The sequence below is a fragment of the Podarcis melisellensis genome (genome assembly GCF_964234715.1).
Source record: "Podarcis melisellensis genome assembly, chromosome: 1".
Lineage (NCBI taxonomy): Eukaryota > Metazoa > Chordata > Lepidosauria > Squamata > Lacertidae > Podarcis > Podarcis melisellensis.
In genome coordinates, this window is record NC_138528.1 from 125,892,618 (window position 1) to 126,036,796 (window position 144,179).

Sequence of the window (144,179 nt, forward strand, 5' to 3'; positions counted from 1 at the left end):
GAGACTTCGTCTGAAATATCAACCTCCAAACATTCATGGTTTCAGTTTGGGCAGAAAACCTAGGCTTGAAACGAACAAGAATTGCTGTCCATTGCTTCTCCTGTTTCAGTTTTTTTTAATTCCACTATTTACAAGCCTGCTAAATGACAGGAAATGCCTTAATCCTAGCTTCCAGTTCAGCAGCCAAAAAACAAAACAAAGCAAAAACCCACTGAGAGCCCGGCTTGCAATGACACTTCCCACATGATAGATGACAATTATCCCTATTTACAGATGGGGAACCAAAACCCAGAGAGCTCCCTTGACTATTGCTGGGTGCACAGGACAGCGGCGTAGCGTGGGTTGCCAGCACCCGGGGCAAGGCAAGTAATTTGCGCCCCCTAACCCGGGGCAAGGTAAGTAATTTGCGCCCCCTAACCCCTAACCTGCTCCCGCTGCCAGCTTCTTCTTGCTGCTGCCTGGGCTGGGGTATTTATGGTAAGGTAGCCACGACGGCGGCGGCGGGTCCGTGTCAGGTGATCTGAGGCGAGTTGCCGCTGGCGCTGCCGCCCAAATGACGCCGCTTGCCTGGAGGAGGAGGAGGGCAGAGAGGCGAGGAAAATGCAACATGGCCCAGCAGCAGCGGAGGTGGCGGGGCTGTGAGGAGGGGCTGCCTGGCACGCCCTCCGCGGCCCTGACGCGCGGGGACCGCGGCGAGCGCTGAGAGCCACTGCCTGCCGGACGCCTTCAGCCCGGACGTGCGCACAGCTCGTCGGTTCCACGAGACATGGGGCTCTGCTACAGCCTGCGCCCGAGGCTCTTCGGCGACTCCGGAGGCGGCGAGCGCCCCCCCAGATGTTGCGCCCGGTGCGGCCGGCCGCCCTGCACCCCCCACGCTACGCCACTGGCACAGGAAGCTTGTGGCAAGGACTGGAAATCGTACCCAGACCTCTTGAATCTCAGCTCAGCTCTGAGCTGAAACTGCAACCTTGTACTTCCCTGAAATATTTCGGATCACAGCATCGCTTTGAAACATCCCTTATTTATAAGGAAAGCAAGTGCTGGAAATGTAAAATAACAGGAGGGACATTTTTTCACATATGGTGGGATTGTAAAATTATAAAGAAATATTGGGAAATGATTCATAGTGAAATGAAGAAGATGTTTAAAATAACCTTTGTTAAAAAACCCCAGAAGCTTTCCTACTGGGTATTACAGGAGTTACCAAAATCACAAAATAATTTGTTTATGTATGTGACTTCGGCCGCATGGACATTATTAGCTCAACATTGGAAAGAAGGTGTCCCAGCTAAAGAAAACTGGCAAGTTAAATTAACGGAATACGCTGAAATTGCAAAATTGACAATGAAACTAATGAAGGACGTGAACGTAAGCAGGTACTCGCTTGGTGTTAAATAAGGATCAGGCAGACTCAGCAATGGAGAATAAGAAGGTGAAGTTTATTGCCAGGCAATAAGGACCCAGTTTGGAATCTCTTCCAAAAGGAACTGGGACCCCGAATGACAGAAATCCAGAGGTCTTTATACCTGAGCAGAATACAGCAAATCATAGATCATGAGACAACCATGAGGCAGTCACGACATTGTCAGCGAAAATTAGCCAATTAGCAAGCTTCTTGCCATGCTACCAGCTCCTGGTCAAGCACCGGTCAAGCACAGAGTTCTAGTTCTGCTTTCCGATGCTTGCAGTGACGCTCTGTCTAATCTCTCCCCTAGTTATGACAGGACAGGGAGTTTGGAGATTTTGTGGTTTTGCTCTTCCTGTTCTGTGGATTAATTTAGCCTGTATCTGAGGGGATTTTGTACCAGAATCTCTGATTCACGTCTTCCCCATGTCCAGGGTACACGGATGTTTGTAGGGGAAAGGTCGGCTCCTAATTTTGCTGTTTCAAGCAGTATTCAGTTAGCTAAGGCACAGCTTCCCTTTGATTCAGAATGGATTATAAAATACTATAGGCCCTGATTATGTGTGAGCATATATGAATATACTGATTACTGATAACTGATTATATGGATAGCATAGGGGTAGCCCTTCTTCCTTGCCTCACTAAGAGGAAGAGACGACAATGAATTTAAGAAAGAATGGAAGATGTTTATTGCATATGTACAGAAGCAATGTACACAGGTGAATACATTAGCAGGGTTTTAAAACTACTTGTAATTTTGTCATGAATGGATAATAGGTAATTTAAATGGGTTTCAAATTTAACAATGGCCATGCAGTACGCTGATAAACAATTGAACCAAGCAAGGGACTAGAGGGAAGTCAATTTGTTTTGCTTTGCTTTTGTATTCTTGTTGTTTTTATTTTTGTTATTTTTGGAAAATTAATAAAAAGTTGTGAAAAAGAAAAAAGGAAAGAAACATCTCTTATTTATACAGTGGTACCTCGGGTTACAGACGCTTCAGGTTGCAGACTCCGCTAACTCAGAAATAGTATCTTGGGTTAAGAACTTTGCTTCAGGATGAGAACAGAAATCGGGGTCCGGTGGCGCGGCGGCAGTGGGAGGCCCCATTAGCTAAAGTGGTGCTTCAGGTTAAGAACAGTTTCAGGTTAAGAATGGACCTCTGGAACGAATTAAGTACTTAACCCGAGGTACCACTGTAGAGGGGATGAGATACATATACCTTGGCAATCTTTACAGCTTACGGCTATTCGCGTCCGTACCTATATCTAGATACGCTGCACAACCCTTTGGCAGCGGCTCATAGTCACAACATATAATGGACTTGTGGATGGAAGAGGGGGGAAAGCATTTATGAGGATGAAAAAGCAGTTTTCTTTTGTAGCTGTGTGGTATCCTATAACCGTTAGCATAAAAATGGCCAGGAAAGCATGACTTGTACTGCCCTTTTCGTCTGTCAAAAAACATCTTGACTTATTGCCCTAGTTTTACTGAATGACATGCCAATCAGAGAGGCAGGGAGAGAGAGAGGAAAAAAAAAAAACAAGGAGAAAAAGGAAACACTCCATCAATTTTCAATTTAAGTACACGTGATCACCCTGGAGGGTAATTTTAAACCCTGTAAGTATTTTAAGTGGTGCTCAGTCAAAGATGGCTATCGGGTTGCCATATTTCTGATGGACGAATCCCAGATACGTCCAGGAAATCCTGAACGTATGGCAGCTGTAGCTATCATATCTTCTCCCAGTCTTCTCTTTCCCAGGCTGAACATACCCAGCTCCTTCAACCATTCCTCATAAGGCTTGGTTTCCAGACCTTTGATCATCTTGGTCACCCTCCTTTGCATGCATTCCAGCTTGTCAATATCCTTCTTGAATTGTGGCGCCCGGGACTGGACACAGTATTCTATTGCTATATTCCTGATATGCGGATAGTGAATGTTGCTGGACATACTTCAGCGACGGTTCATGATACCGTCCGTACAATCAGATCCACAGTGAGATCAAAACAATTCTTTTCTTTAACATGAAACTGTTTTGGATCACTTCTGCACGGGTACTATTTTGCGAAAAGGCTTGAATTGCATAGCGGCAAATATAAGGTAAAGGTAAAGGGACTCCTGACCATTAGGTCCAGTCATGACCGACTCTAGGGTTGCGGCGCTCATCTCACTTTATTGGCCGAGGGATCAGGCGTACAGCTTCCAGGTCATGTGGCCAGCATGACTAAGCCGCTTCTGGCGAACCAGAACAGCGCACGGAAACACCGTTACCTTCCTGCCGGAGCGGTACCTATTTATCTACTTGCACTTTGATGTGCTTTCGAACTGCTAGGTTGGCAGGAGCAGGGACCGAGCAACGGGAGCTCACCCCGTCGCAGGGATTCAAACCGCCAACCTTCTGATCGGCAAGTCCTACGCTTTGTGGTTTAACCCAAAGCGCCACCGGCGTCCCCAGCAGCAAATTTAGTAATGCGCAATTAAAGCGGACAGCAGTACTCTGGCAGAGCAATTCCTTTTTCGCCACTGACTTTGGGTGGCAATTAAAGGGACAGGAAAATGTGCAGGACGACAATAGACTGACTGGACTTACACAAACAAATTGACATGCTCAGCCAACGTCAGGCACCATCCAGCCTATGCAGAAACCCAATCACAAACGTATCATCAACAAACAGCATGTTTCTGGAAGTGACTTTGGTCAGCGTGTTATAGGAATAATAATAATAATAATAATAATAATAATAATAATAATAATAATTTTTTATTTATACCCCACCCTCCCCAGCCAAGACTGGGCTCAGGGCGGCTAACAACCAATAATAAAAACAAGTTGATTAAAATGCAATTTAAAAGAATTAAGATACAACATTAAAACAATTAGGGAGCAATCTCTTCATAGGAGGAGAAAGGAAAAGAAAGAGGGGGAGGGAATCAAACTGATTCTGAGCCAAAGGCCAGGTGGAACAACTCTGTCTTACAGGCCCTGCGGAAAGAAATCAGATCCCGCAGGGCCCTGGTCTCAAAAGACAGAGCATTCCACCAGGCCGGAGCCAGTGTTGAGAAGGCCCTGGCTCTAGTTGAGGCTAATCTAACTTCCTTAGGGCCCGGGACCTCTAGGGTGTTGCTATTTATGGACCTTGAGGCTCTCCGTGGAGCATACCAGGAGAGGCAGTCCTGTAGGTAGGAGGGTCCTGGGCCGTGAAGGGCTTTAAAGGTCAAAACCAGCACCTTAAATCTGACCCTGTACTCCACCGGGAGCCAGTGCAGCTGGAAAAGCACTGGGTGAATATGCTCCCATGGCAGAGACCCCGTGAGGAGCCTCGCTGCAGCATTCTGCACCCGCTGGAGTTTCTGGGACAGCTTCAAGGGCAGCCCCACGTAGAGCGAATTACAGTAGTCAAGCCTGGAGGTGACCATTGCATGGATCACTGTGGCCAGGTCGGGGCGGGAAAGGTAAGGGACCAAAATGCAAGACGGGCTTTCGTCGAGTGCATGAATGCAACACATAGCAGGCAGAGAAAAAGTGGGAAGCAGGAGATCTCTTTGGCAGCGCCATAACAGGTGTTACCATCAAATGCCTTCAACTGTGAAATGTTGGAACGGGTGGATTTCTATACACAGGAAACTGTCTGTGACTGTCTGATTCCAAGGTGCTTCTGTCCTGGGATGGATGATAGATAGAAAACACATGTTTCTGGTGAGCTGCCAAGGTCTACGCTGGCTACTATCAACGGTTTGGGTTTAAGCATCGTTCATTTCTCCCTTTTATTTTTTTAGCTTTGACATAGCTTGGAATGAGTTTCTGTCCCTGTGAGGGACTGGGCAGAGGAGGAGGAGGAATGGCGGAGACTGCCTCCCAGGGGGGAGGAAGAGGAGGACAGTATAGATTTACAACAGGGGTCTGAGGGAGGTCGCAGCTCAGAGGCAGATGAGGGGAGAAGCTGGAAAATCATGGAAGAGCCGGAACAACCCCCGGCTGACATGGTGTCATTAGAAAGCATTCCAGACCCACCATCTCCCAACAGAGAATGAAGACCTTTGTTGTTTAGTTGTTTAGTCGTGTCCGACTCTTCGTGACCCCATGGACCAGAGCACGCCAGGCACTCCTGTCTTCCACTGCCTCCCGCAGTTTGGTCAAACTCAGTGCTGGTAGCTTTGAGAACACTGTCCAACCATCTCGTCCTCTATTGTCCCCTTCTCCTTGTGCCCTCCATCTTTCCCAACATCAGGGTCTTTTCGAGGGAGTCTTCTCTTCTCATGAGGTGGCCAAAGTATTGGAGCCTCAGCTTCACGATCTGACCTTCCAGTGAGCGCTCAGGGCTGAGTTCCTTAAGAATGGATAGGTTTGTTCTTCTTGCACTCCATGGGACTCTCAAGAGTCTCCTCCAGCATCAGAATTCAAAATAATAATTCAACCTTCTTTATGGCCCAGCTCTCACTTCCATAAATCACTACTGGGAAAGCCATAGCTTTTACTATACAGACCTTTGTTGGCAAGGTGATGTCTCTACTGAAGACCTAGCATGCCCCAATAACTCAGCCTTAGCTACTACTTGTGATACAAGCATATCCTCTAGAGCAGGGGTAGGCAACCTAAGGCCCGGGGGCCGGATGCGGCCCAATCGCCTTCTCAACCCACTCGCGGACGGTCCGGGAATCAGAGTGTTTTTACATGAGTAGAATTTGTCCTTTTATTTAAACTGCATCTCTGGGTTATTTGTGGGGCCTGCCTGGTGTTTTTACATGAGTAGGATGTGTGCTTTTCTTTAAAATGCATCTCTGGGTTATTTGTGGGGCATAGGAATTCGTTCATTTCCCCCCCAAAAAAATATAGTCCGGCCCACCACATGCTCTGAGGGACGCTGGACCGGCCCACGGCTGAAAAAGGTTGCTGACCCCTGATCTAGAGTGAACAAACAAGGGAAACAACAACAACAAGAACAGCAGCAGCAGCAGCAACCAACAACAACAACAAAAACCATACTGGTTGACAGATTACCAACCATCCTGAAAACAATGTGGTTATTTGCTTAGAGGTGGGACAAGATGTAATGACTATCTAATCAACCCTGCCAACCACTAGATGGCGCTGTTCCATGTGCTTAGCTACAGTTCCGTCCCTTTCAATCGCGACTGCAGAAGTTATAAAAGACGGGAGAATCTAATGTGATGCAGCATCTAGGATGGTGATTTGGTGGCATTGAAAAGACTATCTTGTACAGGTGTGCCAAATTTCACAGCCACTTTTAAACCAACAGGTCTGGCAGGTTTTTGTAGAGTTCAATAAACCTGCAGCACCTGTTTGAACGGAAAGAGCAGTGGGAGAAAAGAAAATTGTGTGCGTCTGTGTGCTGCGCACACAAACAGCAACGATGCAAGCTCTGCAAAGAGCAGATCTACACGCACAGTTTTTAACGTTAAGGAAGGGTTAAGGGACGGTTTTGATAACGCAGATAACACACAACGTCCTCCTGTTTATGTTTCTAACGTAATTGCTTTTTTATTGCTTAATTTTTGATTGTTTTATGCTGCTATATTGGTGAAACGCTGCTCATGTGTCCCTAATGTAGTGTTTCACCTCCCCCTCCACATTCAAACTCCGACCCCTCTCCAATGGTATTTATGGGATGGGGTTCATGGAAGGAGGGAGCGAGTGAGGAAGGAAGGAAGAATTAAATTTTGACCCCAGGGTGTGGAGTCCAGAGCAACCAATGACCAGCAGGAAAAGGAAACAGCGCTTTGGGAAATGGTTCAGCCGGGTATCGCATACCTTTGGTCAGAAAAACCAAGGTAAAAAACATTTTAATTAACAAGTGTTCCCTGTGATGTTTTAGAATGACATATCTAATATTCTTCCAATAACATCAAACAGGACAGTGTAGATCCAGCCCAAGTTCCTTGTTCCATTATGTCCCTTGTTATTATTTTTATTATTAGTGCTCTATCAGCCACCCTGGGCTCCTGCTCTGCCACAAAGCTGAGCCTGTCGCTGGCATGGGAAACCTGTGGCCCTCTAAATCTTGCCAAACGGCAACTCTCCTCACCCTGGGCCATTGGCTATCTTTGCTAGGGCTGATGGGAGTTGAATTTTTGCTGCATATGGAGGTCAGAGGTTCCTCGCCCTTGGGTCTATTGTGCACACTGACTTTTCTCTCCATAAGACGCATGGCAGATTTGCAAACATAGAGTAAAAGTAAAGGTAAAGGGACCCCTAACCATTAGGTCCAGTCATGACTGACTCTGAGGTTGTGACGCTCATCTCGCTTTATGGCCGAGAGAGCCGGCGTACAGCTTCGGGGTCATGTGGCCAGCATGACTAAGCCGTTTCTGGAGAACCAGAGCAGCGCACGGAGACGCCGTTTACCTTCCCGCCAGAGCGGTACCTATTTATCTACTTGCACTTTGATGTGCTTTTGAACTGCTAGGTTGGCAGGAGCAGGGACCGAACAACGGGAGCTCACCCCGTCACGGGGATTCGAACCGCTGACCTTCCGATCGGCAAGTCCTAGGCTCCGTGGTTTAACCCACAGCGCCACCCGCATCCCAAACATAGAGTAGTGCTCTTGTAAAACACCTATGAATATCGATGGGTTTGCCCAATAGAACTTCCCATTAGATTAAGCCAATAGGCTTATAACTTTTTTGGGTGGGAGGGAGGGGTTAAGAATGAAAGCCAACTATGGCAAGAGTATTGTTAGCCCAAAAATGGCAATGGCAAGAAGAAATTCCGATGAAAGAAGAATGGCAGACAAAATTAATGGACTACGCAACATTAGATAAAATGACAGGAAGGATTCGAAACCTTCGGGACCAGAGATTCACAGAAGATTGGAAGAAATATACAAACTATTTGAAGAGCAACTCTAATCAACAGATTACGCTAGTAGGACTACAAGAAGTTTTGTAAGGAGAAATATATGAAACATTGCAAAATAGGAAAAGAAGAGAGATATTAGTTAGGAGACTTAAATGTAATGGTGAAAGTGAGAAATGTATACTAAGTGATTAGATTGGAAAATTTTCAGATGTGATTGATGGAAGTCAAAAAAACTGCATAAGATGTAAAATTATGTTTAATTATTGTTGAAAATGATATGTTAAAGCTAATAATTTTTTTTATATATTTAAAAAAAGAATGAAAGCCAACTCGTTCTCTTTTTAATTTAAATAATTGCAAGAAACAATAGCACTTAACATCTTGGTTTTTTTTTAGAGGGGTAAACGTGTTTTCCTTTATTTAAGTAAACACCCAAGTTAAATAAACTAATATAGCTCAGTCGGTAGAGCATGAGACTCTTAATCTCACGGTTGTGGGTTTGAGCCCCATGTTGGGGGGGGGGAAGTTCACAGCATTGCAGGGGGTTGGACTAGATGACTCTTGTGGTTCCCTTCTATATCTATGATTCCACGATTATAATACCTAAATGATCACCAGTTTCTTTTTTCATCTAGAAGCAGCAGCAACCTTGCACTTCTCACCATCGGAGTTTGCAACTGAAATCACCGGTTCCTCTGCGGAAATATTTAAAACTGTTCCTGGTATATTTACAATGTTTTTATATCCCAGCCCAGAAAAAAAAAAGGTTCCAGTTTGCTATGAGTCAGTACTTTCCTCTTACCAAAATACAATGAAACATCTGTTCCCCATCATATTTGGCAATAATCGCTCTGTTGGGTTTGGAAATTCGAGAAAATTCAAGTAGAGGATTGTTGAATTTGGAGCTCAGCTGATTTTGGCTTGTACTCTGGAAGCTGAATGGTCATATGTTATATGAATAGTTTGAAAGTTGTACATTCTTTCTTTTCGTATTCCAGTGTTTATTAATAACTACAGAAACACACCCCGTCCAGCCCAAATGAGGTAGTTCTAAAGAATATTCATCCCTGTGTTTCATCAGCAGTTGAAAACCTTGTTCTCCAAGGCTTGTGAAAATTTGGTTTCTAGCCTTTGCTTCAAATTCACATATTATAATGGAGCAGCTGCAACACTCCTGTACGGCAATTGCTTGAATTTTCTCAATAATAGATAAACTCTTGAGGGCGCCCAACATCAAATTTTGAGATTATGTCAAGATGTGTATCACTAGGTTACATCTATGTCCATGTGTAACATCTTTGAACGGTGACGATCACCTTGCAAGTGACCTTGCTATTTCCAGGAGAAATGTAGAATGAGGCATCAACCCTACACGACTTAACACGGGTCATTTTGGACTAATTTATGCTGTTTTTTGTTCTGATGAATTTTTTTTTTTGAGGGGGCAAAATAACAATACATTCAGAAAGTAAAATATTAAGTTTGGGGAACCATAGCATAAATGAAGAATGGACAATTAATTTTGTTTGGATGCCACATTTAGAAAGATCCTTTCTTTTTGGGGTTTTGGGAGATAGGAAAAAAACTTACCTGGTTAACTTTTCTTTTTTAAACATAGAAACACATGTACCCGCAATCTTATACCTCTTAGTAGAGGTTGCTAAAGTTCATGTTATTTGAAGGCAGTGTCCTTTTAAAATTTCAATTGCCTAATCAAAAGTGCACATAAATATTACTGTACTAGAACCTATAAAAGGACCCCTGGCAGTTAAGTCCTGTCACGAACGACTCTGGGGTTGCGGCGCTCATCTCACTTTACTGCCCGAGGGAGCTGACGTGTGTCCGCAGACAGTTTTTCCGGGTCATGTGGCCAGCATGACTAAGCCGCTTCTGGCGAACCAGAGCAGCACACGGAAATGCCATTTACCTTCCCGCTGGAGTGGTACCTATTTATCTACTTGCACTTTGACGTGCTTTCGAACTGCTAGGTAGGCAGGAGCAGGGACCGAGCAATGGGAGCTCACCCCATCGCGGGGATTTGAACTGCCGACCTTCCAATCAGCAATCCCTAGGGCTCTGTGGTTTAACCCATAGCACCACCCGCGTCCCCAATACAGTCTCCAGTTAAATAACAGAGGAATCCATAGAGATAAATATTGCTATTTGATAGTTTTTTCAAGAGCGTTGTTGTCCAGACATGAGTTCCAGATCTTCAACATCAAGCTAATGTTCCTGATCTTCTAGCCCTAAAACTGGGTGTAGAGAGGGAGTTGGGAAGTAGTAGCTTTCCAGATATAGTTGATCTCCCATCAGTCCTAACTAGGATGACCAATGGTCAGTGCATATACATGGTTTCCCCGCAATACAAGGTAAAACTAGTAGTACCGAGATAATCTCCTTACAACAAAAAGACTAACAAAAACACAGCTACAGCCTTTCTATGCATGAACATTGCATATGGCTAAACATTCAAAGATGAAAACTCACATGTCATTGTTTTTTTTAGTACAGTACACATCACGTAGGTACTGAAAGTATTATAGTAGATGTCTTGACAGCAAATCTATCCATAACATTTTGTAAGGGTCTGGCGGTTTTTCTGCTCCTCGCTGACTGAGCACATCATGCAAGAACGGATCCCAAATGATAGCAAAATTGTGTTTCTTGGCTTCTCCCCTGAGCAAACACCTATTTTGGGTAGTCTCCTTAAGATCCATTGCTAAGAAGTTTGTAGGACGAGGCAGGTATCATTAGGCACTGGAGTCCTGCTGTACAGTGGTACCTCGGGTTAAGTACTTAATTTGTTCCGGAGGTCCGTACTTAACCTGAAGCTGTTCTTAACCTGAAGCACCACTTTAGCTAATGGGGCCTCCTGCTGCTGCCGCGCCACCGCACAATTTCTGTTCTCATCCTGAAGCAAAGTTCTTAACCTGAAGCACTATTTCTGGGTTAGCGGAGTTTGTAACCTGAAGTGTATGTAACCCGAGGTACCACTGTACTTTAGATTTCCCATCCCTGCTTTGGACTATTCTCTCAGCTCGCAGTTGCCACCTTCCTTTCACGGATAATAATTTTTATTAATTTTCAGTTACAACCCACATTATAACAATACCAAATTATAATACAATTATCAATACCAATCACACAAATACCAAATTAAACCATTTATGTGTACCCCCCATGTGATAGAATTGATGATTTTCTTTATATCTGCATTCCAAAACCTTATGTTACATTCCAGTCAAGGTAATAATCCCATATACAACAGCAGTTGTCTTCTGGCGAACCAGAGCAGCGCACGGAAACGCCGTTTACCTTCCTGCCAGAGAGGTACCTATTTATCTACTTGCACGTTGAGGTGCTTTTGAACAGCTAGGTTGGCAGGAGCAGGGACCGAGCAACGGGAGCTCACCCCGTTGTGGGGATTCGAACTGCCGACCTTCTGATTAGCAAGTCCTAGGCTCTGTGGTTTACTCCCCGGATTCATTGAAAAAAATCTGGTAACCATATGCTATGATGGCAGCAGGTTTTCTTTCCTAGGGATACAGATACTACCACTGCCTAGGGAGACAGCCAAGTGGAAAAAACCAGATGAGACCCAGCTTGCTTCAGGACTATGGTCCATGGATGGGCTGCAGTGGTCTTTCAAGAGAAACGAAATTAATATTTGCCTCGGATTCCACTGTCTAGTCTAACTGGGCTCCAAACTATCATGCTCATGTATGTTTCGGGAGCTGGCATTTCCTCCCTGTCGTTTACCTATGACTGAGCAACTTGATCTGAAAAAGAGGTGTAGAAAAGAAAGAGGATGAATAAACAGAGACAAAATGGTAAAGTCATCAAAGAGCTCTGCTTCCTGTTTGTAACTCTGTTTCCTGTATGCCGCTCAGAGGCATGAGATGGAAATCTGTGAGGTGCCTGCCTTTTGACCTGAAAAGTCAATTTGCTTTTTTTCCTCCTCGGTCCTCTCTGTCTCTACGGGGCCAGGATTTTCAGCCAACCCTTTCGCACCATGATCTTGTGGATCCTTACTGCACTCAGTCTAATTCAGCCTGACAGCCTAACAGGTAAGTCCTTTCTCTCTGTCTCTCCCATATAGAGGTGGAAGGGACCCCAAGGGTCATCTAGTCCAGCCCCCTGCAATGCAGGAATCTCGGCTAAAGCATCCATGACAGATGGCCTTCCAACCTCTGCTTAAAAATCTCCAAGGAAGGAGAGTCCACCGCCTCCCGGGGGAGACTGTTCCACTGTTATTGGCTGGATTCTATGCCAGTTTACTTGGGTGTAAACCACATTAATTCAGAACAAGCTGGATTAGGACTTGGCTGCCTTGCACAAAAAATGATAAGGGATTGAAATAAAGGGTGCCATTTCTGGACATTGGCAAAAAAATAGTAACTGAGCTAGCTTTAGTCTGTATTTCTGGAGAAGGGTCTGTGGCAAATGATGCTTTTTAAAAAGTTGCTGGTGATCTTTGTTCTGTACGCTGCCCAGATAAGAAATAAGCTGCTTTGGGCTTCTTGGAGGAAGAATAGGATACATGTGCAACAAATATCACAAATGAATAGCATGAAGACCTCAAATTGGGTGCATTTGAAGATTTGCTTAGATACGTGTCATACAATATACGTTCTGGTTACTTATTTTCTATAGTGTGCCCATCATTAAGGTTGTATAAAACAGTATTTGGTTAATTGATATCTTTGTTTCCATTGGAAGTTTGCTGTCTGTGGTGTTTTGAAAATTAACAGATATATAGTTTGGTCACAGTCCTTGTGAGCGATTAGCAGCAAGGTTTTTTCATGTTTAGTGAGCATTTGTTGTGAATTTTTTTGCATGAAGTGGGATTATTATACAGCACCCATTAATTGTTGATAAGTCATTCTAATTTGTTTGTGGGCAACAAACCACTTCATAAAGCAATTGTTATCCCATACTTTCCAGCAGTTCCCCCCGTCACTTTCCTTACTGCAAACAGTTCAATTTTTATTTCTGAGTTGGTTTGTTGCACAAGATCACCAAATCCATTTTGAACAACGTGAATTTGCTGTTCTACGGTGGAAATTACACCCTTCCACCCGTAAAGTCGCAATCTAACTTTGGCTTCCCTAAAAAAAACCTCAACAACTCTAGTCAATTCAATGGGTAGATGATTGCTAGTATTTTTATAGTGGTTGTAGATCGCAGTCTCTTGGAAGTTGGACAGCCCTGATATATAGCATAAACTAGCATCATATTTGCACACATTCCAGGCATCAGAAACAGGATTTTGAAAAAAGATTTCAGCACATCTTTCAGATTTTGAATTGTTCCTACATAGTTAGCTCCCCCCCCCCGTGTTATCACCCCTTAAATGCTGCTTTTGTGATGCTCTAAATGCTACACTCTTCTTGAGACTCGTTAAAGACCTGTTTTCATTAGCTTATCAAAGCTCGAATTTCTGAAGTCCCTGGTGTGACTGCTACTTCTAAGCTTTGTTCGAAAGGGCAGAAGAATGTCGATACTTACAGGCAGAAATCACAAAAATGAAAGTGAATGCACCCTCTTTCAGTATGGTTATTGAGCAAAGGATTGTTGACATTTAGGACAACTTTTTGACACTGTAGAACCTTGTTGAGTTCCTTGCATATTTCCCACTCCCAGTGGCGTAGCATGGGGGGTGTAGGGGGGCCCGGCCGCACCGGGCGCAAAATCTGGGGGTGAGGGTTAGGGGGCGCAAATCCACGGGTTAGGGGGTGCAAATTACTTGCCTTGCCCCGGGTGCTGACAACCCACGCTACGCCACTGCCCACTCCTGCATATTTCTTGGGAGCGCACGTCTTTAGCTCCTTATCCCTCGTTCAGATTTATAATTCACAGCTTTCTCTGTCAAACTAAGCAGAAGAGAACTGAGATATTATAAATGAACAGATCGCACCTCCAGAGAGCAAATTAGCAGCAGCTGCCTTTAAATGGTCTCATAAAGTAATGATGATGAAAGATAATGAAGTAAGTATTTAATAACCACAGTGGGCCACACCAAAGTCATTGCGATGCAGCGAATTCACTGGCTTGTGTTGAGTCCCCACATCAAGTCCCAATGCATTAGTGTACTTATTGCATGATATCCTTCTGCAAACCACAGAGCCTTATTTCTAAAATAGCTGTTATAGTAACAACAACAACAACAATAATCATAATTTATTTATACCCCTCCCATCTGGCTGGGTTTCCCCAGCCACTCTGGGCGGCTTCCACAAAGACCAAAAATACACTAATATGTCATACATTAAAAACTTCCCTGAACAGGGCTGCCTTAAGATGTCTTCTGAATGTCAGGTAGTTGTTTATCGCTTTGACATCTGATGGGAGGGCATTCCACAGGGCAGGCGCCACCACCGAGAAGGCCCTCTGCCTGGTTCCCTGTAGCTTTGCTTCTCGCAGTGAGGGAACCACCAGAAGGCCCTTGGCGCTGGACCTCAGCGTCCAGGCAGAACGATGGGGGTGGAGATGCAGGTAGAATCAGTGATGATGCTTTACAATGGTGCAAGGTAAGGTGATTTCAAAATGGCTGGTTTGGATCTTAAATGTAGAAACTAGTCAATATAAAAATGGTGGACTGATTGCGGTAGGGGGAGAAAGATAATTCTGGTTGTATGCAATCTCCAGAATAAATAAGCTATTTCACCTCAGGTTTCCAGGAAGGAAAGCTGAGCTTTCCTCATTCTGTGAAGCGCCCCGAAATCTTCTGATGAAGGGTGGTACACAAATTTAAGAAATAAAGTCAAATAACTCAGTTCGCACAAACCTCTGGCTCTCACCATTAAACTGCACACATGAGAACACTTACATTTTGTTAAGAATATAAGAGTTGGCATTCCTGGTCAGGCCACATAGGTCAGAGGCGGGGAGACTTCAGCCTTGCAAGATCTATTTTTTTATTAGAACCTCAGGATTCACCCATCAGAGCCTGTGGCAAAAGAGAATTATAGAGTTCTGAGGATTTTTGTTTAAGCCCCAGATTTTCTTTGGAGTATCAGAACTGGAGTGCACAATCCTTGTACGCAAAAACAACCACAATCCTGGTTATTCTCAGCTTCCTTCATTTCCCATTTGTGGAATGCTCTCCCCAGGGAGGTTTGACTGGGGCCTTCACTTTACACCTTTATGCGCCAAGCGAAAACATTCCTCTTTAACCAGGCCTTTGGCTGACTGACACCCGATTCCCTTTTAAATATCTCTTATGGAAGCGGGGATCATTGCTTTGTCTTTGTTTTCATTTATGCATTTTCTGTTTTTTGTTTTTTAATATTGTGATTTCATGTTGTCAACCGCCCTGAGATCTATGGGTATAGGACAGGATACGAATTTAATAAATATATAAAATAAATAAACAGTCTATTTTATGATGTCTGAAAGGGAGGGTCATTTTGTTGTTGATATTGTCAAACAACTGTGAGTTGGAAATCCTTGCCGATCGACTGTAAATCACCCAGAGATCTACCAATAGACCCTGATCTCCCTTCCTTCCTTCTGCTCTATTTCAACAACCAGATTCATCCGGAAGCTTCTCGAAGATTCTGAATCCCCTGTGGTTTGTCTCTAACACCTGCTACTCAGAGACACCTTGCCTCTCAACAAGATGGTTCTATTAGCAGTTCTGTCCAATAACCATTGATCATCCCATCCCTAGACATATTTCTAATGCCATCTAAGTAGCAACTACTGCACCTTGTGAAGAATGATTCCATTAGTTAATTAAGCATTTTCAATCCTGAAGAATCTACAATCAGCTTCGCAACTGACCCTGAGATATAAAATTTCTTCCACATTGACTCTTGCTTCCCTTAAATAATAGTACAATGTGTTTGTTTGTTTTTAAATCAAGTTCTCTTCATAATCAGAGCCATGTTACAGTGGAAGCATGGCACTGTCTCTCCAACCTAAATTCCACCCTCCCTGAAACTATTATTTGCCTTTTGCGCAGAAAACATTCAGACACCTACGTAACACCGATGTGCTTTCCCCAAGTTGGGCAAAAAGCAGCTTGCGGGGAGCAAATTTAATAAGGAAGATGACCCAGGGCACCTGCTTGAGATGAATTTCAAGCAAAGGCTGAGCTAGGGTTGCATGTAGCTTGTTGTGTGCGGCCCATGACCTCTCGAATTACATGTACCTTATATGCGTCGATAACATGTGAGGCAGTGCAAATCAGATAGTCTGACTGGGGGTGGCTGCCAAGACCATATAACACTGGTCTTGAAAGACCTACAATGGCTCCCAGTACATTTCTGAGCACAATTCAAAGTGTTGTTGCTGACCTTTAAAGCCCTAAATGACCTCGGCCCAGTAGACCTGAAGGAGCATCTCCACCCCCATCGTTTTGCTTGGACACTGAGGTCCAGCTCCGAGGGCCTTCTGGTGGTTCCCTCACTGCAGGCCACCTGCAGTGAGGTTGCAGGGAACCAGGCAGAGGGCCTTCTCAGTAGGGGGCCCGCCCTGTGGAATGCCCTCCCATCAGATGTCAAGGAAATAAACAACTATCTGACTTTTAGAAGACATCTGAAGGCAGCCCTGTTTAGGGAAGTTTTTAGTGTTTGATGTTTTATCGTGTTTTTAATATTCTGTTGGGAACCTCCCAGAGTGGCTGGGGAAACCCAGCCAGATGGGCGGGGTATAAATTAATAGTAGTAGTAACAACAACAGCAACAACAACCTGTGTGCAGGATTGCAACCAACATGTAGATCAGCAGAGAGGTATCGTCTCCATCTTATGTCTTCCATGCAAAGCTTAAGTTTGGGGTTGTTTTTTTTGTCAACAAGATCTCACATTTTATTTTCAAATGCTTTTTATTGAGATTTAAGAACACCAACACCAACCAACAAAAACATCAGGTCTTATTACATATATCCTACTTTGTGCTCCATAGAGCCGTTGACTTCCGTCCTTCCCTTCCGCAAGTTTTCTTATTCCAGTCTATAATTCAGTTTCATTGATTAAAAATTACACCGTGATGTAAGAGTTAATTTAATCCTGCCAACGTTTTCAAATTTCTACAGTTCTCACTTATATAAACCATAAATTTACTCCATTCTTTTTGGTACTTCATCTCCTCCTGTTTGTGAATTCTGTGTGTCAATTTGGCCATTTCAGCATATTCGACCAGCTTTATCTGCCATTCCCTTACAGTCGGAATCTCTGTAACTTCCACTTTTGGGCTATCAAAACTCTAGCTGCTGTTGTTGCATACAGATATAATCTGTATTATATTTATATGTTTGATTTTTTTTTTAAGTCTCAGAGAAGGCAGAGGCTCAAAGTCAAAGGGCAGCTAGTTGACTAAAGCAGTAAAAATCAGCAGGCCATCTTAGACAAAGAACAAACCATTAAAAATGGGCGAAAGGGCTTTTGCTTTCACTGAAAAGTAATTTTAAATACCAAGTCGGACGTGGCTCCTTACTGTTTTGCTTATGGCAAAACAGCGAACGATGCATTTTGGTGCTCGGTCACGTTGTTAAACATTAGGTCTCATACTTGAGCAAGGCTGTATAGGAGGAGCTGCTCCTTCCGTTATTTGAGGCCCAAGTACTCTGAGTCGCGGTTGGAAGTGTATCAGCAACCAGTGGAGATCTTTGAGACTTGGTCAGTGGCGCCTGCTAACATTCTAGCTACTAATTCTGTATCAGTTTTAACCTCTAAACCATTTCCAAGGGCAGCCCCACGTAAAGCGCACTGCAGCAGTCTAGTCCCAAGGTTACCAGTGCATGGAGCACTGCAGCCAAGGATCTCTGTCCAGGAAGGGCAGTAGTTGGTGAACCAGCCTGAAATAGCAACTGAAGCCACCTGGACCTTTGACCAGTGGTAGGTCAAAGAGCACGCTACAGCACCTTGCCTAAGAAGGGAATATTAACAGTTTAGCAATACAGTGGTACCTTGAGTTAAGAACTTAATTAATTCTGGAGGTCCGTTCTTAACCTGAAACTGTTCTTAACCTGAAGTAGCAGGTTAACCTGAGAGCCAGTATGGTGTAGTGGTTAAGAGCGGTAGTCTCGTAATCTGGTGAATCGGGTTCGCTTCCCCGCTCCTCCACGTGCAGCTGCTGGGTGACCTTGGGCTAGTCACACATCTCTGAAGTCTCTCAGCCTCACTCACCTCACAGAGTGTTTGCTGTGGGGGAGGAAGGGAAAAGTAGGTTGTTAGCCGCTTTGAGACTCCTTAGGGTAGTGATAAAGCGGGATATCAAATCCAAACTCTTCTTAGCTAATGGGGCTTCCCGCTGCCACTGCACCACCACCACACAATTTCTGTTCTCATCCTGAAGCAAAGTTCTTAACCCGAGGTACTATTTCTGGATTAGTGGAGTCTGTAACCTGAAGCATCTGTAACCTGAGGTACCACTGTAGTCCTCTCCTCCTGTTACAGAGAGGGTGCGAAACCACCTTCGCGCTTCTTGCAATGAGGCAATCCCTGCTTCCTCGACCCAACCTTCTTCAGCTCCCTCTTACAGAGCAAGGAAAGCTATTAATTAAATCTGGATGGATGCCAGAGTCTCTGAGCCTTGCAGGAGTGCTTCCTGGGACCTTCATGCTGGCCATTATTGAAAACAGGATGCTGGCCTAGAGACACCTGACATGATGATAATGTGCAAGTCATTTGAAAGCCGCTGTTGCAGCATGTGTGTGTGTGTGCAGCAGTTTGTGGGAGGAGGTTAATGCCCCCCCCAGAGCAGCAAACTTTTATCATTTGTTTGTGAGGCTCTCTTCTCTGCACACACACACACACACACTCCTCACAAGCACCCCATTTACAGATAGGTAGCCGTGTTGGTCTGCCATAGTCAAAACAAAAACAATTCCTTCCCGTAGCACCTTAAAGACCAACTAAGTTAGTTCTTGGTATGAGCTTTCGTGTGCATGCATCTGAAGTGTGTATCTGAAGAAGTGTGTATGCACACGAAAGCTCATACCAAGAACTAACTTAGTTGGTCTTTAAAGCACCCCATTGTCATTTTGAGTAGCATGTTAATACAGTGGTACCTCGGGTTAAGTACTTAATTCATTCCGGAGGTCCGTTCTTAACTTGAAACTGTTCTTAACCTGAAGCACCACTTTAGCTAATGGGGCCTCCTGCTGCCACCGCACTTGTTGCTGTTTAGTCGTTTAGTCGTGTCCGACTCTTCTTGACCTCATGGACCAGAGCATGCCAGGCACTTCTGTCTTCCACTGCCTCCTGCAGTTTGGTCAAACTCATGCTGGTAGCTTCGAGAACACTGTCCAACCATCTCGTCTTCTGTTGTCCCCTTCTTGTTCCCTCCATCTTTCCCAACATCAGGGTCTTTCCCAGGGAGTCTTCTCTTCTCATGAGGTGGCCAAAGTATTGGAGCCTCGGGATCTGTCCTTCCAGTGAGCACTCAGGGCTGATTTCCTTCAGAATGGAGAGGTTTGATCTTCTTGCAGTCCATGGGACTCTCAAGAGTCTCCTCCAGGACCATAATTCAAAAGCATCAATTCTTCGGTGATCAGCCTTCTTTATGGTCCAGCCTTCTTTATGGTCCAGCCGCCGCGCTGCTGGAGCACAATTTCTGTTCTCATCCTGAAGCAAAGTTCTTAACCTGAGGTACTATTTCTGGCTTAGCGGAGCCTGTAACCTGAAGTGTATGTAACCTGAAGCGTATGTAACCCGAGGTACCACTGTAGTGTGTGTGTGTGTGTGTGTGGGTGTGTGGGTGCTTGTTGGTGCACCTGCATAAACAACTTGTGATCCAGCATTTCTTTCCCTTCAGAAAAGGGAACGACTGTTGACCCCGGTCCTCGGAATAGATCTCCAAGGGCTGCATGGATTTGATTTCTGCCTATAAACATGCAGCTTATGAAAGGACCCTGTCTTTGCAGAGAGCTGTTGTCTTGTAGTCAAGAGTATCGGAATGAAGCTGGGTCCTGTCCTTCATCTGTTCTAGCTCAGGGACATAAGATGGTCCAAGAATGCTTTGAAGGGGTTCACAGATGAGCCTCGACTTCCAGGTCCTGCAACAGCCTGCTCTGATGCAAGTTACGGATGAACTTGAAGGTCCAGCTCCGAGGGCCTTTTTGCGGTTCCCTCACTGCGAGAAGTGAGGTTACAGGGAACCAGGCAGAGGGCTTTCTTGGTAGTGGTGCACACCCTGTGGAACACCCTCCCATCAGATGTCAAGGAAATAAACAACTATCTGACTTTTAGAAGACATCTGAAGGCAGCTCTGTTTAGGGAAGTTTTTAATGTTTGTAGTTTTATTGTGTTTTTAATAATCTGCTGGGAGGCACCCAGAGTGGCTGGGGAGATCTGGCCAGATGGGCAGGGTATAAGTAAGTAAGTAATAAATATATTATTATTATTATTATTATTATTATTATTATTATTATTATTATTATTATTATTTTCACTCAGCCTCTCGGCTGTGGTAGATACATTACAGTTTTTGACAATGAGAGACAATACACAGAGATTTGGGAGATTTCAACCTCTGACAGTTGTACTCTAAATATAGCTGCAGACGGATGAGAAGACAAGCAATGGTGCCAAAATGGTACTTTATATTTCGTTTAGATCACAGTCCTATATGTTATAAGATCTAGAAGAAATAAATTAAATCTAAAGACTTAGTGTAACATGGAGTTGTAGCCAACTAAGTTCTACTCAGAATATATCGGCTGAAATTAATGAACTTATGTTGGTATGTCCGTAAATTTCATTGGGTCTACTCTGATTATAACTAGCCTTGGATACATCCCATAATGTTGGATCTTGAGGTTGCTTCCCCATTCACTAGCATTTTAGCTCAGGAGCCATTATTTGCTCACCCGGTTTTTAAGATGATGCCTGATAATTGCCATCTGGCATTTTCTGCATTGTCGTCCCAAGTTTGTGCAGACCTCATTTGTGGTAAAATAAATTTACAACATAAATAAGAATAGTGGCCATCTCTCCAGTGTGTGTGGATTGGCAAAGTGCTATTAAGGCTTTTCAGGGCTTCTGTATTTTTCATTAGCAGCTTCCTTCTTACAGCTTTTTGCCTTCTTATTGTTTCCTGCGCAGTGCTGCAACAGCATGACAGTGGTGCCCCGCAAGACGAATGCCTCGCAAAACGAAAAACGCGCAAGACAAAAGGGTTTTTCGGTTTTTGCGTCGCTTCGCAAGACGAATTTTCCTATGGGCTTGCTTTGCAAGATGAAAACGTCTTGCGAGTTTGTTCGCTTTTCCCCTAAAGCCGCTTGAAGAGGCGCAGTTGCGACGGACCGTGCTTTGCAAGACGAAAAACATCGCAAGACGAAAAGACTCACGGAACGAATTAATTTCGTCTTGCGAGGCACCACTGTACAGTGGTACTTCAGGTTACAGATGCTTCAGGTTACAGGCTCCGCAAACCCAGAAATAGTACCTCGGGTTAAGAACTTTGCTTCAGGATGAGAACAGAAATCGCGCAGCAGCGGCGCAGAAGCAGCTGGAGGCCCCATTAGCTAAAGTGGTGCTTCAGGTTAAGAACAGTTTCAGGTTAAGAACGGACCTCCAGAACGAATTAAGTTCTTAACCCGAGGTACCACTGTACTGAAGAACCAGGATATCAAAAAGATAGAAATGGAAATAGACATAAGTTTTGCGCGTTCATCCGAGGTCAGAGATGGAAATGACAGAAGCGAATATTTGCAATATTCGCTATTGTTGTTTCTTTAGCCCACAAACATTATGTAAATAATTGCATTATTTTCTGCATTGTTGCATATATCCTTTCCATTGAAACACATTGAATTTCATTACATAATTAGAATTATGCTAGTTTTGGCTCCAGCGGACAGTGAGACAAGTGATACAGGTTTTAGCAGAAGCCAAATGGCAGTGGAACAGAAACAGCATTGATTGCAATGAACAAAGGTTCAGGATGAACATCTCTGATTCCTTACATCCCTACTGAAAATAGCCTTTTAAAATCAGTAACGAATCTCCCACTGATCCTACAGGGAATAAAGGTAAAGGTAAAGGGACCCCTGACCATTAGGTCCAGTCGTGGCCGACTCTGGGGTTGTGGCGCTCATCTCGCTTTATTGGCTGAGGGAGCTGGCGTACAGCTTCCTGGTCAGGTGGCCAGCATGACTAAGCTGCTTCTGGCGAACCAGAGCAGCGCACAGAAACGCCGTTTACCTTCCCGCTGGAGTGGTACCTATTTATCTACTTGCACTTTGACGTGCTTTTGAACTGCTAGGTTGGCAGGAGCAGGGACTGAGCAACGGGAGCTCACCCTGTCATGGGGATTCGAACCGCCGACCTTCTGATCGTCAAGTCCTAGGCTCTGTGGTTTAACCCACAGCGTCACCCGCGTCCCTCCTACAGGGAATAGGAATGGACTAATTAAGGGGGAATCAATCATTAAACTTTCAGCAGCACTGAACAGGAAGCAATAACCGAAGCAAAACCGGCAAGGAGTTGCCTGCAGATTAACATCGAATGACCTCATCTGAGTAGACCTTATAGACGAATCTTGGCCACGACACTGGGCTTCGTCAGATAACATAGCTATACATTCAAACTGTGTAAAGCCACAATTTGAATTACACTTCCAGCTGCGTGTGGAAAAAGCAATGCTGCCACAGCAGTAAAGAGCTCTGCTGTGAAAGCAACCTGATTCTCATGCATTTGACAGCGGGGAATTTTTTTTTGCTGAGATCAAGGAGGAGTTCCTTTGTTTCCCAGGACCTGAGCTACATTCCCAGGCCATGAGCTTCATCCAGAAGATCTTCGATGACATTTGGAGCCACTAACTTTTGAATAAAGTGTTTTTCTGTCCTGTTTTGCTTAAGCATGCCTGGCCCTAAAACTTAGGGCAGTCTTATGCAAACTGCTTAAGGAGAAGTTAGGACAAGTTATCCCCCTAGCCAAGCTTATAAAACTTCCTGAATCTTGAGGTTTTTTTGTTTTTGTTTTTCGTACCTACGGGACCGCCTCTCCTGGTATGTCCCACGGAGGACCTTACGGTCTTCAAACAAAAACATCCTGGAGGTCCCAGGCCACAGGGAGGTTAGGCTGGCCTCAACCAGAGCCAGGGCTTTTTCGGCTGTGGCTCCAATCTGTCACAAGAGACTAGGGCCCTGCGGGACTTGACATCTTTCTGCAAGACAGAGCTGTTCCACCAGGCCTTTGGTCAGGGCACAGTCTGACTCCCTCCTTTGGCAATCTTCACAAAACTTTAGCCTAATGGTTGCCATCAATTTGATTTGAATTAATTTTAGAATGAAATGATTTTAGAATGCTGTACTATTTTATTGTTGTTAGCCACCCTGAGCCCGGCTTCGGCTGGGGAGGGCGGGATATAAATAAAATTATTTATTATTATTATTATTATTATTATTATTATTATTATTATTATTATTAACAAAGGTTTTCAATATCCCTTCCCCATTCAAGAAGAGTTGCACTTTTAGCAGCAACTCATGCTAAAAATCTCTCTCTTTTTTCTTCTCATGCAATCTTATATTAATGTCCTAATTAAGGCTGGTAGCTACATAAGTTACTTCCAAGTAAATATATTTAGGAATGAAGCACTGTTATGAAATGCAGCAATTTGGAAAGGTTTAATAATGCGAAACAAAGCCTGCTCCGCTCTTCCCCCACCTTAATATTTTCCTTCCTTCTGGTGCCACCACCGCCTTACATTTGTTTCTCTTTTCCCCCCACCCTCAGAAGCGAATATTTTAGTGCAACAGAGACCTCTGCGCCTGATGAGTGAAAGTGCCAAGATATTCTGCAACTACACATCTAACGGAAAGAAGATAGAGGCCTTCAGAGCCTTGCTCCGTAAAGGAATAGAAAGGGTGGAAGTCTGCTCCATTTACAAGAACAGCACCCATAATATTACCAAATACAGTCCGGAAATCAGATGCCAAGTTGCCTTCAAGACAGAAAAGGAAGTCACCTTTAACCTGCAGAGCCTACATGCCAATCAAACAGACATTTACAGCTGCAAAATTGAGGTCTTTGAGCCACCGCCGTATGAAGTCAACGAAAGCCTTGGCACTTTAGTTCACGTGAAAGGTACAAATGTGAAAGTCCTTGCATATGCCCCAAATCACTCATGCTAGGGCTACTAGTATTTAAACTGGGCATCTAGAAATGTCTACTCCCCTTTGCCAAATGCAAACCAACACTTTCTCAACAAACAGCGAGTTTCCTTAACAGCAGGGGCTACTTTTATTTTGGAAGAAAAGGCAGCTGTGGAGCCCCAGTCTTCTGGTCCAGACTGCAGCCCCATTCTGTTTTCCTTCCTCCTCCCCCCCCAAAAACCATACCTCCCTTCTGCTGTCCCTCTGCCACCCACTCAGGGGCTGCTGCTGCAATAAAGTAAAGGTAAAGGTAAAGGGACCCCTGACCATTAGGTCCAGTCGTGACCGACTCTGGGGTTGCGGCGCTCATCTCGCCTTATTGGCCAAGGGAGCCGGCGTACAGCTTCCGGGTCATGTGGCCGGCATGACTAAGCTGCTTCTGGCGAACCAGAGCAGTGCACGAAAAACAATGTTTACCTTCCCGCCAAAGTGGTATCTATTTATCTACTTGCACTTTGACGTGCTTTCGAACTGCTAGGTTGGTAGGAGCAGGGACCGAGCAACAGGAGCTCACCCCGTCACGGGGATTCGAACCACCGACCTTCTGATGGCAAGTCCTAGGCTCTGTGGTTTAACCCACAGCGCCACCCGCGTCCCAATGCTGCAATAAAAAGTACCTTACAGTCAGGTCACAGTTTGGGGAGTGCCCGCTCCTAACTTTGGGGCAGACCCCACCTCAAAAACTGCTAGCACATTTGCAAACCTAAGCAGCGTCCAGAATGGTTTCAAATTGGATGGGAAGACCACGGGTTGAGATTCCTGCATTCTAGGGATTGGAAAGTCCCCAGAGTCGCTTCCAATTCTATGAGAGCCAATTCTAGGCTGGGGTTCTTCATCTGCTTCTCCTTCAAAATAAATGTGGACAACTTAAGTATGTTTTTTTAAAAAAATGTCACCAACGCAACTTTCAGTTTAGCTCATGGTCACTACATTATTCATTCAATTTATCTTGGAGCAGCCATATGGGGTATAGGTAAAGGTAAAGGGACCCCTGACCATTAGGTCCAGTCACAAACGACTCTGGGGTTGCAGCACTCATCTCGCTTTATTGGCTGAGGGAGACGGCATACAGCTTCCAGGTCATGTGGCCAGTATGACTAAGCCGCTTCTGGAGAACCAGAGCAGCGCACGGAGACGCCGTTTACCTTCCCGCCGGAGTGGAACCTATTTATCTACTTGCACTTTGATGTGCTTTCAAACTGCTAGGTTGGCAGGAGCAGGGACCGAGCAATGGAAGCTCACCCTGTCGTGGGGATTCGAACCACCGACCTTCTGATCGACAGGTCCTAGGCTCTGTGGTTTAACCCACAACGCCACCCACTTCCCATATAAGGGTTATATCAGAGCATAATAAGAGCCAGGTGCCTGTGCCAAACCTGCAAGCAGGACCTGAGTAATAATAATAATAATAATAATAATAATAATAATAATAATAATAATAATAATAATACTCTGCCCATCTGGGGAAGGACAGGGAAACATCAACCATTAAGGCCTCCCAAAACAGGGATACCTTCAGATGTCTATGAGAAGTTATATAGTTGTTTAACTCTATGACATCTGATGGGAGGGGGTTCCACAGGGTGGACGCTACTACCAAGAAGGTCCTCTTCCTTCTTCTCTGTAACTTCACTTCTCACAGTGAGGGAACCACTAGAAGGCCCTCAGTGCTGGATCTCAGTGTCCAGGTTGAACAATGGGTGTGGAGACACTCCTTCAGGTATACTGAGCCGAGGCCATTTAGGGCTTTAAAGGTCAGCACCAACCATTTGAATTGTGCTCAGGAACGAACAGGTAGACTGGTATTATATGGTCCAAGCGGCTGCTTCCAGTCTAGCAGCTGCATTCTAGATTAATGGCCATTTCCGAGTCGGCTGCAAAGGTAGCCCCATGTAGAGTGCATTGCAATAGTCCAAGCAGGAGATAACCAGAGCATGCACCACTCTGGGAAGGCAGTGTGCAGGCAGGTAGGGTTTAGCAGGCATGGAGTTGGTTGACAGCCACCCTGGACCCAGAGTTGACCTGTGCCTCCACAGACAGCTCTGAGTCCAAGAGCCCTCTGCCATCCTGTGCTTTCCAGCAATTGGTATGCAGTAGCTGTGGTCTAAACCACTAAGTCTCTTGGACTTGTTGATCAGAAGGTTGGAGGTTCAAATCCCTGTGACGGGTGAGCTCCCATTGCTCTGTCCCAGCTCCTGCCAGCCTAGCAGTTTGAAAGTACACCAGTGCGAGTAGATAAATAGGTACCACTGCAGCAGGAAGGTAAACAGCATTTCTGTGTGCTCTGTCTTCCATCATGGTGCCCCATTGCACCAGAAGTGGTTTAGTCCTGCTGGCCACATGACCCGGAAAGCTGTCTGTGGACAAACGCTGGCTCCCTTGGCCTGAAAGCAAGATGAGTGCTGCAGCCCCATAGTTGCCTTTGACTGCATGTAACCATCCAGGGGTCCTTTACCTTTGTTACCTTTACGGCATTAATTTGTCTAACCCTCTTTTAAACCATCTAGATTGGCAGCTGTCACTGACTCCTGCAGGAGTGAGTTCCATAGTTTAACCATTCAGCCTTTGTGTTATTCAAATTCTTTTTCGGCTTTCCTCACTTGCACTGTTTTTTGGGTGCCAAAGTTTGTGGTTTTTTTTTCTTCATTTGGACAAGATTTCATTTTTTTAGTGAAGTCTTGCCTCTGATAACTGCTTGGGCTCTGCTTGTCAACCACACTGGTATCATCTTGTTCCTTATTGTATGTTTCTAGATCTGTAGCGTACATTCCATTTCAGTACAGTCATACCTTGGCTCCCAAACGCCTTGGGAGTCGAACATTTCAGCTCCCAAACGATCGAAAACCGTAAGTAAGTGTTCCAGTTTTTGAACGTTCTTTTGGAAGCCGAACATTTGACCGGGCTTCCGTTGCTTCTGATTGGCTGCAGGAGCTTCCTGCAGCCAATCAGAAGCCGTGATTGGGTTTTCAAACATTTTGAAAGTCGAACAGACTTCCGGAACCGATTCTGTTCAACTTACGAGGTACGACTGTATCTAATAATGTGTTTTTAAACAACTCCCAAGCATTTTGGTGTGAGCTGACCCTCTTGACTTTTTCAACTTCCTTTTAACCAATCTCCTCATTGTGGGGAAGTTTCCTTTTTTGAAATCAAATGTGATCTAGGAATAACGGTAATATAGCTTTTCATTTATAGTTTGTGCAGATGTGTTTTAAAGCTTTTCTCCCCTCTGTCACGCCCCAGAAATCCCAGAATCACAATGTCAACAAGGACCAGAATTCATGAGTATGGCAGCAGCTATCGGAGTCCTTATTTTCTACAGTATCCTAACAACAACAGCTTTTTTCTATTGTTGGGTAAGGAATGGTTGTTTCTCACTTATTTCATATACTTACCATATTTTTCGCTCTGTAAGATGCACCAGACCACAAGATGCACCTAGTTTTTGGAGGAGAAAAACAAGAAAAAAAATATTCTGAATCTCAGAAGCCAGAACAGCAAGAGGGATCGTGCTGTTCTGGCTTCTGGGATAGCTGCACAGCCTGCATTCGCTCCATAAGACGCACACACATTTCCTCTTACTTTTTAGGAGGCAAAAAATATGGTAAATGCAGAAGAGCAACAATAATCTAATTTTGGAGATGGGAAAAGCTAGCCCACTTCTATACAGTTATGTGGCATCCTACTCTGCCTTGCCAAACAAAGAGGAAAGCTCTCTAGATCATGAACCCCCCCCCATGGCCCAGATGTTTTGGACTACAACTCCCATGATCCCTTGCCATAGGGGCTGGGACAGAAGGATGATGGACTCCAAACTATCTGGAGGGCAACAGGTTGGGGAAATCTGGACCATCTTTTAATTCTCTTTGTATGGTTTGATAGCCGAAGGTCCTAGCTCAATGATCTTCGATGGCTGCTGGTTATCCTAAGGCAGTTGGATTTGTCTCTCAACCCCCACCTTGGGGAAGGGGGCTGAAGTCTTGAAATTTGAACCTGTCTGCAGAGTGGGAAGGAAAATTGAGCCATGAGGTGTACGCTGCTGCTTTAGGCTGTGGAGACAGGTGTGTCCCAAGACTAGTGCTGCCGGGGTTGGCTGCTTGACATGCGTCAACTTGGACATATGCAAATAAAAAATATTACAGAAATGCCTTACGCCCCACCAGTTTTCGTTCCCTGCTAGGAAATAGGCCCTTATCAAAACTCAGTGGCTGGAGTGTGGTTGAATTACTGGAGTGCTCAGCAAAAGATATTTAATGTTGCACACCACCCTGGGATGTTTTGATAAAGGGCGGTACATAAACTGAATAATAATAATAATAATAATAATAATAATAATAATAATAATAATAATTTTTTAAAAAAGAAGTAAAAATGCTACAGTGATGCTACTCAGCCTCAGCTCCAACTTCCTTACCATTTTAGGAGCCTAGCCTGCATCTTGGTGAATGTTGTTGTTGTTGTTGTTTAGTCGTGTCCGACTCTTCGTGACCCCATGGACCAGAGCATGCCAGGCACTCCTGTCTTCCACTGCCTCCCGCAGTTTGGTCAAAATCATGCTGGTAGCTTCGAGAACACTATCCAACCATCTCGTCCTCTGTCACCCCCTTCTCCTTGTGCCCTCCATATTTCCCAACATCAGGGTATTTTCCAGGGAGTCTTCTCTTCTCATGAGGTGGCCAAAGTATTGGAGCCTCAGCTTCAGGATCTGTCTTTCCAGTGAGCACTCAGGGCTGATTTCCTTCAGAATGGATAGGTTTGATCTTCTTGCAGTCCATGGGACTCTCAAGAGTCTCCTCCAGCACCATAATTCAAAAGCATCCCTTCTTCGGCTATCAGCCTTCTTTATGGTCCACTTGCTGAATGTGCACCATGGGCTGGATTCAACTAACCCGTTCTGCTAGTGGGGTCCCCCTCTTTCTCCCAAAGCCATCTGAGGGGTGTTGGAAGAACCCCAGAAGAGTGGTTTTTTTGGGGGGGGGGGAGAGGAGAGATCAGGCAAGCACAAATGCTTGTGTTGGCAGAACAGTCTCCTTAGCTCTACACTGAATTCCGTCCCATGGGCTAAAGTATGGATTCAAGGCAATTTTTCACTAACTTTGTTAAAAGTTGGGTGGCTGTGCTCTCTAGGCTCCTTCATTACAAGGGGACACTTTCATCGCTGTGTACTGTGCTAAGAACCATCCAGGTTTTCTAGTTAAGTAATTGTGGCAGCACACTCCGCAGAAGCCAAATTGTTCTTGAAACAGCTAATAATAGTGTAGGGGCCGCATGTCTGAATCAGGCCAAGGGTACGGAATATTTTGCTAGCTCAGCTCTAGAGACCAGTGCATTTTTTGCAGCTGTTCCATACACTTGCAAGGAAGTGATGATAAGAAGATGAGCAAATGACCCACACATCTGCTTTCCATGCTTTTGGGTATTAAAGTGAAGGGGAATCTCATGTACCTCTCTTGCTGTCAGGACTGAGTACAGTGGTACCTCGGGTTACATACGCTTCAGGTTACATACACTTCAGGTTACAGACTCCGCTAACCCAGAAATAGTGCTTCAGGTTAAGAACTTTGTGTCAGGATAAGAACAGAAATCGGGCTCCGGCGGCGCAGCGGCAATGGGAGGCCCCATTAGCTAAAGTGGTGCTTCAGGTTAAGAACAGTTTCAGGTTAAGAACAGACCTCCGGAACAAATTAAGTACTTAACCCGAGGTACCACTGTATCTCTCCAGTAAGGAGATGCACAAGGACTGCGTTTAGTTCTCCTCTGCAGAATACCCAGAAATGCCGAAAAATTATTAACACACAATTGTTTCATCACTCCTCGCAAAGTGGATTTTGTTCATTGGGTTTTGTTCATTACAACGATTAAATTCTCTCTCCTCCATCATTTTCTTTGTAGCTCAAAACCAAGAAGAATAAGATTGTTCGGAATGACTATTTCAACATGACTGCCTGGCAATCAAACGCTCCGAAGAAGAGACCTCAGCCGCCAGGTGTCCCAACAAGAAACTACACTGCGTATCGATCATGGGAGCCATGACAATTGGTAACATAAATGGTCCGTTCTCTACAATGGGAAATATGAATGGACATTTCACCCCTTAGCTCAGCACGCCTGTTGTCGACGGTCACGGATATCCCCACGAAAAGTTGTTCTCAGCACTGTGAAGGATGAAAACTGTTACGTTATGCTTCAAACTGATGGTGGAAAAGAAGAAAAACTGGCAATGGGTTGTAAATACAGTCTCATAAACCTCTCTTGAGAGCCAGTTTGGTGTAGTGGTTAAGAGCGGTAGTCTTGTAATCTGGGAAACCAGGTTCGCGTCTCCGCTCCTCCACCTGCAGCTGCTGGGTGACCTTGGGCCAGTCACACTTCTTGAAGTCTCTCAGCCCCACTCACCTCACAGAGTGTTTGTTGTGGGGGAGGAAGGGAAAGGAGATTGTTAGCCGCTTTGAGACTCCTTAAAGGGAGTGAAAGGCGGGATATCAAATCCAAACTCTTCTTCTTCTTCTTACGCAAATGCTGGTTCCATCAGCATTGATGCAATTTCTCGATTGCTTCAGTTTTAGGATTATGTGTATAAATTGTACCAAAACTCTGGCAATTCACCAAGCAAAGAGCAGAGGTGAAAATATGTTGTCTTTCATGGCAAAAGGGGAAATACCGAATGGGAGAGTCTAAAACATATGTTTAACAGATCAGGAGCATTCAGCTAAGTTGGCCCAGTATTATAAAGAACATCATACTATTGTAAGTGAAGTGAGTGATTAGTTGGATAGCTTTGCCATGTAATTCTGCATAGTCCCTTCCCCTGCTGATGAACAAATTCCTCATACTGCTAAAACAATCAATCTGCAAGTCATTTCTGAGAGAGCCTTTAAGGAAGAGTGGAATGTGCAGCCATATGAGACCACTCTTGAGATTTGCAGACTTTCACTAAGGCTTGGACAATGTCCTACATAAAGGAGCAGGCAAAACGTCGTCACTGAGAAGACAGAATTAATCAACTGATGACCCACATGCCGTTGGCTCCCAGTGAGATCCAAGAGAGATAACGACAGGGATTATATTTTCCTTTCTTGCTGTCTGGACACAATATATGTATGGTTCAATGATTATAGCCAAGCGAAGCCTGGAATTAAAAAGGCAACTGGTTTTTCCTCCCTCAATGCTGTCTAGTTGTAGCAAATGTAGGACGTACAATGGCATTTTGCCAGTAAAAAAACCGACATTGCAAAAAAAACTAAGTTGATTTTAATTTTCTTGACGAGTTAACAACTTTCAAAGTGTGACATATGGGTTACTGAACAGGAACCAACGGGAGCCTTACAGAACAGGAAACAACTAAGGCTGTCATATCCTTAGCACCACCTCAGCAGGCACACCAATCACTACCGAATTTTCCCGAGTGCAATGTAGGTAGTAGGTACCGGGGTGTCTGTGTGTCTTGTACACTGACCCTGGTCTGGCAAGGCTTGCAAACTTTCCTGCTCACCTGTGGCGAGTCTTGCCCATTTGACTTACTTTCCTTTGTATAAAACAAGCCCGAAGGAGCCCCCAACCTGCTCACAGGTTCTTGTATAATCAGTGGAAACAGTTGGTCCTGGCAATTATTGTTGTTGTTGTTTAGTCGTTTAGTCATGTCCGACTCTTCGTGACCCCATGGACCAGAGCACGCCAGGCACTCCTGTCTTCCACTGCCTCCCGCAATTTAGTCAAACTCATGCTGGTAGCGTTGAGAACACTGTCCCACCATCTCGTCCTCTGTCGTCCCCTTCTCCTTGCACCCTCCATATTTCCCAACATCAGGGTCTTTTCCAGGGAGTCTTCTCTTCTCATGAGGTGGCCAAAGTATTGGAGTCTCAGCTTCAGGATCTGTCCTTCCAGTGAGCACTCAGGGCTGATTTCCTTCAGAATGGATCAGTTTGATCTTCTTGCAGTCCATGGGACTCTCAAGAGTCTCCTCCAGCATCATAATGCAAAAAGCATCAATTCTTTATGGCAATTATTAACCACTCTCAATTCTACCTTGATCATTGCCACCTGCCCAGATTTTAACTTATCTGAGATAATTTTAAGATGTATTTTAATTAACTGGTGTCTGTTTTTATGCTTATTGTGTTGTTTTTATGATGTTAGCTGCTCTGAGCCCGGCCTTGACCGGGGAGGGCTGGATACAAATAAAAAATTATTATTATTATTATTATTATTATTATTATTATTGAGTCAAACAAAGCACAGAAAGAATGTAGTAAGAGCAAGGCCAACGCACGACTTGAAATGACTAGGAAGCAATGAACTTATTTTGCATTGAGATGTGCGTAATTTTTTTTGTCATTTTTGTCATTTTTTGCATACTCTCATTCCCCCTAGGTAGCACCTTTGTTATAGGTGCATCCAGGGCCGGATTTAGGTTTGATGAGGCCCTAAGCTACTGAAGGTAATGGGGCCCTTTGTCAACAACAAATGGTCGCTGTTAGAAATGAGCAAACCAGTGATATTTTAGGGAGCAGGCTAGCAGGCGGGGCCCATTACTTACCTCATAGGAGCCTACACAACACAAAACACTGTTGCTGTATGTAGGTTTTATTTGTTTTTTATCTTCTATTTTGGAAATGTACATCCAGGTTTTTTCCTTTAATTTTTTTGGGGGCCCCCAAGAGAGTGGGGCCCTAAGCTATAGCTTGTTTAAAGGTAAAGGGACCCCTGACCATTAGGTCCAGTCGTAGACAACTCTGGGTTTGCGGTGCTCATCTCGCTTTATTGGCCGAGGGAGCTGGCGTACAGCTTCCAGGTCATGAGGCCAGCATGACTAATCCACTTCTGGCGAACCAGAGCAGCGTACAGAAATGCCATTTACCTTCCCGCCGGAGTGGTACCTATTTATCTACTTGCACTTGGATGTGCTTTCAAACTGCTAGGTTGGCAGGCAGGAGAAGGGACCGAGCAACGGGAGCTCGCCCTGTCGTGGGGATTCAAACTGCCAACCTTCTGATTGGCAAGTCCTAGGCTCTGTGGTTTAACCCTCAGCGCCACATAAATCCGGCACTGGGCACATCACTTTTGTTTTTTTTGAACACAATTGTCTCTCAAGACTGAAAGATGTCAACACTGACACTGCTATGAAAAGGGCAAGTGCACTCTCAGAATAAAGTGGGCTCATACCATCCTCTTGGATCCACTTTCAGCAAGAGCATGTTTAATACATGTACTGCCCGGCGATTCCTTCTGCTCAGTAGAGGAAAGGGAAAAGGATGCGCTGTTTAGGCTACAACAGAAACAGGTGGTATCTTTTTTTTTGGCACACCCACCCACTTTTAACAGCTATAGCTCCCTGGCAGCGTAATTCATTATTTAGATGGCATATGCACACCCTAACCTTTGGCTCAGCGTGATCTGTTTCCTCCCATCCCTTATCACCCAATATGATGTCCCTGAACGGCCTGGCTTGTTTAAATCACTTTCATTTGCTCGCCCTTCCTTGTCAGGGGGAGGGGAGGGCATGTTTGATACATGGTGTACTCCAGAACTACTGATCTCATCAAGACCTCACCCGCCTCCGCCTCCTGCATTGTGTTGTGTATGAGCCCTCTCCACTCTTCCAGTGTGTGCTGTCAGCCTCCCTGTTATCAGCGGCGATGCTTCTTCAAGGCATTGACAGAAGCCATGTGGTTGCTTTAGGGGCCATGTGGTTTGTTTCATTCGGAGATTAGTGTTTATGAGAAAGTTGAAATCCTTCTTGAATGCTAGTGAGCACGACACTCACCAAATATTGCAGCGGACATGGGACGTTTCGTTAGTTGTTTTTATCTACATGTGTGCATGAGTTTTGTTTTGCTTAATAAAAGAAGGGGTGGATGTTTTATTTTGGGAATGTGAGAAGAACTGACCCTTTAATAGTGGGTTAAACCACAGAGCCTAGGACTTGCCGATCAGAAGGTCGGCGGTTCGAATCCCCGCGACAGGGTGAGCTCCCGTTGCTCGGTCCCTGCTCCTGCCCACCTAGCAGTTCGAAAGCACGTCAAAGTGCAAGTAGATAAATAGGTACCGCTCCGGCGGGAAGGTAAACAGCGTCTCCGTGCGCTGCTCTGGTTTTCCAGAAACGGCTTAGTCATGCTGGCCAGATGACCCGGAAGCTGTACTCTGGCTCCCTCGGCCAATAAAGCGAGAGGAGCGCTGCAACCTCAGAGTCGGTCATGACTGGACCTAATGGTCAGGGGTCCCTTTACCTTTACTGTTACAGTGTGTCCTTGGTGCAATTGGTTTGATCAATTGTAGGAAGGGAAAACCACTGCTGTTAGAGCTGCTTATTGAGACTGTTTACACATTTCCAGCTTAAAACACAGCTAAGTTCTTCTTCTTCTTCTTCTTCTCTATTTGAATTCATGAGAAAGGATGTGTAGAAAAATGGGTTGTGGCTAACACCTGTTACTCAAATCAGTGATGGAACCATACTAGAATGCAGAGTAAACAAGAATATGTTTACATATTCAGCCTAAGGTTGAAAAACCAGATATACAATTGAACCCATATTGCGTCCAGCAGCAGCTTGTGGGTAAAGGGTTTGTGGTTGGAAAGGCCACAGCTCCTTTTAGCCAAAAAAGCAAAAGCAAAACCCCAAACCTGAAATTCATTCATGAAATGTTGTCCCGTTTGGCCTTTAGGTGGTGAGTAAATTCCTGCAATTTCCAAGATGGCAGTTCTAAAGCGTATATGACCAACACCACCATCTTGGAAATTTGAGCTGGCTTTGCATTATCAAGTTGCCATTTCTGTTGAACAGCTTCATCGCAACTCTGCTATCTAACTACCATATTTTCCGCTCTATAAGACGCACCAGACCACAAGACGCAACTAGTTTTTGGAGGAGGAAAACAAGAAAAAACATATTCTGAATCTCAGAAGCCAGAACAGCAAGAGGGATCGCTGTGCAGTGAAAGCAGCAATCCCTCTTGCTGTTCTGGCTTCTGGGATAGCTGCACAGCCTGCATTCGCTCCATAAGACGCACACACATTTCCCCTTACTTTTTAGGAGGGGAAAAGTGAGTCTTATAGATAAAAAAATACGGTAAATGTTATCTTAAAGACATGAGGCATAGTTTTATAACAAGCATCAGAGAGTCATGAAATCTGTCCATAATAATAATAATAAAAGAGTCAGATGCGAGAAGTGGGTAATAAAGGTTTAAATGATATTGTTACCATTTAACTGGCCACTTTCCATCCCTAAATGATGCAGCTAATATGACCGGAGGCTCAGAGACTGACATCACTGCAATTCTCCTCCACCACAAAGGAGCGAGGTTACTTGCAAACCTTGCTCAAGCTACTGAGAACCCGCCTGAATGAGAAGAAATGAAATTCACATGTGGTTTCTGGGGTGAGCCGTGAGATAAGTTGCTTGCATAATCACTTTAAGCCATTTAAAAATAAATAAATCTGAAAAACAAGCACACATTGGTGAGGTTGAAGCCATTCTGGTCAGAGGCTTTAATGTGGGAAGCAAGAAGCCCACCAAAGAGGAAGGAAGAGTTCAGAGAGGCGCTTGTAAACTCTTGCCTTTTGCTTTTGAATCACATCTTCTTACAACTCAAACGCCGTTTTAGAGCACCCAAGTTTGAGAGCATTTTCTCTCGCAGATAGTCCCTGCAATTTTATCACTGTCGGCTCATGAACAGGGTCTTTGTCAGTTCAGCGGGACTCAGTCCCAGGCAAGGATGGAAGGATATGTCAAAACTAGTTCCTAGTTTCTCATTTTTCCAATCTTAAATTTGGTTTTCCACGTTTCTGCAGCAATTCAGCAATTTGCGAATGTTCCTTTGCAAAAAAAATACCCTGAGGAAAATTCTCCAGCGTTTTAGTGCAAATGTCTCCTCGTAAACACGTTTTGGTATGCAGTTTTGACTAACGTACGCATTTTTGGCAAGCATTTCTTCCCTAATGCAACACATTTTCCCATGCTGCTTGCACCGACGTATTCATTATTATGCACAATTCTACCTAATGTATGCTTTTGTAAATGTTGTTTGATTGAAGAACTGCATTGCAAAATCCGGGTCAGTGCAGATTTTGAAGGACAACTGCGTTTCAGCTCTCGTTTTGTTTCAAATTTGGCTTTCAATGCTAACTGAATCAAATTTTTCCTCCTCCCTAACCGTAAGCTAGTGTGCTTAGGGCTGCAGTCTTAGTTTGGTAAAGGAACAATCTCACATGTATGCTCTGCAGTAAGATACCATAGCAGGACAGAGCAGGAGTTTCTGGTACTTGCTTTGCCTTTTTATAGCTCGCTGACTGATGTGTCATAGAATCATAGAATTATAGAGTTGGAAGGGATCACAAGGGTCATCTAGTCCAACCCCCAACAATGCAGGAATCTTTTGCCCAACATGAGGCTCGAACCCTTGGCCCTGAGATTTAGAGTCTCCTGTTCTGCCGACTGAGCTATCAGAGGTTGCTTCTCTTCAACTTACATGTCACTAGGGATGGGCGAATCTATCAACATCCATTTCTCTCATTTTCCACTCTTAAGATCAATTCTCCACATTTTCAGTCCACATTCGAATATAGATGTTTTGGTACCTCGTTTTGCCCAACATGCACATTTTCTTTTTCACAAAGCAATTTCCCTTAGCATAATGCTTTTTTGTATGTTAATTTCACTGATATATACAGGCTGCTAACTTGAATAATTCTTTTTCCAGGGGTGGGTGGGGCTTAGGTAAACTCCACTATGCATAATCAATCACAGGATACACCATTTGAGTGGCAATGCCCATCAACTGGGGGCAGGGAGCTCAAATAATTTATTGTGGGGTCTGAAGGCACCTCAGCCCCTAAGAGTTGGTACCTATGGATATATACATTCATGCGCAACAATTCACCTCCAGGGTATGAATTTCTCTGCACATTGCTTATACAGGGAACTGTGTTGCAAAATTCAGAGAAGTGCAAAATTCGGAAAAAATATGGCTGTGTTTTGATTTGTGTACCGTTTTGCAAAGGGTCAATTAGCTAAGCTCGCTTTTATATGTAAACAGAATTGAACCTCCCTTTCAGAGTTGGAGGTCAGTGAAAATGAGAACCAGGAGCTTATATCAATGAAAACGTCTTCAACTTTTTCCTGATTGATAATACAACTCTTTGGGTTATCTATATCTATATCTCCATTGCACCCCAGTAGGTGGCACCCACCTGTTTCCCTTCGCTATGGCAGATGAGATCAAGAGAGATAACACTGGGTGCTTTTGCTTCTTTATCTAATCTCCACATACCACCAAACCCTCGCAAAGCCACAACAAATAGGAAAACAACCCACTTTGCCCTGCTTCTGTCTAACTGACATTGTCACGCAGTTCCTGTCTGCATAACCTGCAGGCGCTCCGTGCAAAGGTTTATCTTCTCATTTATTTTCTGCTCCATTCTCAACGTGTGGGTGAACAGCTGAAAGCAGAGAGCCGCCTCCCTTTGTTTTAATGCTCTAAGATCAGGATGTAAATTTAAAGCAGATGATGCACATTCAGAGATGTTGGAGGATGGATGGTGGCTTACGGAATGAGGTTGAATCCTGACAAGACAGAAGTACTGTTTTGGGGGGACAGAAGGCGGGCAGGTGTGGAGGACTCCCTGGTCCTGAATGGGGTAAGTGTGCCCCTGAAGGACCAGGTGCGCAGCCTGGGAGTCATTTTGGACTCACAGCTGTCCATGGAGGCGCAGGTCAATTCTGTGTCCAGGGCAGCTGTTTATCAGCTCCATCTGGTACGCAGGCTGAGACCCTACCTGCCCGCAGACTGTCTTGCCAGAGTGGTACATGCTCTAGTCATCTCCCGTTTGGACTAATGCAACGCGCTCTATGTGGGGATACATTTGAAGGTGAAACTACAACTAATCCAGAATGCGGCAGTTAGACTGGTGATTGGGAGCGGCTGCCGAGACCACATAACACCAGTCTTGAAAGACCTACATTGGCTCCCAATATGTTTCTGAGCACAATTCAAGTGTTGGTGTTCACCTTTAAAGCCCTAAATGGCCTCGTCCCAGTATACCTGAGGGAGCGTCTCTACCCCCATTGTTCCGCCCAAACACTAAGGTCCAGCTCCGAGGGCCTTCTGGCGGTTCCCTCACTGTGAGAAGTGAGGTTACAGGGAACCAGGCAGAGGGCCTTCTCGATAGTGGCACCTGCCCTGTGGAACACCCTCCCATCAGATGTCAAAGGAAAAAACAACTTTTAGGAGACATCTGAAGGCAGCCTTGTTTAGGGAAGCTTTTAATATCTGAATGACTATTGTATTTTAATATTTTGTTGGAAGCCACCCAGAGTGGCTGGGGAAACCGAGCCATATGGGTGGGGTATAAATAATAAATTATTATTATTATAATTATTATTTAAAATTGGAGGCAACATCTGTGGCCTCCAAAACTCCCATCTGTTGGGTGATAACGCCCAGGCCGGTCCCTCCCCACAATGCAGCATCACCCGGGATTCATCATTCTGGTCTCCATATCCAAGGACATGAGCACATGACTAGCAGAAGCTCCGCCTTGAGGAGTAACATCTAAGCCTAATTTATTGCAAATTAAAACACACGTAACAGAACAACGAAAAACATGGCTTCTCTCTCTGTCTTTCTTCCTCGGAGAGAGAGAGCTGCAAACACAAAAGCTATGTTGTTGTTGTTCAGTTGTTCAGTCGTGTCCGACTCTTCGTGACCCCATGGACCAGAGCATGCCAGGCACTCCTGTCTTCCACTGCCTCCCACAGTTTGGTCAAATTCATGTTCGTAGCTTCGACAACACTGTCCAACCATCTCATCCTCTGTCGTCCCCTTCTGCTTGTGCCCTCCATCTTTCCCAACATCAGGGTCTTTTCCAGGGAGTCTTCGCTTCTCATGAGTTGGCCAAAGTATTGGAGCCTCAGCTTCAGGATTTGTCCTTCCAGTGAGCACTCAGGGCAGATTTCCTTCAGAATGGATCGGGTTAATCTTCTTGCAGTCCATAGGACTTTCACAATTAACTCAACGGTTGGGTGTTCTTTCCCAACATCAGGGTCTTTTCCAGGGAGTCTTGTCTTCTCATGAGGTGGCCAAAGTATTGGAGCCTCAGCTTCAGGATCTGTCCTTCCCGTGAGCACTCAGGGCTGATTTCCTTCAGAATGGATAGGTTTGATCTTCTTGCAGTCCATGGGACTCTCAAGAGTCTCCTCCAGCACCAGAATTCAAAAGCTATACAGAGCAGAAATAGCATATCTCCCTTTCTACTCACAAGACTCCAATAATCAGTGCTGGAATGTAAACAGACATGTGACATGTAACAATCCCACACATCTGCAGCACGGGAGGAATGGAATTCTCAACACCATCGTCCCTGACTGATGGCTGGGACTGATGGGAACTGGAGTCCATTGTTATGTGGCAAGACACAGGTTAGCCACCCATGAGGGTAGACTCTTATGATCAGATCACGAGAAAGTCCACAAATGTGTGACAGGCCCAGAGATATAGGTTCAGATTCAACAAACCTAAGATTGAAGAACTATAGGGTTATTATAAAGAAAAGCGTCACCAAAGCTTTTGTTTATGGTTAGTAGATCAGTCATTCAGTACAGTGGTACCTCGGGTTACATACGCTTCAGGTTACAGACTCTACTAACCCAGAAATATTACCTCGGGTTAAGAACTTTGCTTCAGGATGAGAACAGAAATTGTGCTCTTGCGGCACAGCAGCAGCAGGAGGCCCCATTAGCTAAAGTGGTGCTTCAGGTTAAGAACAGTTTTAGGTTAAGAACGGACCTCTGGAATGAATTAAGTACTTAACCAGAGGTACCACTGTATAAACATGATGAGTGGCTGAACTGGCCACTAACATGACTCCCTCAAGTCCATTGTTTTGAACCGCAGGCCCAAAGGAGAGGTCATGGGAGTGGTTGGGTGCAGGAATAGATAATAGATAAATAAACTTTATTCACATTAGCCAACGGCCATAGCAACATAAAGCAAGCAGTATATACAAATAAAATATATACAAATAAAAAAGACAACAATGGGTTCAGGGATACCAAAGAAGGTTGTCAAAAACATCAGAATGGCCATTTCGAGTGCTTAAAAAAATTCAGGTGCAGACTTGCAACAAATTCCTGGCCTCTGAAGATGCAGGGCGCACACTGCAGCAAGGAGATGACTTTTCCACGTCCAAGCAAATGCTCATACATGCTTTATATGCAAAGCAGGATGCGTCACTTTGGCCAGGACTTCCCGTCTCTTCACCTGACCAGATGAGGGCATAGGTGGCAAATACCCAAATCTGGCAGATAGTTCCCCTTTCTGGTCTCAGAGCCCAGCCCCCAAGCCCCCAGATAAGGATAACACCAAAGCAAGCCAATTAGCCTATAACAAAGCAAGTGTATGAGCTCATTGCTACAACCGCCACCCATTAATTGAGGGGTTATCTTGACTACCAAGATGGTGTGTAGGGAGCTCCCAGAACAGTTCACCCTTGGTTCAACACATGCATTGTATAAAGGCTATTTTTGTGATCGTCTGTGCATCCCCTTATCTCATCCGGAAGTGAAGTTGAAGTCGCTAAAGACATTACACGAGTTCATTAAACCCTTGTGTTATAGTACATTGACCCATTGCTAATGTTTCAGAATGACCCGCTGGACACAACGGTCCCTTCCTCCCCTTCTTCAGATAATTGGTAGCAGAGTAAATACCGTATTTTTCGCTCTATAAGACGCACCAGACCACAAGATGCACCTAGTTTTTGGAGGAGGAAAACAAGAAAAAAAATATTCTGAACCTCAGAAGCCAGAACAGCAAGAGGGATCGCTGCGCAGTGAATGCAGCAATCCCTCTTGCTGTTCTGGCTTCTGGGATAGCTGCACAGCCTGCATTCGCTCCATAAGACGCACACACAATTCCCCTTACTTTTTAGGAGGGGAAAAGTGAGTCTTATAGAGCAAAAAATACAGTAGTTCTTCTTTGCTGCATATCCTCGTAATTCAGCTGCGGGGATGTGAGAGAAAAGACGTTCCATTCCACAAGTCAGAATATGACATGGGCACCCTATGTCATCCAAAAATATATATCCCTCCGTCTAATCTAATAAAACACAGAAAAATAGATAACCGCAAGATAAGGCACCCAAGGGCAGTTTCTGGGAACTCGATGGAACACAGGAAAGGATGAGGCCTCCAGAAACTCTTGGGTTCCAATCCATTGGTTTAAACCCAGCAACTCTAAGGCTAAATGAAGGCTGTGTACGCACCATATAAAGGTAAAGAGACCCCTAACCTTTAGGTCCAGTTGAGGCCGACTCTGGGGTTGCGGCACTCATCCTGCTTTATTGGCCGAGGGAGCCGGCGTACAGCTTCCAGGTCATGTGGCCAGCAAGACTAAGACGCTTCTGGAGAACCAGAGCAGCGCACGGAAACGCCGTTTACCTTTCCGCCGGAGCGGTACCTATTTATCTACTTGCACTTTGAGGTGCTTTCGAACTGCTAGGTGTGCAGGAGCAGGGACTGAGCACGGTTAACCCTCGGGACCAGCACACAAAGTGATCAGAAGTGTGTGGTGCTGAATTCCATCCACAGCTCCCAGGATTCTTGGCGGTGCAGATGGAGGGGAATGAACGATAAATGTGCTTTAAATGTATGTTGCACACACAGCCAGTGCAGGTCCAAGTAGCCAGTCATAGCACATGTGAGGTCCCTTGATAGCACAATCCCATTCAGCTGTGGACTGGCCTATTCTGGACAAGATGTGACCTTGCAGGAGACTTTTGGAGCACAGCTCAAGGTAGAGTTCATTAATGTATCGAGGCCTCCAATTTGCAAAGTTAATGCATGATGGCTGCTCCGGTCAAATCAGGAAGAAACCACTGAAAGCTGGGGGATATTATTACTTCTAGCCACAACCAAACATTTCGAGCGTGACAATGGGCGCATTTCAGGTTGTGTACGCAGTTATATATATTTTAATAGTGCATTAGTTTAGGGCTGAGGCGGAAACACTTCTCCAAAGGATATATGCGATTTTGGCAAGCAGATCAGAATAACAGCTGCATGTTGCATGCATGCATACTAATACCCCACAGTAATATATTCCTCATTAAAAAAAAACCCACCAGCACTAGAAGTCTCGATTGCTCTTGAGTTATTGTATCTCCCTAGGGAGGTTCGCCTGGTGTCTTCGTTACATATCTTGAAGTGCCAGAGAAAACATTCCTATTCATCCAGACTGATGGTGAACTAAACAATCTGTGGCTCTTAAAACTGTGTCTGGGTGTGTGTGCACGTGTATTGTTTTGTTTGTTATTATGCTATTTATGTTATGTGTTCTCATTTGGTATGTTGTGAACTTGAATGAAAGGCAGTATATAAATTGAATTAATAATAATAATAATAATAATAATAATAATAATAATAATACAGTGGTACCTCTGGTTAAGAACTTACTGTAATTCGTAAAGGAGGTCCGTTCTTAACCTGAAACCATTCTTAACCTGAGGTACCACTTTAGCTAATGGGGCCTCTTGCTGCCACCACACAATTTCCCCGTGGACCAGAGCACGCCAGGCACTCCTGTCTCCCGCAGTTTAGTCAAACTCATGCTGGTAGCTTCGAGAACACTGTCCAACCATCACGTCCTCTGTCGTCCCCTTGGAGCCTCAGCTTCAGGATCTGTCCTTCCAGTGAGCACTCCTTCAGAATGGATAGGTTTGATCTTCTTGCAGTCCATGGGACTTTCACAATTAAGTCAACGGTTGGGTGTTCTTTCTCTTTTTTTTGGTTCTGACAATAGCAGCCACAAACCTGCTTCCTGTTCGGGACACTTACCCGTATACAAAGTTTCTGCCTGGGGAGTGGAAAATCACAAGCATCCCTCTCTGGCAACCCTCATTCCTGACTAGATCCCTAGGCAGATAGCTCAGCCTTCCATAAAAACTTTTTCCTTCTTTTTCCTGCCTTCCCACATACTCCGAGATCCTGATTAAGAATGCTTTGGATGGGGGTTCTGATTTACAGAGCCTTTTCGGGAGGTAGTCATCAATGTATTGTAGGTTGTGCAATCAAATTACCATATTTTTTGCTCTATAACACTCACTTTAGGTCTGTCAGACATGGTCTCATGTTTTGCACTAATGAGGGATACATGAATCAGTTTAACACCAATAGATTATATTTATTTTGAGTTTGCCAAAAGGCTGGTTTATCTGGAAGCACCTCAATATTCCTTCGCCAGGCCTATTGGCAACATGTGACGATCGGCTTTTTTTTTTGGAATGGACAGGAATCAAACACACTGGAATGTGATGCAATAACAAAAGAAGTTCATGGTGAAGGATTAGCTCCTTTCCACTCAGGCTATTGAGCTATGTGCGCTTTCAGACCCGAAATATTCTGCCTCCGCTTTGCTAGTGGAACAACTGCTAGATTTAATGCATGCTCATCAACAACCTCAGATATGCAGATGACACAACCTTGATGGCAGAAGGTGAGGAGGAATTAAAGAACCTTTTAATGAGGGTGAAAGAGGGGAGCGCAAAATATGGTCTGAAGCTCAACATCAAAAAAAACGAAGATCATGGCCACTGGTCCCATCAGCTCCTGGCAAATAGAAGGGGAAGAAATGGAGGCAGTGAGAGATTTCATTTTCTTGGGCTCCATGATCACTGCAGATGGTGACAGCAGTCACGAAATTAAAAGACGCCTGCTTCTTGGGAGAAAAGCAATGACAAACCTAGACAACATCTTAAAAAGCAGAGACATCACCTTGCCAACAAAGGTCTGTATAGTTAAAGATATGGTTTTCCCAGTAGTGATGTATGGAAGTGAGAGTTGGACCATAAAGAAGGCTGATCGCTGAAGAATTGATGCTTTTGAATTATGGTGCTGGAGGAGACTCTTGAGAGTCCCATGGACTGCAAGAAGAGCAAACATATCCATTCTGAAGGAAATCAGCTCTGAGTGCTCACTGGAAGGACAGATCCTGAAGCTGAGACTCCAGTACTTTGGCCACCTCATGAGAAGAGAAGACTCCTTGGAAAAGACTCTGATGTTGGGAGAGGGAGAAGACAATGGGAAATGATTTATAATGAATTGAAAAAAATGTTTACAATTACTTTCACTTCCATACATCACTACTGGGAAAAGCATAGCTTTTACTATACGGACCTTTGTGATATTTTGTGATTTTACCACTTTGTGATATTACCACTAATAATACAAGCAAAGACTTCATTTACTGCATTTGCAATTGTTTAAGATAAAAACTACTTTTGCCATTTTTATGGATGTTTATTGTTTGTTTATTTACCCTGGTGATATTATCTAGCGTATCTGTCTTGGCAGCTATGTACCTGGAGCTCTGCCAAGTCCTGTCGCTCTCAGGCATTGGCTCTTCTTTGGTATAGGACCGCCCCCTAAACATGGCTTCCAAAGCCCTATTGCGTTAAATCATTTCTTCTCACTGAGTCTGGGTTGAAGGAAAAGACACCCACACACTTAAGAGTTCCACAGAAGACTGTTTGCTCTGGCTTGCGGTTACAGTGAATAATATAATCACACCTCTATCTACTGAATCATCTCCAACACATTTTTTCCAGTCGTAAACACACTGCCGAAGTGGAAATATTTGATCTTTTTATAGCAGGCTAGGGTTTGTTGTTTTTCGTCTTGTGTGCATTTCCTAATACTTGGGTATGTGTGGCCTGTAATCCAATTCTCCTCAGAATTAACATGGTGCCCAAGAGCTAGGAGTCTTAAATCTACCTAAAGATGTGAGTGAGGTGACAATTTTAAATCTGAATTTAAATACACATGAATAATGCATTTTCCAATGCTGCGCTGGCACAGCTTTTCTAGTGGACAATATGGGATGTGGCACAAGAAGTTGAATCACTGGAATGTGTTGAGCATCTGATATTTGTTCCCTCTCCTCCTCCTCCTGCTGCTGCTGCTGTCATCGGGATAAATCCAGAGGTGTCGTGCCATGTTTGCCCCAAAGTTGCCTAGCAACCGAAACATGCCTGCCCTTTCTTTGCTTTGGCACAGCAAAATCGGAGGCTAGTTCTGGACTAGGCACAGAGGAAGACTGCGAGGGGTGGGAAGGAAATAAAAGGATGCTGTTTTGTTGGGTGAGGTGAGCAGAGCAGCGAAAGGGAGGGAACATCTCACAGGCAAGGTGTGCCTGCGCTAGGAAGGTTCACCACCTAGAGGCACAGGGGTCCAGTTTAAGCCCCCCAAGGGGGGGGTCTGGCAACCCAGCTGCCAATCAGGAGCCAAGGGCTGCCTTTTGCAGAAATGCAACATTGCATACACATAGTAGGAGAAATTAGGCAGAATCAGCACCAAAAAGCAGGCAAATTTCCAGGAGGGTTTTGAAAAAACCTGAAAACTGTTATGACAATTAAGTTTGGAAAAATGTGCCCATCCCTAGGCTCGGTTCAGCACATTTGAGCACAGAGTTGTCCCCTGACAGACTGTCCTGAATTTAGCCATGTCTCGCTGTGGGTTAAACCACAGAACCTAGGACTTGCCGATCAGAAGGTCGGTGGTTCGAATCTCCACAACGGGGTGAGCTCCCGTTGCTCGGTCCCTGCTCCTGCCAACCTAGCAGCGTCAAAGTGCGAGTAGATCAATAGGTACCGCTCCGGCAGGAAGGTAAACGGCGATTCTGTGCGCTGCTCTGGTTTGCCAGAAGTGGCTTAGTCATGCTGGCCACATGACCCGGAAGCTGTACGCCAGCTCCCTCGGCCAATAAAGCGAGATGAGTGCCGCAACCCCAGAGTCAGCCACGACTGGACCTAACAGTCAGGGGTCCTTTACCTTTAGCTTACATATTCAGAAAAGGCCTCTCCATAGTGCACTACCCTATAAGCAACAGGAAGACAAAAAAGCAAACACTTGTTTCAATCCTAGGGGTGTGGGTTTGCGTGCTGTAGCCTTGTAATCAAATCTTCCCATCTCAATAGCTGAGAATTACCGTGAATTATTGTTATCTCATTCATTCCCACATCCTTTCCTTTGTGTCGATAATATAATTTCTCACATAAGCAGACTGAGGATATAGAAGTCATAGCATAAGACAATTTAATAATTGGGGGGAGTGGGAATTGCAGTTGAAACAAAAGAAAAATTGTACTAGTATGAGTAACCTTCCACAAGGAAAATGAAATATAGTTTTGCAATAGGTCCCACTAGTCCACTATTTTAGAATAGAGATCCCAGCTGTCTTGTAACCATAGCAGCACATCTGCTCTGTTAAAATATACTGTGTCTATTTATTCACAATGCCGCTCTAAACTGTAACAGACAGACAGCGCTGTGAGCTCTTAAACACTGAATCTGAACCACTGAATAATCTAAATGCATCCAATAATTAAACCAAGAAGCTGGATTATTTCTTAGTGGCTGCTCCTTGATCACCTGAAAAAACCATCCATTGTTAAAAGCGTATCTCTCCCTTCTGCTTAAATCCTTTGACAGCCCCCCGAGTCAAAGGAAATGTGTGGATCTAAAAACCCACTTGAGATTCTGACACATCCCATAGAAGATCAGGAAAAAAAAACCATTCCTTTCTAGAGCTTCTCTCAGCAACACCCTCAACCCTCTCTCACCACTAGCTGATGTCACAGGACCATAGCTGTCAAGCGTCCCTTATTTGGCGGGACAGTCCCTTATCCCAGCGCCATGTCCCGCTGCTATCCCTTATTGATGATGTCCCTTAAATTTCCTGGGTTTCAAAGGAAGCAGCTCCTCTCTCTCCCTCCCTGCTGGCCAGGGAGGAGGGAGGCTCCAACTGTGTTGCTTGGCTGTGTTGCTCACCCAATAAGGAGTCTAAGAACGACTGGGGGGTGGAGCTTGCATGCCTTGTGCCGATCAAATCGGCCGCATTGCCTGGAGACTCGCCTTTGCTCAGCGCTTCCCAGCGGAGAGGTGCTGGTGGTTTTTCTTGCTGCATCCCCTTTGCTGGGTTGCTGCGCTATGGGAACCACCACTTGAGGCTGTGATGGCCTGGGAATCCGATTCAGAGGCTGAACCGGAGGAATCCCAGCCTGCACAGGAGTCCCTGCCTCCAGGGCCGGTTGAACTGGGGCAGGGCCTTGATTCTGAAGCGCCTGCACCTGTGCCGGATCCTCAGGAGCAGGCACCAGGTGAATCCACTCTGGCTCCAGAGGTGGCTGAGGACTCAGTGCCTACAGGTGAGTCTCCCCCTGGGCCCAGTAACCCTTCAGCCTCTCCTGAACTGCAGAGGCTCAGGGCAGAGAGGCGAAGGGAACTGGTTTCTCCCAGGAGGAGTGCTCGCCTTAAGGCCAGGAGAGGCGGGTCTCCTGGGGGCCGGGACCGCCCCTGGCCTCAGAGAAGATAAAGGCCAGTCAGCCCGGTCCCAGGTTGCAGGAGCAACGTTGTTGTTGAGTACCTGTTCCTGCCCGGACCCAGACCTAAACCTCCAGTGTTCCTGTCCCCGCCCGGCTTCCGGCTTCGGACCTCGCCCCGCTCCTTGTGAACTGTTTCCAGGCTATTGACCCAGGACCGGACTTTGGCTACACCAACGGTAACCTTCCCCCCGGGACCAGCACAGAGGCTTTGTTTGGCTGCTGGTTGGCTAAAATCCCTTATTTTGGCTGCTGATCCCTTATTTTTGAGGCTGCTGGTCCCTTATTCTCAAATCTGTAAGTTGACAGCTATGCACAGAACCCAATCTGAGGTGAATGATCTCTGGCTGTGCCCCCAGGAAGGAATACATCCCTCTGTCCTGAATATTCTGACATTCAGCAAGGAGTTGGAGCCTGTGGCTGCTGTTGCGTCTCCTAACGTCCTTTTTCCGACTTCTGGGGTTGGTTCCAATCCCTTTTTTACTGGTTTACTTCCAGTCCACTCAAGTTGGAGACCGGATGCTTCCTGGCTTTTATTCCCTCCATCCCCAGAAAGAAAGAAACGGATCTCTACATTTGCACATCCAAGGCAGCATAAATATAATATAAAGTGACTAATTTAATACTGCTTGTAACGAAATCCAATTAAAAGAATAATATACTTGGGGCAGGGGGAGAGGAATCGACTCAGTTACAACACTTCCCTAATGGCCTTCTGGAGAGTTCTCTTCCTCTTCAGGATGAAACCAGACCTGTCATTATTTTAAATTACTTGCTGCATTCTCCAGTACCCAGAATCCTCATCTGCTCCAATAATTGCAAGTCACTCTGCGCACAGTATGAATCAAAAGGACTGGGAGATTTTTCTCTGATTTCCCAATTTTGGAAGGCATATTTCCCTCCATTGTGTTCTGCAGCCGACAGACGAAATTACCTCGATTAGCATGGGCATTAAAATACTGAGGAGCGGAGACATTACAAATGATGGATTTGGGCATGTGTTTGAAGTGGTAGCAGCTCCTCCTGAAACGTGCTACTACCTGGGGCTGGTGGAAATTGTTTTCCAAAAACCCCCGGACTGCAGGGCTCCAGTAGCACAAGTCAGCAACGCTAGTGCTGTCACGAGTTTGTCGCTAGTGAAACAAGGTCTCATTCAGAGTGGTGTTATAAGAAAAAACTGCTCCTTTTCCTTTATGGCGTATCCAAGAGCCCGTATAGAGTCCTTAAGTGGGTTCTGTATCCGTAGGAGAAAATAACAGAGGCCAACCAGAGAATATCGAGAAGCAAAGCAGCTAGCAAGCCTGGTCTTTATTAACAGGGTGCTCACACACACCCCCCCCCCCACGCAGGAGGGAGGAGGAACCCAGAACAATGGTGTGCAAGCCCTTATATAGACTTTTGAAATTGCCACCCTGTAGCTCAATATCCCCCCAATACATCATACATACATCACAGAAGGGTCTGTCGACAGCAGAATCCTGTCTGGCAGGAAACCTGTTAATGGGTTTACCTGGACAGCCTGGACATTATTTTGTGATGGTAAATACTTAGTATCCGAATCTCTTACGCATATTTGCCCAAAGACAATTGGAAAGCTTTTCCCGTTTCCTTCCTCCTTGCAGAGAAATATTTGAGGTCAATTTGGGAGAGTCCAAATGGCTTCAGGATTGTTCTGTACTATTTCAGACATGTGGTTTATATACTTATGCATGCGTTTGCCTGGTACATTTATGAACATTTATTTTATATCCTAGACCCTATAATTCTCGTAACAGTAGCATGAATTTCAAGAGGCATGTGTGAATTGGGGGGGGGGGGGGCTTCACATTTAAATGCCGGCCAAACCATAGCTGTCAACTTTCAGATTTGAAAATAAGGGATCAGCAGCCTCACCTGTCCCGGGGACAGTCTACGGGATATCTAACAATCCGGGATAGCAGCGGGAAGCAGCGGGAAACGGCGCTGGAATAAGGGAATTTCCCACAAATATAGGGAAGGTTGACAGGTATGGCCCAAACTGTATTTCCCTACCCTTCTCAAACTGTAGTCAAATCCTGAATTTCCTTGGGCTGGGTGCCTAGGTTGCTTCCCTACCTTTGCTGATGGCAGTTTGAGTGCTTTGGACGATCCAATCATTATGCCGCTCTCAGAATGAGGCTAAAGTTCAGTCTAAGCGCAGCTAAACACTGCCAGGCACAATCGTTTCAAATTCCTCTAAGATTTGTTGGCGAAAATTCCCTCAAAATTCCTGCTGGCTATATCGGGGGTCCAAGTTCTAAAACACTCAAGTGCAACAGTTCCCATTAATGAATTATTGCTGTAGTTTCCCCTCTTGAGAGCTCCAAATAACATGGTCTGTACGATGCCAAGTCTTTATTGCTATAATATTCCGAAGTTGATGAGCACATTTATTGTATGGCCTGTGTACTCCATCTGTTGGTGACAGATGTGCACTGCATCCTAAACAATTATTGTTGCTAAATTGGATCTATTAAGGCAGGAATCGTACAAGCAGTACATTGTTTTCTTGGTATGCACACTCTCTTAAACTACCTTTGCAAGGAACTCTTAAAGCAAGAGTCTGTTTCTGTTCTGGATTTATTTGGGCTTGTTCTGAATGTTGTTGCCTACAGTGATGATCATACGCATAGCTGTCAACCGCCCCTTATTTGGCGGGAAACTCCCTTATCCCAGCGCCGTGTTCCGCTGCTGTCCTTTATTGATGATGTCCCTTAAATTTCCCGGGTTTCAAAGGAAGCAGCTCCTCTCCCTCCCTCCCTACCGACCAGGGAGGAGGGAGGCTCCAACTATGTTGCTTGGCTGCTTTGCTCACCCAATAAGGAGTCTAAGAACGAATGGGGGGTGGAGCTTGCATGCCTTGTGCCGATCTAATCGGCCGCATTGCCTGGGGACTCACCTTTGCTCAGCGCTTCCCAGCGGAGAGGTGACAGTGGTTTTCCTTGCTGCATCCCCTTTGCCGGGTTGCTGCGCTTTGGGAACCACCACTTGAGGCTTCGTTTGGCTGCTGGCTGGGCTTCCTGCCTTTGGCCCAGAGGGGCTCAGAAGTTGAACATACCTGTGCTGGAAAAATCCCTTATTTTGGCTGCTGATCCCTTATTTTTGAGGCCACTGGTCCCTTATTTTCAAATCTGTAAGTTGACAGTTATGATCATACGTTTCAACTAATTACCCAAATGCTCTTTTGCATGGAGCACTGTGGAGTAGCCATTATTGGCACTTTGATATAAGATCCATAAATATGACATCTTGGATTTCAGCCATCCTGACTTAAGAACAAGTTGTTGTTTGTTATCGGTATCGCAACTTCCTAAATACAGAATCTGATGGGGCTGCTAGTTGACTTGTTTTTTCAACACAGACCACGGAGCAGAACCCCTTTGCCCCATTTTGGGCGGCAGCAGGCTAGTTTGGGGACTCAGGGCAGGCCAGAGGGTACCCAGCTCTGTCTTCCAACTAGGGATGGGAAATAAATTTGGTCCAATTCTCATTTTAATGCAAATCTGCCTAACTCACACTTCCTGAAACAATATGTGAACCCAGCCACAGACAGCCTTCAAAATACAGTGGACGCTCGGGTTGCGAACATGATCCGTGCGGGATGCATGTTTGCAACCTGCAGCATTTGCAACCCGCAGTGGCGCATCTGTGCATGTGTGGGTTGCGATTCGGCTCTTCTGCGCATGTACAAAACATGATTTAGCGCTTCTGCGCATGCGCGACCCCCCAAACCCGGAAGTAACCAGTACTTCCGGGTTTCGGCGGGTCCGTAACCTGAAAAAACGCAACCTGAAGAGTCTGTAACCCAATGTATGACTGTACATGCATTACTGTGTGTGAGAGAGTTGTTAGGGAGGAGTGGTCCCCACCCAGCACTCAGCTCTCACATGTGGCTCCTAGAAGCTGTCAGCATGTGACAGTGGCCACAATCCTGGAAATGGTTTTGGCTGCCCGACTAAACTGGGTGAGGGTATCCAATGGGTTTCAAACCCTCTGTGAGTTAGGGACTTGCCCTGCATGTGAAGACAGGTTCTGGCTGGTTGAGCGGACGAGACCAATAGTGGGTCCAATAGTCAAGAAGGCAGTTTCTGCACGTGATGCAAAGGGAAGTGAAGGGCAGATGGGATTCATCAACTTGCGAAGGTAGCCCTTCTAGAAGAAAGCCAGCTCAGATCGCAAATGTCTGCTGCCTTGTGGGATATATCTGGGAGAAGAAAAGGCCGAGTAAACCCTACACAAATCCAGAGTGGAGTTCCTAAAATGGTTGGGTGGAGCCTTGTACGTGTCTATAAACTTATTGTCCCATCTTCTTGTTCATTCATTCATTCATTCATTCATTCATTCATTCATTCATTCATAGGTTTCTACACTGTTCTTGACGCCTCCCTTTCCATGGCACCTGTAATGGAGGTGCCAGGCAAGCCTCCCTGGGGAGGGCATTCGTCAAGTGGGGAGCCACTGCAGAAAAGGCTCCTTCACACGTTGCTGCCTTCTGGATCTCTTGTGGAGGAGGCACATGAAGAAGGGCCTCAGGTCAAATGATCCAGATCAGTTAGGGAGATGCAGTCCTTTAGGTATTGCGGTCCTGAGCCATTTAGGGCTTTATGGGTCAAAACCAGTACTTTGAATTGGGCCTAGAAAGTATTTGGCAGCCAGTGAAGGTGGGCCAGGATTGGCATTATATGCTCAAAATGTCTTGGCTTGGCGAGCATCTGACTGCTGAATTCTGCACTGGCTGAAGTTTATGAAGTGTCTTCAGAGGCAGCCCTACGTATAGCACATTGCAGTAATCTAACCTTTGAAATAATTTTTATTAAGTTTTCCATTTAACAATCCAATCATATCACATTAGTTAATCCGAATTATACCAATACATATAATAAAATCCAAATATTTTGCCGAATTTTTAAATTTTTGTTGGGGTTACCCATGCTTCGAGTTCAGTAAGGGTCCAATCATCTCATATTTCTGCTGCTTTGATGTTCCCAAACCCCATCTTCCAATCTTCTTGCTGTTATCATTTTTCTTCTTAGTAACCTCTGAGTTGTTTCCACAGGCAAGTTGAAGCAAACATTATTATGCTTCTGTGTGGACTTTCACGCTGATCCAAAAGTCCTATTAGAGCGGCAGGCGCCATTTCAACAGTTCCGATGAAATAAAGTCTAAGTGTCTGCTCATTAATTTTCCCAGACAGTTGCTCCATAAATCAGCCTTTCCAGAGGAGTTTTTGCCAAATCAGACATACAATCCAAACATGATAACAGAACAGTGGCTCGCCTCCCCCTCTGACTGTAAATCTCGCAACAAAGTCTGTCTCATAATGGCGGATCCCGATTAGTAACTACGTCACCCAAAAGCCTTTACTTTCCTTTCCAGATCTTCCGCAAAACAAAGCCTTTAGTTAATATTTTTATTTCCACACAGTTTATTTTCCAATCTCACTTGCTATCAATCATGTGACGGTTCTTCTAGGGGAGGGGTTGTTAGGTAATGCAGTAATCTAACCTAGAGGTTACCATAGACGACAGTAGTTAGCTATCTCTGTTCAGAAAGGGGCGCAGCTGGACCATCAGCCAAAGCTAATAGAAGACACTATGCGCCACGGAGCCTCAAGTGACAGCAATGGATTCAGAAGGACCCCCAAGCTATGTATCGGCTCCTTCGAAGGAAGTGTAACCCCATCAAGAGCAGGCAATCTCCCATCCATCATGTCTAGGGATCCAACCACTAACAGCCATATCTGGATTGAGCTTCGGTTTATTGAATCAAGGCATAAATATCTGGTCATCTCTTTTAGAAAACAGACCAAACAACATTATTTTCAAGTACATGATCCTGTACAAAATAGAAGACAAGTCAAATGAACATCAAAAAGCGATTGGTTGTACTGAATGTTCGACAGGTTTGAATGGAATTTTCTGGTGACAACTTTGCAAGAAATGAATGCAAGCCATTTAAATTTGGATTCATCTTCTGTATCCGTAATCCCTTTTCAAAAATCTATGGAAAGAACCATTTATCACCAATAATTAAAATTCAGAGTGGGATGCAATAAGGCTGCTGGATGTCCCCTCTGCTGTTTGCAATTTGTTTAGAGTTTCTTGTCAATTAGCTACGGATGACTAACCAAATTTCAGGAATAAAACATAGTAATATGGAGTGTAAAGATTCTTTATATGCAGATGATGTATTTTTCCTGACTAATTTGGAGAAATCAATTAATACAATGTTTAATACATTGGATATGTTCAGCAAAGCTTCAGGGTATAAAATTAACATCTATAAAATAAAATATATTTCAGGATTATCATTTCTTCTGAGAACCAATATTCTAATTAAGGAAAGAGCAATTTTCAGTGAGAAGCACACTAGGTATAATATATAGGCATCTGGATACACTGAGGCATGAATATACTATAACTACAAGCAGCTGACATTGCAGGTGGAGAAAGAAATAGAAATATTATCAATACTTTCTTTTCTGAAATATTCATAAACTTAAACATAGCAATAAAAGTACAAAAAATAATTTATTTAACCCCCCCTATTTCGTTCTTGTTCTTTAAGTATTTATCTTCATACACTTTTCTTCTCTCATTTACTCATAGGTCTATAACATTTCAACAGATTCATTAATGATACCAGTTGTTAAGGAAGTCGTTAGAACAGCAACAACACAAAACCAAAGAGTGAGTCACCGTTTGTGTGTTTCGAAATTGGGAGAGATCTGTTTTAAATGCAATAATGTCTATGGGTAGTCACAAATTATTCTGAGTGATTCTGCCATTAAAGATCAATTTATGGCAAAACAGCAGTTTCCTGGGCTGAATGAACTGATGCCTGCAAAAAACCAAAGTGCTCTAAACTGCTTTCCGTGTTTTTATTTCCGCCACTGACCAGCTTCAGCTAATTATTTCCAAATTCAGAGTCACTGAGCAAATATTTGCTCTATTACCTCACCAAATTGGCCCTGTCCTGATTGCTTCATTCCAGGAACGAATGTGGCCTTCTCCTCATGCTTTAATGTGACCATAATTGCTTTTGGGTCTGGAGGTCAGAGCCCAGTAATTTTCAACAGCCCAGCCATGCAACCATACAGAACTAAATTTCAATTCTAAGGATTGATTCTATTGATTTGCCTCTGGAGCCCAGAACCTAGCTTGCCCCCGTGAACAACTTCCTCCACGTGATGTTTAGTCTTAGATAACATGCACAATAAATTGAATGTGGACACAGGCAACAGCGCATCCAAGCTCTGAAGGATTTGATTTAACTGTAGTGTAAGGAATGCCATACAGGGATGCAGGTGGCGCTGTGGGTTCAACCACAGAGCCTAGGACTTCCCGATCAGAAGGTCAGCGGTTCAAATCCCCGTGACGGGGTGAGCTCCCGTTGTTTGGTCCCAGCTCCTGCCAACCCAGCAGTTCGAAAGCACGACAAGTGCAAGCAGATAAATAGGTACCGCTCCGGCGGGAAGGTAAACGGCGTTTCCGTGTGCTGCTCTGGTTCGCCAGAAGCGGCTTACTCATGCTGGCCACATGACCCGGAAGCTGTCTGTGGACAAATGCCGGCTCCCTCGGCCTATAGAGCGAGATCAGCCAAAACTGTGCTGGGTAATACTGTCAACACAAATGGAAATATATAGCATTGACTTTTATTACAACACCAGCTTTTTGGAGACTTATTGACGTTGATGTGTCATACAATTACCCAGGGTATAGTGCCACCTACCATATGTTTCGCTCTATAAGACGCACCAGACCACAAGATGCACCTAGTTTTTGGAGGAGGAAAACAAGAAAAAAAATATTCTGAATCTCAGAAGCCAGAACAGCAAGAGGGATCGCTGCGCAGCGAAAGCAGCAATCCCTCTTGCTGTTCTGGTTTCTGGGATAGCTGCGCAGCCTGCATTCGCTCCATAAGACGCACACACATTTCCCCTTACTTTTTAAGTAAGGGGGAAAAGTGAGTCTTATAGAGCAAAAAATACGGTATATATTATCTTTCTTTTTTTTAAGATTCTTGAATCTTTGATGATACTGATTTCACAAGCACTTTGTGCCATATACTTTTCCATTTAAAGGGGTCAAAATTGTAATCCAAATCCTTTCCCCAACATCTTTTTTTTTTGTAATCTTGTTAGATCTCCTGCATCTAATTTTGCCAGTATTCTACACATTTGGGTAAATCTGTCCTTTGGCATTAAAGTTATGTGCCACAATCAAGTTTTCAAATGACGTTAATTCTCGTCTTGCTTGCTGTTTAACGATACCATTTTACTATAAAGGAGCTAACTTGTTCAAACTATGCGCTCTAGCTCATTTAACATTCCTCAGGATTTCTTATCCTTTTCTTAAGTTGCCCATTATTATAGAAATCCCTGATGCCACACAATCCTTCTATTGACCATTAAAAAGAAAACATGGGCTCTATTCTTGCCATAGAAAAGATTTTAAAAGGGAGTAAATGGGGACTGGGTAGGAACCAGTTGCTTCCGTCTCGATTTGAAAATTGCAACTGCAGTTTTGAGGAAGGGACTATGTAAGCAATATAGGGGGAGGCCCCCGACACAGAGTTGTGGTTGAACTGTTTTTGTTCTTCCCTACTTGCATTGCAAAGACCAGATGCTTAATGAGATAAAAGGATGGTGATGAAGCCCTAATGTCGATGTGATGTATTGAGATAATGGTTTCCTGAGTTCCAGGAGCTGTAATTTTTCTCTGACAGATATCAATACTATGCTGACAGTAAACTGGATGTCATCTGCATTTAGCTGATCTGTTTTTATTAACCACAGGCACGTTTCAACCATAAACCCAGCCTGCTCAGTTCCTGGAGAAATCAATTCAATGCAAAGGAGTTCTTATCTGTACGTAAAACGTGAAACGTTGGCTTTGCACATAATCTGGATTAGGCCAGCAGCACATCTGGTCCAGCATTCGTTCTCACAGCGGCCAACCAGATGCCCGTGGCAAGGACTTACAGGAAAGATCATAATGCAATAGGGCCAGATTTAGGTTTGATGAGACCCTAAGCTACTGAAGGTTCTGGGGCCCTTTATATGTCCAGCTGTCCTTTGTCAACAATTGTCGCTGGTTTTTGTGCTGAATATATGCTATATGGTAATTTATGGACCTAATAGGTATCTCAAGCCATTTGCACATTACAAAATATGTATTTTATCCAAGTAATTGTTGAAACTTGTTGTCTTTGTCCATGGTGTTTTCCTGGCAGGGATACTGTAGTGGCTTGCCTGTTCCTGCTCCAGGTGAATCACGTTTGGTCAAAACTCTCCACTATGACCTGTCCATCTTGGGTGGCCTTGCACGGCATAGCTCATAGCTTCTCTGAGTTATTCAAGCCCCTTTGCCACAGCAAGGCAGTATAGTTAAACCCATGGTTTTCCCAGTAGTGATGTATGGAAGTGAGAGCTGGACCATAAAGAAGACTGATCGCCAAAGAATTGACGCTTTTGAATTATGGTGCTGGAGGAGACTCTTGAGAGTCCCATGGACTGCAAGAAGATCAAACCTATCCATTCTGAAGGAAATCAGCTCTGAGTGCTCACTGGAAGGACAGATCCTGAAGCTGAGGCTCCAATACTTTGGCCACCTCATGAGAAGAGAAGACTTCCTGGAAAAGACCCTGATGTTGGGAAAGATGGAGGGCACAAGGAGAAGGGGACGACAGAGGGCGAGATGGTTGGAGAGTGTTGTCGAAGCTACCAGCATGAGTTTGACCAAACTGCGGGAGGCGGTGGAAGACAGGAGTGCCTGGCGTGCTCTGGTCCATGGGGTCACGAAGAGTCAGAAACGACTAAACATCAACAACAATTGCTGCAACCAGTCCATGCAGAATGTAGGCACCCTATATATAGAAATGAGCAAACCAGTGATATTTTAGGGAGCAGGCTAGCAGGCTTACATCATAGGAGCCTACACAACACAAAACACTGTTGCTGTATGTAGGTTTTATTTTATTTGCTTTTTATCTTCTATTTGGGAAATGTATAGCCAGTGTCTTTTTTTTATTTTTTTGGGGGGCCCCAAGAGAGTGGGGCCCTAAGGTATAGCTTGTTTAGCTTGTACGTAAATCCGGCAGAAACTGGTCTTCAGAGGCATACTGTTGCTGATATTGGTGGCAGAACCACAGATAACATTTTCTGTGATTTTGTCTACTCCTCTTTTAAAGCCAGATCCCACTGCTTTAAAGAGGTACCACTGTATTATTATTATTATTATTATTATTATTATTATTATTATTATTATTATTTCTACAAGTCTCAGGGGTCTGCCAAGACAGTCAGAACCTCCCTCTTGTTCCCATTTTGGCAGTACAGTAGTACCTCGGGTTACATACGCTTCAGGTTACATATGCTTCAGGTTACAGACTCCGCTAACCCAGAAATAGTGCTTCAGGTTAAGAACTTTGCTTCAGGATGAGAACAGAAATCGTGCTCCGGCGGCGCAGCAGCAGCAGGAGGCCCCATTGGCTAAAGTGGTGCTTCAGGTTAAGAACAGTTTCAGGTTAAGTACAGACCTCCAGAACAAATTAAGTACTTAACCTGAGGTACCACTGTAGATGGAATGGCACTTGGATAACTGAGTTTGCTGTTGGTATATGACAGGTGTGAGGAACTTTTTGCTCTCCAGATGTTACTGAACTACAACTCCCACCATCCCTGGTGATTGGCCATGCTTGTTGGGGCTGATGGGAGTTGGAGTCCGGCAATGTCTGGAGAGCCAAAGGCTCCCCATGTTGGCTACCATAGCCATCTTGGCTGTAGGTTAGGAGCCTCCTCAAGGTTTGACCTCCATATCCTGCCTCAATGCAGATGAAAACGGCTGGTTTATCGTTATTTGTGCTGACAGAACAATTGAGAGATAATCTGTGTGGCGGCAATATCAGGAACACACGTGATATCCACACCTTTAACAGTTTCAGTATGACATGGCGGCGGTGGGGGGAGTGTGCCCTCTATATTTAGGAGTGGCTATTTGTGAAGAAAATGACACAATGGTGATTATCAGTGCCAGAGATCGCAATGAAAGCGAAACTAAGGTAAAAATCAAGTCGGAAATATTGATGATCAATGGCAGAACGCTAAAACATTCGTTTGTGGTTGATGTTAGAAGCGGAGCAACGGTAAAAAACTGAAATCTACAGTGGTTAAAAAAGCAAAAATCGAGCCATTTCTCACTGAGTTGACCTTCAACGTAGGTGAGCAGCATGAAACAATTGCCAGCCATACCTGTCAACCACAGGGACAGCCCTACCATTAGGACTCAGGTAGATTTTGAGAGGTGGGGATTGAAAGAGAGAGAGGAAAGTGTGCACTAATAATAATAATAATAATAATAATAATAATAATAATAATAATAACAACAATAATAAAATGTTTTATTTATATCCCGCCCTCCCCAGCCGAAGCCGGGCTCAGGGCGGCTAACAACAATCAAATAATCAAACAGTCAAATAATCACACATTCTAAAAATATTTCATTATAAAAATTAATTAAAATCAAATTGATGGCAACCGATTAAGGAAAATTCTATGCAGGTTGCCAGAGGAGGGAGTCAGGCTGCGCCCTCACCAAAGGCCTGGTGGAACAACTCTGTCTTGCAGGCCCTGCGGAAAGATGTCAGGTCCCGCAGGGCCCTAGTCTCTTGTGACAGAGCGTTCCACCAGATTGGAGCCGCAGCCGAGAAGGCCCTGGCTCTAGTTGAGGCCAGCCTAATCTCTCTGAGGCCTGGGACCTAAGCACTAAGATGTCACTTTAAACCATCGCAGCTTCTTCCAAAGAATTCTGGGAGCTGGAATTTGTTAAGGGACCTGAGAGTTGTCAGGAGACCCCTATTTCCCTCTCAGAGCTACAATTTCCAGAGTTCCCTGTGAGCAGGGATAGATCATCATTGTTTCCTAATAACTCTCAGGACCCAACTAGGTAAAGGTAAAGGGACCCCTGACCATTAGGTCCAGTCGTGATTGACTCTGGGGTTGCGGCACTCATCTCGCTTTATTGGCCGAGGGAGCCGGTGTACAGCTTCCGGGTCATGTGGCCAGCATGACTAAGCCGCTTCAGGCGAACCAGAGCAGCGGACGGAAACACCGTTTACCTTCCCGCCGGAGTGGTACCTATTTATCTACTTGCACTTTGATGTGCTTTCAACTGCTAGGTTGGCAGGAGCTGGGACTGAGCAACGGGAGCTCACCCTGTTGCGGGGATTTGAACCGCTGACCTTCTGATCCGCAAGTCCTAGGCTCTGTGGTTTAACCCACAGCGCCATCTGCATCCCTCAGGACAAAACTACAGTTCCCATAATTCTTTGTGGGAACCCATGCTGTTTAAAGTGGCAACATAGTGCTTTAAATATATGTCGTGAATGTGGCCCTAGCTAACAAGGAGCTGCTCTGAGATGCAGTGGAGTTTCCTTCAACAGTGCTGAAGATTTGACTGCCATTCTGGTTAGCTGCTTCTGTAAGCAGAATGTAGGGGGGTGGGGCATCTTCTCCTTCACTTCAGGCAGCAAAATATCTTGGGTGGTATAATAATAATAATAATAATAATAATAATAATAATAATAATAATAATAATTTTATTTATACCCCGCCCATCTGGCTGGGTTCCCCCAGCTACTCTGGGCAGTTTACAGCACATTAAAAATTGTAAAACATTAGACATTAAAAATTTCCTGATACAGGGTTGCCTTCAGATGTCTTCTAAAGGTCAGAGAGTTGTTTATTTCCTTGACATCTGATGGGAGGGCATTCCACAGGGCAGGTGCCACCACCAAGAAGGCCTTCTGCCTGGTTCCCTGTAACCTCACCTCTTGCAGTGAGGGAACCGCCAGAAGGCCCTCAGAGCTGGACCTCAGTGTCTAGACTGAAGGAATGTATCACTTACCGTATATTGTAAGTGATACATTTGAATACCCTGTTAACTTATAAGGGATATGGACGCTTTCCTATTCCTAGGTGGAGCTGTCCAATATTCATTGCCGAGGATTGAATTGAATCGTGAACTGACTGTGAATAGAACTGGAATTAGTTCCTGCTTCTACATGCTGTATTTGAACCGGAACTAGTTCATCTTTAGAATGGACTGTCCAAGCTCAAGAGACAACCAGGGGTCAGGCAATATGGCAGCTTTCTCCCACTTCATGTGGAGAGGCTGACCAGACTGGCAGCTGAATCTTACTTCAACCCTGCTGGCAATGGCACAGCATCATTTACCACATGTGAGGGCAGCTTGCCCTCCAACCCTTTGCTGTGGCTCCCTGCCCCCCCCCCGGTCGCATCTACTAACTATTGCAGTTGCCCCATCCTGTCTAATGGTAGGGCCAGCCCTGGAAAAGATCTCCAACTGAAAGCTGTTGCCAGCCAGAGTATATGCAACACTGGGCCACATGGATCCATGATCTGACTTAAGTAGGTTCGTGTGTGGATCTACGAGCAACTTTTCAATTTAAATTGAGAAAAGCCATTTTTCTACAAGACGGGAAAGTCTCGCACGTGAGATTCATGTTACGTTCATGATTCTCACCAGTGAACCAAACAGCTTGCAGGGATGTCAATAAACTGAAAGCCCTTCTTTGAAGATCGTCAGAAAGAACAGAACTGGAGCAGCAGCAGAAATGCCACATGTTTGATGTTTTTGAGTCAACAGTCAGCTAATTAATATGCAAATGAAACACAGTGAAGTAAGCAGGGAGGAAAGATGCTGGTGGAAATCTGATTACCATAATTACTCAGGCCATCAAGCAGACTTCCTGCCTGACATTATTTTTAGACGCAAACCAAGATGACCCCGTGACAATCAGCTTTGAAGTGAAACAGGGCTAATTTCAAGCAAAAAGGCAGGTTTTTACATATCGGAGAGAGCCTGGGGGTATTCAGAATAACTTTCTATTCTACATCCTGCTATGGAATCATGACCACCATTTGCTCTGCTGGTATCTCAAGGTGAGCCATCTTTGCAGCTGCTGGAATCATCTCTGTCCTTTTCTGTCACCAGGTGTGTGATTTGAAGAAGAGGCAGAGAACAGGTGAAGCGTACCTGTTGCTCCAGCTTTGCAGGTAAGCAAAAACCCATTACTGAAACTGGCAGCCAGGCAAGTGGTGTGTGGGCAGAGAGGAACAGCAGCTACTACCCTTAAGAAAGGCATAGGCAAACTTGGCCCTCCAGATGTTTTGGGACTACAACTCCCATCATCCCTAGCTAACAAAACCAGTGGTCAGGGATGATGGGAATTGTAGTCCTAAAACACCTAGAGGGCTGCCTTAAGAGGAGGAAAGGCCAGCTTTTCCCTCCCAAAGTTTTGTGACTGTTTAAGCTTGACCATCAGTGAGGGAAGGGAAGCGGGTGGCGCTGTGGGTTACACCACAGAGCCTAGGACTGGCCGATCAGAAGGTGGGCGGTTCGAATCCCCGTGATGGGGTGAGCTGCCCTTGCTCAGTTCCTGCTCCTGCCAACCTAGCAGATCGAAAGTATGTCAAAAGTGCAAGTAGATAAATAGGTACCGCTCCTGAGGGAAGGTAAATGGCGTTTCCATGCGCTGCTCTGGTTCGCCAGAAGTGGCTTAGTCAAATTGGCCACATGACCTGGAAGCTGTACGCCAGCTCCCTTGGCCAATAAAGCGAGATGAGCGCCACAACCCCAGAGTCGGCCACGACTGGACCTAATGGTCAGGGGTCCCTTATCTTTACCTTACCAGTGAGGGGAAATTCCCCCAGTCTCTGGCTTTGAAGAAGAGCAGGTAAAACTTTCCTAGTGGCCAAGTTTAGACAGCCTAGAGAGGCAAGGAATGGATAATCTGCCTTTTGAGTTGGGTTGGGGAAGAGATGCAATGCATTTCATACTTAAAGGTAAACCTCCATAATCTGAACCCAAACAATGTGTGAATCGGAAGCCATCCATCCTTTGAAATTCGCACTTCTATGGCTTTTACGGTGCAGTTCTGCAGCCAAGTAATGTGTACGAAAAGGTGTATACTAGAGTCAGGTGGAAATGCATATAGTACTGGAAATGGCATATAAATGCCTTGTATTCATATATTGAGTGTAAGCTAATGACTGATCATACATACTGGAGGTACGCATACATGTGCAGGCATGTGCTGAGAAATGTGGATGTTATGTATGTATGTAATCTTAGTATTATTTTTTTATAACAACTTTCATGTTTTGAAGCAACTTCAGAGGTCTATCCTAGTGGTGAAGTAGACACCTATAGAAGTCTCAAATGGGATATCACAGACCTTGTGCATGCCATAGACATGCTATGCAATTCGTGAAGTAAAGGTAAAGGGTCCCCTGACTGTTAAGTCCGGTCGTGGACAACTCTGGGGTTGTGGCACTCATCTCGCTTTACTGGCTGAGGGAGCTGGCGTTTGTCTGCAGACAGTTTTTCCTGGTCATGTGGCCGGATCATGTGGCAAACCAGAGCAGCATATGGAAATGCCGTTTACCTTCCTGCCGGAGCAGTACCTATTTATCTACTTGCACTTTGGCATGCTTTCGAATCGCTAGGTTGGCAGGAGCTGGGACCGAGCAATGGGAGCTCACTCCATCGCAGGGATTCGAACCACTGACCTTATGAACGGCAAGCCCAAGGCTCAGTAGTTTAGACCACAGCGCCACCTGCATCTCTTCAATTTGTGAAGTAATGCTGAACAAATTGAAAATTCCAGCCTAAATGGTTCACCCTCTGGTTCTCAAATTGCTCTCATGAACTAAGAAGCATCAGCAGGAAGACAGCTTGCACCGGTCAGTACCACATTCCCCTAAGGCTGCGTTGTCAGGCATTTCAGTTCAAAATGATGTTGGGGTCTCGATGAGTAAGTTTCTCATGGAGCCCATTGGCACTATAAAGGGTAAAGGGGCCCCTGACCATTAGGTCCAGTCGTGGCCGACTCTGGGGTTACGGCGCTCATCTTGCTTTATTGGCCGAGGGAGCTGGCGTACAGCTTCCAGGTCATGTGGCCAGCATGACTAAGCCACTTCTGGCGAACCGGAGCAGCACAGGGAAACACTGTTTACCTTCCCGCCAGAGCGGTACCTATTTATCTACTTGCACTTTGTGCTTTCAAACTGCTAGGTTGGCAGGAGCAGGGACCGAGCAACAGGAGCTCACCCCGTCGTGGGGATTTGAACCGACGACCTTCTGATCGGCAAGTCCTAGGCTCTGTGGTTTAACCCACAGCGCCACCCGCATCAGGGAGATGGGCGTCGTTTGCCTCCAATTAAATTATTACTTAAAACAACACCATGACGTTATTTTATTTTCTCACTTGTTATATTTTAAATTTGCTGAGGGATTGCTGGACTTCTGGCAGACTTCCATGGCTGTGATAGGATTTCACCCCTTCCTCTCCTACCTCCTGAAGCCCCACCCTTCAAAATCTTCTCTTGGGGGGTTGCGGGAGATTCTCTGGAGAAGATTTGGGGAGAGTGGGTGGGGAAAGAAGAAGAGGAAGTCCTCTCACGCGAGCAGAAGTCCATTCATGTGACATTGGCTGCTGCCCAATACTATTATGTACATAAATGGAAAATAACAGAAAGAACGGAAGGAAAAGAACTCCATTGATGCTGTAGGGGACAATCTCCCCTTTCTTGCCGTACATTTTAATATTGAATACAAGTTTCATATTGACTAATTTTTCTGGGTGGTGAACATTTGCTTTGCTCACTGCTCTTTGAGGTTAACTGCACACGTATTTCCACTGTTTCCTGTCTTGAAACAACCAAAACATTGCTTACCTTTTCAGGTATATCCTCCCTCTCACTTTCTATCTCTCACACACTGCATGGGTTCTGTTCAAACCGAAATCCTCTATCGTGAACAAAGGATCATTCTAAATATCAATCCGGTTTGTTTCCAGCTTGTCTTCGACTAAGAAAGCATCGAACGTCTACATGAATCCAACATCTGGCTGTGTGATGATTTCGTTTTTTATCGCCATTGTCTTTCCCAGCTTAGCTGCTGGCTTCAGCAAAGGTGAGTTATTAATAATATAGGACGAGGCTTAGAAAGTCCTCCTATATAAAATTATCCAGAAGAGACATGAAAAATACATTACAAAGTAGGGTTGTTGTTGTTGTTACTACAGTAGTTGTTACTACTGCACTGGGAAATTTTTAACGTCCAATGTTTTACTGTTTTTTATGTGCTGTCAGCTGCCCAGAGTGCCTGGGAAAACCAGATGGGCAGGGTATAAATAATGATGATGATGATGATTTTATGAACACCACCATGACCACCATCTATATATGTACATATGGGCCTCCTACAGGCAGAGCCATAGTTATGGGAGAGTTGGGCAGGTTAGCCAGGTTTTTTGCCCCAGGTGAAGCCTCCAGAGGTGTACCATTGAGGCTGCCCAGCAAATGCTCATTGGTGGGTGTGTCAAACTGGGTCTTTGACTAGTTTTGCCCCTGCCTACCAGCATCTTGTTAGTCACCATGAGAGTAAGATGCTAAAAGGACCATTGGCCTGATATAGCAAGGCTCTTTTTATGTTTTTATTGTACTTTTATATCATATTAGTCCTTGTTGTTGTTGTTTAGTCGTTTAGTCGTGTCCAACTCTCGTGACCCTATGGACCAGAGCACCCCAGGCACTCCTGTCTTCCACTGCCTCCCGCAGTTTGGTCAAAATATTAATCCTTACCTTGAGGCATTTGCAATCTAGAAAATAGATACAGGATGGAATTCTTAGTCTTATTCTTATTCATTACCTTCCTTAAGGTCACTTGGAGATTGACACCTGTTCATCTGCTACATTTGAAGGGGGTGGGGGGAGGAGAATGCAGGCCATTACCGGGATTTGATAATGTTATGATTTCTGTTTCGTTTTTAAAAACATAGCCTTAGACTTGGAAAACACCTCTCATTTACTTGAACTTTTAGTGATGGGAATTTGATGTTGTTTTCGTGCATTCTTGTTTTCACAAACATTTAACTGAGAGCTGCTTGAGGAGGAACGCTAGTTTTGAAAAGCTGCATGCAAAATTAATTAAGTAAATAAGTGAGAGACCAGTGGGGACTGCATTTCTCTGGTGCTATAATTCTTGAGACGTTCCTGGAACGTATAATTCTCGAGACGTTCCTGGGCGACTGCTAAAGAAGTAGATGTCTAAAATAAAATTAAAATAAACTTTTGTGCAAAGTTCATTTATTTATTTTCCCAATAATAACTCACCCTTAAATCCAATGTTTCCTAGGGTAGTGTGCACCTAAACTCATTCTTTTTTCTTTTTCTTTAAAAATCCAAATATTGAAAAACTTCCAAATACTAAAATGTAACATATAGAATTGCATGATTGTTCTTACTAATTTTAATATTGTGGGAACTGCAAATATTTTAAAAACTCTCTAACATTCCAGATATTTTTTAAAAAACCTCCAAATATTAAAATCTCACATGCAGAATTACATAATTGTCTTAACTGATTTTAATATTGTGGGACCATATGGTCAACGGCAGGTAAGAAATGTTGTTGTTGTTGCCTAATACTAACACTACTACTATTAATACCATAAAAACTACTAAGTATAATACAACAGCAAGCCATAAGCAGAAGAGACCAGCTCTCCTACCCAAGTTAAGTTAATAATGAAGCTAAATAGCAAGGGAGGAGAACTTTCCAAAGGGAGGAAATTCTTTCCAAAGGGAGGAAATTCTACACCTGTGGTGCCAAAACAGAGAAGGCCATGCTCTCAGATGCTGCATTACAAACTATAGTCATTGATGGAATTATGACTAGGTCTTCTCCTGCAGAACTTAAGGCACGTGTCAGCTGAATTCTGCTCACATGTTGAATATATGCCTGGTTTTATTTGAAGAACTTCAAGTAAAATTTTCCAAGATATGGCTTGAGGGAACCCTACGGATGCTAGATGGATTTGTGACTGCCTGGGAACGGCATGTATGCTGTCTTGAGTTCCCTCAAGATATAAATGTCGTAAAAATTAAATTGTTGTTGTTGTTGTTTAGTTGTTTAGTCGTGTCCGACTCTTCGTGGCCCCATGGACCAGAGCACGCCAGGCACTTCTGTCTTCCACTGCCTCTCACAGTTTGGTCAAACTCATGCTGGTAGCTTCGAGAACACTATCCAACCATCGCGTCCTCTGTCGTCCTCTTCTCCTTGTGCCCTCCATCTTTCCCAACATCAGGGTCTTTTCCAGGGAGTCTTCTCTTCTCATGAGGTGGCCAAAGTATTGGAGCCTCAGCTTCACGACCTGTCCTTCCAGTGAGCACTCAGGGCTGATTTCCTTAAGAACGGATAGGTTTGATCTTCTTGCAGTCCATGGGACTCTCAAGAGTCTCCTCCAGCACCATAATTCAAAAGCCGTAAATTAAATATCTGATATTAAATAAGTATCTGAGATACCTGCCACTCCCTTTTCTATGGATACAGCATATTTCTCTTGAGCATGTTTATTTATCACAGCGCTCTGTCTGATATTTCATTACAGTCATAGAAGTAACTCAACCGTCGTTCCTGGTGGTAAAAAGTCCAGAGGCTGCCCACTTTGCGTGTGAATACAGGAATGCTGGAGATGCAGAGGGACTTGTGATAACTTTACTTAAAGACCTTGGCAACGAGTCTCTCAGGATGTGTGCTTCATGGCTTACTGCTGGGTATGAGCCGTTCATCGTGAAGGATGGCATCAAGTGCCAAGTCCACCCTGGTCACAATGGTGTAAACGTTACTCTATGGGGTCTGCAGCCGACTGATGCTGGTCTGTATATCTGCAAGATGGAACGGATTTTCCCGCCACCCTACAACCAAGTCATGGGAAGGGGAACCCAGCTCTATGTGGTTGGTGAGTTCAGAAAGCTCACGATTTGATGTCAGGGTGCCTTCAAGTGTTTTTCAGAATGAATGTGTGTCCTTGAGGTCTATCAGTTCAATCCTGTAACTCTCAAATCAGCCTTCTCACAGTATGTACATGTTTGTGCAGAAGTCCGTCACACTGAGATTTGCTTCCTAGTGAGTTGTGAATTCCTCGCAGCATATTGTCCTCCATATCTATTGCCAGTAGGGATGGGGAGAAATCAGATTCAGTTTGCATTTAACCTACCTTCATATTTTCCAAAGCAATACGAGAACTGAAGCACAGCCATCCTTTGAAACTCAAACTTCTCTGAATTTTGCAGTGAGCTTTCTGGCCTGTGCCTTGGTTTCCAAATGTTTTGGAAGTCGAACGGACTTCCGGAAGGGATTCCTTTCGACTTCCAAGGTACAACTGTACTTGGGAAACTGTGTGTGTGTGTTAAGATTTGCTCTATCTTCCTGAAGATGATAATTTGAAAAATTAAATGTATTTCAGACACAGATCCATGCCCAGACCCGCAACTCTATCTTTGGATCACAACAGCAGTAGCTTCTGGATTGCTTGTATACAGCATTTTAATCACAACCTGCGTTATGAGAAAGGCTGTAAGTACATGAGCTATAACATAGTACATGGGCTTTTAGGAATAAATCCAAGGGGATTTGTAATATCATGACCATCATATTTTTGGCAGTTTGCTTCCCTTGCATTCTGGTCAACAGACAGGCCTGAAAAGTCAACCTGGAGAATGTAGCCATGCATTCACATCAATTGGTGTCTGCATGTGCTAGAAATTGCATCCAGAGTCTTGAGTTGCTATCCCAAGAAGGACTTGAATGCAATGTCTGGTCTGTATTGCTATGTTGCTGAGCAGAATCTAGAACAGGCATGGCTAAACTTGACACTCCAGCTGTTTTGAGACTACAACTCCTAGCTAACAGGATCAGTGGTCAGGGATGATGGGAATTGTAGTCCCCAAACAGCTGGAGTGCCAAGTTTGGCCTTGCCTGATCTAGAATTATTAGACCAAGGATAGGGTGTCCTCACCAACATATTTTAATTTGGTCCACCAACATGCTTTGTTTTTGGTTTTAAGCAAGAGTACATGTGCAAGAACTCTTGACACAAGAGGCATAACTGATCCATATTAAGTCATCCAAGCCCAGAATTATTATTTTTTTGCAAGAATTACAGCACCCAGCATGCAATCCACCAGAAATGGGGCAGGGGCCTTATGTGTGGACCAGAAAATGTGTCCTACTCAGCACTGTTAAATTATTACTCTTGCCGTGAAAGGTGAAGGAACACCGAGAGACCGAAAAGTCTGTAGTACTTCCGTAGAAGATGAAACGAAATTCCTTGCAGGGTTATTTAGTTCTTCAAGATCAACTGCTGTTCTGGGCTTGAGGTCAAAAAGGATGTTCATCAATGTGAAATGAACGGCAGCAGTTTCTTTCTGATTCAGAGCTAGCAACCACTGCCCTTGCTTTCCTCACCACAATACCAGAATGCTGTAATAATCTCAATACGATGAGTAGAGTCAGCATGCGCTGAACAGGGTGGTTTAACTCTTCACAGAGGTGTGTTGCCTATCAGAATTAGAGTATATTCTTGTTCCTTAGAGTCTTTCAAGAACTCCCCATCCTGTGTTTTTGCCTTCTAAAGTCCTACCTGAGTCGAATCTGCCTGGCACATCTTTGGTGGATATTGTGGATGTTGTTTTTTGATTGGACTTTAATCTGGAGATTATGTTTGTCTGGAATTATTTTTTTATTATCGAGTTCTTAGCCACCTTCAATCCTTCAGTTTGAAAACCCCACCTACTCCCTTTGGAGAATATTCTGCAAACCGCCCCCCCTCTGCCCGAATTTCACCCCCGGAAAAGAGTTTAGAGAATTTGGAGAGGCCATTTCCCCTCAGCCATAGTGCCAAAATACAGAGAAGAATGTTGTTGGTAGTGTAAAATTGTGAAACGCATAAAAGAATATGTTGGTTCCAGGCATCTCACCATCAGCATTGTGTATAGTAGACTGGGAACACTTTATCTAAATTTCTCAGGCAGAGGTTACAAAAACAGCAAACAGGCCATCAGTTCAAATACCTTCAGACTTGATCTTTGTTGTCTTCCTGGATTTGAGATTATGGAAGAATGAAAAAGCTTACAGATTGTGAAATATTCTGTCAAAAGCAATTATCAGGGACCTCATTTGTTAAGATGAACAGAAATTAGAGAGGTTGAGAATATACACCTGGAGGTAGGCTATATCAATCAAGTATTTGGAAGCATATATGTTGGCTGAAACACAGTTTTCTTGCAGTGCCAGATTATTTTTCTTATTTTACAGATACGGAAAAGCAGCTATTTTACTCCTGGGGTCTATGAGAAAATTGTACCAATGTAACCGGAAAAGGAAAGGAAAACTGCCACGGAAAAGGACGAAACGGTGTTGATTTCTTCCAAGTAACGAGAGTGAAAATAAATGTCTAATAAACAGGAATGCAATTTGTTACTTCCAGATTGGATCACAACAAAGAGAGATGCAACACATCAACAAAAGGATACTAAATTGACACCGCAAAGGCTGTTTGGTCCTTGAGTTCCTTAGGATGTAGCCAATTCACTCCACAGCGTCAACTCCCAAGTACCCATCTTCTTTGCAAAATCTCCCCACAAATTCTTCAATAACAAAAATAGCATTATGCTTAGGGTCGGGTTATATACAGTCGGCAGAATCAGCTGGTACAGCTTTTCCTAGACTGTACCACTTCAGGCTGAAAGTAGGGGTGTTTTTTACCTGTGTGAATGCTTCCCCTCAAACAAACTGAACAATATAACACAACACAATGGCCAATAACAATGGCCAATAACAACTAGTGGCGTAGCGTGGGGGGTGCAGGGGGGGCCGGCTGCACCGGGCGCAACATCTGGGGGTTAGGGTTAGGGGGCGCAAATCCACGGGTTAGGGGGCGCAAATTACTTGCCTTGCCCCGGGTGCTGACAACCCACGCTACGCCACTGCTAACAACTATTTATAGAGTAATACAAACGATCAGAAATTACAACCAAAGTCTCTAAATCTTCTTCACCAGTCGTGGTAGAATAATTCAAAAGTTTGATATATACATAATCAGTCACCAAATATCGCCGGAACAGAGTTTCCGGATAACCAATCTGTTTCGTTCAATGCTTCATCAGCCAATCTGGATCAATTCTTCATCAGCCAGACTTGTCAGAATTAATATGAGAAGTTGTGTTATATTGTTCAGCTCGTCTGTATTGCAACACAGGGGTTTGTTTACAGATCCCCTCAAACAAAAGCATGTAGCCTTCCATACCTTTTTGATGTGCCCCCGGTTGTGGCTGTGTGTTTTTTGTTGTTGTTGTTTCATTTTTACTTACTCTAACTTGCACTGTTTAACAAAACAAAACCCTGACTCCTTCTAGAAGCAATCCTGGCCAATGAGGCAGAGAGACAATGCCTTATCCTCACCCAGCCAATTATATATAGCTATACGATGATGTCCGAAAGTCACATCAGAATAAGTACAGGGAAAACTGCCCGTACGCCAAAGAGGCTTCCTGTTTATACCATGTAGCCTATCAGACGTGAGCATGGGATGAGATCATGAATCCACATTGGAGGAAAGGCAATGCACCCATCCTCCTTGCTCCAAAACTGGCAAGTCTTCTGCTTCTCTATAGAGTCTTCCCCAAATGGGAGGGCGTTTAGGAGAAGCAAGTGTTTTAATTACTTTTTTTTTGCAAATAAATTTTTATTGATATTATACATATATACAAATAGACGTATACAAAATACAACATTAAGGTTACACATAATATATCCACTCCTTAAGTCGTAAATATAAATATTTTAGGCTCTGCCGAGCCTTGGACTTCCCTCCACTCCTTTGGTAAGTATCAGATAAACTCTATAGGCACGTATTTTATATCTTTTAGATAGTAACCCCTTACTGATAGAGTTATTCCAGTCCCGCCAGTGTCATCTATACTTTGGAGCAATACCACCAGGTAAATGATTTGTTGAAAGAAGATAAAAAGAAACTAGGATTTGAAGATAAAAAAATCTAAATTCAGTGTGGAAGTTGTGGAAGGTAACATCAAAACACTGTCTAGAATCTACGATATTCTATTGGAGTGGCACACAAAAGGCGAGGAGGTGAAGGAGGCCATGACTAAATGGGCAATAGATATTGGCTACAACATTGAATTTGAGAATATTATGGAATATTAACTTGAAGTTCACGGCGTGTATGGCATTAAGGGAAAACATGTGGAAAACGATATATAGGTGGTACCACACACCAGTGAAACTGGCTAAGATCTACAGGTTAAAGAACAAAAGATGTTGGAAATGTGGAGAGGTAGATGGTGATTTCTACCATATGTGGTGGTTATGCAGCAAAGTGAAAGGATTTTGGGAATTGATTTACAATGAACTTAATTTTTTTTTTAAATAAACCTTTCCCAAAAAACCTGAAGCTTTTCTGCTAGGAATGACGGGTAAAGAAATTAAAAAAAGATGATAAGGTACTATTCCTATATGCCACAACAGCTGCAAGAATCATGTTAGCACAAAATTGGAAAACGGAAGCGATACCTAATATAGTGACTGGCAGGTTAAACTGACAAATTATGCCGAGCTCGCGAGAATAACGGGAAGAATAAGAGAGCAAGATGAACAGAAATTTCAAGACAATTGGGTTAAATATTGGACGTATATTGGAATCAAAGTGTTTTAATTACTTGCTTTATGTCAACCCTAGTTCCGCACTCCAGTACTGGAGTCAGGAAGTATATACAGTGGTACCTTGGTTCTCAAACTTAATCTGTTCCGGAAGTCTGTTCCAAAACCAAAGCGTTCCAAAACCAAGGCGCCCCTTCCCATAGAAAGTAATGCAAAAAGGATTAATCTGTTCCATACTTATAAAAACAACCCCCTAAAACAGCAATTTAACATGAATTTTACTCTCTAACGAGACCATTGATCCATAAAATGAAAGCAATAAACAATGTAGTGCAGTCACACGATCAATCAATCAATGAATCAGTAGCTGAGCAGGGTTCCACACAGTCACAAAAAAAGAGCCGCAGATACAAAAATGCAAAATAAATAGCAAAAACAGACAGTGTAACACTCAAAACGGATGTGTACCACTCAAAACGGAGCATGTTCGGTGTTTGGGTTCCAAGCTGTGTTAGTACCAAGGTGTTTGAGAACCAAGGTACCACTGTATCTTTTATTTCTAATAATAATAATAATAATAATAATAATAATAATAATAATAATAATAATTTTTTTATTTATACCCCGCCATCCCCAGCCAAGGCCGGGCTCAGAGCGGCTTACAAGCAATAATAAAAACAAGATGAATGATTACAACTTAAAAACAAAAATAAAATACAACATTAAAATAATGGAACATTAAAATATTAAAATGTAGCCTCATCGCAGGAGGAGAAGGAAAAGAAAGGGGGGAAAAAGAGAGGGAGGGAGGGAATCAAATTGGCTCCAAGCCAAAGGCCAGGCGGAACAACTCTGTCTTACAGGCCCTGCGGAAAGAAATCAGATCCTGCAGGGCCCTGGTCTCATGAGGCAGAGCGTTCCACCAGGCTGGAGCCAGAGTTGAAAAGGCCCTGGCTCTGTTTGAAGCCAATCTAACTTCTTTAGGGCCTGGGACCACTAGGGTGTTGTTATTTATGGACCTTGAGGCTCTCCGTGGGGCATACCAGGAGAGGCGGTCCCGTAGGTACGAGGGCCCTAGGCCATATAGGGCTTTAAAGGTTAAAACCAGCACCTTAAACCTGATCCTGTACTCCACTGGGAGCCAGTGCAGCTGGTATAGCACCAGGTGAATGTGATCTCGCAGCAAGGACCCTGTAAGGAGTCTCGCCGCGGCATTCTGCACCCGCTGGAGTTTCTGGGTCAGTCTCAAGGGCAGCCCCGCATAGAGCGAATTACAGTAGTCAAGCCTGGAGATGACCGTCGCATGGATCACTGTGGCCAGGTCGGGGCGGGAAAGGTAAGGGACCAACTGCTTGATGCGGCGAAGGTGGAAAAATGTCGCCTTGGCTGTTGCTGTAACTTGCGCCTCCATGGAAAGGGAGGCATCAAGGATTACACCCAAGCTCTTAATGGAAGGCAATGGCACCAATTGGGCCCCCGCAAGAGAAGGGAGTTGGTCCCTCATCCCCATGCCATCCCGACCTAGCCATAGGACCTCTGTCTTTGAAGGATTTAGTTTCAATCGGCTCCCACGAAACCATCCAGCCACAGCTTCCAAGCATCTGGTCAGTGTGTCCGGGGCCGAGTCAGTGTGGCCATCCATCAGCAGATAGAGCTGAGTGTCATCAGCATATTGGTGACAGCCCAGCCCAAAGCTCCGGATAATCTGGGCAAGGGGGCGCATAAAGATGTTAAAAAGCATTGGGGAGACAATTGCGCCTTGCGGCACTCCACACACCAAGGAGTGGTGCGACGACATTTCCCTCCCTAGTGCCACCCTCTGTCCCCGACCAGAGATAAAAGAGCACAACCAGTTACGGGCTATGCCCTGCATCCCCACGTCTGCAAGGCGGTGGTCCAGAAGATCATGATCGACCATGTCAAAGGCTGCTGACAAATCTAAAAGGATCAGCAGTCCTGACCCGCCTCAATCCAGTTGTCTACGGAGATCATCTGTTAGGGCAACCAGAGCCGTCTCCGTCCCAAAACCAGGACGGAAACCGGACTGAAATGGATCTAATGCCGATGTTTCCTCCAGAAACCTACCAAGCTGTTCAGCAACCCAAATATCCCAAAGAACCCTCTCACTTTCATTCTGATCACCAACAATCTCATTGTCTCCTTCCAACCAAGTATCTACCACCCACTCTGGTCTTTCTTTTTATTCTTTTTTTTTAAAAAAAATATTTAGTTTTCTAAATTTTAACAATTTACAAACAATGATAAAACCATCAACATAACAAGAGAATTCTGAAGAATCACCTGGATTTCCCTCCTCCCTTTGTGGGTCCTTATATTAACCTTTTCCTCCTGCAACTTGTCTATTAATCCAAATCTTTTAAATCTCCATTATACCCAAAATTCAGCATTAAACTACAAGTGTTATGTTAATCCTACTAATAATTTTAATAAATTTACAATGGTTTTTAAGGTAAATTATATATTTTCCCCATTCCTTATCAAAATTTTGGTCTTCCTGGTTTCTGATTCTTCAGGTCATTTTTGCTGATTTGGCATAGTCCATCAACTGGAATTTTGGCACCTAGAATTCCTAAGAGAAAAGCTTTGGGTTGTTTTTTCTTTTAAAGAAAATGTTATTTTAAACATCCCCCCCCGCAGTTCCTGTCTTTCATGCTTCACCCCTTGTCATGCCCTTAGCTCCCTTTGTTATTCTCTTTTTTTAAAATAATGCTTTGTAAATAAAAGAATAATTATCAAATGAATATCATCTGTTCTTTTCTGTGTATGTATTCTAACTAGTGATTTTTATTATTTAAATGGCATTGTGGAGGTGTAACTAATTAACACTTGAATAGGGATGGGGGAGGGGAAATTTGATTCCGTTCACATTTAAAGGCAGACTCGCCTAATACACACATTCCGAAATAATGTCTGAACCCAAGAAACAAAGATGCATCATAATAGAGAAAATTGCATACAGACATATATATTGAGAGAAATTAGCACTAAAATGCTGTCGAATTTTTGTGAGGACTTGTTTTATTTATATTTTTTAAAAAGTGGAAGTTGATTGTCAGAGACTGGGCAGAGGAGGAATGGTGGAGACCGCCTCCCCCAGCCTGACCCTTCCAGAGAAGACGACAATTCAGAATTACAACAGGGGTTTGAGGGAGATGGTTTGAGGGAGATCATAGCTCAGAGGAAGATGAGGGGGAAAGTTGGGATATAATGGGAGTAGAGGAGGAGGAAGAGGAGGCAGAGCTGGAGCAGCTGGCTGACATGTTGTCACTAGAAAGCAGAACCTCCCAGAACCCGGCGATCCTTAAAAGTAGGAGAGCAAAGAGCTCAGAGACAAATGGCCGTAAGGCCAACAGCACAACTGTAGGGGGCTTGTGTGCTGATGAATGAGGAAGTGGGAGAGAAGGGTGTGTGTGGAGATTTACTCAGGACAATGCCATTATTCCAAGAGACTGCATTCCCAAGCCTCTCTCTGTAAGTATTGAATAAAAAGCAGATGGTAAGGACTTTTCCTTGTCTTATCCATTCCTGGTAACCTGATATGGGGGCTGGTTCCTCTGCCGCCTGACACTGATGTGGAAATAAAAAGAACTAGGAAACCAAGAAACTGAGAGATCATCATCACCATAATCATTCGTGTGCTGGTCCCATGGGTTACCCGAGAGGTGAGGTCCAAGTCTGGTCCATGGTCAAAGGTGCAACGTGGAGGCAGTCCGTAGTAGCTGAAGCTGGATGCAGGGCAGGGAATCGGGTGAAGTCAGGAACAGGCTTGCAAGCAGGGAGCCAGGGCGGGTCAGGAGCTCAGGCAGGAAAGCAGGACAGGGTTCAGGCAGGAACTAGCAACCAACAATGTTGCTCCTGCAACCTGGGACTGGGGCTGGCTGGCCTTTATCTGCCCCGAGGCATAGGGCAGCCCCGATCCTCTGGTGACTCGCCTTTCCTGGCATGGAGGCGATCACTCATCTCGCGGGAACTTAGTTCCCCCGCCTCTCTGCCCTGAGCCTCTGTAGCTCAGGAGAGGCTGGAGGGTTACCGGACCCAGAGGCAACCTCCTCTTCCCCCGACGGGGCTGAGAGTGGAGCACCTGCAGGCAATGGGTCCTCCATCACCTCCGGAGCCAGAGCAGACTCAGCTGGTGCCTGCACCTGAGGATCCAGCACAGGTGAGGACCCTTCAGGCTCAGGCCCCAGCCCCGGCTCACCTGGTTCTGGAGGCAGGGAATCCTGTGCAGGCTGGGATCCCTCAGGTTCAGCGTCCGAGTCCGAATCCCAGGCCATCACAATTGGACTGTTCTATTTCCATGCCATGAATTTGAACCTGGGGATGACCCTGAACGTCCAGAGAAGTCACTGTCTTCTCCTGGTATTCAATCAGCAGTAGGACACTGTTCCTTGTTCCCTCGTTCCTCTCTCCCTTGCTTGGCGTTGTGCCAGAGTTATGTCAGGCAGTAGTTAACGCTGATGGGTTTCTGAGCCAATGGCGACAGGAAAGAAAGGTCACACTGCAGGAGTCCTATTAGGCTGTTGCTGGAGGATGCTCAAGCTCAGCAGGAAACCTCAGCTGTACAAATGATCGTATTAGAGTGCTCCGCTTGTTCTAGCCACAGGCACTTGCCGGGGATTTTACAAATGTTAAACTGCAAAAAGCAGAAGGCAGCCCGGCTTGTTGTCTCCTACAGAATTTACCCAACAAAGCTAATTTCTCAACCAGCATGCATGCTTCTGTTTGCTAGCTGGGACTAAAGAGGTTGTGCAGGGATGGGAGATATGAAGCTTCCAGCTTCTTCAGCAAAGGGATTGTCCCCAAATCAATCAACATAGGGACATAGGATAGGCTTGCCATATTTCAAACAGAGACAGAGCTTAAAGAAAGCAAACAGCTCACTATTGTCCTCTAAACAGACAATGATGAGCTGTTTGCATTTTTTAAGCAAACAGTGGTCTTACCTATGCTAGGGTTGCCATATTTCAAAAAGTGAAAACCCGCACAGAAAGGTTGTGTTGAGGTTTTTTGGCAAAGTTGTCGAGCCATTTTTAAGGAAAATCACCGAAAACGACTCTGCCGACATGGGTTGTCCCGGACATATTAGTGTCCTGGATATGTCTGGGGAATTCTAGACTTATTCTAGAGCCAGTGTGGTGTAGTGGTTAAGAGCGGTGGACTCGTAATCTGGTGAATCGGGTTCGCTTCCCCACTCCTCCACGTGCAGCTGCTGGGTGACCTTGGGCCAGTCACACTTCTCTGAAGTCTCTCAGCCTCACTCACCTCACAGAGTGTTTGTTGTGGGGGAGGAAGGGAAAGGAGGTTGTTAGCCGCATTGAGACTCCTTCAGGTAGTGATAAAGCGGGATATCAAATCCAAACTCTTCCTCTTCCTCTTCCTCTTCTTATGGCAACCCTAACACAAGAAGACTCAAACGAACCGGTCCAAGCTCTGAGATCTTCAAGGGAGGCCCTTCTCTCAGTTTTGCCACCCTCACAAGGACCTTCTCAGTGACTTTGGAGCTCCATTCCTAGAGAGGCTAGACTGCCCTGGTAGCAGTGGCATAGGAAGCGGAGGTGCGGTCGGTGCGGGCTGCCCTGGGTGTCATCACTGAGGGGGGTGACAAAATGGAAAATATTTTTGAAAAAATAACTCCCACACCTACCGCACGCCCCTTCTTACTGCCACTTCAGGAGCACTCTCACCTCGAGTGATTTCCAGAAACTAGAAGCATTGCTGCCTCCAACTTTGTAGCCTTTATGGCTAGCAGCCTTCGACAGCCCTCTCCTCCACGAATCTGCCTAATCCAGAGGTGTAGCTAGGTGAAACGGGGGGCACTGGGCGTCACACCATGGGGCCTGCAGTGTGCCTGAGCCACGCGTTCTCCTGAGAGGGAGGCGGTGGGTGGACTGCCTGCAAGCTCCACACTGTCTTTTTGAGCAGCGAGGGGCTTGTGTCTGCCCATCGCCTCAGCCGCCCTATAGCTGAGGGGGAGGCTGTGGAGAGGCTCTACGCTGCGCGTGTTGGGATTCGCAGGATACTGAGTAAGTCTGCAGGCTTCAACAGGATGATGCAATACTCTGTGAAGTGCTGGGTCAGAGTTACTCAGCAGGAATGTGATTAATGTGATTGGCTATCACCTGTTTTAAAAGGAAAGCCTGTTTAACAGTAATTGTGGTTGTGCTGGTTGTGCTGTGGTATGGTGGTGCTGTGGTGGAGAGTATTCGTTTGCCTTAAGGAGCAGGTACTCTGTCTGGACTGTTTTTGTAAATACTTGTATATAGCTCACATTAAAAAGACGGCACTGGGAAAAACCTGGGACTCTGAGCGTTTCTGCTAAAAGCACCGCGAGGAATTCACGACAGCGCGCCCTACCTTAGCTCGCCCCGCCCCCATGGGTGGCTCATTCCGCCCCTGCCTGCAGGGCACTCGCCGCCCCAGGCAACCAAACAGCTAGCTACACCACTGCCTGGTAGCAGATGGGCAGCCAATGCAGATGTTTTGGTTACATGTTGTTGTCCACCTGCCTGCATCTGCAATCTGAGAGCCAGTGTGGTGTAGTGGTTAAGAGCGGTAGACTCGTAATCTGGTGAACCGGGTTCGATTCCCCGCTCCTCCACATGCAGCTGCTGGGTGACCTTGGGCCAGTCACATTTCTCTGAAGTCTCTCAGCCCCACTCACCTCACAGAGTGTTTGTTGTGGGGGAGGAAGGAAAAAGAGAATGTTAGCCACTTTGAGACTCCTTTGGGTAATGATAAAGCGGGTTATCAAATCCAAACTCTTCTTCTAGCCAATGCATTCTGGACTAGGTGGAACTTTGTTTTACAGTTTCAAAGGCGCAACCTGCTATTGTCCTCTACACTTACAGACTAGTTCTTCCAAGTTTTCTGTGGGTAAGCTCCCCAGTTAAATGAAGATCTACTAGATCAGCTCAAATGTCCATGCAGTCCAGAACCTGACTTCCTACACCGGTAGATGTCTCCAGGAAGTCCTCAAGACACACATGGGCGCAGTAGCTCTCTGAGGCAGCTTTTGACAGGCTTTCATCCCACGGATTTTGCCAATTCCCCCTTTAAGCTATCTAAAGCGATCAGCTATCTTCACAATTTGTGCTCACAAATTTCATATATTCTTTATAGACTGTGTGGAAAAGTATCTTGCCCGCCCACATCCGCCGGTCAATTTCATGGGATTATCCTGAATTTTAGTTGCCAAACCACGCATAATTTTGTAAGTTCCTATCATTTGCTTTTTAAGAGATTTCAAAGACACCCTTCATAAATTAGATATTAGGGCAACGTGTACAAAATGCCACCCTGAGTTGTCTTGTTCTGAACTTAAAGGCCACTAGGGTGTATCGCTTTGGTTCCCCTTTTTTGCGCTTTGTGTAGCTCTGCAATATCCTTCTTGAGATAGGGCAACCAGAACACTACACAGTTTCCCAAAGTGGTCGCACCATAAGGCACATGTAGACACTGAGATCCAGTGCCGAGGGCCTTCTGGCGGTTCTCTCATTGCGAGAAGTGAGGCTACAGGGAACCAGACAGAGGGCCTTCTCGGTAGTGGCGCCTGCCCTGTGGAACGCCCTCCCACCAGATGTCAAAGAGATATGACATTCAGAAGACCTGACATTCAGAAGACATCTGAAGGCAGCCCTGTTCAGGGAAGTTTTTAATATTTAACGCTGTACTGTTTTTAACACTTGATTGGGAGCCGCCCAGAGTGGCTGGGGAAACTCAGCCAGATGGGTAGGGTATAAATAATATATTATTATTATTATTATTATTATTATTATTATTATTATTATTATACAGAACCTTTGGAACGGCTGAAGTTGCTGAACTACAACCCTCATCATCCCTGTTCATTGACCATGCTTGCAGGGGCTGCTGGGAGATGGAGTCCAGCAAGATTCCCCACAGACATTCTCTTTTATAATGTTCTTTATTCGGGTGGTCCTGACTCCCCCTTCCATTCCCTTTACTCAACCTGAATGATGAGACATGACAAACAGACAAGAGTCTGAGCAGTCTGCCTTTTGTTATCTCCCACGACTTCCTCCTAAGACTTGCTGTACTATCAAACAAATGTTTTGAAAGGGTGCTGCTGAGGTCCCAGCGCAACATCTGAAGCGAAGACACTGTTGTTTCTAATAATAATAATAATAATAATATCTTTATTGTCATTGCCCCCTCTCAGGGACAACGAAATTACTTGGCTGCTCCATCCACCCAGATAGGGCACTCCACTCAAAATCAGAACAACTATAAAAACACTAATTAAAACAATATAATAATATACAGCAAGGAAGATTAGATGACTTTCAAAGTCCAGGCTTCCCATTCAGGGCCGAGATCGCTCTGGAGAAGAAGCTGTTCTTGAGACGGCTCGTTCTTGTCATCATCGTCCTGTATCTCCGTCCCGATGGCAGGAGCTCAAAGAGACAGTGACCAGGATGCGATGGATCTTTTACTATGTCCAGTGCCTTCCTATGGCACCTTGTGGCATAAATCTGCTCTAAGGTGGAGAGTGGGCAGCCAACAATGCTCTCTGCTGCCTTAACAACTCTGCACAACCCCATCCTGTCCTGGGTAGTACAGCTTCCGTACCACACACATAAGCCATAAGTGAGCACGCTCTCAATGGCACAGTGATAGAAGGCAAGCAGCAGTTTCTGTGGAAGATGGTTTTTCCTTAGGATTCTTAAAAAGTACAGTCTCTGCTGTACCTTCTTCACAAGCCCTCTTGTGTTGACACTCCAGGACAGATCCTCTTGTAATTCAATACCCAAAAATCTGAATGTTGTTACCCTCTCCACACAGACCCCATCAATCAAAAGTGGCTGGACATTGCTCTTCTGTCTCCTGAAGTCCACCACAAGCTCCTTTGTCTTTCTTGTATTTATGAGCAAGTTGTTAGCTCTGCACCACTCTGTCAGCCGCTCCACCTCATCTCTATAGTCCATTTCACCCTCCCTTTCAGAGATGAGCCCAATCACGGTTGTGTCATCTGCAAATTTGACAACCCTATTACTAGGGTGAGCAGCGGCACAATCGTACGTATAGAGAATATAAAGGAGCGGACTAAGTACGCATCCCTGTGGTGTTCCTGTGTTGGTCTTAAGTGTATTAGAGGTATAAGGGCCCAACCGAACCCTCTGGGTGCGGTCTGACAGAAAGGCCAATATCCACCCACAAAGTGATAATGGGAGCCCCAGATCTTCCAGTTTAGACACCAGACGTTGTGGTAGAATGGTATTAAATGCCGAGCTGAAATCTAAAAAAAGCAGTCTGGCATAACCCCCCCGCTGCTCCAAATGTGCAAGAACGGCATGGAGGGCAATCGCCTCAGCGTCCTTCTGCAGGGATCTCATTCTGACCTCAGGAAAGCTCCCTTCCATTAACCTCAAGAGATGCCCCTTTCAAATGACCTCGTTCCTCTCCCAGAGAGATAAAAAACAATATATCGCAAATGACAACTGGAGATTTTAAAAAACAGCATGCACACAACTCTTAAAATCCATCCGGGTTAAAAAAGAAAGAAAGATATACCGGTAACTGAAATATGCCAGCAATATTTGCACATTATCTGGGGATTTCTTTTCACAAAAGCCATAATTGAATTTTTGCATTCAGAGCGTGATACTTAGCAGCACAGGAAGGGAAAGCAAAACTACAATATCAGAATCTTTCTGGTAAAGTGCAATGGTGGAAATACTGAGTCGCTGACTTCTTGCTGACTCCTTGCTTACGCCTGATGAGAAACGTGTTCTTATCACTTCCCAGCAGAATGGGCTGGTTTCATAAATGAGTTTTGGTGGCCTGTTATGCTCTGTGGATGCTGAATCATTGAAAAACATTCTCAATTAACTTCACCCAATTGCCTTAACTCATAAAATGGGTATCTAGATGTATGTACGATTGCTTTTCTTTAAGGAGTTTCCTCTCCTCTATAGTTTGCTCTACGAACCTTGGTTTATTCAGTTTCAAAGTGGTGGGCGCCATTGTGTTCCGAGAGAGCCTATCTGAACACAACATGACAACAAACATTTGAACACTCTCTTAAGCACAGCATCAACGAGACAAGTCATTACAGTGGTACCTCCGGTTACATATGCTTCAGGTTACATACACTTCAGGTTACGCACTCCGCTAACCCAGAAATAGTGCTTCAGGTTAAGAACTTTGCTTCCGGATAAGAACAGAAATCGGGCTCTGGCGGCGCGGTGGCAGCAGCAGGAGGCCCCATTAGCTAAAGTGGTGCTTCAGGTTAAGAACAGTTTCAGGTTAAGTACGGACCTCCGGAAAGAATTAAGTACTTAACCTGAGGTACCACTGTACTAAGAGATTAGATTGGAAAATTTCATCTCTGACCTCGAATGAACGCGCAAAACTTATGTCCATTTCCATTTCTGACATGATCTTTTTGATATCCTGGTTCTTCAGTACAGTGGTACTTCTGGTTACGTACTTAATTCGTTCCAGAGGTCCGTTCTTAACCTGAAACTGTTCTTAACCTGAAGCACCACTTTAGCTAATGGGGCCTCCTGCTGCTGCTGCGCCCCCACCGCATGATTTCTGTTCTCATCCTGAAGCAAAGTTCTTAACCCGAGGTACTATTTCTGGGTTAGCGGAGTCTGTAACCTGAAGCGTATGTAACCTGAGGTACCACTGTATGGCCTCAAGGCTTCACTCTAAGAAGAATTTCCAGACGCTGATCTAGACCATAGCTGTCAACTTTTCCCTTTTCTTGCAAGGAATCCTATTTGGAATAAGGAAATTTCCCTTAAAAAAAGGGAAATGTTGACAGCTATGATCTAGACTCACCAAAGCCAGGGTCTCTGCACATTTTTCCAGAAGCACTAAAAAACATAACTTTTTTGTTCATGTCATGTCCACACCATACATGCAAAGCACTGGTACAGTCATGGCTTTCCCCAAAGAATTCTGGGAACTGTAGTTTGTATACCACAAAGATACAGTTCCCAGCAACCCTTAAAAAACTACAGTTTCCGGGAGTGCTCAGGTGACATGGATCGCTCAAGCAGTTGTGCCACCTTAAAATGCACACGTCGGCAGGCATTTCCGTGTCAAAGGCTGCGTACATGCCATGCATTTTAAGCACATTCAAAGCACATGGGTTTCCACAGATAACCCTAGGAGCTTATGGAATATGGAATATGGAGAAACTTACTGGAAAGATAAGAAATCAACTTTTTATAAAAGAATGGAAATGGTTTATTGAATATTTACAAATAAACTGTAAACAGATAAGAACATTGGCAGGATTATTGTAACAACCTGAGGTTTTATAAGAGTATATATTTAAAGCAGATGAATAAATGAGCAAATTAAGTTAATTTGGATATGCAGAAAATACTAAAACTAAATTTAAGGAACCGCAGAAAGAGGGGGAAGGAAGTCAAGTTTCAAAACGTTAAAATGATTGTAAAATTATTGAAATGTATAAAATTGAAAATCATAAATAAAATAACAAAAAGAAACAAGAAACCGGAAAACCAGATTCGAGTAAACGACTGTGATGAACTTAGGGAATATTGTGCCATCTCTGCATCGCTACGGCACAAGGAGAACTCTGAGCACGTGAAAGCTAACTGTGTTCAGCTTGATCCAACCTTGAGGATGAAATGTATGAGGCCAGAATAAGTCGACTTTTTTTTTTAGGGACAAAGGAGCCACTGACATGAAGATGTGCTCCATTCTCTGCTCACTACCCCCCTCAGCTGTTGAATAAAATCTTAGTGTTGAATTAATAGGTTATGGCTGTTAGCCTGAGGCACAGTAAGGTCACATGCTGGGAAGGGAGGGAGAGAAGGAAGGAAAAGAGAATCATAGAATTGCAGCATTGGAAGGGATCCCGGTGGCCATTGCCGGATTTACATATAAGCTAAGCAAGCTATAGCTTAGGGCCCCACTCTCTTGCTCCCCCCCCCCCCCCCCATGAAAGGATAGAAACATTGGATGTACATTTCCAAAATATAAGATAAAAAACAAATAAAATGAAACCTTCATACAGCAACAGTGTTTTGTGTTGTGTAGGTTCCTATGATGTACCGTATTTTTCGCTCTATAGGATGCACCGGACGATAAGACGCACCTAGTTTGGGGGGGGGAGGGAACAAGAAGAAAAAATCTGGCTTCTGGGATAGCCTCTTGCTGTTCTGGCATCGGGGACAGCCTTTGAAGCCTCTGCAGGGCAGAGGGGTGCCTTCATTCCGCTGCCCTGCGGAGGATTTGTGCAGCTAATCCCAAGCTAGAACAGCGAGACAAAGCGCTGTTCTGGCTTTGGCCTTAGCCGCGCAGCCTGCATTCGGTCCATAAGATGCACACACACTTTCCCTTACTTTTCAGAAGGGAAAATGTGCATCCTATAGAGCGAAAAATACGGTAAGTCATGGGCCCCGCCAGCTAGCTTGCTCCCTAAAATAACACTGGTTTGCTCATTTCTATATATAGGGTGCCCTGCTTGACATAGTTCGCCACGGCAAGGCAGTGATCCATGAAGGGGTGAAATATGAATTTTGAATTATGGTGCTGGAGGAGACTCTTGAGAGTCCCATGGACTGCAAGAAGATCAAACCTATCCATTCTGAAGGAAATCAGCCCTGAGTGCTCAATGGAAGGACAGATCCTGAAGCTGAGGCTCCAGTACTTTGGCCACCTCATGAGAAGAGAAGACTCCTGGAAAAGACCCTGATGTTGGGAAAGATGGAGGGTACAAGGAGAAGGGGACGACAGAGGACAAGATGGTTGGACAGTGTTCTCAAAGCTACAAACATGAGTCTGACCCAACTGCGGGAGGCAGTGGAAGACAGGAGTGCCTGGCGTGCTCTGGTCCATGGGGTCACGAAGAGTCGGACACAACTAAACGACTAAACAACAACAACATGTACAGGGTGTCTACATTCTTCATGGACTGGTTGCAACAATTACTTGGATAAAATACATCTTTTGTTATGTGCAAATGGCTTTAGATACCTATTAGGTCCATAAATTACCATATAGCATATATTCAGCACAAAAAACAGCGACAATTTGTTGTTGGCAAAGGACAGCTGGACATATAAAGGGCCCCATTACCTTCAGTACCTTAGGGCCTCATCAAACGTAAATTTGGCTCTGCCAAGGGCTGTCTAGTCCAACCACTGCCATTCAGGAATCTCTGTGAAAGGAAAAGCTACAGATCCCAAACAAATGAAGGGATCAGCAAGGAACACTTTCCCCTAGCAGGTTGATCAATTGAAAAGGAAGAGTCGGGAGGAACCCGCAATGCTATCGTGCTGTCTGCCCATTGGCTCACCTAGTCAATACAGTCTATTTTGGCTGTTGGTTTCTCTATCGGCTGTTTAGATTCTTCACTGAGCACCTAATCTGGGATCCGCTGCCTGTCAGAAGCATTTTTGGCAAAGGGCGTTTAAGGGGATAACAGAAATCACTGGGTTAAAGCTGACCTAAAGTCCAGAGGCAGCCATGTTATTGCTTTACGATGGGGTGGAAGGTTCACAGGTTGTGAAGGACTTGTTCACAAATTTATTGACAGCCGCACAAGTTATTATCACCAGGAAGTGGAAGGGGCAAGCAAAATATAAAATGGAAGAATGGTATAAAGAGGTGTGGGATATAGCTATTAACAATAAATTAACATGTTAAGATGGGGGATATGCAGGAGAAATGATTCTGAGGAGATATGAAAGGAGTTTGTAGAATTTGTACCGTTAAAACGGAAAGGGGTCAAACCATCACGAGAGGTGTTGAAATTTCGGGAGGTTGGATAGTCACAATGGAAAGGTCTCGGGGGTGGGGTGCACGTTTTTATTCTTATTTATTTACTATTATTACTTTGTCAAAATGAAATAATGTAAATGAATCATCTAGAGAGGGGCAACACACATGAGTTGTCCAACGCTAGAAGCCACTGAGCCAAAATGGAGGAGTTAGCTTGTGAAGAGATCTTGCGGAGCTGAGAAAGGGGGATTATTGGATGACCAAAATGATCAGAGAGATGGAGAAACCAGGAATGGTTAAGGCATTAAAAAGCAGAGACATCACCTTGCCAACAAAGGTCTGTATAGTTAAAGCTATGGTTTTCCCAGTAGTGATGTATGGAAGTGAGAGCTGGACCATAAAGAAGGCTGATTGCCGAAGAATTGATGCTTTTGAATTGTGGTGCTGGAGGAAACTCTTGAGAGTCCCATGGACTGCAAGAAGATCAAACCGATCCATTCTGAAGGAAATCAGCCCTGAGTGCTCACTGGAAGGACAGATCCTGAAGCTGGGGCTGCAATACTTATGCCACCTCATGAGAAGAGACAACTCCCTGGAAAAGACCCTGATGTTGGGAAAGATGGAGGGCACAAGGAGAAGGGGACGGCAGAGGACAAGGTGGTTGGGTCATGTGGCCAGCATGACTAAGCCGCTTCTGGCGAACCAGAGCAGCGCACGGAAATGCTGTTTACCTTCCCGCCAGAGCGGTACCTATTTATCTACATGCACTTTGAAGTACTTTCGAACTGCTAGGTTGGCAGGAGCAGGGACGAAGCAACGGGAGCTCACCCCATCGCAGGGATTTGAACCGCCGACCTTCTGATCGGCAAGTCCTAGGCTCTGTGGTTTAACCCACAGCGCCACCTGCGTCCCCTCAATTCTTTGGTTCTATCTATATTTTTAAGTAAACTCACATATTACAAAATGGTGTAAGCAGTGGCAGAGCTTCATGCTCCGGCACTGGGGGGCGGAGAGCAGGTGGGGCGGGGCTGGGGTACATCCTGAGGGCATGGTGTGCTACCCACAGGGGCGTGGCACATGTCCTGGGGGCGTGGCACCCAGCGCGGGCAGGGGGCAGCCGCAATAGCACCCCACTGGGATCACGCTGCCCGGGGGCGGTACGCTCCCCCCGCAGTCCTCTTCCTTTGCCAAAGGATGTAAGCCTCCAGCAAAGCTTTGTTGTTAGATCTAGACAAGCACTGCACCTCACCTTTTGGATAAGTGGGGTGAGCACAGAAATGTAGTAATAAATAATAATAATAATAATAATAATAATAATAATAATAATAATAATAATATATTCATTGTACCCTGCCCATCTGGCTGGGTTTCCCCAGCCACTCTGGGCAGCTTCCACACAGACCAAAAATACACACATGTAATCAAAGTCACAACAGAACCATCTGAACAATACTCGGAGTCGAGAGTGGATTTCATGCTCTTTATTCAGCTCATGGTGGTGAAGAGGAATGGATGTTCCCCCAGAATGTCTGCTTTATATACATTATTTACACAATGGGCCCCACACGATTGGCTAATTCCGGGATTCCCTGTAGGCCAATCAAGTTGCGGATTCACTTCTATCTGGAGCTGGATTGGGTGGCTCCTGTGGACCAATAATACTGCTGCATTCTGAATCCTACTGTTCTAGGACCAGTCAGACTGCTGCATTCTGGATCCTATTGTTCTAGGACCAATCAGACTGCTGAATTCTGGATCCTATTGTTCTAGGACCAATCAGACTGCTGCATTCTGAATCCTATTGTTTTAGGACCAATCAGACTGCTGCATTCTGGATCCTATTGTTCTAGGACCAATCAGACTGCTGCATAACACACAGCAAACCCTGGAAAGTAGGTCAGTGTTGCTGTCTTCTCCGTTTCGCATATGAAACCGTGGCTGGCCGAGGGACTTAGTGGCTGCGGCAGAATTTGCACCGGAGGCTCCTTGGCTCGCCGCTCACATTTTAAAGCCCCTATTCAAACACCCTGGGCATAGATAAGTGTCCTGTTTAGTCAAAGAATCTATCCTCGCCTCCCCTCAATGCAATTTAATGGAGAATATAAGCATCCACTTTACGCCATGTCTTGGGGGCCAGTTAAAATTCGCAGGCAGCCGTGCTCAGACCACTTAGACGGCAGGATTTAGTGAATGGCTTCTTCTGAGGCGTATAATGGAGCTATGACTAAGGCTGAATGACTTGACCGCGATGAGCACAGAGCCAAGAAACAGCTCATTAGGAGATGGCAGCCTGAGCATGAGTGCCACAGGCTGAATCACAAATGCAGCCTGAGCATGAGTGCCACAGGCTGAATCCTGCTCACTGATCCTCACAACAGAACCCCTTCTCAAGGCTTTCTCTTTCCATTTGTGCCTGAGTTTAACGGCAAGCATTGCGCCAGAATCCAGAGATGCCCAGTGGCTCTCAAAAGAATGGCCTCCCCTCACTTTTGATTTTGACTTCTTTGTATAATTCTCCAGGAACGTTGAAGAAGAAGAAGAAGAAGAGTTTGGATTTGATATCCCGCTTTTCACTCCCCTTAAGGAGTCTCAAAGCGGCTCACAACCTCCTTTCCCTTCCTCCCCCACAACAAACACTCTGTGAGGCGAGTGGGGCTGAGAGACTTCAGAGAAGTGTGACTAGCCGAAGGTCACCCAGCAGCTGCATGTGGAAGAGCGGGGAATTGAACCCGGTTCCCCAGATTACGAGTCCACTGCTCTTAACCACTACTCCACACTGACAACTCGGGAATACAGTGGTACCTCGGGTTAAGTACTTAATTCGTTCCAGAGGTCTGTATTTAACCTGAAACTGTTCTTAACCTGAAGCACCACTTTAGCTAATGGGGCCTCCTGCTGCTGCTGCACCGCCGGAGCACGATTTCTGTACTTATCCTGAAGCAAAGTTCTTAACCTGAAGCACTTTCTGGGTTAGCAGAGTCTGTAACCTGAAGCGTATGTAACCTGAAGCGTATGTAACCTGAAGCGTATGTAACCCAAGGTACCACTGTATAGGCTTCATGGGTAACGAATCTTCCTCTGACCCCTCAGTTGATTATTTCACAAACAGCCTCCCAGGAAAGGGAGGCTGTGAAGCTCTGACCACTTGCAAACTGTTTGCAGAGAAATTGCCTGCTCTTTGACGCTGTGTTTTGTTTCTCCCAGCTTCTCTTACAGTCTGGCCCATACCTAGGCAGCTGGAAGGCAAATACTGCAACCCTGTCCCCGGAAGGCAATGTGGGTCGGCCAAGTCGATAGGATTGCTGCTATGGCTTTATTGTTTTTCTATAAACCGCTTAGAGCATGGGTAGGCAAACTAAGGCCCGGGGGCCGGATTCAGCCCAATCACCTTCTAAATCCAGCCCACGGACAGTCTGGGAATCAGCGTGTTTATACATTTCATTTGTTTTACAATCAATTTAACATTTCAAAATTTGGCTTCCATTCTCCCTCTTTCGGCGGTTCCCTAAATTTATTTATTTTTATTGTCTTCTGCATATCCCAATTCATTTAACTTGCTCATTTACTGGTAATTATCTACTGTAACTGCTACAGTAAAGGTAAAGGTAAAGGGACCCCTGACCATTAGGTCCAGTTGTGGCCGACTCTGGGGTTGCGGCGCTCATCTCACTTTATTGGCCGAAGGAGCTAGCATACAGCTTCTGGGTCATGTGGCCAGCATGACTAAGCTGCTTCTGGTGAACCAGAGCAGCACACGGAAACACCGTTTACCTTTCCGCTGGAGCGGTACCTATTTATCTACTTGCACTTTGATGTGCTTTTGAACTGCTAGGTGGGCAGGAGCTGGGACCGAGCAAAGGGAGCTCACCCCATCATGGGGATTCGAACTGCCGACCTTCTGATCAGCAAGTCCTAGGCTCTGCGGTTTAACCCACAGTGCCACCTGCATCCCCCAGTTAAGACTCTTTAGGGTAGTGATAAAGCGGGATATCAAATCCAAACTCTTCTTCTTCTTCTCTTTTTCTCTTGAAGATGTCCTGCAAGGCAGCAGGTATGGATTTTTCCTCAGGGTTTACTCCTGAAGCTTCCTCATGAAAAGGCAACAGAGGTTTCCATCTCCGAGTCCTATCGGCAGGATACTACGGTTTCCAGAGTATTTTCCATCTCCGAGTCCTATCGGCAGGATACTACGGTCAGTTTATATCAAAAAGCCTCTGTGAGATCAAATGAAACAAGCAGATTTGCATTCACCGGCCTCTCTCCTAATAAAGGTTTTCTGATTCAGTCCCATACCTGGGCCTGAACCAAGATTGAAATGGATCTAGATCATCAGTTTCTTCCAGAAACACCACTATGGCCTTTCCTACTACCTTACCCCAAATAGGGACGGGGGTGGCACTGTGGTCTAAACCACTGAGCCTCTTGGGCTTGTCGATTTGAAGGTTGGCGATTCAAACCCCTGCGACGGATTGAGCTCCAGTTGCTCTGTCCCAGCTCCTGCCAACCTAGCAGTTTGAAAGCACACCAGTGCAAGTAGATAAACAGGTACCACTGTGGCGGGAAGGTAAACGGCGTTTTTGTGCACTCTGGTTTCCATCATGGTGTCCCGTTGCACCAGAAGTGGTTTAGTCATGCTGGCCACATGACCTGGAAAGCTGTCTGTGGACAAACATCAGCTCCCTTGGCTTGAAAGCAAGATGAGCGTTGTAGCCCCATAGTCACCTTTGGCTCGACTTAACCGTCCAGGGGTCCTTTACCTTGACCCCCCCAATGGATTTTTAGCAACTGGTCAATAGTTGCTGTGTTCCATTGGTTCTGACTTTTTAAGATGTGGACACACTCTTTTGAGATGTCAGGCCCCACTTGTTCTTACAGTCTCTCTCACACACAAGATGGCTGGCTTTCAGCAGCTGGGACTGGCAAAGCCATGAGTTATCCTTCCCACTTCATTAGGCTGCGTTAAGTGACAACGATCCCATTATTATGGTTTCTCATTTGTACTGGACAGGCAACCACCCCAACCCATTCATTTAGTCCTACCCACAAAAAGGATGCCAAAGTATCTTTAGAATTACTTTATCCCACTTTTTACGAGCTGTTGATTAAAAATATGCTTTAACCATTTCTCTCTGTGCAGCTTTTGTTATAAGGTTCCCTCCACCCTCCTGACAGCTATCCTTTTTCCATTAAAAGGGGAAAATGCAGATCAGCAGCACCCCTTAGTGGCAGATACTGGTAACTGCATAAGGAGGGAATGAAGCCAACGTGAAAATAATTATGTTTTCCATCTGGCATTTTCCCCACCCTCCCATAACTATGTGCCTCTTGGTGTGCTTTTAGAATTGCAATCATCAGCCTTAATTTATTCCAAGAAGATGAATTAACCTGTCAATATGCAACAGTATATTCACATGCCTTATCTTGATGCTCTGGAATAATTCTTTTCAAATTCCCTTTGCAAACTGATTTTTTTTTTTTAAATTGCATTGAGAAGAACAGTAAAAGGAAACCACTGAGAAGATTTTTCTCTTGCAACTGCCGGGCAACACTGGGGATTGTCGTGATGGGACATATGCCATTCATTCTTGGGATTTATCGTGAACTTTACATATTTAGGTTAAAATGCATACAAAATGCATATTTTAGGATTAAATGCATTAAAACTGTGCTCTGATGCAGAGTATAGGAAAGGTAAAGGGACCCCTGACCATTAGGTCCAGTTGTGACCGACTCTGGGGTTGCAGTGCTCATCTCGCTTTATTGGCCGAGGGAGCCGGCATACAGCTTCCAGGTCATGTGGCCAGCATGACTAAGCCGCTTCTGGCGAACCAGAGCAGCACACGGAAACGTTGTTTACCTTCCCGCTGGAGTGGTACCTATTTATCTACTTGCACTTTGACATGCTTTTTGAACTGCTAGGTTGGCAGGAGCAGGGACTGAGCAATGGGAGCTTACCCCACCCCAGGGATTCGAACCGCCGACCTTCTGATCGGCAAGTCCTAGGCTCTGTGGTTTAACCCACAGCACCACCCACGTCCCCCTGATGCAGAGTAGTTTTGTTTAAAATCACAGGATGAGGAGCAAATGGGATGGACTTGTGCGTAAGTCTGATCCGTCCACCCTTAATAGTAAAGCATTTTCTGATGATTAAGTGGTTAACATTCTCAGATAGGTCTTAATTGCCTTGCTGATCTTTTCTTTCTTTCGGTGAATCATCTGGTGATCTTAATTGTAAAGCTGTATAGAATACATCACAAGGGTAAATTTGATCCACCGGGATCCATCCAAGATCCACCAGGATGAGTGCGTCAGGATCCAGTGGACCTCTGGCTCATCTGGCTAATTCCTGGTGCAGCTGAGCTATGCCAATATAAGTCCCGTATCCCGGCTCGGCCAGAGATATGTTGGAGAAAGTTCCTCCAACCTGCAGATCTTACACCAGCAGAAACTGGGCAATTCAGGAGAGAAGAAGGGGAGCAGTGGGGGAAGGAATCAGGCTGAGTGAGGGGCCTTTATACTGGACTCCATTCAGCTTGGTCATGTGATGTGGCAACCCCAAGAAACGTGCACCAGAAAAAGGGGTGGCTGAGGTCAAACTCTATTTTAAAGCCTTGTTTCCCTTCTGCCAGGCTCGGACCAGCTCAGCCGGCCGCCACCCTGCTCCTAGTTGAAGTTTGGAATAGGCTTAAATTGCACCAACTTAACTTCAGTTGGGACGTGGGTGGTGCTGTGGGTTAAACCACAGAGCCTAGGACTTGCCGATCAGAAGGTCGGCGGTTCGAATCCCCGTGACGGGGTGAGCTCCCGTTGCTTGGTCCCTGCTCCTGCCAACCTAGCAGTCTGAAAGCACGTCAAAGTGCAAGTAGATAAATAGGTACCGCTCCGGTGGGAAGGTAAACGGCGTTTCTGTGCGCTGCTCTGGTTTACCAGAAGTGGCTTAGTCATGCTGGCCACATGACCCGGAAGCTGTACGCCGGCTCCCTTGGCCAATAAAGCGAGACGGGCTCCGCAACCCCAGAGTCGGTCATGACTGGACCTAATGGTCAGGGGTCCCTTTACCTTTTACTTAACTTCAGTTGGTGTAAGTTCCACCAGCTTGTTACATTGTGCAATGCAACGTGATAACTAATGGAGGAATTGGTACACCCTACACATTTCCACGTAAAGTCCTCTTCACGATGCTTCGGAATCCGATCTCAAAACCTCTGGAGGACGATTCAAATCCTACTGTTTACATTTCCAGATTGCAAGGTAATTTCCTATCCAGAAATATCAAGCGGTATATTCAGGCACATGTGTGCAACCCAAACCTAGCACAGAGCATCACAGAGCATATAGGAGAACCTACATGGCCAGAGCTGTGTTGTGCTGTGGACCAGAAAGCAAAAATATCAGGTTCTAGGCCCCTAGAGGGCACCACAAAACAAGTTCCCGGAGAAAACCACAAACATGTTTTCAAGATCTCTGAGCAGAGATGAGGCTCCTTTTACCTTTCCCCCCACTTGCCTTATTTGCATATAGAATGCTGTGGCTAACAGTGATGAAACAGAATATATTCCCCAAACCATGACAGCATCATCGGCTTCCCACATGAAACCTTGACTTTGACATGCTGCGAATAACATCATTGCACCGTGCAAATTGCTGCCAAGATGTGCAGAGCTACGGCTGATATGGCAGGTCTAAGAAACCATCTGGGCCATATCTAAGGTGCAAAGATTCTGCAGCTTAGAAGACGAACCTGCTTGGCAGGGGGTTGGACTCGATGGCCCTTGTGGTCTCTTCCAACTCTATGATTCTATGAACCTCAGCGACTCAAAAAGGAGGAAAAGATAATACACACTAACCCCCACTGAATTATTATCTAGCTAGGATTTCAGCCTGAGTGGAGAAGAATCCCAGTTCCACCATCAGAGGCTGATTTAGGGCAGTGCAACCAATCCCCCCCCACAAAGGGCACAGGAGCCAAGTTTAGCTAGCTCCCCAAAACCTAGTAAGCGCTGAGCTTTGAGAAGGAGGTGTGAGGGCTCTGGCAGGGTCCTAGAGCCCTCTTTCTTCCTTCTCAAATAAGAATAATAAGAATAATTTATTATTTATACCCCACCCATTTGGCTGGGTCCCTCCAGCCACTCTGGGCGGCTTCCAACAAAACACTAAAATACAATAACCTATTAAATATTAAAAGCTTCCCTAAACAGGGCTACCTTCAGATGTCTTCTAAAAGTTTGGTAGTTATTTTTCTCTTTGACATCTGATGAGAGGGCGTTCCACAGGGTGGGTGCCACTACTGAGAAGACCCTCTGCCTGTAACCTGGCTTCTTGTAGTGAGGAAACTGCCAGAAGGTCCTTGGAGCTGGACCTCAGTGTCCGGGCAGAATGATGGAGGTGGAGATGCTCCTTCAGGTATACTGGACTGAGGCTGTTTAGGGCTTTAAAGGTCAGCACCAACACTTTGAATTGTGCTTGGAAACGTACTGGGAGCCAGTGTAGGTTTTTCAAGACTGGTGTTATATGGTCTCAGCAGCCGCTCCTAGTCACCAGTCTAGTTGCCGCATTCTGGATTAGTTGTAGTTTCCGGGTCACCTTCAAAGGTAGCCCCACATAGAGCGCATTGCAGTAGTCTCAGCTGGTAAACAGCTGCCCTGGACATTGAATTCACCTGTTCCTCCATGGACAGCTGTGAGTCCAGAATGACTCCCAGGCTGCGCACCTGGTCCTTCAGGGGCACATTTACCCCATTCAGGACCAGGGAGTCCTCCACACTCACTCACCTCCTGTCCCCCAAGAACAGTACTTCTGTCTTGTCAGGATTCAACCTCAATCTGTTAGCCCCCATCCATCCTTGTTAGTGCTTGCCCAACTTTGGGAAGGAGGTGGGAGGGCTCTGGGACCCTTCCAGAGCCCTCACTCCTCCTTCTCAAAGTCCAGCACCTTGCTTACCCGGGAAGGCGGCACAAGGGCTGGGCGTCAAATGCTGGCCTCACACAGGGCACCATGTTACCAAGGTCCACCCCTGCCTCCTTTCCAGTCTTTGGTGTGTCTCCAGGTCACTTTTCCCCTCTGCCACACTCTCTTATCCATCTCCAGCCTCCTCTCACCTGTTTACTGGTGCATGACATTTGGTGTTGCTATAGCAGGACTGGGATGCGGGTGGCACTGTGGGTTAAACCACAGAGCCTAGGACTTGCCGATCAGAAGGTCGGCGGTTCAAATCCCCGCAATGGGGTGAGCTCCCGTTGCTTGGTCCCTGTGCCTGCCAACCTAGTAGTTCGAAAGCACGTCAAAGCACAAGTAGATAAATAGGTACCACTCCAGCGGGAAGGTAAACAGCGTTTCTGTGCGCTGCTCTGGTTTGCCAGAAGCGGCTTAGTCATGCTGGCCACATGACCCAGAAGCCGTACACCGGCTCCCTCGGCCAATAAAGTGAGATGAGCGCCGCAACCCCAGAGTCGGTCACGACTGGACCTAATGGTCAGGGGTCCCTTTACCTTTATCTTTATAGCAGAACTGATTGGGAAATGACATTTCTCAGCACTTTTGGCAGCTGGGGCTTACTATTATATGGAGTGGGTGGGTGGATAAGTTTTGCCATTTCTAACCCAGCAGAAGCACCAGGTTAGCAGGCAGCAAACCTTCGATAGTAAAAGGCAGCAAGCGTTGCGAAAACACCGGTGCCTGTTTGCCAATTCACCTACACAAAGTTTTGGCCACCATGCATTCTGACAGCTCCATCTCAGACAAAACCCGAAATCTCCAAATGGGCTATAACAGAAATCTCTGAGGAGGCTCTTGCCTCAGCTGGGAATGCTCTGAAGAAGCTAGTGACCAATCCACACATTTCCATCTCAAGGAATTTCTGGTGTGTCCAATCCTTAAATCTGCTTCTTTTTGTAGACGCTCCCAGTGCCATTTCACATGTTAGACTGCTTCTCCACAGAAAGCATTTATGTGCAGGCAGCAGTGTGCAGAATGTCATGCACGGTGATGATAGCTGGGGATGGAAGATGGATCCTGTTCAGTTCGCATTTAAAGGCAAGCCTATCTAATTCAGTTTTACAAAACAACCTGCAAAGTGAAACACAGCCAGGGCCTTTTTTCAGCCGGAACTCACAGGAACAGGTGTGGAGACCTACTTCTGAGCACCGGCAAGTAGCACATGAAGAGTTACAGAACCCAGGAAAGGGTCCTAAGTGTGTAGCAGCTTTTAGTAAGAGCTGTTCAACAGTGGAACTGTTTCCCTTGGGAAGTTGTGAACTCTCCTGTCCTTGGAGGTTTTTAAACTGTCATGGATACTTTAGCTGAGATTCCTGGACTTGATGACTCTATGGGTCCCTTCCAACTCTACAATTCTATGATTCTGAGATTCTATTATTCTAATCAACAAGTGTTGATGAAGTTGGGCAAATTCCTTTGTTGGGCGAACTCATGGGGATGAACCATGAGTACATCAAAGCATCAAAAGAGCTGGGTATCAGAAAGCAAATGAATAAAGGAGGGTTGGGTTTTAGGACTCAACATCAAAAAAACGAAGATCATGGCCACTAGTCCCATCACCTCCTGGCAAATAGAAGGGGAAGAAATGGAGGCAGTGAGAGATTTTACTTTCTTGGGCTCAATGATCACTGCAGATGGTGACAGCAGCCACGAAATTAAAAGACGCCTGCTTCTTGGGAGAAGGGCAATGACAGGCCTAGACAGCATCTTAAAAAGCAGAGACATCACCTTGCCAACAAAGGTCCATAAAGTTAAAGCTATGGTTTTCCCAGTAGTGATGTATGGAAGTGAGAGCTGGACCATAAAGAAGGCTGATCGCCGAAGAATTGATGCTTTTGAATTATGGTGCTGGAGGAGACTCTTGAGAGTCCCATGGACTGCAAGAAGATCAAACCTCTCCATTCTGAAGGAAATCAGCCCTGAGGGCTCACTGGAAGGACAGATCGTGAAGCTGAGGTTCCAAGACTTTGGCTACCTCATGAGAAGGGAAGACTCCCTGGAAAAGACCCTGATGTTGGGAAAGATGGAGGGCACAAGGAGAAGGGGACGACAGAGGACGAGATGGTTGGACAGTGTTCTCGAAGCTACTACCATGAGTTTGACCAAACTGTGGGAGGCAGTGGAAGACAGGAGTGCCTGGCGTGCTCTGGTCCATGGGGTCACGAAGAGTCGGACACGACTAAATGACTAAACAACAACAACAAAGGGTTTTAGGAACAGGAGAAGGAGGAGAGACAAGACCAGGAAGTGGAGAAGGAACCTTGCTTGTATGCGCCTGGAAGACTAATATAGGCAACTGTAGGGATAGGCTGGTGCATTTTGGGGTGCTGCTGCTATGTGCCCCTCCATGGAGGACTAAAGGTTGTACATAAGTGAAAAATAAACCATATATTGTTTATGACACTACCTTCCATTGTCCCTAATTTCTCCAGGGGAACACAAACCCTGGGTGAGAGCCTAGAACTGCCCTGGAATTTTGCGACCGCTTGGCAGTGATTGAGGGTGGCACCCAACCTTTTTAGCACTACACTTTCTACCGTTTATCTCAAGGAAAGAAATGAATAGGCCATTGCAGAGACCCAGTTTAAAATACTGGTAGTATGATTAACTGGATGATTACACTGCTTTCGGTGAGTATGAGTAAGATCAGGAGAACTAGAGAAGAACCTGACAAACAATTTAGTCGGAAAATATCTAGATTTATCTTCTCTGGTAGGTCTGGGGGGGGGGTTTGGACAGGGAAACTAATTCCCTAGTATTATCATTGTTTCTGACCTTCCTATGTATTCTGTTTGGTTTTCAGAACATTCTTGTTCTGGGGTATGCAATTCAAATCCCTCCAACTTCATATAGTTTTACCATTAAAAAGTTCCTAAAGCATGCATTATAAGTTTAAGCCAGTGTTTAGCTATTAACTGTTTTCGTATTAGTCTCTCTTGCCTCTCTTCCAGTAAACAGGTGCCCCCCCACTTACACAGGGGTTACATTACAGGCCCCCACATGCTCCAGTGAAATTGCATGAAGTGGAGAGCACGCTCTAAACACCCTTTGGATACTGGGCAGTTGAATAAATAATATGAATAACTAATAGGTTAGCCCAGGGGTCAGCAAACCTTTTCAGCAGGGGGCTGGTCCGCTATTCCACAGACCTTGTGGGTGGTCGGACTATATTTTTTGGGGGGAAATGAATGAATTCCTATGCCCCACAAATACCCCAGAGATGCTTTTTAAATAAAAGCACACCTTCTACTCATGTAAAAACACGCTGATTCCCAGACCCTCTGCGGGCCGGACTTAGAAGGCGATTGGGCTGGATCTGACCCCTGGGCCTTAGCCTGTGCAAGAACAGTGACTTCCCAGTGAGCTTCATGGCTGAGTGGGGAGATGGTGAAGATAGGCTTTCCTGGTGTAAATACAACACTCAGGCCACTAATAATTACATTTACAGTGGTACCTCGGGTTACAGATGCTTCAGGTTACAGACTCCGCTAACCCAGAAATAGTACCTTGGGTTAAGAACTTTGCTTCAAGATGAGAACTGAAATCGTGCGGCGGTGGCGCGGCGGCAGCAGGAGGCCCCATTAGCTAAAGTGGTGCTTCAGGTTAAGAACAGTTTCAGGTTAAGAACGGACCTCCGGAACAAATTAAGTACTTAACCCGAGGTACCACTGTATATTACTCCTTTTGTTTAGGAACGTGAGACAACACAATGCTTTCAGACTTTCCAAGTGTCCCTATTTTCCAGAGACAGACCCGGATTTACAGAAGCCATCCCAGTTTCGGATTTGATCCCGGAATGTCCCGCTTTTCCTTAGGGCATCCCTATTTTTATCAGAGAAATGTTGGAAGGTGTGAAGTTATGCAACCCCCAAGCCAAGGAGATAAACAACTATACAGCCTTTAGAATACATTTGAAGGCAGCCCTATAGAGGGAAGTTGTTCAATGTTTAATGTTTTATTATGTCTTTATATAGGTTGGAAGACTACCAGGGTGGTTGGGGCAGCTCAGTCAGATGGACGTGGTATAAATATTATTAGGATGGCATAGGATGTCCTTATTTTTACAGGAGAAATGTTGGGATATATGTACTTTCCCCCTCCCATTTTATCCTCACAATGACCTATGGTGCAGTTTAGACTGAGAGATAATGTCTAGCTCAGTGTCACTGCAGAGCAGAGAGGGACTGTGAACCCTGGTCTCCAAGTCTAAAAAAATGTAACTATTACATCAGACTGGCATCACAGCTCTTTCTTTCTTTCTTTCTTTCTTTCTTTCTTTCTTTCTTTCTTTCTTTCTTTCTTTCTTTCTTTCTTTCTTTCTTTCTCAAGCACAAGGCCTCAGGATACATATCACCTTGAGACCTCATCGCTTCCAGCCCACAAACAAGTACTTTTAGAACAGGGGCTTTGAAACAGGCAGAAAACACTATTTTTAGCTTCACGGGAAGAAGTAATTTCCGACATTACCCGAGCGAAGGAGCACAGAGCCAAGTCGTTTCCTCAAAGGAAAGCACCTGATCGCTCCTTCAGAGGAGCATTTTATCTGGCACGGTGCCAGGGTGAAACCCTGATTGCTTCCATTAGCCTCGTGATGGAGAGATCATTACCAAGTGAGCTCCACAGGGCCTGAAGAAAAATGGAAGTTGTTGCCAAAAAACAACAAAAAACAAAACAAAAAAAGGAGAGGGAAATGTCAGAACGAGGAAAGGAAACAAGCAACCTTAATGAAGAACTCCAATTTCAGGTTGAAATCGCTGACTGATTGCAACTTGTGTTTTGTGTTTGTATGTAAAAAGGGGCTTGGGAGGAAAGCAATGACAAACCTAAAAAGCACAGACCTCACCTTGCCAACAAAGGTCCGTATAGTTAAAGCTATGGTTTTCCCAGTAGTAATGTATGGAAGTGAGAGCTGGACCATAAAGAAGGATGATCGCCAAAGAATGGATGCTTTTGAATTATGGTGCTGGAGGAGACTCTTGAGAGTCCCATGGACTGCAACCTATCCATTCTTAAGGAAATCAGCCCTGAGTGCTCACTGGAAGGTCAGATCCTGAAGCTGAGGCTCCAAGGAGAAGGGGACGGCAGAGGACGAGATGGTTGGACAGTGTTTTCGAAGCTACCAGCATGAGTTTGACCAAACTGCGGGAGACAGTGGAAGACAATGGAAGAACTCATGCAAGGGATCAAAAAGCTGTTCAGAAGAAAGGCTGAAGCAGAAAAATGGTAGGCAAGATGGAAATAAAAGAATGCACACATTTCTTTATAGTCCTAATTGCAGAAGATCATGGATGAGTATGGAAATGACTGTGTGGAATCTTATGATGACAACTGTCGACAAATGGCAAGTTGTTTTCCTGGAAGAACTGTAGTCAGAGAAGCCTGTCTGAAACCAACAGAGAAAATAGTCATCTCCTTTCAGAAATGAGGCTGTCAGTGTGCATGTTATTGGATTGTTCAAGCTCATCTCCAGGGAAATTACTTGAGAGCGCGATGAAGAGGTCAGTGATCAGAGCGCTCAGGGGGAGATGGTAACAGACAACCTGTGGTTAGAAAATCCTGCATTCAAACAGATTGTTCCAATCTGAATTATAGATTCAAGTTTTCAAATAAAAAATAGACATTACGGCTAGAAAAGAAAGAACTCCCATGTAATTCACAGTCATCAGCCTTCTTCAAGCATTCATATCCAGCATAGAGGACATAAGGAGAGCTTTCCTGGATAAGGTGAAAGCCCCATCTAAGTCCTACAACTACTTCTTACAGAGGAGACCCAGATGTGAGCAGGACCTGAATGCAACAGTGCTCACCTCACTTGTCATTGCCAGTGATACAATCCCTCAGAATTCCACCAGGGGGCTGGAGCCTCTCTCTGATTGGCTACCAAGACAGCTAGTCATAGCGGGGTGGGGCCAGAGGGAGAATAAAAGGAGCCGTTTCTGAGAGAGTGTTCAGATAGGGTTTAGTTTGAGAGGGAGATAGGGTGATGGTTTAAGAGAGAGTGTTGGTTCTGGGTTGAAATGTCCACTTGGAAGAAAATATCTACAACTAGGGAAAGGAGACTCTGAGCTTTGATTGAAGGACTGGGAGTGTATTTATTCAGACAGGAGTTAACTGGGAGGTGGAGTTTGAGCAGCAGAATTCGAAGCTGTGGGGATACAGTCTACTTGGGTCTAATTCTCCTTCATATGTCATTTTGCTTTTCTTCTGTTCTTACCTCCACTACAAGCTTGTTTGATGTATGACAATATTGGCTGAAAAGTGTAATAATATAGAATTAATATTATTATTTTTTGAAGGAGTTCCATTCAACGCAGTTGAGCCCACCTCAGCGAAAAGTAATTGCTGTGTGAGAGAGATTTTCATGGGGATTTCAGCTGCAGAGATAAAGATTAAAATTTCTCCACCCATCTTATTGCAGTCCTGATGGAAATTGCCACAGACACAAGGGACTGAAAGAGTTTGAGGACGGGAAATGTATGAAGCAATTGTAGACTTGTGAAGTAACAGAGCAGCAGGTGTGAGTGTGCACATTCCAGCAAAAGAAGAGATGACGGACAAAGGAGATTACTAGAATCTACACATTTGTAGACCGAATGAAGAAGCATTGAAATGAACACACTAAAAAGAAAGAAAGCAAGCAAGAGGAAAGCTGGTGGGGAGGACAGGAAGGAAGAAGGGAGAAGTAGATAAAGGAGAGCAGTAGAATGAAGAGGAGTCTTCTTCAGGCTAAACATACCCAACTCCCTCAACCATTCCTCATAAGGCCTTGTTGTGGTTCGAGGACCCGATCCCCGCTTTGAAGAATAAAGACACACGGATACAGTGTATAAGGTTAATGGGCAAGAAAAGGCCACAACTTTATTGATTACAGTAAGTGAGAAGGTATTGGCTTAGGCATTGGACTATGAAAGAAGAAGAAGAAGAAGAGTTTGGATTTGATATCCCGCCTTTCACTCCCTTTAAGGAGTCTCAAAGCGGCTAACATTCTCCTTTCCCTTCCTCCCCCACAACAAACACTCTGTGAGGTGAGTGAGGCTGAGAGACTTCACAGAAGTGTGACTGGCCCAAGGTCACCCAGCAGCTGCAGGTGGAGGAGCGGAGACGCGAACCCGGTTCCCCAGATTAGGAGACTACCGCTCTTAACCACTACACCATGCTGGCTCTCAGATTGACTCCGCCCACTCGGAGAGGGGTGAGCCTAAAGAGGGGTTATTCACCAGTAGGGGGAGCCTGTTGATGCTAATACAACTATAAGCTGATGTCACCGAGGGTCATGCCATGGCCCCCCGCCACACAGGCATCGGACAGAGTACACGACCGCCGGATTCCTTTAACGGAATACCCGAATCATATTGGTTGTCCTCCTTTGCACATGTTCCAGCTTGTCAATGCCCTTCTTAAACTGTGGGGCTCAGAACTGGACATACTACTCCAGGTGAGATCCGACCAAGGTAGAAAAGAGTGATAATATGACTTCCCTTGATCAAATCAGTATATTTTTTTTTCTGCTGCTGCTGCTGCAACAACACAGTGTTGACTTATGTGATAACAAGTTTGTGATCTACTAAGACCCCTGGATTATTTTCACATGTGCTGCTGTCAAGCCAGGTGTATCCCATCCTATTTTAACCTACCTTACAAGGTTGTTGTGGAGCTTGTAAAACACCTTGAGCTCCAGGGACAAAAAATTGGGATAGAAATGCAACAAATAAACAAATGATATCTAATATCTGTGCACCAACGTTTCCCCCTGTTGAAATTCATTTTATTAGTTTTGGCCCAGTTCTCCAAACTGTTATGATAATCTTGAATCCTGATTCTGTCTTCCAAGGTGTTACCCCTCCCACTTTGGTGTCATATGCCAATTTGATGACCATCTCCTCTATTATTTTATCAAAGGTAAAGGTACCCCTGACCTTTAGGTCCAGTCGCGGACGACTCTGGGGTTACACACTCATCTCACTCTATAGGCTGAGGGTGCCGGCATTTGTCCACAGACAGCTTCCAGGTCATGTGGCCAGCATGACTAACCCGCTTCTGGTGAACCAGAGCAGCACACGGAAACACCGTTTACCTTCCCGTTTACCTTCCCGCCAGAGCAGTACCTATTTATCTACCTGCACTTTGACGTGCTTTCGAACTGCTAGGTGGGCAGGAGCAGGGACCGAACAACGGGAGCTCACCCCGTTGCGGGGATTCAAACCGCCGACCTTCTGATCAGCAAGCCTTAGGCTCTGTGGTTTAGTCCACAGCACCACCCGTGTCCCCCTATGCTTTTATCAAAGTAATTGATAAATATGTTGAGCAACACCAGGCCCAGAGCAGAACCCAGTGGTCCCTTTTTTTGAGAATGATCAGGAATGATTGGTGAGCACTCTGGGTTCAGTCAGTCAACTGGCTGTGAATCCACCTAATAATAACATGATCTAGTCAATTATTTACCAGCTTCTCCTCAAGAAGATCATGGGAGACATTGTCGAAAGCCTTCCTGAAACAGAAATACACTACACCTACAGTGTTCACCTGATCCAACAAGCTTGTAGCTCTATCAAAAGAAAGAAATGAGATTCATTTTGCATGACTTCTTTTTGAGAAACCCAAGCTAGCTCTTAGTAAAACCAGCATCCTTTTCTAAGTGCTTACAGACCCACTGTTTAATTATCTGTTCTAGGATCTCTCCTGGGTATTGACGTCAAGATGACTGGTCAGTAGTTGCCTGGGTCCTCTTCATTTCCCTTGGGGGGGGGGAAGGTTCCCTTCTCCAGCCATTCTAAGACTTTATTTTCCATACACAGGGTCAGGGTCAGGTTATCCAGAGGACTACAGCACTAAGGGAAAGATTTGCATCGTAAATGCTGTCATCATCATGATATATATTCATTTTTAGAACAGCATAAGCTGATAATTGTAAGCTCAGTGTTCTTACCAAGAAATGAACTGGGGAAACCACCACAGATCTCGGATGGATAATGAAGATCTTCTGTGGTGACGTGTCAAAGGTGTGGGATCTAATGAAAAGGTGGTGAGATATTTTGGCAAATGCTAGATGACTTCTCGACGGTGAAGTTGCCTTCCTCTAACCACTGAAGATTTCAAAGGGAATGGAGCCCTAATTGTTCTAAAGGTTCAACCTCTTCCCCTTAAAATAGAACAGAAGAGAAGCATCAGTGTCTCTGTTCAAGAAGCATGAAGCTATATATTGTGACGATCTGCCTTTTTTGCTTCTACTTTGAGCCTCTTCATGGTAAGTGATCTCCACAGTCTCCCAGCAGCCATTTACTGGTCAATTTACTAGTGGAAGGTTGTGTGGGGAAGAGGTAGCAGAGGAACACTGGTCAGAAAGCCTTGGTGGGAAAAAAGGCACCTTAACTTTCACAGTGAACGTTTCTGTAGTCTTTTAAATGTCTCTGTGGGAAGTGGGGGGTTATTGTTTTGTCGTTTTGGTTTAATTATTTACTTGTGTTTTATTTTGTATTTTATTCTGTGAACTGCCTTGAGATCTTTTGATGAAAGGCAGTATATAAATTTAAATTAAAAATAAATAAAAACAACAGCTTTTTACACGGAAATACGTTAGTTTTGAACTGAACCACTGCTTAAATTCAAAGGGTGGGTGGATTTCTGCCAACATCAGTTGGTGCTTCCTGTGGTTTTTGAGGCAAAAAAGTAATGTATTTCCCCCCCTTTTTCATATACAAAGAAAGTGAACCTTTATAATAATAATAATAATAATTTATTATTTGTACCCTGCCCATCTGGCTGGCTTTCCCCAGCCACTCTGGGCGGCTTCCATAGAAACCAGAAAACACTAAAATATCATACATTAAAAACTTCCCTGAACAGGGCTGCCTTAAGATGTCTTCTGAATGTCAGGTAGTTGTTTATCATTTTGACATCTGATGGGAGGGCGTTCCACAGGGCGGGTGCCACTACCGAGAAGGCCCTCTGCCTGGTTCCCTGTAGCTTTGCTTCTCGCAATGAGGGAACCGCCAGAAGGCCCTCGGCGCTGGACCTCAGCGTCCGGGCAGAACGATGTTATCTGTTTATGTACCGCATATTGATAAACCTATCCTTCAACAATGCTTTAAAAACCAACTATAGTTTTAAAAAAGCAGCGGTAGTCAAATATTTCATTATCTAATTAGTGATTCTGGAAATTCGGCTGTCTAGAGGTGAAGTCGAGCTGATTTGTTTGTCTTACTAAATAAGGCCTTTTTTTGAAGATGTAGCTAGACACCTTCCAGACAAATACAGCTTTTTTGGGTTTCCAATTGTGGCATAGCTCCCCATCCCTTAGGAACTTACCAATATGTCAGTTCTTTTGTTAAGTAAGTGTGATGTGTGCACATGGTTAGTGTGGTTCTATCTGATTGTTGCAATAAGTTCTCCTGTGAAAAGTTGCTTTTCAGTAGGTATCCCTTGCTTGTTCAATACATTTCAAATTAATAAAAACACAGTGACTCCTTCCTACTTACTTCAGAACATATCTGTTGTTCCTTACCTTTCGTGCTTGGAACCTAGATATTTGAAAGACCTCCTCCTTCTACTTTAGGAGCCTGTCCAAATGTTATATTCCTCAGAGTTCCCTCTCAGATCCACTGCCTCTGAGGTGGGGCATGTTAGACTGCAGAAAGGGTCTTCTCAGGTCACCATGAAATGTCTCCTCAAGGGAGACACCACCTGGTACCAAACTTAGTGCCTTTTCAGGTCAGGCTTTCCACATGTCATTTGAGTTGGTTTTAAATCACCTCGCTCTGTTCTCTTCATCTCTCTTTGCTGTCTTAAATCCCACTATCGAATTTTATGTCTTCTTATTAATATTGTGAGCTCTGCTGGGAGCTGGTTTCAACTGAAGGGTGGCCTAATTGCATTTTAAACAAAGAAATAAACAAATACATTAGGAATTTAGCAACTTTGGTCACTGAATTTTGGGACATCAGACAGAGCTTCTTTCTCACTGCCCAACCCACCACACTCTCTTAAATATCAATATTTTATTAATCTTTCAAAGAGACAAAAACAACAAGAGGACAGAAATAGAGTTGCCATATTTTGAAGAGCAAAACTTTTCACATTTGCCAACTTGTACTTTTAACTATGGATCACTATGACAATTCTACCCATGAAAAAGAGGACATGTCCTGAAAAAAGAGGACATATGGCAACCCTCCAAGTTGTCCATAAATCTAGCCCTTATATAGAACAAGGCAGCCAAATAGCTCAGTCAGTTGAGCATGAGACTCACAATCTCAGTCTTGTGGGTTCGAGACCCATGTTGGACACTGAGATTCCTGCTACTTATTAATACTACTTATTAACATACAATGTTTGCAGAATGAGAAATGTTTTCCATGGGTGAAAATAAAACTGTTTTATTTTTAGGTGGTGACTCCTGTTCATCATTTGCATCCAGCAGAGCTTCGCTGAAAGGTACATATTTTTGGGGGGATGCTTGGATGGAATCAATCTAGCATGCCAAACTTTATTTCTATTTTTACTGTTGTGGATCTAGAGAAATGATACAAAAATTTAGAGGAAAGAAATGATGTCTACAATCCTGTATCATGTTAGGCTGTTTAAATCTCATGCAAGTAATTGGGATTAAAGCAGCTTGTGTATGGGATTGGAGCAAAGGATTACGATCCAGTATGCATGTACAGTGGTACCACAGCTTACATACACTTCAGGTTACATACGCTTCAGGTTACAGACTCCGCTAACCCAGAAATAGTGCTTCAGGTTAAGAACTTTGCTTCAAGATAAGAATAGAAATCATGCTCCGGCAGCGTGGCAGCAGCAGGAGGCCCCATTAGCTAAAGTGGTTCTTCAGGTTAAGAACAGTTTCAGGTTAAGAACGGACCTCTGGAATGATTAAGTACTTAACCTGAGGTACCACTATATACTTAAGCACCAATGAAATCAACAAAGATTAAGCATGCCCGATTCTGAGCTGGATTGCACTTAACATGATTTAAGAAGATTCATAACCATGGACAAGGATCTGACCAAGTCAGTTTTAAACTTTGAGATATCATCCGGAAGATCTGTTCAGAATAAACTATTTTGGCTGGCATTTCATCACATTTATAAACTGCAAGTTTGCAGCCTTCAGACTGGGTCAAAAATGATCGAGCTCAGTCCCTGGCAAGGGCACAGAAGAGAGGAAAACTGAGAGTGAAAGACTTAGAAGAACTTTAAAACTTTCTGAGGCAAATGAATGGGATGCTGTGGGTTAAACCACAGAGCCTAGGACTTGCCGATCAGAAGGTCGGCGGTTCGCATCCCCGCGATGGGGTGAACTCCCGTTGCTTGGTCCCTGCTCCTGCCAACCTAGCAGCTCGAAAGCACATCAAAGTGCAAGTAGATAAATAGGTACCGCTCCGGCAGGAAGGTAAACAGCATTTCCATGCGCTGCTCTGGCTTGCCAGAAGCGGCTTAGTCATGCTGGCCACATGATCTGGAAGCTGTACACTGGCTCTCTCAGCCAATAAAGTGAGATGAGCGCCGCAACCCCAGAGTCGGCCACGACTGGACCTAATGGTACCTTTACCTTTTTAAGGCAAACAAATGCTTGCTAAAATTAAACTATACCAGGGGTGGCCAACTCCCAAGAGACTGTGCTCTACTGGCAGTGATCTACCCCCTTTTGGGGGGTTCAGGGCAAAGTTACTGAACTTTTTATAGAGAGTAAGAAAGGAGGAAAGCCCCATTTTTGGGGAGATGAAGGCTAAGCTCTTGGGAGGGAGAAAGGGGAAGAGCCACTCACAGATTGCTGAGTAAATTCCATCTTTCCGTCTGCAGATTGTGCAACAATGGAGGGAGGGGTGAGGGGGTGGGGCTGGATTCGATTTTACCAACGCTAAGGAAAGGGACCCAGCGATCGACTGCGATCTACCAAAACCTCCCATGGATCTACCAATAGATCACGATCAACCTGTTGGACATCCCTGAACTATACAAATACGAACATCATCATCATCAAAATTAATAATAATTCCATTTACATGCTGCCCTTTATCAAAAGATCGCAGGGTGATGTACAACATTAAAAACCTATTTCATGGAGCAAAATAATAAAATAATAAAACAACAATGAAATCAAAGGATGGTAATAGATAATAATAAAAATAGCCATTAAAATTCAAATGACTTTTTGCGTACACAAACCAGTTGAGCAATTTGGGAAGATTTCACTGAAAATTCTTGGCCGTTGAGCAGAGATAGTCAAGATCAGGGGTCAGCAAACTTTTTCAGCAGGGGGCCGGTCTACTGTCCCTCAGACCTTCTGGCGGGGCCGGACTATATTTTTGGGGGGAGGAAAATGAACGAATTCCTATGCCTCACAAATAACCCAGAGATGCATTTTAAATAAAAGCGCACATTCTACTCATGTAAAAAAATGCTAATTCCCGGACCGTCCGTAGGCCGGATTGAGAGGGCGATTGGGCCGGATCCGGCCCACGGGCCTTAGGTTGCCTACCCGTAGCCAAGATGGTTGCCTCCAGATGTTGTCGACTACAACTCTCATCATCCCTGGTCATCCTAGTTGGGGCTTATGGGAGTTGTAGTCCATCTTATTGGTGGGCATAGATGTTCCTGTTGCTTATGGTAGCTCATGATGCACATGTTATAAGACCAGAGAAAACATCAGGGATTGGGGGTCTAGAAAGAGCATAACTCTCCCCTTTATTGTTCCTCTTTTCCTCAAATGTTCTTTTTTTAAAAAATAAATAAAATAAAATAGAAGAAGAGATGGAGGAAACATCTGCTTGTACTTCCAGTGGGATTTTTCTTCTATATGCTTGTTGTGAACAATTTCATTCTCTCTCCATTTCCAGGGAATCTTACTGCCTCCAATGATGAATTTCCGAGAGAAAACTTCACATTTGACTGCCCTTTGCCACACAGTGCTGACATCTTCCATATAAAACTGTTCAGAGGGCAGCAGAAACAGAAAGTCTGTGATCTCTACATAGAAAAAGGGAAACCACGTATTAAAGGGAGTGAGATTTGTAATCCAGTGCATTCCGGTGATAAAGTGTCATTTGTTCTCAGAGATTTGAAAAGCAAACATAGTGATACCTACATCAGCTGCCTAGAAATCTATGCTCCTGTCCCTCATTGTTGTGAAACAATTGAAAAACATCTATATATCCGAGGTTAGTAGACTGCTTTATCTTTGTTGTCTAAGTGTAAAAATGAGAGTCCTACTAGTCATTCATCTGTGATAACAGATACACCTTATGCTGTTGTTTAGTCATGTCCGACTCTTCGTGACCTATTGGACCAGAGCACACCAGGCACTCCTGTCTTCCACTGCCTCCTGCAGTTTGGTCAAACTCATGTTGGTAGCTTCGAGAACACTGTCCAACCATCTCGTCCTCTGTCGTTCCCTTCTCCTTGTGCCCTCCATCTTTCCCAACATCAGGGTCTTTTCCAGGGAGTCTTCTCTTCTCATGAGGTGGCCAAAGTATTGGAACCTCAGCTTCAGGATCTGTCCTTCCAGTGAGCACTCAGGGCTGATTTCCTTCAGAATGGAGATGTTTGATCTTCTTGCAGTCCATGGGGCTCTCAAGAGTCTCCTCCAGCACCATAATTCAAAAGGATCAATTATTTGGCGATCAGCCTTCTTTATGGTCCAGCTCTCGCTTCCATACATCACTACTGGGGAAACCATAGCTTTAACTATATGGACCTTTGCTGGCAAGGTGATGTCTCTGCTTTTTAAGATGCCTAAAGTCTAGAAAGTTAAATCATCCTTCCAGTATAGAAGGCTTTCTATACTGCATTTTTTAAATGTGATATATTAGGTGGAGAATTTGTCTCTTGGATTATTAATGTGTTGTTTTCTGGGGACAGTTTGGCATTATGATGGTAAACCTACAATTCAAATTTACCAGTCAGATCTACTGTGTTGGGAGGAAAACTGCCACATTTTCCCCAAGGTTCATGAGACTAGGATGGTGGCCAGTTCTACAACTTTCTCCGTGCCTCCTCCTTCCCTCCATCTGTGATTGTGGCCTTACCCTCATGAGGGATAGGTGTGGCTAGTAGAGGTGGAGTGAAAATTCAATTCAGTTTGCATTTAAAGGCGAATTGATTGAATTCACACTTCCCAAAACCATGTTCCAACCGAATTCCAAGCCATTGAAATTCATCCTCCATCCCTAATTTGGGAGCAACACACTCTGAGGAACTCAAATCAGTCCAGAAGCTTGGGCTGCACAACTTCAGTAGACGAGGGAGTTCTGCTCTCAAATGCACTTTTCTTCCCCGGCCCACCCGTGTTCCTCTTTCTAAGGCAAGGAAAAAGTGTTGCCTTGTTATTCCCTCTTTCATCTTCTGATAACATTGTCATTTCCCCCACAAAGCCAAAATTATTTGTGGCTAATGGACTGCAGAGTAGTAGATTGCTGCTGTGTGGTCTCTGTAGCATCAAAGAACATTTAGAAATTTGCATTTCAGTGAATGTTGCGATGCAGTTCTTCGGTCAAACAATGTTTAGCAAGATGCATATATCAGGGGAAAGTTTGCATGAAAATGAGTATATTAGTAATACGAAATTAGTGGGAACTGCTTGAAAAAAATGTGTACATTAGTCGAAACTGCCCAGGAGAAATTTAATATGCATTTAGTAAGGCTGTTGGATTTTCATGAGGATTTTTAAAATAAAGAACTGTGTTTAAGACTGGAGAAATCATAAAATGAAATGGCAGATCCTTCCATCCCTAGTCACTAGGGCTAAGGAAGACTGGCAAAGAAAGAAGGAAAGAAGGGAAGGAAGGAAGGAAGGAAGGAAGGAAGGAAGGAAGGAAGGAAGGAAGAAAGAAAGAAAGAAAGAAAGAAAGAAAGAAAGAAAGAAAGAAAGAAAGAAAGAAATGTACAGACAATAGTGGTTGATCTTAGGTCTGAAGATCTAATAAAAACTATTTATTTATATTTTTTTCAGAAGATGCAGAAGATTCAAAAGTTTCAGAAGATTCAGAAGTTTCCTGCTTGTTCTCAGAGTCTGCATCATGGATACTCATTGGGCTCACTGTTTTTTCCGTTGTCGCCTGCATCTTCTGTTTCACAGCATGCTGCCTGAGAAATGTGGTAAGTGATCTACACAGGCTCTTCAAAGGCTCCTAACCTGTCCCTGCGAGATAGAGCGACATTTGGGCTTTCGTTAGTGAGATGCAGAGTCAATAACACCCTCGCACACCTACGGAGTCAGCACGCCAAATGGAAACTGCTTTGATGAACAAATTTGAGCCACTTATTTACTACCGGAATTCAGTCACCGGTGACAGCAGTTTACTTTCAATTTCTCTAAGACAGAGCTGCTTATCGATTTAAAGACCTGGAGCTCGAGGAAAGGGAGAGGGGGGGGGAACTTTGTGAACATCAGCAAAAACGACCCGAGGAAGCAATCCCCCTTATTGCTTCCTTCCAAAGGGGGAAACAAATAAATGTGGGCACCGGCCAGCTCTGAAGTCAATTGAGTGGTCTTGATGAGAAGACAGTGAATTTAGTTTATTTCTTCTTCCACAAAATCTGGCAAAGTGCCTCCAAGTCCATTTTGGATTCTTCCTGTTTGAATGTAGGCCTCAGGGCCAGGTTACATCTTGTTTTTCCTTCATAAGAAGACAACAACAACAACAACAACAACAACAATAATAATAATAATAATTTATATCCCACCCTCCCCAGCCGAAGCCGGGCTCAGGGCGGCTAACAACAATAAAATAGTACAACATTCTAAAATCATTCATTATAAAATTAATTCAAATCAAATTGATGGCAACCATTGGGCTAGAGATTCTGTGAAGATTGCCAAAGGAGGGAGTCAGGCTGTGCCCTGGCCAAAGGCCTGGTGGAACAGTTCTGACTTGCAGGCACTGCGGAAAGATGTCAAGTCCCGCAGAGCCCTAGTCTCTTGTGACAGAGCGTTCCACCAGATGGGAGCCACAGCTGAAAAAGCCCTGGCTCTGGTTGAGGCCAGCCTAACCTCTCTTTGGCCTGGGACCTTCAAGATGTTTTTATTTGAAGACCGTAAGTTCCTCTGTGGGACATACCAGGAGAGGCGGTCCCGTAGGTACAAGGGTCCTAGGCCATATAGGGCTTTAAAGGTTAAAATCAGCACCTTAAACCTGATCCTGTACTCCACTGGGAGCCAGTGCAGCTGGTATAGCACCGGGTGAATGTGATCTCGCAGCAAGGACCCTGTAAGGAGTCTCGCCGCGGCATTCTGCACCCGCTGGAGATTCTGGGTCAGTCTCAAGGGCAGCCCCACGTAGAGACTAACATGTAGATGTTAGTGCAGGTGCCCCCCTTTTTAGAGGGTGGGGTACGTACACAAGGAAGCTTCCATTGATACCAGCTTCCTGATTTGCGTACACAAGGCCCAAAAGACAGACGGGCGGAATGCGACATTCACACGTAACATTGTTCATCCATCCCAACACCATCTGAATGTATGTGTGAATTGGTCCTTGGAGATGAACCATAGCTTTAGCAAACCGTCGAAAACCTAAGATGGGAAAGTTAGGTGTGTTGAAACCATAGCCATATCTATATACAGGCCTGGCCCACTTTGAGCAGCGAATCAGGACATGCCAGCCTGGTCTATATGGATATACAGTGGTACCTTGGTTCTCAAACTTAATCCGTTCCAGAAGTCTGTTCCAAAACCAAAGCATGCTTTCCCAAAGAAAGCAATGCAAAACGGATTAATCCGTTCCAGACTTTTAAAAACAACCCTAAAACAGCAATTTAACATGGATTTTACTATCTAACAAGACCATTGATCCATAAAATGAAAGCAATAATCAATGTACTTTACTATGAAATAAATAAGACAGTATTGCAGATGATAAAAATAAAAATTATTATTATTTCTTACCTGCACAGATGATAGTCATTGTTTATCCATTTCTGCAGTCACACAATCAATCAGTAAGCTGAACTAGGTTCCGCATGGTCACAAATTAACTGAAAAAGCCTCAAAAACAAAAAAAGCAAAATAAATAGCAAAAACAAAAGCACCAAACTTAATTGATTCCAGAAGTCCATTTGACTTTTGAAATGTTTGAAAACAAAGGCGCAGCTTCTGATTGGTGCAGGTGCCCTGGAAGCAATATCTGACAGCCGCAGCGGGCGTTTGGCTTCCGAGAAACGTTCAAAAACCGGAACACTTACTTCCGGGTTTTGGGCGTTTGAGAACCAAGGTGTCTGAGAACCAAGGTAGCACTGTAGATAGAAATCAGCAATCTAAAATCTTTAATGTCTATTTCCAGGTTTGCCGCCATGTCGCGAGCTCTCATGACTACAACAATGAATACATGTCCATGGCAGCTGTGAAGCCCATCTAATAACCCACCACTCAGAGGTAATACACAATTCTATCAGTGGCGTACGGACCATGGACTAGTGGGACTAGGCTAGGTCCCCCCTAGTTCCTGGCAGGACCTTTCTGTGTACCAGGCTCCATGTATCTGAGTGCATGCGCCTCTCTCTCTCTCTCTCTCTCTCTCTCTCTCTCTCTCTCTCTCTCTCTCTCTCTCTCCCTCCCTCTGTAAAGGCTGCAAAAAACTGCACGACCCTGCAAAGCAATACACACACATGAGCTGGAAGTATATATAGGTAAAGGGACCCCTGACCATTAGGTCCAGTCGTGGCCGACTCTGGGGTTGCGGCGCTCATCTCGCTTTATTGGCCGAGGGAGCCAGCGTACAGCTTCCGGGTCATGTGGCCAGCATGACTAAGCCGCTTCTGGCGAACCAGAGCAGCGCACGGAAACACCGTTTACCTTCCCGCCGGAGCGGTACCTATTTATCTACTTGCACTTTGACATTCTTTCGAACTGCTAGGTTGGCAGGAGCAGGGACTGAGCAACGGGAGCTCACCCCATTGCGGGGATTCGAACCGCCAACCTTCTGATTGGCGAGTCCTAGGCTCTGTGGTTTAACCCACAGCGCCACCCACGTCCCTATATGATTTTCAGTTATATACATTTCAATAGTTTTACAATAATCTTAACATCTCAAAACTTGACTTCCTCCCTCCTCTTTCTGCAATGCAGTTCTGCAGCTAAGTCACCTCTACAAAGATGCATTAGTGAAAATAACAAAAGAATGCGTTGTACTGCTGAAAACCGCATTGCAAAAATGTGTACAATAGGCAAAATTGCATACATGGATGTGCATATTAGCAGAGATTGGCACTAAAATGCCAGTGAGTTTTCATGAGGACTTGTTTAGAAATGAAGAAATCACAAGCTGACATGGAAATGTGAAGGACTGAACTTAAGACTGTAAAAATGAGAAACCGAGAGGAACCCAAACGCTAGCTGCTACTTCTAACATTTTATTAAACCATGGTCTCATGAATTGATTGAGGAGTGGATGTTATTTTTGGTCAATCAGGTGAAAAAATAACTTTAGATCCTTATCATAGCTGTCAAGCGTCCCTTATCTGGAGGGACAGTCCCTTATCCCGGCGCCATGTCCTGCTGCTGTCCCTTATTGATGATGCCCCTTAAATTTCCCAGGTTTCAAAGGAAGCAGCTCTCTTCCTCCCTCCCTGCCGGCCAGGGAGGAGGGAGGCTCCAACTGTGTTGCTTGGCTGCCTGGCCCGTCCCCCTCTGGCCTCCTTTCACCAGCCTTGGCCCCCGGGAGCCCCTCCCCGCCGGGACTGGCGGGAGCCTCGGGCCCTTCACCACCGCTCCTGGTAGGCCGTACTGTGGCTGTGCCGCTGAAGGACCCAGATGAGATGGGCAGCCTGGCACGGCCTATGAATTGCTGAGGAGCCTTGAGAGGAGAGCGAGGGCAACCATAGAGAAAGCAGTTCTGAGAGAGGAGGAAGAGGAGGAGGCGGAGGTGCAGGCAGGTGTTCCAAGGGCTACAAGGGAAGGCCCACAAGCGCTTCTCCCATAGATTTGTAGTGGTAGACTAGCATAGATGGTCTGATCTGCGGGTTTACTTTGGGCGCTATTTCCCCCCCTCCACCCGCCCCACCTAATGGAATTGAGAGCTGCAGATGGAGCACAAGAGAAAAGATACAGAACTCCAGCAGCATCTTTGTAGCTTGGACTTTTTGCACAAAAAGTGGTTGCTGTTTGTAGTTATTTAATTGCAGTGTTTCATCGGCTGGTGTCTTGAGCAGGAACCTCTGGAAACGAAGGGCTAAAAACCGGCGCTGCTCTCCAAAATGATCTGGTCCCTTTTAACTGGTTGACTAAAATGCCTTATTTTGGCTGCTGGTCCCTTATTTTCAAGGCTGCTGGTCCCTTATTTTCAAATCTGTAAGTTGACCGCTATGATCCTTATGTCACAGGGCCTTTTAATTTCTTCCAGGTGGTTCAGAGCTTCAGTTTAAGGCGTGGCTTCTGGAGTGCAGCAGAGAGGGGACCCTGAACAAGAAATCGCTGCCCACCTTGCAGTGTTCGGTTTGGGCCTTGTGGTCACATGCTGACATCTCCTCAAGAAGAAAACTTCTCATGCTGCAGCCTCACTTCCCTGTTGCGTCTTTCCCAAACCATTCTTCATGTACGAAGCACCCAGAACATGCCCAAACTACATTGATCAAATTTAATGGGTCTGTGTTTGCTTTTTGAAGGGATTTTCTTTTTGCAGCTATTCGGAAAGCAAGGCTTTCAGGGCCAGATTCAACTAACCAGAGGACTGTGTGCGCATTATATATTTAAAGCACACCTCTCTCTAAGAATCCTGGGAACTGTACTTTAGCCCTCACAAATAATCCCCAGCGCCCTTAACAAACGAGAGGGACTGATTCAACTAACTTGGCATGCTACCAGAAGCCAGAGCAAGGGCTTTTGCTTGCACCACAGGTCTTCCCCTTCTCCTCCCTGCTCTGGGCACGCCCTGTCCCTCCCCAAAATATGCTCTGGGGAATTGGGAGACTCCCAGAACAGCATGCATGGGGGGAGGAGAGGGGGATCATTCTGTCAGAAAAGCTTTTGCTGATGGAACAGTCGGAAGAGCGTGACGTCAAATTCCTCCCAAAACTCTTGGTAGCAGGTTTCCTGTTCTCTGTCTAGGGACGCGGGTGGCACTGTGGGTTAAACCACAGAGCCTAGGATTTGCCGATCAGAAGGTTGGCGGTTTGAATCCCCGCGATGGGGTGAGCTCCCGTTGCTACGTCCCTGCTCCTGCCAACCTAGCAGTTTGAAAGCACATCCAAGTGCAAGTAGATAAATAGGTACCGCTCCAGCGGGAAGGTAAATGGCATTTCCGTGTGCTGCTCTGGTTCGCCAGAAGCAGCTTAGTCAGGCTGGCCACATGACCTGGAAGCTGTATGCCGGCTCCCTTGGCCAGTAAAGCGAGATGAGTGCCGCAACCCCAGAGTCAGGGGTCCCTTTACCTTTAACTTCCTGTTCTCCACTTCCCCAAACCCTAAGAGCTGAGATATCTATATATCAGTGGACTCGAGTAAAATAACCAGCAGTAATACGCCATTATGCTGTGTGGTTGGACTATAGCCTCCTGCAGAAGGATAAGAGATGACTGGAAGACACCTGAGACTTGTTGAGAACACTCCCAGCCCAAGCATTTATGAGCAAAGTCTCTTCAGATCACCCTTTGCATTGGAGGGTGAGGGCTGTTGTTTCTCTCCCCATGCGTATTGTGGGAGAATTGTGGGTCCTTCCTGCCTGGTGAGAGCCAGGAGCTTCGGGAGTGAGGAGTGTGTCATGTCGCCCCATGTCCTGCGAACTCAAGTTGAGGAGACAGCACCGGACCTCTGAGCCCTTCTGCTACCTATAAATACACACTCTGGACAATACCAGCCATGACCTGAGGGAGATGTTGGGGCATCTCCACCTTTCCTGGGGCTGCTTAAGAAAGAACAGCATGCTCTGAGGGAAGGCAGAGGTGAAGGAACCGGGCAAGGGGCTACACAAACCATCGACTTCCAGCTGGCTTCAGAGCAGTCTGCCACTCTACGTTTTATGTAACATATTTGTTTGGGTGTTTGGAAATTGTAGACTGCCCTTGGATGACTTGGCAGAAAGGCAGTATCTTAACTGAATAATTAATGTTTGATAGGTGAGGCTGATGGCCTCTGAGGTATTTTGGATGTGCTAGTTGTTGCTAAAGTCCCCATGTGTTAGTTGCTTCCATTTACTGTATTTTTTGCTTATAAGACTCACTTTTTCCCTCCGAAAAAGTAAGGGGAAATGTGTGTGCATCTTATGGAGCGAATGCAGGCTGCGCAGCTATCCCAGAAGCCAGAACAGCAAGAGGGATCTCTGCTTTCGCTGCACAGCGATCCCTCTTGCTTTTCTAGCTTCTGAGATTCAGAATATTTTTTTCCTTGTTTTCCTCCTCCAAAAACTAGGTGCGTGTTGTGGTCTGCTGCGTCTTATAGAGCGAAAAATACGGTATATGGATGTTTAAGAGGGCATCTTATTCTTGTCTGTGCTGCTCTAAAATATGGACATTTTTACTCTTTTTTCGTTGCATTTGACATTTATTTGCAGTATTTTTAGGATGTTGTAAACTGCTCTGAGGTTTCTGTGAAATATGAGGTGGCATGTAAATCACCTGAGTGAATGAATAAAAAACTCTGTTGCCACCGTCTCCCGCACAAACCGCTGGCACGTGTCCCCCCCAAAGTTGCCCATGATGGAATGCATCCCCCTCAAACCCCACTCCACCTGCCCTAGACAGAAATTTTGGCCAAATTTCTAGCTGGAACACCTAACAGAAGGGAAAAGCCCGTGAAAATGTGTTTCCTTGTTGAAAACAGGCAAATTTGTGACTCTAAGAGTCCTCTTTACATGGACAGTGCAGAAGATTGAAAAGAAATTTGCTGCATAACATACGATCAGGTGTTCTGGAGAAATTATTATAGGTCAACTCATCATGCAAGGAGTTTATTATCCGTTGGTTCAAATTATGTTGCTGACTCTATACTAGCATTATGCTATGCTCTATATATTGCTGTAACGCAGGCCTGAGATTTGTCTTCCTAGTTTAGCCATAGCCAAAGGCTTCCATTTAATAAATGGCATTGACTACTGAATGTGAACAGCTTGGGTTCAAATATTACGGCAGTCATCAAGAGGCCTGGGCTGGACAATATTTTTTAAAGATAATTGATATGTGTAGATGCAAATTTACAAATAATTGCTCTAATTTAAATAGATCCCACCATAGTGGACCTGGTAACTTGTCTGTGCTTGCTTATTTTCTTCTGCCCAGATGCTGCTACTGTTGGGCAGCTTCCAAGATCCTGCTGATCTCCATTCTTCTCAACATCTGTCTTTAACCTGAACTTGGACTGGACATCCCTTCAAACAGAGGACTGTTTGAGGTCCTCGAGGACCATTCTCTGTTAAAGTAGGGAACTTTTCCATACTGGTTTCCCTGATGCTAGTAGAAACATCCTAACTAGTACAGTGGTACCTCGCAAGACGAAAAACGCGCAAGACAAAAGAGTTTTCCGTTTTTTGAGTCGTTCCGTAAGACGAATTTCCCTATGGGGTTGCTTCGCAAGATGAAACGTCTTGCAAGTTCTTGCGAGTTTGTTTCCTTTTTCTTAAAGCCGCTAAGCCGTTAATAGCCGCTAAGCCGCTAATAGCCGTGCTTCGCAAGACGGAAAAACCGCAAGACGAAGAGACTCGCGGAACGGATTAATTTCGTCTTGCGAGGCACCACTGTATATCACACTGGTTGTCAACAATGTGACATCACAATAACATGATGTCATGACCACAGCATGACCCCATATTGGACCCTTTCCCCCCAGCACTGAATCTTCCTCTACTGCTCCAGTGACTTCTGAGGCTCATGCGCTGGCTTGCAAAGACCTCTTGCACATCACCATGTAACATCCTAAGCACGGGAAAGAGACACAAACACTGGCCTAGAAACAGCATCTCCTCTTAGTGACAGGCCTCAGTTGTCATCCTCAGATCCCATCAGCTGCTGTCTTGTAGCCTTTCAGGCCATTCCCATGGGTAGGATGAGCATTGCTCCCGGGGGAGGGAAGAAGGAGCCGAACAGTCTGCAACGGTGTCTCCTCACCAAGCCAGACCTCACGCTGCAGAAAGCCATTGAGGAGGTCCTGGCCTCAGAAGCTGCTGAACTCTCCGCCCAGGAAATCCACAAGGCCAGTAGCCCGTATTTAAAAGACTATGTTCACTGGACAAACTGCACATGTAAAGCTGTATGGTGAATAGGGTCAATTAATATGCTTATGTGCCTTACTGAAACCAATAAGGGTATTGCTATAGAACCACTAATGCCTTATCTCGGTGGGGAGGGGTGCTATGTATTGAAGTTCTCACCCTGGCCACCAGGAGTATCATGTATATAGTTTTCACTCAGGTCCATGTCAGTTACTTTAGGCAGGAAACCCTGGGTTGTTGTTGCTACAATGTTGACAGCCGGCTGCCTATAAAAGCAGGCCGGCTGAGCTGTTTGCTGTTCAGTTCTGTTCCAGCTTACAAATAAAGAGCTGCTTGAAGAATCGCTGTGTCCTCTGATAACTTCACCCACAACTTAACACAGTTTATATCCTTTTTTCAGGTCCCCTCCCCCCCCTTTCCCAGGGATCCAGCCTTGCAAGTTTGCATCCTTGAGCATGAATAGAAATTGTTTCTGTACTCCTGGCGCCATTCCCGGGGTCTGTGCGTCAGCGGGCCAAGAAAGTTGCAATTGGCAAGACAAGCTGGATGCGCTGCTGGCAAGGCCATCTTTTACTGAGAAGAGGAGAAAGCTTTGTTCATTTCAGCTACTTTTTGTTATACAGCAAAAGCTAATGCATATTTTAAGTTTGCATCCTGAGAGAAAGAAATACAGCTCTAGCTAATGCATTTCAGCTGTTGAATCCTCAAAGAAAGAATTTGGGAAGTCTTGAGGCCTAGTTGGGGTGACTACACAGTCAGGTTTTGGGTATCCTGTCCCTTCAGTCTGACCACAACAGAATTAGGCTCTTGTGATCTCTGGGAGTCTCAGGCCATGTTTATGCTTCAAAGGGCCGTTTCTGGTTGCAGATTTATGTAGCGCAACACTTTGCCACCTCGGACGCGTGAGAATCCCTCGCTTCTGCCTGCGATAAGGCAGCTTTGATACATATCGGATCACTTAAGTACAGAAGCTCTGCCGATAAGGGAGAGCTGAGATGCGTGTGCAGAATTGCTGTGAGGAAGGAAGGAGTTGTCTCAAGCTGATAAGAGAATTCAGAGGGTTTTAGAAAACCGAGTTACAAGAATGAGGCCCGTGTAAGGACAAGACGGGCTGATAAGGCTATCAGGGTCTCCTAACCCTGATGCTCGCTTCTGCCTCTCTGGTTGGAGGCTGTTGCTTCTGAAGACCAGCTGCTGGAAAGTGAAGAAGGAGAGGGTGCCCTTGGGTTCTGATTTTGCTGGTGGGCTTCACATACATAGGCACTTGCTTTGCCATTGTGAGAACACGATGCTGGAGTAGATGGGGCCACTGGTCTGATCCATCAGACTGCTCTTATATTCTTAATTGATCTTCCCCAATGAAGCACATGTTGGAAAGGAGGAGAAATGGGAGCCAATGGCATAATGGTAGGCGAACTTACGGGACCGCCTCTCCTGGTATGCCTCACGGAGGACCTTAAGGTCCATATATAGCAACACCCTAAAGGTCCTGGGCCCTAAGGAAGTTAGATTAGCCTCAACCAGAGCCAGGGCCTTCTTAACACTGGCTCCGGCCTGGTGGAATGGTCTGTCTCGTGAGACCAGTGCCCTGCAGGATCTGATTTCTTTCCGCAGGGCCTGTAAGACAGAGTTGTTCCGCCTGGCCTTTGGCTTGGAGTCAATTTGATTCCCTCCCACTCTTTCTTTTTCCTTTCTCCTCCTGTGAAGAGATTGCACCCTAATGTTTTAATGTTGTATCTTAATCTTTTAAATGGTATTTTAATCAACTTGTTTTTATTATTTGTTGTTAGCCTGGTCTTGGCTGGGGAGGGTGGGGTATAAATAAAAGTTTATTATTCATCATCATCATCATCATCATCATCATCATCATCCAGTCCAACATCCTGTTCTCACAGTGGCCGAACACATAAAAACAATTCATTTATCCCCCCAATACCAAATGTTGGAGAGGCTGTGAGGCTCTTGGCTCCTACAGGCATATGTGGTGGAGCTGTATCACTATTAAAGCGTTGTGGGAGTCACCATTTGCAAGTACATCTGTGCTTGTCAGCATCTTAATTTGGACCCAATGCTATCTCCCTTGTCCCTGGAGGCCGATAACAATCTGAATATCATACATAAAGAATCAGTGGCGTTCTTATTAGCAGTCACTCAAACGAAGATTTCTGCTATATCGAAAACAGGGACTGGTTTCAGTGTTTGGTGTTGGATAAACAGAGAGCCTCACTCCCCCTAAATGCATGGTTTGTGGGCAACTTGGTTGCACGCAACCTGGTTGCATAAGTTACCGTATTTTATGCTCTATAAGACTCACTTTTTCCCTCCTAAAAAGTAAGGGGAAATGTGTGTGCATCTTATGGAGTGAATGCAGGCTGTGCAGCTATCCCAGAAGCCAGAACAGCAAGAGGGATTGCAGTGATCCCTCTTGCTGTTCTGGCTTCTGAGATTCAGAATTTTTTTCTTCTTGTTTTCCTCCTCCAAAAACTAGATGCGTCTTGTGGTCTGGTGCGTCTTATAGAGCGAAAAATACTGTATGTAGAGAAATCCACCTCCTCAGCAAAACCTCCAGTGACACATGATTGATCTTCCGAGATATAATAAACCCACAAGAGAAGTCTGTTTATTTTTAAGTTTGTTATTTGGTGGTATTGTTTGGAAGGAATGCTTTCAGGCTAATTTGTAGAACTTAACTTTTCTTTTCGGAGCCTGTGATCGGTTTTTCTTTTTTCCTTGCATCTCTGCACTTTTGTACTCCTCAGTTGTTAAAATCAATATTATATATATAAATATATATTTATACATTCCTTTTGCCAGTCCCCTCATCCAGAGGGGTCACAGGTTCCCCACCTTTCGTGTACAGAATTGCAGTCTGAGAGAACATTATATTAAATTGCCATTTCCCTAGTGAGCTGAAATTTAGAGGTCTGCATTTCTGTTCTATGATTATCAGTTCAATTCACTTGGGGCGGGAGGGAGGAAAGAAAAGATTAGTCAGTTTTCACAGTAAAATGAATTAGATGGATCAGCACTTCTATATATTCACACATACATAGATATAATGAATGCATAAAATCAAGGTGCAGAAGAGTGAGGAATTTTCATCTAAATTACTATCTCCATGCTATTTAGTGCCTTAGCAAAGCAGTAAGTTCTCAGATGGCCGGGGATATCAACTTTTAACATGAAATAAATCAGTTCTAATGATCAAAGCGAAAGATTTAACTGCAGCACACATTAAATACTATCACTTTTTTTTTAGTATTAAAAAACCCCACACATTGACATCTTTGAAATACTGAGGAAGATTCATCATGTAAATCCAACTTCAGTTTTATGGAGTTTTATTTTTCGAAAATGCAAAGTGCTCAGCAGTTCCAATCTCAGACACTCAATCAGTATCTGCCTCTTGGAAACTAATCCCCATGAGTTCATTTTATGATCATTCAGCAGAAACAGATTCTGCAGCCCCCCCCATTTCACCCCTCAATATTTATATCCAATGTCATTTACTTGCCTATCTCAGCCCCATATGTTCAGCCATAGGATATAGTGTTTCCAATAGTTGTCTCCAATAATTCTGACTGACATCACATAGCCACCAAAGATGACAGAAGATTCGAAGTTACGTCTCTCTGAAGAACTCTGATCTCCTTCAGCTGACTGGGTGGGAGAGAATCGCCGTATTTTTCGCTCCATAAGACGCATCTAGTTTTTGGAGGAGGAAAACAAGAAAAAAAATATTCTGAATCTCAGAAGCCACAACAGCAAGAGGGATCACTGCGCAGCGAAAGCAGCGATCCCTCTTGCTGTTCTGGCTTCTGGGATAGCTGCGCAGCCTGCATTCGCTCCATAAGACGCACACACATTTCCCCTTACTTTTTAGAAAGGAAAAAGTGAGTCTTATAGAGCAAAAAATACGGTATCCAAGAAAAGCTTAAGACACAGGGCAAATGAATATACACGACTGGGGAGGAAGATGATGCGTTTATCTCTTCTTGGTGATATTTCCCTTTAACAGCAGATTGCATTTGATCTCCTACAGGACTAATGCATACTAGACACTCAGCATGTGGCGATCACTTTAGGTTTCATGCTTCTTGCTGCTGGCAAATGTATTATCTTGTTTTGTTTGCCATAAGCCATAAGCAAAACAGGATGTTTTCGAGGCCATACCTCAGCACCTGCTGGTTTCTGCTGAGGTGCAAAATTACAGGTTCAAGTGACAGAACCAACGCCAAAAGGAGACAACGAAGGCCTTGGTTTGGTGCTCAAAAATCGGGAATGAGCTTACATATCCAATATGAGCCAGGAGTTGTTGTTGTTTAGTCATTTAGTCGTGTCCGACTCTTCGTGACTCCATGGACTGTCCAACCATCTCGTCCTCTGTCGTCCCCTTCTCCTTGTGCCCTCCATCTTTCCCAACATCAGGGTCTTTTCCAGGGAGTCTTCTCTTCTCATGAGGTGGCCAAAGTACTGGAGCCTCAGCTTCAGGATCTGTTTTTCCAGTGAGCACTCAGGGCTGATTTCCTTCAGAATGGATAGGTTTGACTTCTTGCAGTCCATGGGACTCTCAAGAGTCTCCTCCAGCACCAGAATTCAAAAGCATCAATTCTTTGACGATCAGCCTTCTTTATGGTACAGCCCTCACTTCCATACATCACTACTAGGAAAACCATAGCTTTTACTATACGGACCTTTGTTGGCAAGGTGATGTCTCTGCTTTTTAAGATGCTGTCTAGGTTTGTCATTGCTTTTCTCCCAAGAAGCAGGCGTCTTTTAATTTCGTGACTGCTGTCACCATCTGGAGTGATCATGGAGCCCAAGAAAGTAAAATCTCTCACTGCCTCCATTTCTTCCCCTTCTATTTGCCAGGAGGTCAAAATCACGTTTGGTCAAAACTCTCCACTATTACCTGTCCATCTTGGGTGCCCTGCTTGGCATAGTTCATAGCTTCTCTGAGTTATTCAAGCCCCTTCACCACGGCAAGGCAGTGATCCATAAAGGGGAGCCAGGAGTAGCATAGTGGTTAAGAGATTGCATTGCAAATCGGGAAGAGGACCCTGACTCAGATCTCATGTCTGCCACGAATTCACCAGCATTCTCTCTCAGCCTCAGTGGTCTCTCTCACTTTCCCCCATTTGAAACAGGGAGGATAGTCATGATAGTACAGGCTGTGCTATGATATGGTTTATTTCTAAATGGCCTCGGTCCAGTATCTCTGAAGGAGCATCTCCCCCCCCCCATCGTTCATCCCGGACACTGAGGTCCAGCGCCGAGGGCCTTCTGGCGGTTCCCTCACTACAAGAAGCCAAGTTACAAGGAACCAGGCAGAGCGCCTTCTCAGTAGTGGCACCTACTCTGTGGAACGCCCTCCCACCACATGTCAAAGACCTTTAGAAGACATCTAAAGGCAGCTCTGTTTAGGGAAGCTCTTCACAATGCTGGAGAGTAATCATCATCATCATCTCAAGAGAGTTTGGTGTGAGCTGTGGTAAGCCTTCCAGGGATCCTGAGCTCTGACATTCGCCTCACCATGGCAGGGGCTGATGCTGGGACTGTCTGAGGAAGCAAATGCCATAACCGACATTCTCTCTCCCAAAGACATGGACAGCTTTTAGGGTTAAAACCTGTCGCATCAGCACATCCAACCTTCGCAAATGCAATTAGGTCAGGTTAGAAGAGTTTTTATGAAGATTGAAAGACTGGATATATATTGAAAGTATTAAACTCAATATTAACAAGATAAAATTAATAGTTTTGAAATGAGTGATTAACTGCCTTGCTTCCTGGAACGGGAAACCCTAGAGACAAAATCTATATTCTTTTCATTTATTTATTTAAATAGAAAACTGTCTCGTTGAAGCAGGTGATTAGGCAAGCAAGGATTCGAAGACGGCTTTGGACTTAAAATCTATGTCGGGTGGAGAGGTGACCTACAGCTCCTCTCAGCTATGTCCATGGCAGAAATGGTGTTCATCCTTGTGGTTCTTGATAGCACAGGTAGGCACATGTTTAAGTGACCACTAGCACACCATGTTGAAAGCAAGGATACTCTAAGGGCGGTCTACCTTACGGGTTAGTCGAGGGTAATGTGAAGTGAATTGAACACATATAAATGTGGAGTGTTTCTACAGCTATTACAGTCATACCTTGGGTTGAAGTAGCTTTGGGATGAATATTTTTGGGTTGCGCTCCAAGGCGACCTGGAAGTAATGAAGTGCGACCTGGAAGTAACAAAGCACATTACTTCCGGGTTTCGCCATTCACGCATGCGCAGACGCTCAAAATGATGTCCCTCATATGTGTGGAAGCGGCGAAATGCGACCCACAGACACGTCTTACGTTTACTTCAGGATGCGAACAGGGATCCGAAATGGATCCCATTCGTATCCAGAGGTACCACTGTATAGCTGCGATTTCAGACCCTCCAAGTGTCCCTATTTTCCTACAGAAGACATCCCGGTTTCTGATTTGAAACCGGAATGTCCCTCTTGTCCCTTAGGACGTCCCTATTTTCATTGGAGAAATGTTGGAGGGTGTGGAGTTATCCAACCATCTGAAGGCAGCCCTGTACAGTTGTACCTCAGGTTACAGACTCTTCAGGTTACAGACTCTGCTAACCCAGAAATAGTACCTCGGGTTAAGAACTTTGCTTCAGAATGAGAACAGAAATCATGCTCTGATGGCACGGCAGCAGTGGGAGGCCCCATTAGCTAAAGTGGTGCTTCAGGTTAAGAACAGTTTCAGGTTAAGAACGGACTTCTGGAACGAATTAAGTTCTTAACCCGAGGTGCCACTGTATAGGGAAGTCTTTTTTAAAAAAAATGTTTAATGCTTTACTATGTTTTTATATATGTTGGAAGCCGCCCAGAGTGGCTGGGGGAACCCAGTCAGATGGATGGGGGTATAAATAATAAAATTGTTGTTGTTGTTGTTGTTGAATAGGATATCCCTATTTTCATTGGAGAAATCTTGGAAAATGTACGATTTCCTGACCACGTGGCATCACACCCCTAGTCATAAAAATGAAACAAAACAGTGAAATCTAGTTACAGATAGGTAGCCGTGTTGGTCTGCCATAGTCAAAACAAAAAAAAAAATTCCTTCCAGTAGCACCTTAAAGACCAACTAAGTTAGTTCTTGGTATGAGCTTTTGTGTGCATGCACACTTCTTCAGATACCACCTGAAGAAGTGTGCATGCACACGAAAGCTCATACCAAGAACTAACTTAGTTGGTCTTTAAGGTGCTACTGAGTAAAATCTAGAGCCACATTACACCCACTGAAATAACCGACGACTTCTGGAATACGCAATGGATCACCTTTCCCCAAGCGATTGTGGCAGTCGCACCTCCATATAGAGCAGGCATTTGTGGATGTTATTCTAGCAAGCAAACACCTCTGTTTCCCAATTACTCGAATGCCGGATGACCTGAACTGGCAATGCCACTTCAAATTGGACCCCAAGCGGTCGGAGCCGATAGTTTTGCTTCTCCGATCCAGCCCTGATGACAACAAACGCAACCAGACTGAATTTTGTTTGTTTCTTTTCCGTTGGCCCATGCGTGTAAATCAAACCACCCCGAAAAGGCTTGTTTTTGCTCGACAGGAAATGTGGTAACAAGATTGTCAGAGGCGGGCTGGAAATCATAATGATACATTTTCATGAGTGTGTCGATTGCCTTGGGTGACAAAGAACCGCAGCGCGTCTGCTGGGAGGAAAACGGAACGCGGCTCGCTGTCTCTCACTTGTTCGCGGGCCTTTGAATTGGAGTCGCTTGTCACCTCAGACCTCATTTCTGTTGCCCCTGAAGCTGTTTTCTGCTTTTCTAGGGCAGAGTCAGAAGTGGGTGATGGAAAAGAGCCCTTTCTAATAACAAGAAAACTGGAGGAATCTACCCGTGGCCTGAGTAAGAATGAAAAAGAACTGTAAAGAAAATAGAGCATGCTTGAAAACAAACAGGCACTGATAGGCAGAGAGGATGTTTGTGGGGTCATTGGCACCTGCCTGATGCAAATAGGCAGGGAGTTTCATAAGGCTAGAGGAATGTTCAGTGCTGGGGAAAAGGATCTGATATTGGTTCTTGCCGTGGTCATGGTATCATGTTACTGTGATGTCACATTCTTGACAACCAGTGTGATATAGCAGTAAGGGTGTTGCCCTGGAACCAGGGAGATGAGGATGGACAAGGGAACCGTTTTAACAGAGGACGGTCCTCAACTTGATGGGCTCTTTGGGGACAGTCCTCTGTTTCAAGGGATGTCCAGTCCAAGTTGAGGTTAAAGACAGAAGTTTAGAAAAATGGAGAGCAGGAGGACCTTGGAAGCTCCCCAACAGTAGCAGCATCTGGGCAGAAGAGAATTAGCAGCTATCCACAAGTCACCTGGTTCTGCTCTTCCTCACTATGGGGGTGGACGGACTGTTTTGCATTTCTGTTGTAATCATGGCAATTATTTATATATTTGCACCTACGCATATACATTTTGTATATGCAAAGGGACGCGGGTGGCGCTGTGGGTTAAACCACAGAGCCTAGGACTTGCCGATCAGAAGGTCAGCGGTTCGAATACCCGCAACGGGGTGAGCTCCCGTTGCTCGGTCCCAGCTCCTGCCAACCTAGCAGTTCAAATCACGTCAAAGTGCAAGTAGATAAGTAGGTACCGCTCCGGCGGAAAGGTAAACAGTGTTTCCATGTGCTGCTCTGGTTCGCCAGAAGCGGCTTAGTCATGCTGGCCGCATGACCCGGAAGCTGTACGCCGGCTCTTTTGCGCCTGGGAAAGGGAAATGGCAGTCAACAGACACTCAAGGAATAGTTTCGGAGAAAAGGCTTTTATTTCTACCATCCATGAACTGGTAGAAGGAGCAAGTGTGATAGTCCACAAAAGCATGCACGAAATTCACAGTCATGTGCACAAGCATATATACCCCTTTCCAGTTCCCTCCTCCTTTCTCCCTCAGGAGTCCTCTGAGCGTGAACAGAAAGCTGTCTTGGGACTATTGGACTCTTCCCAGGAAAGGGGTTTCAGAGTGTTCAGATTATGTTTCAATCTCTTGTTCTGGCATGGTTCATTGACAGAAAGTAAGTTGCAACGTGGTTCTTTAGCAAGGCCAGAAGGCATCAGAAAGGCCTGGGAAACAATGGACTCTGTTCCCTACCTTTGTTGCAATCTTTTTAGTTACAGCAAGCGGAATGTTTCTGATGCTTAGCTAATGCCTTTTAGCTGCTGAGAAAAATGATTTTGAAAAGCTCTGAGAAGCTTTGAGCCTGCTTTGGTGGGGGGTGACTTCGGGCTTAGGTGAGGTCACCTGTCCTCACCTTCCTTCACCTCCACTGCTCCAGTGACTTCTGAGGCTCATGCGCTGGCTTGCAAAGACCCCTTGCACATCGGCATGTAACATCCTAAGCACGGGAAAGAGACGCACACCCTGGCCTAGAAACAACAGCATCTCCTCTTAGTGACAGGCCTCAGTTTTCAGCCTCAAATCCCATCAGCTGCTGTCTGACCACAGCAGAATTAGGCTCTTGTGATCTCTGGGAGTCTCAGGCCATGTTTATGCTTCAAAGGGCCGTTTCTGGTTGCAGATTTATGTAGCGCAACACTTTGCCGCCTCGGACGCGTGAGAATCCCTCGCTTCTGCCTGCGATAAGGCAGCTTTGATACATATCGGATCACTTAAGTACAGAAGCTCTGCCGATAAGGGAGAGCTGAGATGCGTGTGCAGAATTGCTTTGAGGAAGGAAGGAGTTGTCTCAAGCTGATAAGAGAATTCAGAGGGTTTTAGAAAACCGAGTTACAAGAATGAGGCCCGTGTAAGGACAACATGGGCTGATAAGGCTATCAGGGTCTCCTAACCCTGATGCTCACTTCTGCCTCTCTGGTTGGAGGCTGTTGCTTCTGAAGAAAGCATCGGTCTATCGTGATGTTTAGCGGGTGATATATCACGATGTTGAAAACCAGGCATTGCTCTGCCCTAACACACACCCTTGATTGAGACTCAAATTAAACAGGGCACAGACACCTCACATGTAACATTAGAGGAGGGAGAGCAGGGCCTTCTCGGTGGTGGCGCCCGCCCTGTGGAACGCCGTCCCATCAGATGTCAAGGAAATAAACAACTATCTGGCTTTTAGAACACACCTGAAGGCAGCTCTGTTCAGGGAAGTTTGATGTTTCATTGCTTTATTATTATTATTATTATTATTATTATTATTACTACTACTACTACAACTATTATTATTATTATTCTCTTGGGAGTCGCTCAGAGTGGCTGGGGGAACCCAGCCAGATGGGCAGGGTATAAATAATCAATTATTATTATTGTCACTTGCATCATGACCTCCGGGGGAAACTCACATGAGGCAGAGTTGCAGGAGGGGAGAGGGTGCTTAACCCTTCTCCGGATGGTTGCTAGCCCCCCAAAAAAACGCAGTTTGAATGTCAGGAGGCAAATGGTCATTAGAGGAGGGTAAGCTCCCTTTCCCTCCTGAGGGTACACTGTAAAGGGATAATTCCAATGCAAAGTGTCTGGATCCGCACCTCTCAGACTGATGAGCAGGGCAAAATTGGACTATCCTCCCTGGAAAGGGACGCGGGTGGTGGTGTGGGTTAAACCACAGAGCCTAGGACTTGCCAATCAGAAGGTTGGCGGTTTGAATCCCCATGACAGGGTGAGCTCCCGTTGCTCGGTCCCTGTTCCTGCCAACCTAGCAGTTCTAAAGCACGTCAAAGTGCAAGTAGATAAATAGGTACCGTTCCGGCGGGAAGGTAAACGGCGTTACCATGCGCTGCTCTGGTTTGCCAGAAGCGGCTTAGTCATGCTGCCCACATGACCCGGAAGCTGTACGCTGGCTCCCTCGGCCAATAAAGCGACATGAGCGCCGCAACCCCAGCGTCGATCACGACTGGACCTAATGGTCAGGGGTCCCTTTACCTTTACCTTATCTCTCCCCCCCCCCCCCCCGGAATTTGGTGGTGCAGTCCTTGCAGTACACATATTCAAATACTTCTAAACATGTATTTAAATGCTTATTTGTGTGATACATTTGTTTAATACTAATTTGGTGTGAGATTCACTTCCTCATAAATACGTTTAGAATTGCAGTCAACAAACTTCTCCTTATAGATTTATACTGCCACAAGAGGGCAGCAAAGTAGCATGAGGTTTAACAAAATAAGTCCTTTAAAAGAAGAAAGAAAAAACTCTAAAATGTGAGCCGAGAGAAAAATCCATAGAGGAGTCCAATAATAAGTTTTAAATCTTGGCGCATACAACCCCCAAAGTTTAAAACTTGGAGACATGGGATTTAGGTCCATGTTCATTTCCTATATCAAACCAGTAGGAACTTCAGTAAATTTTACTAAATGACTCAAATTAGGGGGATTTTCTCTCATTCTTCCATCAGCTTAAAAAACAAACAAACTTACCAATTTAGGGCAGCCTGTGTCTTAGTGGGAAAAGGATGTATGGAGAGAAGGTTTGCCTGACGTTCTCCCCTCTAACTCCTTTCCAGCTCAGAAGCACCCTTCCTGAGATGCCTTTTCACCTGTAAATAGAAATACAGAGGGTTCCATATTTTATCCTATATCACCTTGCAGAGCACAACATAAAGGTAAAGGGACCCCTGACCATTAGGTCCAGTCACGGACGACTTTGGGGTTGCGGCGCTCATCTTGCTTTATTGGCTAACGGAGCCGGCGTACAGCTTCTGGGTCATGTGGCCAGCATGACTAAGCCGTTTCTGGCGAACCAGAGCAGCGCATGGAAACGCCATTTACCTTCCCGCAGGAGCGGTACCTATTGATCTACTTGCACTTTGACATGCTTTCGAACTGCTAGGTTGGCAGGAGCAGGGACCAAGCAACGGGCGCCCACCCCGTTGCGGGGATTCAAACCGCCGACCTTCTGATCGGCAAGTCCTAGGCTCTGTGGTTTAACCCACAGCGCAACCTGTGTCCCAGAGCACAACATAGAACTGGGGAAAATCAGCACAGGAAAGAGTTAAGGAGACTGCCTTTGCAAACCTTTCTCCCATTGACTGCATTCACACATTAAATTTAAAAGACATTTAAAGCACATTGCTTCCCCCAAAGTATCCTGGGAACTATAGTTCTGCCCCACAATTCCCAGCACCTTAAACTATAGTTCCTAGGATTCTTTTTTGGGGTGGCGGCAGCGAGGGAATAATGCCTTTTAAATGTATGTAGCCCTGGGCTCCTTTAGCGTTGGTGCTTTTTTTGAGGCACATGGAAGAATCAAAGAATCGTTTCATTAAAAGAAAACAACACCTGAAATTATGTATGTATCCTTATCTGCGTGTGTAAAGGGTAAAGGTAAAGGGACCCCTGACCATTAGGTCCAGTAATGGCCGACTTTGGGGTTGCGGTGCTCATCTTGCTTTATTGGTCGAGGGAGCTGGAGTATAGCTTCCGGGTCATGTGGCCAGCATGACTAAGCCGCTTCTGGTGAACCAGAGCAGTGCACGGAAACGCCGTTTACCTTCCCGCTGGAGCGGTACCTATTTATCTACTTGCACTTTGACGTGCTTTTGAACTGTTAGGTTGGCAGGAGCAGGGATCGAGCAATGGGAGCTCACCCCATCGCGGGGATTCAAACCGCCGACCTTCTGATAAGCACGTCCTAGGCTCTGTGGTTTAACCCACAGCGCCACCCGTGTCCCTATCTGTGTGTGTATATGCAGCAAATACTTGCCATCTTGTGTGCTGCTCTGGTATATTGGACGTTGACATGAAATTAATTGCCAGCCCATGCAAAGTGGTAAAACAAGTGTTTGTCCTTGTAAGAAGGGGCTCTGAGGAGATGGGTCATTCAGATAACAAGAGCAGGCGGAGATTCGGCTGGAATTTTTGCAGCCAGTCCTTTTTTTCTGGGGAGACGCAGGGGTACGCAGACCCCTAAACATTTTGTGAATCTTTGTCTTTTTGTCCGTTTACCGTATTTGTTTTTCCTGATCTGAGCTATAAAATGGTGATTTTCTTGTGTCAAAATGAGAGTACTCCTAAACACTTAAAAAAAAGAAAAATAGCACTGATTGTAGCTGTTCCAAAGGAGTCTGGAAGAAACATGGGAAGAAGAGCCACGAGGAAGGAAGACAACTGCTTCAGAGCCAATTTCTTCTTCCAAGCTGGATGGAACTGGCTGGTTGGTGGACTGACAATTTTTTATTTTTTTGCAGGCAGTTGAATGAATGAACTTTATTACGCTCACAGACCAGGATAAAAACCAAAAACCAAACATAAAACATATAAATAAAATAGCAGTTAGCATTTTTTTAACCGATAATTGTTACAGCAAATAAGGACAAAGAAACAAGCATTGGATAAAACATCTGAATAAAATACAAGATTAAACACGGATAATGGATGGATAGAAACTGATAATTAAAACAGATAAGAACTAAAAACAAATAAAAACACGCAGTTAAGACAACTGTAAGAGCATAAGAACTAAAAGACTCGCAGTTAAAACAGCTATAAGAGGCTGCAGAGCAGGTAGTTGGAGCATTGGGGCGTTGAGCGAGGGATAAGATGAATAAAAGTTTCCTATACATTTGAGGGATTAGGGTTGGACTGAAACAATACCAATTCAAACTTTACCAATGTAACCAAGCTTTCTATATGTGTAAATATAGGTGCATGTCTACATATATACATGGAACAACTAGTCGCTAAACATTTCAGTTCTTAGAGCCACAGCCCACCAAGCTTATCAATAATTGTTTATTTATTTGGTTTATTTATTTATTATATATATTATATTATATATATTATATTATATATCTTATATTATATATATTATATATTATTTATTATTTATTTATTTATTTATTATAAATTTATTTATTTGGTTTTTCAAATCAAAATTTTACAAATCAAAATTTTACAGAGATAAATATAAATATAAACCATAAAAACAAGATTCCAAGGAACCTCCTGGAATTCCATCCTCGGGAGCCCATCCTGGACTTCCAGCCCGGGAGCAGGGCTGGGCCTTCCTCCTTCCAGGTGGCAGGTTTTGGTTTCGTTCCGCCCACCAAACGCCTCGCCTCAGGCTGCTGCTGCGACGACAGAGGCAGCGGAGGGGTGCGCGCTCTGCCCCTGGTGACGCTTGGTGGGCAGCCAAACTCTATCATTTAACAGTAAAAGTTGAGGGGTCGTCTTATACGCCCAGTCGCCCTATACGCCGGAACTTATGGTACATGCAAAGCAGATTCTCCACCGTTGAGTCCCTTCCCCAAAGTTTTCTTCTTCTTCGGCAAGGATGGTGGTGGGACAACAGAATTAAGTGGTTGCCCTAGAGGCGAAGCATCTAGAAGAGATGCACTCTGTGAGTGGCCATATTATTATTATTATTATTATTATTATTATTATTATTATTATTATTATCCTCCATTTATACCCCAGCCACTCTGGGAGGCTTCTAGCGCATCTAAAAACATAATAAAACATCAAAGCTTCGTGATACAGGTCTGCCTCCAATGTCTTCTAAAAGTTGTGTAGTTCTTTATTTCCTTGACATCAGACAGATAGGGCGCCACCACCGAGAAGGCCCTCTGCCTGGTTCCCTGTAGCTTCACTTCTCTCAGTGAGGGAACCACCAGAAGGCCCTCAGAGCTGGACCTCAGTGTCTGGGCTGAATGAATGGGGGTGAAGATGCCCCTCAACTTGTAGCCGAGCATCGGGAATAATCCCAGAGACACACAGCTGACGTGTAATCTTTGAACCAATTTGTGCTCTGGTTTGACTTAATTCTCTTTTACAATGGGGACCAGGTTTCCCCAGTTCACAGTGAAGTGAGTAGGAAAACAAAATTAGTATTTAACGATGCCATAACAATTCCTATTATTAAAGAAAGCACTAGAGGCATATTGCACGATTATACTACCTGTTAATTGACCATAATTCAAAATTCCCACAGAATACAATGGATCGCATTTGTTCTCATTATTGCTGTGTGCATATAGAAAGCCCTTTGAATATTGCCTGCTCTTAAGGCCTTGAATCCAATATTTTTTCCGCTGCGGTGTCGCTATTAAGGAAATATTATTTCAGAGGTTTTTTATCACAAAGACCACCTTGAACAGACTTCATGGAGCCTTGCTTCCCCACTTTTCGTTGCCATTCTCAATGCTTCACTGACCTGACTTTCAAACTAAATCCATTCAAATTATCAGTAACATCCAGGACTGTAACAGCAATACATATTAGAAGCAGACCATTGACACTGAATACATCCCTCTCAAGAACTTAAAAACGTCTGGCCAATTTTAAAATGACATCATGGAATTAGAATAAATTATACATAGAGATTTTTAATTTTTTTGGTTAAAGCTTTCTAGGTAATTACTTGGGATTCCAACCGTATTTCTGTACTGACATGAAAAGTTTTTAAAAATGAAGATGACTGACACTATTATGGGAGTACAGTAGTACCTACAGTGGTATCTTACTGTAGCTCACAATTCGTAATGGCCGAGATGATGGCTGTTGGAGTAGAAGCCAAACTTTTGTCAATTCTAACCCCATTTTTATGACTGAGGTAGTTTTCTGGAAATAAGTGCAAGAAATCTCCACGAGTTAAACCATCACACTTTATTACTTGAAAGCATTGATAAAGCAAGCCATATTTCATCAGCTCCCTCTGGAGCCAGCCACAAATTTACCACTGTTTCTTAATGGCCTAGCAAACGCATAATTCTTCTAAGTCTTATGCCTGTCCAAAAGTAGAAGCCTCTTTGCTGAGCCATTATTAGAAGCGTTAGACTTATTTCCTGGCAGAGCAGGTGGACAAAACTCCTGTCTTCCTCAGAGAAGGCCCCATGGCCCTGCATGGGGGGGGGGGGGGTACGACCCATAAAAATTTGCAGACTGTTTGGAGTTCCTATGACAGTTTCCTTCTTAACAGGTTCCTAGCAGATAAAACAACAAAGATCCGTATAGTTAAAGCCATGGTTTTCCCGGTAGTGATGTATGGAAGTGAGAGCTGGACCATAAAGAAGGCTGATTGCTGAAGAATTGATGCTTTTGAATTATGGTTCTGGAGGAGACTCTTGAGAGTCCCATGGACTGCAAGAAGATCAAACCTATCCATTCTTAAGGAAATTAGCCCTGAGTGCTCACTGGAAGGACAGATCGTGAAGCTGAGGCTCCAATACTTTGGCCACTTCATGAGAAGAGAAGACTCCCTGGAAAAGACCCTGATGTTGGGAAAGATGGAGGGCACAAGGAGAAGGGGACGACAGAGGATGAGATGGTTGGACAGTGTTCTTGAAGCTACAAACATGAGTCTGACCAAACTGCGGGAGGCAGTGGAAGACAGGAGTGCCTGGCGTGCTCTGGTCCATGGGGTCATGAAGAGTCGGACACGACTAAACGACTAAAGCAGATAAAATTCTTAATGGCTGCTAGCAATGATACTTTGTCGTATCCTCCAAGTGCCCCGATTTAAGCCGGACAACACGGATCGACAGAAGCTGCCCCAGCTTCTGATCCCAAACCTGAATGTCCCTATTTGGCCAGAGCATGGAACCCAAAGATGGGCGTTTGTTGGTTCTCTGTTGGCTCTCTTTGTGGGTTCCCCAAAGTGGAAAACCTGCCATATTGCCATTCTTCTTCCTTCTTCTGTCGTGGCACTTCTGGAAGCTGGGAGTATGTCTGTGGTGCCGGAGGAGGAAGAGGAGGGTGTGGAGGTCAATGTGGCATCTTCTGATGATGTGCAGACCAGTGCAAGATTTCACCAGGCCACGTCAGCCCCCACAGACCAGGCAGGCTGATGCAGCCTTCCACTAGGTCACAAGCGGAGTCCCACTGCAGGAGACCATGGTGACTCTGATCCTGGAGGCGACGCATGGCCTCCATGGGTAGGAGCCATTGATCACTTCCCTAATCCGCCCCTCCCCGCTGCAAAGCTACTCAAGCTGGTAGCTGTGAGCACATGTTGTGGCAGCAGATTTCATAATCTTGCTATGTGCTTTGTGGAAACGCGCTTCCTTTTGTCTGTCCCAAATCTATCACCGACTAATGTTTTTAAGAGGGAGAAAAACCTTTCTCTTAAAAAGAAGGTAAAGGACTCCTGGATGGTTAAGTCCAGTCAAAGGTGACTATGGGGTGCAGCGCTCATCTCGCTTTCGGGCCGAGGGAGCCGGCATTTGTCCAAAGACAGCTTTATGGGTCATGCGGCTAGCATGACTAAACCGCTTCTGGTGCAACGGAACACTGTGATGGAAGCCAGAGTGCACGGAAATGCTGTTTACCTTCCTGATGCAGTGGTACCTATTTATCTACTTGCACTGGTGTGCTTTCAAACTGCTAGGTTGGCAGGAGCTGGGACAGAGCAACGGGAGCTCCCTCTGTTGCACAGATTCGAACCGCCAACCTTCTGACTGCCCTGTGATCTAAACCTTTCTCTACCCAATTTCTGCACATCATTCATAATTTTTATAAACTGTTATCATGTCCTCCTTTACTCTCCTTTTCAAACATAGTATGCCCTTTTCTTAGAGAGGAATTGCTCCAGCTCCCTGATATTTTCAGTTGCCCATTTCTCCATCTTTCCCACCTCTACGCAATATCCTTTCTGAGATGCAGCAATTCAGAAATGCTTGTGGTATTATGTGTGCGGTAGCTCCATAATCTCCACTGGTGGGGATTGGTGAGTAGGAAGCCATCAGGTTTTATAAAAGTGGGGGATCCCTGACAGCGGAAGGGGATCAGTGAGGCAGGAGAAGGGGTATTGCAAAAAGGTACAAGCAATATTGCTGCAATAAAGGCTCCTCAAGAGGCTTTGTTTACTAAAGGCCCCCTTCCCCAGAGTCTGCCTGCTTATTCTTTGCACAGCTAACAAAAGACCAAGTACCCTAAATTATCATTGTGTTCAAAGGGGCAGGGGATGCCCAGAACACCCCCTCTCCACAGAGAAAGCCACATGTGTCTTTAAAATTAGAACGGTTCATGAAAGAAGCATTAACAATGATGAACGATGACGGGGTTTTGTATTGAGACAAAACACAGAAGCGAAAACAAAGCAACGGACTACAGAGGCTGGCGAACAATAGCAAATTATAAGATTAAAGGAGGAATAATGTGGGATGATAGAAGAGGAGGTCTGAGAGAACAAGAGAGCTAATAAAGACTGATGCGCAGCATTGCCAGATGATAGACAATAAGGCTTTGTAATGAACTTTTCAGGAGAAAGCTGGCTTATCAAACCCGATATCAAGTTGTCCTGTGTCACTATCAGGAATAGGGAAAGAAAGGGAAATGTGATGTTTTACAAGCGCCACACAGTATCTGAGGGCTGCTCAGAAGGTTTTGAGCCATCTCACTGTGATAAAAGAATGAAAAGAGCCCCTTTAAAAATTATGATTTTTGTTGTTGTTGAATGATACACACACCGCACAGGACTCAGTTTTCAAGAATGGGGGATAAAGTGTTTTCAAGTGTGAGAAAAGTCCTTCAGCCCTAACTTACACTTTTTCCTGTAAGGTCCTCACTTCTGCTGCCACTCTGGGCCTTTTCAGCAACAAATATATAATACTGCCTACCTTGCCAACAAAGGTCCATATAGTAAAAGCTATGGTTTTCCCACTAGTGATGTATGGAAGTGAAAGCTGGACCATAAAGAAGGCTGATCGCTGAAGAATTGAGGCTTTTGAATTATGGTGCTGGAGGAGACTCTTGAGAGTCCCATGGACTGCAAGAAGATCAAACCTATCCATTCTGAAGGAAATCAGCCCTGAGTGCTCACTGGAAGGACAGATCCTGAAGCTGAGACTCCACCTCATGAGAAGAGAAGACTCCCTGGAAAAGACCCTGATGTTGGGAAAGATGGAGGGCACAAGGAGAAGGGGATGACAGAGGACGAGATGGTGGGACAGTGTTGTCGAAGCTACCAGCATGAGTCTGACCAAACTGTGGGAGGCAGTGGAAGACAGGAGTGCCTGGCGTGCTCTGGTCCAGGGGGTCACAAAGAGTCAGACACGACTAAACGACTAAACAATAACAACAACAACAACACTGGTCTCAAATTCCTCGTGCAGCATTTTCCAAGCCACCTGGTCGTTGGGCACCTGGAACCACAGTGCAAGGGGTTTTGCTATCCCTATGTGCCACGCTGAACTCATTCCGCATCAGCTGGGAGCTTGTTCTCACAGTCGATGGAGCAAGCTTGTGTCCTGCAGGGATCGGGAGCATGAAGCAGTTTACACTGAGGGTGCAGCTAAAGCAGAGGGGATGGGAAACCTCTATTTTAGCAGCTGGTCCGGTGCAAAGAGTTTTGTGCTATTGGAGCAAGGTGCTCTCTCGCTGCCCGTCAACTGATGGAGTGTGCCTCATTTCAGCAAAGGCACAATTGGGAGCCAAGTTGGTGAGGCTCATTTGACAAGAAGAAACCTATCTTTGTGCATAATTGGTGCCTTCTATGCCAACTTTTAAACACCTGCAGAAAACATTTCTATTCTGCCTGCCAGGCCTATGCAGGGAATAAGAATACATCCTTTCACAATGGTTAATTGGTGTCTGTATTTAACTTTTTAACATGGCTTTTATTGTACAGTTCTACATTTTATTGCAGAACTTTATTATTAAAAAAAAAAGCAGAGACATCACCTTACCAACAAAGGTAGTGATGTATGGAAGTGAGAGCTGGACCATAAAGAAGGCTGATCGCCGAAGAATTGATGCTTTTGAATTATGGTGCTGGAAGAGACTCTTGAGAGTCTCATGGACTGCAGGAAGATCAAACCGATCCATTCTGAAGGAGATCAGCCCTGAGTGCTCACTGGAAGGACAGATCGAGAAGCTGAGGCTCCAATATGGCCACCTCATGAGAAGAGAAGACTCCCTGGAAAAGACCCTGATGCTGGGAAAGATGGAGGGCACAAGGCGAAGGGGACGACAGAGGATGAGATGGTTGGACAGTGTTTTCGAAGCTACCAGCATGAGTCTGACCAAACTGCGGGAGGCAGTGGAAGACAGGAGGGCCTGGCGTGCTCTGGTCCATGGGGTCACAAAGAGTTGGACACGACTAAACGACTAAACAACAACAACAACATTTTGTGATTGGGTTGTGTTTTTTTAAAAAATGATGTAGTGTTGCAGTAAGGTTCAACTGCCGGTCCAGCCAGCACAGGGAATGAAGGAGGGACGCCATTTTGTTCATCACCTCAGATCAGACAGCAACTAGGCATTGCGGCCGTTACTGACGAGTTAATCCATTTTTTAAAAACTTCGATATTGCTTACGTAGTCTAAAACAGGTGGTCTAAATGGAAAGCACTTACTTGGATGTAAATCTCAGAACTTGCTTTCAAGTGATGACTTTTCCACACACGATTCCTCTGTACGCTCTAGAGTTGTTATTCATTCTACTGGTGGAATTTTTGTCCCTGAAGGTATTGCCGCTGTTGTGGGGATACCACATTTTTTTTGCCTGGAAAAAACGTGATGCTTTCCACAGGTGGTTGGGCTGGTGTCATTTAAAATGTGGCTGCGCTGTGTCCAGTAATCAATGGCAGGTCTCCCTTGTGTCCCTGCCATGTTGTGTGACCATAATCTAAGCACTCAGTCCGGAAAATGGAGGCTTACTTCATAGCTGAAACGTATTAGCCTCGAAGTATAGATAAGCTCTTTTGACAGTTTCACTCCCTCTTCCCTTTCCCCACGACAACTTTCTGAATTGGGCTTCTCTGGAATTAGATCTGTTTTCCACTCTCTTTTCTGGACAACTCTTTTTGTGTTTCCTGGAGACCACAAATTCATTATCCAGCCTTGAAGAAATGATCGAAGAGGTAGTTCAATAGCCATCTTCTCATGATTGCCTCCACACATTGTCAAGATGTGGGGAGAGCCTTTTGACCTGTGTACCGATGCCACAATCCTCTCATGGCTCCTGCATGTGTTGATATACCGGCAGATATACGGCAGATATACCGGCTGATATACCGGCAGATATACAGCAGACCCTCAAAGTGTCCCTATTTTCCAGGGGCGGTCCCAGATTTACAGAACCTGTCCCAGTTTCTGATTTGATTTCAGAATGTCCCGCTTTTTGTTAGGATGTCTCTATTTTCATCAGAGAAAAGTTGGAGGATATGGAATAGGACATCCCTATTTTCATCGGAGAACTGTTGGAGGATATGATATAGTTGTCCATGTATAGGGCCTATAATGCTATCAGGAATCTTGGTGCAACCATGGTTCCTCATCACTCATGGAGCTCCTATGTGCATTTGGTTATATGCATGCAGTGTTAGCAAAGCCACTTGATAGTATGCTTTTTATATTATTATTATTAAATTTTATTAAATACAAAAAAATGAAATAGATACAAATAACCAAATACAAAAATGAAAAAGATACAAATAACCAAGGAAAAGAAAAAAAGCAAAAAAGCTAAAGAAGACAAAATGTTTACATATACACATGCATATAGTTATTTACATCGCTGTAAAACAGTGTTAGCAAAGCCACTTAAAGAATGCAGAGAGAAAAGTCTTGAAGCACATTACTGCCCAAACTGAAGAAAACACAGGGAATAATCTGAGGAGGAATGAACAGAGAGGTTTTCTTTCTTTCTTACGTCAATGTAGCAGGGTAACATTCAATGAAACAAACAGAGGAACAATTCCCTCAGAACTACACAGCCAATTAGAGCATGTGCTACCTCACGCAAGATCATGCCGCTCTGCCTGGTTGCTAAGTGACATCTCCAGCTGTCCCCCTCTTGGCTAGTTGACTTTGATAAAGACTCTCCTCCCTGGAAGAGAGGGGAGTGGTTGTGGGCGGGAGCCCGAGCTCCGCCCCTGGCCGGGGGCCTTAGCCCCCACCCCTCCTCACCTGGCTGGCGCCCACGCCCACCGAAGGCAGCCAACCAGGTGTCTCTGGGGGGCGTGTTTAGCAGCTTAATGCTGCGGCTCCAGCTCCGCCTCCTCCTCAGTCATCGTCGTCCCGCAGCGAGTCACCCACCCTCCACTCCCATTTAGCTCAGGGTCTAGGTTTTTTGGCCTTGCTATGGACCTTAGGTTGGTCGCCCCGGTTGTCTGGGGGGCCTGGTAGGAATTTTTCCATTTGGCATTAGGCTTTTTGGTTTTTTCGCCTACCTCGTAGCAATCGTCACAACTTTTGTGGTATTGGTGGGTAGGTTAGGCATTGGATTCATGTGTGTCAAGGGCTAGGTGTGGCCATCGCCTATGCTATCTACCGTGGGTTATTCCGTTAAAGGAATCTGGCGGTCGTGTATTCCGTCCGATGCCTGCTTGGCGGGAGGCCATGGCACGACCCTCAGTGACATCAGGGGGTGAGCCTATTGTTGGATTAGCATCAACAGGCTCCACCTACTGTTGAATAAACCCACCTCCTATAGTCATCCAATGCCTAAGCCAATACCTTTTCACTGCTGTAATCAATAAAGTTGTGGCCTTTTCTTGCCCATTAACCTTATATCACGTGCCCTTGTGTGTTTATTTCACATAGCAGGGGTCGGGCCCTCAATCCACAACTCTTAAGTGACGAAGTGAAAGATCCCTGCTGTTGCACTTTCCAAAATGTAGGAGCCATTGCCACAGACCCTCCAAGTATCCCTATTTTCCTAGAAAGGCATGAATATACTCTCCCGTGACCCACCCTGTGCACAGGGATTATCAACAGTCACAAGGCTTTGAGAAACCCATGACTCTAGATTTTGCCCTAGTCGCCTTGCCATTTTTATTTTTTAAAGGAGTGGTTGACAATGCGCCGTGGTTTGAACGGGCTGAGAACCTTATTCCGGCGGGCAGAATTTGCGGGAGCGATTTGAAGTTCAAGAGGGGAAGCCTCAAGGTACAAAAAGCTATCGACATGTTACAGTCCTGGATCTGGAAGAGTAAAATGCAAACAATATGGTACTAAGCCCTTAACTAACACAGCCCATCTGTCATTTTCCCGGAATGCAGTAATGGCTCTTTTTAGGAGGTGCCTGTTCTTATTTCAGAGCCAATCTCCAATCCATCTTCACTTCCTATTCACGTCGAGGAAGTTATGAGAAACGACTCTCTTCACAGATGAGCACGTACCCCTGTCAGTTCCCTATTACAACCATTCCAGCATCAGTTTCGCTTGCTTGAGTTATGGGAGTAGCTTGTAGCCTTTTACGACCCCGTTGGGTAAATTCAGAATTTTAGTTGTAAGCTCTCTGCCGGTTTCCTCTCAACATTAATGGAAGTTGTAATATATATATACACACACATATCTATATCATGCAGGATCTCTCTTGCCCTTGATTCTCTTTAAAAACTTATCTTCTTCTTCTTTTTTAAAAAATACTCTTTATGGTATGTTGTTATAGGGTGCCAGTGAATGGAAGACTTACTCAACAGCATCTAATACCCTGAGAAGGAAAATCTTAGAGTGTTATTCAACTAAATAATTGCTCAGGTGGACCAATTTCTGCTTGCACAATGCAATATTCCACCCCCTACTTTTTTTCTCCCTACCGTAACACCCCCAAATCTGCCCTGGAGAGTTAGGGGAACAGATTTAGGGGATGCAGGAAGGGAGGGGAAGTCCCATTGTGTAAGCGGAAGTTGTTCGTCTTGCACAAGGAGTTCCTTAGCACCACGTTGAAGACAACGGATGAGCTACTTCATCACATTGCAGTCAGAGTCTTAGACCTTTGAGCGTGGGGCGAAGTAAACATGGCCAGTGCAATGTAGAAGTGAATCCCACCTTGGCACTGAAGAGGACAGGAACGTGGGGGAAAGTCTGGAGGAGCATCAGGGCAGGGCTCTAATGAAAAATTACATAGGAGGGAGAGGCTAATGATACTCACAGAAGGGAGTCATGTGAAGAAGAAACACACTGAAAACCCTAAATCCTAGAGGAAAAGGGAATTGGAACTCCTTGCTGCTCAAAATGGCACAGCCAGGCAGGGAAGGTCTTAGCGATGTACCCCAATAATGCAAGATGGGCACCGTCCAATTAGAAGCCATCGGCGGCTATACAACCGCCATCCCCACAACAAAACTACCTGGACAGGGATAGCCTAACTACTGTCGTCTATGCTCTGGTAACCTCAAGGTTAGATTACTGCAATGCGTTATACGTGGGGCTGCCTCTGAAGAGGGTTCGGAAACTTCAGCCGGTGCAGAATTCAGCGGCCAGGTTGCTCCCCGGAGGAAGACGGTTTGAGCATATTACTCCGATCCTGGTCCGACTGCACTGGCTACCAATTAGTTTCTAGGCCCGATTCAAAGTGCTGGTTTTGACCTATAAAGCCTTAAACGGCTCAGGACCGCAATATCTCAAAGACTGCCTCTTTCCATATGAACCTGCCTGGACGCTGAGATCATCTTCTGAGGCTCTTCTTCATGCACTTTCTCCTCGAGAGGTCCGGAGGGTGGCAACACAAGAACGGGACCTTCTCTGCTGTGGCTCCCCGTCTGTGGAATGCTCTCCCCAGGAAAGTTCACCAGGCACCTTCATTATACACCTTTAGGGGCCAGACAAAAACCTTCCTTTTTAACCAGGCCTTTGCTTGATCTGATTGACATCCTATGCCCTTTTAAAATGTGGCTCTTTTTGGGGTGTGTGTGTTATTGGGTTGTTTTCATATTGATTATATATATTGTGGTTTTTATGTTGATCTTTTCTGTGAACCGCCCTGACACCTCTGGGTATAGGGTAGTATAATAATAATAATAATAATAATAATAATAATAATAATAGGAAGAACCTTGCTTTTTAGCCTCAAAGGCCACTGTTTCTTAGCAACTTGAGACGTGCTCTGGCAGTATTGCTGAAAACCAGTGCTTGTAGGGATGAGGTTGACTTCCTTGTTAAAGGGCTTTCTAGAAGTCATCAACCCCCCATCACAACATATACCCCCCTCCATAATTTGCAGTAGCTAGTAGCTATTGCAGATTATAGGGACGCAGGTGGCGCTGTGGGTTAAACCACAGAGGCTAGGACTTGCCGATCAGAAGGTCAGCGGTTCGAATCCCTGTGACGGGGTGAGTTCCCGTTGCTCGGTCCCTGCTCCTGCCAACCTAGCAG

At 44.9% G+C, this 144,179-nt stretch overlaps 2 protein-coding genes across 3 annotated transcripts; both read left to right on the forward strand.

Annotated features, from left to right (window-relative positions):
• The first annotated feature begins 12,114 nt into the window (after nucleotides 1–12,114).
• LOC309360336 (uncharacterized protein) lies at nucleotides 12,115–70,407 on the forward strand. Its single transcript, XM_081895014.1, has 8 exons — nucleotides 12,115–12,290; nucleotides 23,912–24,262; nucleotides 27,574–27,686; nucleotides 61,731–61,792; nucleotides 64,597–64,712; nucleotides 67,192–67,542; nucleotides 68,050–68,159; nucleotides 69,900–70,407. The coding sequence occupies exons 1-8, from the start codon at nucleotides 12,236–12,238 to the stop codon at nucleotides 69,954–69,956; spliced, it is 1,215 nt and encodes a 404-aa protein (XP_081751140.1). The 5' UTR covers nucleotides 12,115–12,235; the 3' UTR covers nucleotides 69,957–70,407.
• A 33,471-nt stretch (nucleotides 70,408–103,878) lies between these two features.
• On the forward strand, nucleotides 103,879–116,191 carry ICOS (inducible T cell costimulator). 2 transcript variants are annotated; one of them, XM_081899164.1, is made up of 6 exons: nucleotides 103,879–104,244; nucleotides 106,383–106,430; nucleotides 108,839–109,159; nucleotides 110,953–111,095; nucleotides 113,279–113,370; nucleotides 115,337–116,191. In XM_081899164.1, exons 1-5 carry the CDS (start codon nucleotides 104,187–104,189, stop codon nucleotides 113,351–113,353), a joined length of 645 nt encoding a protein of 214 aa, XP_081755290.1. In that variant the 5' UTR covers nucleotides 103,879–104,186; the 3' UTR covers nucleotides 113,354–113,370; nucleotides 115,337–116,191. The 2 variants fall into 2 exon arrangements, with proteins under 2 accessions (XP_081755290.1, XP_081755289.1); XM_081899163.1 differs by having other exon boundaries at nucleotides 103,885–104,244; nucleotides 110,950–111,095.
• Nucleotides 116,192–144,179: the final 27,988 nt, after the last annotated feature.

What these genes read in the sequence shown, in the direction of transcription:
- LOC309360336 (XM_081895014.1), top strand. Translation starts at nt 12,236, where the DNA reads ATGATCTTGTGGATCCTTACTGCACTCAGTCTAATTCAGCCTGACAGC. An exon ending in CTGTTGCTCCAGCTTTGCAG is followed by an intron (nt 61,793 to 64,596) that starts GTAAGCAAAAAC and finishes GTTTGTTTCCAG; the next exon opens with CTTGTCTTCGACTAAGAAAG. An exon ending in CCTGCGTTATGAGAAAGGCT is followed by an intron (nt 68,160 to 69,899) that starts GTAAGTACATGA and finishes CTTATTTTACAG; the next exon opens with ATACGGAAAAGCAGCTATTT.
- ICOS (XM_081899163.1), top strand. Translation starts at nt 104,187, where the DNA reads ATGAAGCTATATATTGTGACGATCTGCCTTTTTTGCTTCTACTTTGAG. An exon ending in AAAACATCTATATATCCGAG is followed by an intron (nt 109,160 to 110,949) that starts GTTAGTAGACTG and finishes TATTTTTTTCAG; the next exon opens with AAGATGCAGAAGATTCAAAA. An exon ending in CATGCTGCCTGAGAAATGTG is followed by an intron (nt 111,096 to 113,278) that starts GTAAGTGATCTA and finishes GTCTATTTCCAG; the next exon opens with GTTTGCCGCCATGTCGCGAG.